This window comes from Protomyctophum parallelum (assembly GCF_964188405.1).
Source record: "Protomyctophum parallelum genome assembly, chromosome: 2".
NCBI classification, from domain to species: domain Eukaryota; kingdom Metazoa; phylum Chordata; class Actinopteri; order Myctophiformes; family Myctophidae; genus Protomyctophum; species Protomyctophum parallelum.
This window is the reverse complement of record NC_139699.1, coordinates 53713773-53857951: the sequence shown is the minus strand read 5'-3', so window position 1 is coordinate 53857951 and position 144179 is coordinate 53713773. Positions and strand designations below refer to the sequence as shown.

The following is a 144179-nucleotide window of genomic DNA, read 5'->3' as shown; positions in this document are numbered from 1 at the left end:
TAACTGGACAAACAACATTACTTGCACGCTCTGCTTACGCAAATAAGTTGATTAGCAGTATACTGTGGTTACTTGGGTCGTTTGATGCGTATGTCCCGTAGCAGCATATGACGTGATGAAGATATGTACCAATACCAGGGTATAACTGATTCTCAATGGCGACGTAATAAAGATATGTTTCAGTGTCGGGTGGATTAAAGGAAATGCCTCTATATGTATATGTAATTTGTAAGTTGATTAGCAGTATACTGTGGTTACTTGGGTTGTTTGATGTGCATGTCCGTAGCTGCGTGATGTGATGAAGCTATGTACCAATGCCAGGGTATAACTGGCTCTCGATGGTGACGTAATAATGATATGTTTCAGTGTCGGGTCGATTAAAGGTAATGCCCCTATGTATACATGTATGTAATCTGACACCAATGCCATATCAAGCACAAATTAATCATTACGTCATACGCTGCCACGGGACATATGCATCGGAGCACCGGACAAACAAGTAAGTAATTACAATAATCAGTAGGACAGCAGTCCGTAACACCTTCATTTCTCTAATAAGCTTTCAGAGTGTGCATTATCTTTTCCCTCATTGTTTCCATATACCAGGTATGCCAGCTGCTGTTGGATTTCACCCGGTGGATCATGGTCACTACTGACTGAAGTGGATTTGGGAACAAGGTCTGATACTGGAAGACCAAACAGCTCTCCAGCTATTGCCATTCTACCATTCCTGCGGTAAGGTTTTACAATACACATACACCCTATATCTAACAGTACCATTCTGTCATTCCTGTGATAAGTCTATACTGGTACAGTATATGTCATATGCCAATGCAATACACTAATTAATGACCTGGTCTGGTCATCAGCTTAAATGAATATTACATTATAATTTTGGATGTATACATAGCATGTCAGAATATTGACACATTTTGACTACCAACTGTAACTGAAGCCTATAGACTATTAGTGCAGGCCAAAAGCAGAGCCATGGATTTTCCACCATTACCAGCAAATCCAACCCTGTGTAACATAATGTATTGGGATCTTTTCACCTGTTGTACGCTGCTGTGTACTTTCGTGACACCATTATTTCAGTGTGTGAGAGTCTTCTATTTTTTGTGTTTTTAAAATACATCTCATTGTATATTATTATTCCCCAGTAGCCATGAACTGATGATATGATGTATTAGGGTAGACTACCATACGTGAAACATCTTCCAATTTGTGTTAAATTACCAATTGTTATATTGTTTTTTGAAAATGTTTATTTGCTTATTGTCTCCACCAGGCCGAAGGCATGGGGGGAGAGTATGTTTTGCACTCCGTCCGTCCGTGTGTCCGTCCGTCCGTCCGTCCGTGTGTCCGTCCGTCCGTGTGTCCGTGAGCAGCTAATCTCGGCCACTGTTAACCCGGTCGATTTTTTTTGCACACACACTCCCTGGATGCCAACAATGAACCTCTGCCCCAAACTTTCCAGAACGGCCTGTTATAGCGCCACCAGGAGGCCGCTTTGTGCAAAACAAGTTTTTGCACAGTACACCTACAGATTTTGTCCAAACATCACGCAAATTGGTACACAGTCTCTCTAGAGCCATTCAACGAAACGGGTCTTTCAGATTTCTCACACTCCATCCTGATTGGTTAACATTGGCTTCCAAAGTTCACAGGAGTGCTCAGTTTCAAACAAAATGCTGCAAATCATGAACACATCGCGTGATTTCCCTGAAATTGTGCACCCACATTCCCACTAGGCCGAGGACGAAATGCCACATGAACAATTTCAACTCAGCCTCAAGGTGGCGCTATAACTGGCCGAAAAGTGTTTTTACCTCTAACTGCACGGATCTGTGGATAACTTTGTATGCCAACTCCCTAGACGCCAAGGAAAAACCTTTGTCTGGAATTTTTCACATCTGCTCTTTATAGCGCCACCAGGAGGCCGACATATGTAAAACACATTTTCTATTATTACTCCTTCAGATTTTATCCACATTTCACGCAAATCGGTACACATGATCTCCATAGTCATGTGATCAAGACAGGTTTGTTTGATTTCTCATATTCCATCCTGATTGGCCACGAATGGCTCCTACAGTTTTCAGGAGTAGCCCGCTTTGTACAAATCGCCACAACTCCTCAACGCAGCATCCCATTGCGATGAAACTGTGCACGCATATTCCCACTAGGCTGAGGAAGAATCCTGGTGGAGACCTGTGCCCAGAAGGGCACTTTTTCTAGTTTGTTTTGCAATCGACTCATTACAGAGCTGATTCATTTACTCTCTGTCCTCCTTGTTAATGTTTGTGTTAGAGTTCCTGTGAACTGCCCAAGGTCATACAACCTGACAACCTTTGACCCTGATGGCGACCAGGTTCGATGCAGATATGGTACCGTTCGGCAAGTCGAGTGTGGCAGCCACTGCACTCAACCCACAGGCTTTCACCTGGATCAGGTACTGTAGGTTGAGTCATTTCTATTTCATAGTTCATACTAAGATGTACTGAGATTCCTTACCAAGAAATGTCTTGGTGTCTACTAACACATTTCTTGACATTGAAATTCATCATCCCTATACGGGAATCAGTCACAGCTGCTGGAATTTGGTTCATTTCAATTTCTTGAATGCTCCAAGATACTGCTCCACCAATGCCAAACGCCTCAAGGTCGCCTGGAGGTCTGTCAGTAAGTTGTTTCTACACAACAAAAAATAAAACAATCGTAATACAATAGCAACAATGGAAGCACAGAAAGAGTAGATGCTGTTACAGCAATCAATAGAGGGTGTATTTGTCTCTAACTCACACAACAGGTACAAGCAGAAAAATGTTGGTTGGTTTAAAAAAAAATGTTTCATTGTATTTAACCAGTGAAAACCAGGGGGGCAGTCAGCCAGATATTTCGTGAAGCCTCATTTGAAATCGGTAGTTCATATAATGGCCTGTTGTGGCGCTGGACTGGACCCAAAAAGCCCCATAGCTCCATAGAGGCCCATGTATTTTGGCCCAACTTCACCTAGACTGTATTACCTTAATAAACATGGTCATGAATACTTTCTTCTTCCAGTCACTAGTTTAAAGTCTCATTTCTAATGTCATAATATTCTTTTTGGAAAATTACGGTCCCATTAATTAAAATAATGACCATAAAGTCGCGTATGTTCTGAGGGGCGTGGCTACCGTTACCGTCTATGATCGGGATTCCCCACCCACTCAAGAGTCTTCTCCTCCCACTCGAGTCAAAATAAAAACCAACGGAGAAGAAGGGGGGAAGTCCCGCCTCGTTGTCTGGGCAGCCAATGGCCAGCTGGATCCAAACGGAGCCAGCCAATGGCCAGCTGGTCCAAAACGGATCTAGAAAGATGGCGATTTACAGTGCAGGGATTTCAGGCTTCATTTTACGTTCATGTTAGACCCGGGGAACGCTTTGTCCATATTTTTTACAGTCTATGGTGAAAACACATTGAGACTGAATCTCTTTTACAAGTGAGAACTGGCCAAGGAGCAGAACAACAATTACACTTCAAATCTACTTTGTATACATGTCAAATTACAGAACAGCCAATAATACATCCATGATACACCTCAAAGTACCTATAAAATATACAGCAGTAAGACGTACGCATCCGCCTGGGTGACGGCGGACTGCTGGGCGAGCGCTGGCGCTTTGGCATGGGGTGACCCCCATGTGTTGATCTGACTGATCAACACATGGAATGAAGGTTGTATTGGCCATATTATATGGAGCGTGTCTTGAGTGTACAGGGTTTGATGAGGTCAGATCAACATATGGAATGTCAGAACAGGTCAGCTCCATATATGGCGATCTAAGGGTGGCAGCAGGGGCAGTGTCTTTGAGTGTACAGGGTTTGATGAGGGCCCAGTTAGGGCTGGGCCTTAATTTTAGCGCCTGTTGAGAACTCTAGTCTAGATTTTGAATGGACAGTGTAAAGTTGCCCGAACGGCCAAGGCTCCAAGAATCAACAGTCCAAGAATGTAAATCTCTTTTGGTATTTTATGGACCTCAAAACACGGAGTGAACGACCCATGCCGGATTCAACTGTGCAGGCAAAAATAATACTTCCAGAATAAAGACTTAACAATACACTTTCACATAACAGAAAGTAAGAAATGAACACTTGACAACTAAACTAAGGAAAAACAACAAACCAAGAAACTGAAACCAGGCTATGCCTTCCTGGCCCTGGCAGCTCTCCCCTGGAGTTGTCTCCTTTGTTAGTCTCAAGCAAAACTGAACATTTTCCACTCAGGATTCCCTCCCAAACATTTCCACAAGCCTCCCTTATATACCAGGTGAGACCCCACCCACAATGATTAGTAATTGGACCAATCTACTCAAACAAGGTAAACCATGACCCATGAGTTAGACCAACTATACAATTACACCTTTCCTTCATAGAGTCTGAATGTTTTCCAAGGCATCACATCAAACACAAAACAATTATGATAGCATTAGGCAACACAGATAAGTAGTATATGATGCTACACATAGCCACACCTCCAAGGAGCTTGAAGACAGTCAATTAATGGAAGCAGCTGTGCAGTGTGTGTTTGTAATGTTCAGTTTCACATTGTGGAGTCTTCTAGTGTCTATAGGGCACGGGTTCCCCCGTGACAGACAGGTATCAGTCAAAAGGGAGACATCGAAGAGGAAGCACGGGTGGGGAGAATCAACATGTCAAACAGGTCAGCTACATACAGTATAATGGAGATCTAAGGGTTTGAGGTCAGATGTAGAGTTACTGGCTGGCTCCATATGTATGCCGGTCTAGGTGATGATCCAGCCTTCTCCATGCATGGTTATCCAGGGTTAGATGAGGTCCGTGTCGTGATCTTCATATATGGAGACGGCCATATACGTGTCACGAGGCGTGACCATGTATGGAGGAGTGATGTCACGAGGTGTGACCATATATGGAGCCGTGATGTCACGAGGAGTGACAGACGAACAGACTGACGGGTTTTGCAGGTTTTCATAGTAATCTGCGATCTATCAGTAACAGAGCGCAAAATTGTGCACAGAGCAAATACACATGTACAAAATAAGCAGAAATAATAAATATAAATTATAGGCCTAGACCTATACCAAGGCTAGTACACATTCGAACCTGCATGTGCAGGTGTTGGACTGTACATCTACTGTAAGATGATCCCTTTGAAACTACCAACTGGAAATGTTATTCTCAACATTCTGTATCTATCTAATCCTTTTTTGGGTCCATTTAAATATCTAAGACCCTTTGCGCTCCACAGACCCCACATTTAGAACCATTGTTGTAGGCTACTGTACTGTACACATGCCGGCACGATAACCAACTTGTTAAAACAATGAAGATATCTCCTACCACTCATCATGAACAGAAATGCCAAACGTTTACTCCTTTGTCCTTTTAGGATTCTTGCACATTGCACTATGGCGCCTCTTCATCGCAACGCATCAATAGACTTGAGTTGGTGGTCGAGGACTTTCCAAGACGACACATCACTCTGGCCTACACGGATGGATCTCAGTCCAGCAGGTCTCCGCTGCAGTCGAGGGCAGGGAGGAGACGCAGGCGTTCGCGTTCCCACCCCTGGTGGTGGAGTGCAACAACCGCTGGACCTCGTTGGAGGTATTGGAATCAAACCACTGCTGCACCTGTCAACGCAACTATCGCCGTAACTTCTACAACTACTGGGAACCCTTGGTGGTGGAGACAAAGCCCTGCTACAACTGCTGAGACGATCAACGTAACTTCTACAACTGCTTGGAACCCTTGGGGGTGGTGGAGAAACACTGCTCCACCTTCAACAACGACCACCCCACCACCAAGGGTTCCAACTGCTTGGATCCACCCTTGGTGGTGGATACAAACCACTGCTCCACCTTCAACAACAACCACCCCACCACCAATGATTCCAACTGCTTGGACCCACCATTGGTGGTGGATACAAACCACTGCTCCACCTTCAACCACGACCACAACTCCACGTTCCACTGCTCCACAGAGATTTTCCACTGCTGCTGCAACAACTAGCAACCCACCCACTGCTCCACCCACTACACCACCCACCAGCACAACCAGAGCTACAACAAACACACAGTTTGTCAGGCCCCGTACAACCACCCCTGCAACAACTATCAACCCACCCACTGCTCCTACACGGTTTGTCAGGCCCCGTACATCAACCACCCCTGCAACAACTATCAACCCACCCACTGCTCCTACAAGGTTTGTCAGGCCCCGTACATCAACCACCCCTGCAACAACTATCAACCCACCCACTGCTCCACCTTCAACCACGACCACAACTCCACGTTCCACTGCTCCACAGAGATTTTCCACTGCTGCTGCAACAACTATCAACCCACCCACTGCTCCAACCACTACACCACCCACCAGCACAACCAGAGCTACAACAACCACACGGTTTGTCAGGCCCCGGCCGCCCCATACAACCACCACCAGACCAATGATTGCCACCACGTCTCCTCTCAGCAAACTTCCTTTACATTTCACTTTCCTTGGTAAGTCAACACTATGCATGCGTAATACTAATGGTTGATGATAACGTTGTGGGAAAACAGAAGTTTGATGCCACGGTTACACTTTGTTCCTTTCAATGTGACTTTCGTGATTGGAATGTTCCCCAGTGAATATCCCCTGGGGGCATGGCCGTTGAGGAGAGCTGCTGGAAAACAGAAAGATGAGTCCAGTGTCTTGCGCTAATGTCACAAACCGCTGGACCGCTTAGCATTGATTGATTGAATTTAAAACAAATATATTTTATGGCCCGGGACGGCTACTGTGTAGCCATCTGGGCACGCCGGTAATCCCTGACAGCGTGTCGCGGGTTTGACTCCCGATCAGACTCCTGTCAGACTACTGTGTATTGTGTACCTTTGAACATTCAGTGGATTTTCTGTGTCCTGGCGTTTTATTTTGTGAACAATTAGGCTCAGAAAAGTGATATGATTGGCCCCTGGTCTTTGATATCAAAGTCCCCTCTCCTCACAAAAAGGTTTCCATTGTGGTCAAAGGTTAGTGATGCCAGCTCAATTTATCCCTCATTGCGAATTCAGTGAGCACTAACTATGAGACCTAGCAGAACATGTGTGTCTGTCTGTGTCACGCTGTAACACCACCCGCCCGCCACCAGAGGGTGCAGCTGTATCACACACAAAAACACACACACACACACACACACACACACACACACACACACACACACACACGCACACAAAACTTAACACATGTCTGTGTGTCTGTGTGTGTGTCACGCTGTAACACCACCCGCCCGACCACCAGAGGGTGCAGCTGTATCACACACAAAACACACACACAGCTTAAAAAAATTTAAATAAAAATAAACACGCACGCACGCACACATACACACGAAGAAGAACTTAAAAAAACCTTAAAGTACGTAATTTATTCTAATTGTTTTTATTGCAATTTACGAGCTGCTTTCTCTTCCTGCGTTCGCGCGTCTTACTTGTGTTAGTAATAGCTATCATGTTACTGTCGAGGGTCACAAATGATTTTCATTTCAATTGCAGTTGATCCATCAGCTCCGTCGTGTGAGGAGGGAGAATATTTACCAAGGCTGCTGCATCCAACACCCAGGAACGGAGAGCAACTCCAAGGTGAAGTCAACAAAGAGACAGAGATCAGAGTCAAAGCACAAGCCACACACTCCACGTAAGACAAAGGGTGGAACCAAAGTGCGTTTATGACAAAAATGTTAAGCATGCGAGATGAAATCTGTTCATTTTCTTTATACAGAGTCTATGATATGGTCTTCAGTGGACCGTTGAATGTCACTAAGCATAAGACCACACGAGACGAGTATGTCATCAGATGGACTCCCGTTCTCGATGACGTGGGACAACACTTCCCCATTTGCTTTGTTGTTGAGGCATCGTATGGGTAAGCCTCACATTCCTTCATTCCAAGGCTATACAGATTCTCTGGGAGGGGAGTTGAGTTGACTTAATAATGTCAATGTTTATTTATATAGCACCTTTCAACACAGCGTTAGCAGGAGAGATCCTGCATGTAGTTTTGCAAGTCCCACTGCATCCACCTGTAGGCTCTGTTTCTAGATCCCCCTGGGGCACTTAATTCATTCCCTGCCACCTTTGAACCACGTCCATTTGCGCCACGGACCACCATTGAATTTGATGACATTTTACATCTTTCAACTATGACCGCGAGGCAGCCTACTGATCATTCTCACCAGGTTTAATCCGTTCTCAAAACATTTAGCTAAGAGGCAGACCTTGACCTTGAACACACATCTGTTGTTTGTCACTCGTTTCAGGTCTCGCATCTATCAATCTGAGATGAGGTGTGTTGTTGTGCAGGTGGTATCGAGACAAGGTGAGTCTTGTTGATATCCACCAAATAAAATCACGCTTGTGTGAAGCAGGGGCCCCTGGTAATGTCAGTTTAAAATGATCTAAACAAACATTGAAAATCCATAGACTTGGCTGCCAACAAAATAACAAAATTCTGAAAGCCAGACATTGGAGGGGATAGTGCCCCTCAGTAACATTATCTCGGTCGTAAACCACAATTTTAGCATACACCGTATTTTTGATTGGTGCAACAGAACAAATGTATTTACTGTATTTGTTTATTTACAATTTATTTCAGTGATAGCCAATGTGATTTGCAATGAAACAGCCATGACGGTAGAGGTGGAAAAAGCCTCATTCAAGGGAAACGTAGGTCATCTGCGACTTAATGAAGCAGGCAACGTGGCCTGCAGAGTGGACGGGCAACAAAACAGTACTCATATCATCGCAGTAGTCCCCCTCAGTGACTGTGGTACTCAGATTGAGGTAAAGAGCTCATTCCTGGATTATAGTCTGTCTGTCTGTCTGTCAACAATGTTAAACAGCACTGTTCAATATTTGCATTACTTAAAGTACAAGTTAGCTTGTCATACAAAATATGAACTTGTCCATGCAGGAGGATGACAATAACATCATCTTCAAAAATGCAATCACCTCCGTCGACGATGACAATGCCGTGATCACTCGCAAGCACCTGTTGGAGGTGGAGTTCTACTGCCTGTACCCCAAGACTGGCAACGTGACCATGAGCTTCACTGCACATCACGGAATCCTCAGAGTCAAGGAGAAAGGCTTTGGTACCTTCACCTACCAGTTTGAGTTCTTCCAGAGCCAGCGTTTCACCTCAATGGAGGACCCACGCTCCTACCCACTGGAGTACGATGTAGGGGACAAGATTTACATGCAGATAGAGGCCTCGTCTTCAGTCAACAACACCGAACTGTTTGTGGAGTCCTGCAGAGCTGCACCGTACGATAACCCCAACTACCAGCCAACCTACTCCATCATAGAACATGGGTGAGTGAAGATAATACTTATTTATTGTCATTGATTTAGGTAAATAACAGAATAAATCACTTATACACATCTTTCTTTTTTGAGGGCGCTATACCCCTCCTATGTCCAGCTTTTAGGCCTGACTCACACCTTCGCATCTAGCATACATCATTGATGCATGGTAGATGTAAGCAAAGGGTTTGTTTACATCTTGCCCCAATGCATTTCCAATGGGAGTCACATGGTTTGACACAACATTTGTGTTGTACAGCTTTCGGCTGTGTTTCGACTGCCCCCCCTTCCCCCTCATACAACAAAAATGTTGTGTCAAACCATGTGACTCCCATTGGAAATGAATTGCGAGCTTGCAATAGTCAATAAGTCTCATGCATCAGCTATACATCAATCTGTTGTGCACGTGTGAGTCAGGCCTTAGTGAGCGTGTAAACACAAACCTTGTCCTAACACAAACATAAAATTCCATTGACAATAAATGGCCAGTTTTGTAAACACAAACATTAAAAGACTAATGATTGGCCAGAATGAGATTATGCATGATGACGTATGATGATAAGAGCGCCCCTCACTTCACACAGGTGTGATTTCTAGTTAAGAAATACATAAATGACAAATACCCAACTTGAAATCTGTCTTTTTGGTTTCAACCAGGTGTGCTGTGGACCACACTGTTGACGTTTTTTCACCACGCCATGAGAAACATTTCCAATTCTCAATGGACGCCTTCAAATTCATAGGAGACCATGATCAGGTAAATAGGGATCTATAGTGTAGCGGTGTCAATTCCTTGTCAGGGACTCAGGGTCAACACGAAATATGGTACAGGTGCTGTGTAATATCGATCAATGCTTAATTAAACTATGAAATGATGACACATTTATTTCCGCAAAGAAATGTAGGAAGGTTTTAAGGTGATGTTGTTATTCTCGTTTATGTTTCAGGTGTACATCAGCTGTTCAGTGATCCTGTGTGAAGCTGGGAACCCCTACACCAGATGCTCTCAGGGATGCATCAACTCCACTCAGTCTAGAAAGAGGAGGGATCTGGGTGTCATTCAAACGGAAAGACACTACATTTCCCAGGGTCCCCTGCGCCTGAGAAGGTCACCTGAGAGCACAGGTATAACTCAAACCTTTCTCAAGTCTGTGATGAACTAGGGTGTGCTCGTAAGTCGTATAGTTGAACCACCACTTGTGCAATTCCCACAGTTTGAGTCCCACTGCATTTCATCATATCATCTCCATTTTGCATGTCTCACACTTTCTAATTGAAGCAACAAAAAACAATGCAAATTAGAGGTGTGCCAGCACTGCCAGGGGCACCTGGTAGAATGCATACTGCACTTATTATCAAGTCCTTACCACAACCGGCCTAGGTTCCATGTGGCCCTTAAAAGACCAGTCCACACCAATGCAACTTGCAACCAGTTGCAAGAAATTGCAGTGGTCTGGACTGACAAGGGAGTTTCAGACCAGTGCCATAATCATTGCAAGTACAGTTGCATTTCCTAGTAGTAATTGGTGTGGACTGGCTTAGCTGCATGTCATCCCCTCTCTCTCTCTCTTTCTACCTTATCTGTCCCTCCACCTACTATCACTATTAGAAACAAAAACGTGCAAGTTGAGCCTTATGAATCACTGCCTTTCATTTGGGCTGTCTGGTAAGGTATTGTGTTTCAGTTCAAGTCTGTTTTGGCATTTTAGTGACGTGGACAAAAAGTGTCATAACAGTACATAATACATTCAGTATATTATACTGAATGTAGCCTACCTAGTGTACTGTACATACAATACTACATTACGATAGTTTAGCATCACAAACTATTTAAAATATGTTTTTCCTTTTGAGATTGTCATTACAGGCTGAAACAGTGTGCTTTCTTTTTATTATTTATTCAGCTACCAGCCTGAACCAGAACCTGAACTTGAACCTGGTCTTCATCGCTGGATGTCTTCTCACAGCTGTCGCCATGATCTGTGCAGTGGTCATGTACAAAGTCCGGAATACAGGGGTGAAATATCAACTCCTGCCATCCACTGAAAGTTAAAGGCAGCAATGCGTGTGGTGTCTGATGATGCACAGTGCTCTAAAGGGGGACATTATACATGCATGTCATTGGCTGGGGAGTTTCTTATTTGAAATAATCTAAATGGGAATGTTTACAGGTGATTTTGAATTATGGTGTATTATTTAGGATGGTGATTAGATCATGTAGCCGTGTAGCCAGCCTTCATCTGCCTTTTGCAATGCAACCAGGCTATAACCAACCAGGGCCCAGTATTCAAATATGGGGCGGGACATTGCGGGGGGGGGGGGGGGGGGAATCTAACACTGAGCGGGAAGAGACTAATATCCATGCAGTGACATTAGCAGTGCATGGTGTGCTGTGGATCTTTGAACTAGTAGGGCTGTATTTGCGTGCTGTATTTGCGCGCCGGTGCGTGCGGTGTCTGAACTACCGGGGCGGCGCCCTGGACAGCCCCCATCATTTATTTAACTCACGACCATGATCACATGGTTTGCAGCACAGATTCATAAAAGTCTACAATCAAAAGTATACAATACATTACACAATATACATAGACATATCGGAAGGCTTTCCCTATTTGAACAGCGGAAGATTTTTTTTCAGAAAAGCACCCAATGTATAGATTATTATTTTTGTTTTTCAGATTTTAGTAATGCAATTAATTTAAACATAGAAGGGTGGGTAAAAAAAAATGCCTGAAATTTATATAATGCTAGTATTCTTACATTCCAACAAAACATGGTACTCATCTCCAATTCTGGCTTCATTACATAGGTTACAAATCCTCTGACTTCTTTCCAGTCCTTTATATCTACCGATGACCTTTGGAATACTAATGTCCAGCTCACTGCTCACCACTGGACATTAGTATCGCTACGCGAGGCTAGATTAGATGCTTCCAATCTGTAGACTAATTCTGATATATTTCATACTTCCTACTCATATAAGGGGAATTAAAAAGGATGTCAAAAACAGGTTAAAAAGTCACCTTACTATGTTTTTGGACTATCTGTGTGAATTATTTTACAGTGTATTGTTTAATTTGTGGTGTTTCACAAAATATTCCATGAAGTGAAATCATTAAAAATAAATATATATTTATATTTATGTGAAGTATCAAGTATGTTGTAATCATTATGAAATGAGGCCATCATGCCCATGTAGTGTTTGCCCGATAAGCAGCTGGAAATGAGCACACAGTCAGGATGTAAAAGGCAGCCACACCATGGTTTATTCCCAAAAGAAGTGGTACAGCATGGGAAATGGCATGGCACACGCAGCAAACAAATGGGGCATGTTGGTGTGCAGCTCCACCATGCCCTCTCACTGAATCTAACACTGAGTGGGTGTGTGCTCCCTGGCAGCCTTTTATAGGCAGCTGAAACAATCAGTGCGGACTCTACCATATTACCGGTTAAACATGCAACACTTCTGAACCCCACCCACATAACCCACATCACATGAGCCTATAAATCTATATCACTACACCGGTAAGTAAATATCAATGATGCCCACTATTGCAAGATAAACCACATATCCCATTATCATTAGCAGCTCCAATACATAACTCAAACACCCCCTGGCCATTTCACTGTGGTCCAGTCCAGACCAATTATGGTGCTCTGGTAGCCTGGGGACTCTTTTGCCCGAACACACTGGAACAGACAGAACAGTAGCAGTCAGTATTCAAGTACCCATAACACAGTCTCATATTACATTTTCATGTTCACAATACTCTCAATAAACCAGTTCAACTCATGACTCTTCCTTTGTGTGCAAATATAAATACTTAAATGTGCCAAATATCAGTAACGGAGGACCACTTCGTTACAAAGATATTCTTTCTTTTTTATTATTTATTATGATCTGGTATCGGTATTTGGTATCGGTTAACACAGAAATTGTGGTATCGGGATCGGATTGGAAACGAATAAAGTGTATCGATTCGGGACATCTCTAGTTATAATGTAACGGGTGCACGGTTCTGGAAGACACAGACTGTAGAAATGAATACCAGCACTCACGTTGTATCCCATAGGATTCTTGTTTTATTTTGTTCCCCCCAGCAGCAAACAACAACAGTGTGGACGTTTCGGCCCAAGGGCCTTCCTCAGCGTAAATTAAATCATTTGCGCTGAGGCGTAGATCTCATTGAATACGCCATAGTACATATGTATAGCATAGTAGTAAATATGTATAGTTTATATGTATAGTGTATGTATAGTTTCATTATATAGATATTCCACTGTTACTTTCTTAGCTTACGCATGTTTCATGATAAATACTTTTATGTGATGTATTCCCATGCTTTTGTTCTTGCTTAAATGTAAGTCGCTCTGGATTAAGAGCGTCTGCTAAATGCCTAAATTGTAAAATTGTAATTGAAGACAAAAGTGAGTATGCAAATTGCGATTGGCCGGAATGAGATGACGTATGATGATGTATGATGATAAGAGCGCCCCTCACTTCACACGGGTGTGATTTGTTATATTTAAATTACATCTTTTTTAGGCCTTGTCATGTGGTCTACCTGCACAACCTCAGTGATCTACTGGTAGACCGCAATCTACTTTTTGGGCAGCCCTGCTCTATAGCAATGATTACTATCAGAAAAGCACCTTATTCTTATCCTAAAACTACACATACTTAATTGAAATGGCTGCAGATTCTGATCTTTTAAGTCAAGAGAAATGTCCTCATTAAAACGTGGTACATGATCACATGTAAGTAACATCACATATACTTACAGTATTAACAGTGTTGGCTGAATAAGAAAGAAAGTCTCTAAAACAAAATGTGCATTTCTTTATTATTCTAAAAGACAAGAGCAAGTCATATACTCCATGTAAGAAGTAAAGTATTCTGTAAATCTCAACTAAACAAAATATGTTGGTAGGCAGTAAAATATAAGATCATTTCCCAGACGTGCTTCAGGTCCATAATGGTATGTTTCCAGTACAATAGAACAGTAAGGTATAGATAATAGTGGTCATAGGCCTACAGTATTTAATAATACATTCATTTCAAAGTCTCTCATATGTCATTCCATATTTACAGTTGGGATGAGTCTTTGTAGCTAAAGATGTTCACGTTCATTCTTTCAACAGTGCCTGTTGCGGTATAGTAAGACTGCAAATATATTGATTATTTTCTCAAGGATCACTAGGCCTATCATTTTGTATTAGTTGAATAATCTAGAAGCATGTTTCTGAGGGGCGCTAGCCACAGGTTTAATGTTTGTTTTTAGTTTGTTTTAAAAATTCCATTGACAATGAAGGGAAAATTTACATCTTGTCCCTAACACAAACATTAAATGCCATTAACAATGAAGAGAATTTAATGTTTGTGTTGGCATGGTTTGTTTTACATCAGCATTATTACATCACCTAATCAACACGAGTGAACGTTTTTAACTCATATCTTTGCTTCTGGGAGGTCCCAGGAACAAAGGAACAAAAAAAAAGATAATTCTGACGGTCCTTGGCATGAAAAGGTTTGAGCACCACTGACATAGAAACAAGGGTTTTTCAGAAAACCTTTAGGATTTAGAAGCCTTTTTTAGAATCAGCCTCAGGTCTCAATGGGTTAAATCACTTCTAGTATGTGATCAATAGAACAAGGTCTTTGTGTGCATATAGGTGTACATCACTTGCGACGTCATTCTGTGTGAGACGGGGAGTCCTGGGACCAGGTGCTCTCAAGGATGCATTAACTCCAAGCGCCACAGAAGAGATGCTGTTGCTCTGCACTCCATTTCCCAGGGACCTGATCACAGCTGCTGACAGCCCAGGTACAGTAAGACACGCGTGAATTCCGTTTGTGTCCGAGCATCAGGGACAAATTAGCCATTGGGCCAGTGGGGCCGTGGCCCAGGGGCCCTTTGGGGAAATTGGACTGTGAGGTACTAGGTTTGACGCCCTGAAAAGGGCTTCTGGGACCCTTCATTGGCTGTTGATTTTGTTCAATTTAGGTTAAAAAGATGATAAAAACACGGAAAAATACGAAAATGGGGGCCCTGCAAATATTACCGGCCAGGGGCCCTCATGGGGGTTAATCCGTCCCTGCCGAGCATAGGCATGGTAACGCCCCGCCTGCCTGTGATTGTTCTACTGACACTGCCCGTCTTGACTGTCCTCCGAGTGAGATTGAGAAATAAATATTACAACAAGAAAATGACAGCTTGGCAAGCGCGACAGAATGCAGCCTTGTAACTAAGGCGTAGTTTGAATGTTTGTATGTATGTTTGTGTGTGTGTTTGTATGTTTGTGTGTGTGTGTGTGTGTGTGTGTGTGTGTGTGTGTGTGTGTGTGTGTGTGTGTGTGTGTGTGTGTGTGTGTGTGTGCGTGCGTGCGTGCGTGCGTGCGTGCGTGCGTGCGTGCGTGCGTGCGTGCGTGCGTGCGTGCGTGCGTGCGTGCGTGCGTGCGTGCGTGCGTGCGTGCGTGCGTGCGGGCGTGCGTGCGGGCGTGCGTGCGTGCGGGCGTGCGTGCGGCTGTGTGCGTGCGTTTGTGTGTTTGAGTGTGTATGTGTACCGTGTGCATAAATGACTGTGGTTGAGTCATTATGTAATTTTTGACTGACACCTCTATTAGTTAGAGGTACTTAGTGTACCTGTCCCTGAGCCCTCATGTTCAACAACTAAAGAATTACCCGGTACATTAATTTGTTCTCCTTCTATGCCATAAAAATGGCAAGGCAGGCATAACCCCCTCTACTCCCACCTCTTATCTAAGCCCCAACCACCAGTCAATCCTGGACTTCTTTTCTCAGCTCTTGACATAGTGGCTCCTTTGAAAACAAAAAAGAAACATAACACCAGGTCCAGAGTAACACCCTGGATAAAAAATGAGCATACACGCTCACTGAAGCAAGAATGTCGTAGAGCTGAGCGAGCTTGGAGAAAAAACAAACTCACCATCCACCTAGATACTAAGAGAACATATTACTACAGTTTTGGCTTCACTGCACTGGCTTCCGGTTGTTTTTAGGATTGATTTTAAATTTATTTTACTTGTGTAAAGCTCTCAATGGTCTCGCACCTTCCTACCTACATGACTGCCTGCCTAAATATGTCCCAAACCGCCCCCTAAGGTCTTCCACTGCTGGCCTGCTCGCTTTGCCTAAAAAATACGGGAAGCAGCTTTTTGCTTCTACGGGCCGTCGGCATGGAACAAGCTCCCACTGTACCTTCGACAGGCAGCCTCTGTAGACATCTGTAGACAAGCACAGCTCAAAACCTACTTCTACAACAATGCTTTTAATTGATCTTTTATTTTTTGTTATTCACGTCCTCACTGTATTGCATTACTGCTTGTTTTTTAATGTCGTTGCCTTGCTTTTCTTTTTTTCTCCATTGCTCTCTAAAGCACTTTGAGCTGCATTTCATGTCATGAAAGGTGCTATACAAATAAAGTTTTATTATTATTATTATTATTATTCTTTTAGAACCCATTTCCTTCCATCATTTAACAGAGCAAGCATGAAAACTCCCTCTATTAGACGGCATTTTGATTTAATTTAATTTCAAATGCATTACTTTATGAACCTAAATACCTTGGACAAATACCTTGGACATACAAAATAAAATATATATATATATTGTAATACTAGTCATTAAGCTACTAATATAGATGCAGGTCGTGTTTGCATGTTTGGAATTGTAACAGCTGAAATCAATACTATAGAGGGCATGCGCATGCATAAAGTGAATGAAAAATCGAGTGGCAAATCGAGTGGCAAAGTGAGTTTAACATTGTTTAATGTAGTTTAATGCAATTAGATATGACTTTTATGTTTGTAATGTATGTATGGGCTGTCAAGACCAGAAAGTAGTTTTTAGCCACTCAGTAAGCATTCCTGCATAACTTCCTGGTTTGATGATGATGTCACACGCATACCCTCTATTATCAGTATTACGATATTAACCTGCAGGCCGCATTAAGTGGCGGTGGGCGCTGCATGTGGTCGCGTATGCTGTAGCGATCTGCATGGTCAGTCCCCGGAATACTTAACTGCCACATGTGCCCATGGGCCTATAGAGGGTATGCACATGCAAAAAGTGAATGGCAAATCGAGTGGCAAATCGAGTGGCAAAGTGAGTGACAAAGTGAGTTTAATGTCGTTTAATGGAATCAAATACAACTTTTCTGTTTGAATGTATGGGCTGTCATGACCAGAAAGTACTTTTTTGACACTTTATAGGCGCTCCCGCTTAACTTCCGGGTTTGATGATGATGTCACGCTCATATACTCTCTATAAGGTCAGCTGCACAGGCCGGGGTCTGTTCCCAAACCTGTTCCCCACACTAAACAAAAAAACTAAAGGTGACAATAAAGCCTTTCCGCCTGTAGCTCCCAAACTTGGGAATGCTCATCCACAGCTGTAGCCTCTGTGGACATTTTTAAGAAGAACCAATTATTTAAAACACTACTATTTAAACTGCTGTCCTGCTTGCATGATATTAATTTGTTTTGTATGTTAGTAAGGCACTTTGTGATAAGTGCTATATTTATAAACCAAATGTACTTGCTTGTTGTTTCCTGTTATTTTACATGTCCTGTTTAGCTTCTGGTCCGAGTGTCAACCTGAGTATGAACATGGTCTTCATCGTTGGCTGTGTTCTGGTGTGTGGAGCGGTGATCTACCGTTCCAGGAGGTCCAAAGTCCACTACCAACCAATACCAACCTCGAAAATCCATCTTCATAGCTTTCTGAATCTTTCATTCAGGTCATTAGATGATTTGGGACATAATCATAATCATAAAATCCCAATAATGCTGTTATTATAACTGTTCTATTTTATGCTGAACATATTTACTCTCTTTTCTTTGGTATATTTGGGTTTCATCATTGATACACTTGCATACGCATAGTGTATAATCAGTGTATAATTGAACATAGCCTGCCTGTTGGCTGCCAACGCGCACACACACGCGCGCACGCGCACACATGTAATATTTGATTTTTTGTAGATGAATGCAAAACTGTATTGGATGTGCAAACTGAGACCAATGCACCGCAGCCAAACAAAGCCAGATGAACAGAATGTACATAATTGATGCAGATGATTATTACTCAGCAGCATGACTATGGAAACTGTCAACGGAATAGTTTATTACAAGACCGGTCCTGGAGCAGCACAACACCGGAGTATTATGACAACTCCCAATTACAGGTTTCCATCCTCTCTTATACAAGTCGAGAGGATTCCAAAAGAATAAAAATACACATGGTTGAAAATGCAACAAGACACTCCTTTAACACATAGCCTTATATGGTTCAACACATTGTATGCTGTTGTTCTAGTCTGCTAGTCTAAACACAAATAGGTATTTGACTGCTGGTAACAGGTGGAAGAGTATTTTCTCTGTCAACGGTTAGCTCACATAGACTGAAATGTCATTTTCCCATTACAAAACATTCCTCCTGATAATAGACGTTTAAGACCTATACTGTTTGTTCAGTTATCCATGCAAGATTAAGCTTCACAGCATTGAATTGCCTTGTTGAATTGTGCTATACATTGCCATGCCTTCCCACAGAGACAATGTTGATATTGTTGTTTTTTACTTCCTTGTACATTTGCTTAGAGGATTAATGGAGTTGGAACAACTGATGTTCAGGAGGAGGAGAAACGCGCATTGGCCCTGCCCTTCATGCCACTCTCCGCCCTCCACGTCAATCTACCTGCCCCCATTTATACCTGCCCAGTACCACCCAGAATCCTCCATGCTTCGCCCGCCTCGCTGCGTCGCACACCAGCCGCCTCCCTACAGGCTTCTCGCAACCCACCCCCACCCCTTCACCTCCATAGCAGCTCCTCTCCCCGCTCCCCCAAAAGGAGCTACTACATCCACCTCGCCAAAAGTGGATCAAACGATTAAAACAAATCTCTCTCCTCTCCTTATCAGGTTCCTGTGGGGGGATATCGTCCATGCGCACCGTAAGACGAACGCCTTACGACGAACGCCACACGACGAGTGCCATTCGACCTCCTCCCCAAAGACTCCAGGGTCGGCGACCCCCCGGGAACCTACACATCCGCATTCATTCATCCCTCCTTCATCCCTCCATTTCTTCACTGTCAATAAATTCCTTAAACCTCCCCAATGGCGTGTTTATTCCTACTAGTGAATGTAACATTTACTACAGGCTGTAATGTAATCAAGTGAGGCTGCAGTTCTGATTGTGATGGTAAGTGCATTCCATAGTTTTGGAGCCAGAAGGGAGAAGAGTTTGGGACCTGTGGAGCGTTGTCCCGGCGTTTTTAGTGAAGGTACCTCCAGCTTCCCTGCGTTGGCTGATCTGAGTGCGTGGGAGGGTTTGTATAGGGTACGATCATACTTGTGAGATATGGGGGAGCCATGCCTTTGGTTGCTTTGAATGCCAGCATCAGAGTTTTGTATTCTGTGCGGGCAGCGACCGGGAGCCAATGGAAGCGGAGAAGGGGGGAGACGTGTGAGAAATTTGGCTGGTTGAAGACCAAGCGAGCTGCGGCATTTTGGATCAGTTGGCTTAAGTGCACATGCCGGTAGGCCAGTAAGGAGGGAGTTTCAATAGTCAAGTTTTGACAAGACTGTTGTCTGGATTAGGAGCTGGGCTGACTCCTGGGTCTAATTCGTCGTATGTTATAGTGTGTAAACCTACAGGATCGAGTGACAGCTGTGATGTGTGTTTTGAACGAGAGCTGACTGTCCAGGACAACACCAAGGTTCCTGGCTGTCGGGACAGACTTTACCAGGGCGTTGTCTACGGAGATAGTTAGCTCCCGCATAGGGCATGACTTAGCTGGGAAGAACAGAAGCTCAGCCTTGTCTGGGTTCAGCTTGAGGTGGTTGGAAGACATCCACTGTGAGATGTCAGCCAGGCATGCAGTGATGCGGTCTTCCATCTGGGTGGCAGAGGGGGAGAACTCCTCCAGATTCTGTCCAAAAATCCCGCAAGTCGTTACTCCCTATAGTCATGTGTTCAAGACGGATCTGTCCGATATTTCAGATTCCATCCTAATTGGCTAACATTGGCTTTCAAAGTTTGTAGGATTGGCCCGTTTGGGTGCTAACCTTACATGCACCGGTAGAGCATTCCATAATCTAGGTGCCCGGGCGGCCACTGGTGACTATAGGTTCGTCCTAGGGACCACAAGTAGGGCCTTATCAGGGGGGCAGTCAGACAGATATTTTGTGAAGCCACTAAGGAAATCGGGACATCCTGAAAGTTCATATAATAGCCTGTTGTGGCGCTGTTGTGGTGCAACTTCACCTAGACTGTATTACCTTAATAAACATGGTCATGAATACTTTCTGCTTCCAGTCACTATTTTAAAGTCTCATTTCTCATGTCATAATATTCTTTTTGGAAAATTATGGTCCCATTTATTAAAAATATTACCATAAAGTCGCGTATGTTCTGAGGGCCGTGGCTACCGTTACAGTCTATGAACGGGAGCCACCCCCCGTTCGAGTCAAAATAAAACCAACTAAAAAGAAGGGGGGAAGTCCCGCCTCGTTGTCTGGGCCAGCCAATGGCCAGCTGGGCCAAAACGGATCTAGAAAGATGGCGATTTACAATACAAGGACTGACTGGCTTCATTTTACATCCATATCAGACCCGGCGAACGCTTTGTCCATATTTTTTTACAGTCTATGGGCCTTATCCGATGATCTGAGGATGTGGCTGAACCATGCAGTTGGTTTTCGCGAAACTTGGTAATATGGCAGAGGAGGGATATGCACTCAATTGAAAATGCAAACTTTGAACGTGCATAGCTCATGAACTGTTTGACCGTCGGCAATGAAACTTCGATATACATTATGCATCTCCTCATGCCCTCCTCAAGTGTTGTGTTCTTACTTTAGATCTCCCGCCATTTTGAATTATATGAAAAACTGTTTAAATCTATCTCCTCCGATGATCTTTGATCAAAATGGATTTCTACAAAAAATGAAGGTTTTATGAACCAATGAAAGTTGCTGTTTTGTGAAAATTCTTCTTCTGACCATAATACATACAAGCAGCATCACATGCTCATGATACTTTACAGTATGGTAGAGGGTCATGCCAAATAGCACTGAAACCAGTCTTACTCCAATTGACCAAAGGGGGGCGCTATAGCAATTGTTTGAAAATGAAACCTTTGAACAGGCATAACTCATGCCTTGTTCGGCCAAAAGTCATGGCACTTGTTTCTTTTTTTGAGCAATTTGCGTGAAACATTCTACACACAATCTATGGACCATTATCTTATCCCAGTTAAAGAGAAGTTTGTACGTGAGGAATTAAATACTATTGGGAAATGGGAAATTAAAGAAACCCATTGTACATTCTAATCATGGTCACTGTCATTGCCATATACATTCTGTACTATGTATCATTTAAATAAGATTTTATACTAATCAAATCAAATCAAACTTTATTTTATAGAGCACATTTAAAACAATCGAAATTGACCAAAGTGAGATCAAAACTAAAAACATCCACAACAACAAAATCAGAAAGCATCAACAATTAAAGCCACAATAACAGTGCAATAAACAAAACACAAGCATAGGTGCGATTAAAAGCCAAATTATAAAAGTGTGTTTTAAGAAGTGATTTAAAAGACTCAACAGAGTTTTTATGTTAAAGGGCAGAGTATTTAGTCTTTAAGGTTCGTCTTGTTAGCCTCCAGGAGCAGCTTGTCTGCTGACCTCAGCATCCCTTTGTGGGGTATAAGGGACCAAAAGTTCTGTTAGATATGAAGGGGCCAGGCCATGCAGGGATTTGTACGTGAATAAAATAATCTTAAAATCTATTCTATATGTAACAGGGAGCCAGTGCAGTTCAGCTAAAACCGGGGTTATGTGTTCTCGCTTTTTTGTGTTGATGAGGAGGCGAGCAGCTGCATTTTGTACCAACTGCAGACGCTTGAGTGATGCCTGGTCGGTGCCGAAGAGGAGGGAGTTGCAATAGTCTAGTCTGGATGATATGAAAGCGTGTATTGCCATCTCCAGCTGTTTCGGTGGGAGATATGGTTTTACCGTGGCCAACAGTCGTAGTTGAAAAAAGCTGCATTTAACTATGGAACTGATGTGTTTATTGAGTGTGAAGGTACTGTTGAAGGTGAAGCCAATGTTTTTGACGGAGGAGCGAATGTCTGAGCTGAGGGTGAATGGAATGGTGTTATTCATGTATGGTATATGGTGTAATATGACTTCTGTTTTTGAGGTGAATGGAATGGTGAAGATGGAATGGTGGAATGGTGGAGATGGAATGGTTTTTGAAGGTGAATGGAATGGTGTTATTCATGTATGGTGTATGGTGTAATATGACTTCTGTTTTTGATAGATGTTCACAAATTTAATTTGCACAAAAGTATAGCAAAATAATTCAATAATGTTTGCTTTTCATTTTTTTATATTCAGATTTAGACATAATTGTGGCATTGTATAGCATCTCAGTTTATAATTGTAACACACACACAGTGTGTGTGTGTGTGTGTGTGTGTGTGTGTGTGTGTGTGTGTGTGTGTGTGTGTACATGGTCTGTGCCCGCCCCCCCTAAGTGAATTCATTAAACGACAGCCTGATAGGGGAATCAGTACCAGAGCAACCACTCGAGGAGTGGTTGCATATTGGTTGCCGCACCGGGAAACAATATGCAATTATGCATTGTCATGTCCAAATAAACATATAAAGTAAAGTATGTGCGTGCAGGCATGATAAATGTTGAGAACGAGATAATTAAAAAACCAGTTTAGCTAACTGGAGCACAATACAGTATAAAGCCGTTTGGAATTTCCAAAAGCAAAGGAAATATGCAACAAGTATTTTAGGTTTCTTTTGTCTGCAAGTTTAAGCAACCAACGATTGAGGTTTCTTATTTCGCTATAAATATACCTGCTGCACATAGCCTGAGCACATCAGAGAGTCAGTTGGCACCATGGCTTCTTCTGGCACTGTGGTGATGCTGGTCCTGATGGCATCACTGGCCAGTGCATCACACTTCTACGGTGGCAGCAGCTCCTTCACTGCCAGGGGAAGAAACCCAGATGGGACGTTCAGGGTGAGTGCACATTTTAACCTGACTATAATAATTCAGTCAATGTTCTAGAGCAGTGGTTTTGAATTAACCCTTTTCATATCAAGGCCCATTATTTATTGGGTATTTGAGCCACCTGATGAGATTTTAGACTCTCAGACCTAAAACTTAATATTTTGTTGATTATGTCCACAATTCCATGTTGGTACCATAGGAGAGATAACAGGAAAGCATTGATAAAAATTTTTAACTATTCTACATTCTCTAATTGTGTAGACTTCTTGTAAATTACTTAATGCACCTTTGGTTTCATTTCATGCTCTCAAGAGTTAAAGATCTATAAGGGTCCATTTGGTTAATAACTCTCCATCATTTAGCTGGGGACCACCTGGAACCCCCTCAAGGACTGGTTGCATGAAAACCACTGTTCCAGAACAAATATTAATCTGCATGGTTCTGCTTGTCTGGATGATATGCTTGAACTATTAATGCAAACTAAGACGCAATTGGTAGGCTACATGTTTGGGAATCTATGGGACTTAATTAATACTTATTTAAAATGTTCCATGTAAAGCGGCTGAGTAGAAAAGTGCTATACACATTATTCTTCAAATTATAGCATGTTGAGATGTACAGTATGATCCACCTATAGCAATAATAACCCATTTATCTTCTTTATTGACACTATTTACCACAATTTTTCGATCTATTGTCATCGTTTTCTATTTCTGTTTATTAGTGTAAACATATTATTTATTAGTTCTTTATTAGTTTTTGATTAACTCACCTTCTGAGTCCAGTAAAATTGATATGAAATCAGAATAAATTGTAAATGCTGTTGTAGAACGAACATTTCCTTAGTCATGTCTCAATCATATTTTCACGGATTTCAGAAATGTATCATATGGACTCTATCAATGGCCATGACCTCGCCCGCCCGCCCGCCCGCCACACACACACACACACACACACACACACACACACACACACACACACACACACACACACACACACACACACACACACACACACACACACACACACACTAGATTTGATCCAGATTAAAGCTTTTATTTGATTTCCTGATATTATCGGATGTCAAAGCTATCCCAATCCTGTTCAGATTTTGAACAACCCAAATTCAAAATCAGAGCCACTCGGATAGGGATTCAAAGTTTTGAACTCGTTATGCAAGACTTCATATTATGACCTTTGGATTTTCTTCCACAGGTGGTGAGCCGCTATAGATCAACATTTGATGGAAATTATTATAGTTATCCTGGCAGTAACAATCGTTGTTACAGTGGCGACTGTGGTGCCTCATCCGTTACTCATGGAGGCACAATCGACAGTGGCACTAATGCATTGAGCCATACACGCAGGTGGACTGAAAGTGAATCGGTGGTAACAACAAATGTCCCAAGTAACAAACCTTTTCAAATAAGGTGAGTTATTTCACCCAAATTATGTATTTTCTTTATGCCTCTTATTTTTTACCTTCACACACAAATAGACCATAAATGGCCTACTAGTACGCAAGCAGAGCGCGCAAGTACTGTCGACAGCTACGAACTTTCAAATCTCAGTCTCTCTGTGAAATAACGGTTTCAATATTGAATTATTAGGTTTAGCTATGTGCTACTAGTTTTTGGAGGTATGGTAAAAGCTATCTATAAAAGAAATACAGTCCCATCGATTTAGAAGTGTCCAGGATCCACTTGTAGTTTCTCAAAGAAAAATAAAACATTGGGGACATTCCTGGTATAGCCTAATGCACCTTTCCTTACGAATGTCCATGATTGTTGCCACGCTCCTAGAATAACCCACCACATCTGCTTTGATTGTCACTATGGGCTGATCAGAGTCACACAGCACTGTTTGAACATCCTGTATGTTATTGTAGGCCATCTTCCTATTAGATTATATTATATTAAAGTATCTTCTTTGGGTTTATCTGTTAGACTGAAAGAAAATATTCCTTATTTGACAACTCTTGAATGAACCTTGAACCTTTTGAACCTTGTAAATGATCTTAATTCATTTTAAACGATTAAAAAATCGTTACGTAATTAATAACAACCAATGAAGGTTGTTTTATGCATATGCCGTGGCTGCGTATGATGCAGATGGTGATGTAATAATGATGTGTTTCAGTGTCGGGTGGATTAAAGGTAATGCCCCTATGTATACATGTATGTAATCTGAAACCAATGCCATATAAAGCACTAATTAATCATTACGTCATACGCAGCCACAGACATACGCATCGGAGCACTGGACAAACAACATTACTTGCACGCTCTGCTTACGCAAATAAGTTGATTAGCAGTATACTGTGGTTACTTGGGTCGTTTGATGCGTATGTCCCGTAGCAGCATATGACGTGATGAAGATATGTACCAATACCAGGGTATAACTGGCTCTCGATGGTGACGTAATAATGATATGTTTCACTGTCGGGTAGATTAAAGGTAATGCCCCTATGTATACGTATGTAATCTGACACCAATGCCATATCAAGCACAAATTAATCATTACGTCATACGCTGCCACGGGCATCGGAGCACCGGACAAACAAGTAAGTAATTACAATAATCAGAAGGACAGCAGTCCGTAACACCTTCATTTCTCTAATAAGCTTTCAGAGAGTGCATTATCTTTTCCCTCATTGTTTCCATATACCAGGTATGCCAGCTGCTGTTGGATTGACCATAAATCATGGTCACTACTGACTGAAGTGGATTTGGGAACAAGGTCTGATACTGGAAGACCAAACAGCTCTCCAGCTATTGCCATTCTACCATTCCTGCGGTAAGGTTTTACAATACACATACACCCTATATCTAACAGTACCATTCTGTCATTCCTGTGATAAGTCTATACTGGTACAGTATATGTCATATGCCATACACTAATTAATCTCTGGTCATCAGCTTAAATGAATATTACATTATAATTTTGGATGTATACATAGCATGTCAGAATATTGACACATTTTGACTACCAACTGTAACTGAAGCCTATAGACTATTAGTGCAGGCCAAAAGCAGAGCCATGGATTTTCCACCATTACCAGCAAATCCAACCCTGTGTAACATAATGTATTGGGATCTTTTCACCTGTTGTACGTACGCTGCTGTGTACTTTTGTGACACCATTATTTCAGTGTGTGAGAGTCTTCTATTTTTTGTGTTTTTAAAATACATCTCATTGTATATTATTATTCCCCAGTAGCCATGAACTGATGATATGATGTATTAGGGTAGACTACCAGATGTGAAACATCTTCCAATTTGTGTTTTTTTTTAATGTTTATTTGCTTATTTGTTTTGCAATCGACTCATTACAAAGTTGATTAATTTACTCTCTGTCCTCCTTGTTAATGTTTGTGTTAGAGTTCCTGTGAACTGCCCAAGGTCATACAACCTGACGACCTTTGACCTGGATGGCGACCAGGTTCGATGCAGATATGGTATCGCTCGGGGTGTCGAGTGTGGCCACTGCACTCAACCCACAGGCTTTCACCTGGATCAGGTACCGTAGGTTGAGTCATTTCTATTTCATAGTTCATACTAAGATGTACTGAGATTCCTTACCAAGAAATGTCTTGGTGTCTACTAACACATTTCTTGACATTGAAATTCATCATCCCTATACGGGAATCAGTCACAGCTGCTGGAATTTGGTTCATTTCAATTTCTTGAATGCTCGGAGATACTGCTCCACCAATGCCAAACGCCTCAAGGTCGCCTGGAGGTCTGTCATTAAGTTGTTTCTATACACAACAAAAAATAAAACAATCATAATACAATAGCAACAATGGAAGCACAGAAAGAATAGATGCTGTTACAGCAATCAATAGAGGGTGAATTTGTCTCTAACTCACACAACAGGTACAAGCAGTAAAATGTAGGTTGGTTTAAAAAAAAATGTTTTATTGTATTTAACCAGTGAAAACACATTGAGACTGAATCTCTTTTACAAGTGAGAACTGGCCAAGGAGCAGAACAACAATTACACTTCAAATCTACTTTGTATACATGTCAAATTACAGAACAGCCAATAAAGCCCATCACACACCGTCTGTGACCGCCGCGCGTCACAACAGCCGCCTCCATTATTTTCAATGAACCTATCGCACACCGGCTCCGTCCGCCGCGTCGCGCCACGTCACCTGGCGCGCCGATAGAACCAGTTCTATTTTCCAGGCGGCGCCGCAACGCGCAGCGTCGGACGGAGCCGGTGTGTGTTGGGCTTAATACATCCATGATACACCTCAAAATATACAGCAGTAAGACGCATGCATCCGCCTGGGTGACGGCGGACTGCTGGGCGAGCGCTGGCGCTTTGGCATGGGGTGACCCCACCATGAGGTCAGATCAACATATGGAATGTCAGAACAGGTCAGCTCCATATATGGACATCTAAGGGTGGCAGCGGGGACCGTGTCTTGAGGGCACAGGGTTTGATGAGGTCTGGCCATATATGGAGCGTGTCTTGAGTGTACAGGGTTCGATAAGGTCAGATCAACATTATGGAATGTCAGAACAGGTCAGCTCCATATATGGCGATCTAAGGGTGGCAGCGGGGGCAGTGTCTTTGAGTGTACAGGGTTTGATGAGGGCCCAGTTAGGGCTGGGCCTTAATTTTAGCGCATGTTGAGAACTCTAGTTTTCGCCGTCTGTCTAGATTTTGAATGGACAGTGTAAAGTTGCCCGAAAATAATACTTCCAGAATAAAGACTTAACAATACACTTTCACATAACAGAAAGTAAGAAATTAACACTTGACAACTAAACTAAGGAAAAACAACAAACCAAGAAACTGAAACTGGCCCTGGCAGCTCTCCCCTGGAGTTGTCTCCTTTGTTAGTCTCAAGCTAAACTGAACATTTTCCACTAAGGATTCCCTCCCAAACATTTCCACAAGCCTCCCTTATATACCAGGTGAGACCCCACCCACAATGATTAGTAATTGGACCAATCTACTCAAACAAGGTAAACCATGACCCATGAGTTAGACCAACTATACAATTACACCTTTCCTTCATAGAGTCTGAATGTTTTCCAAGGCATCACATCAAACACAAAACAATTATGATAGCATTAGGCAACACAGATAAGTAGTATATGATGCTACACATAGCCACACCTCCAAGGAGCTTGAAGACAGTCAATTAATGGAAGCAGCTGTGCAGTGTGTGTTTGTAATGTTCAGTTTCACATTGTGGAGTCTTCTGTCTATAGGGCACGGGTTCCCCCGTGACAGACAGGTATCAGTCAAAAGGGAGACATCGAAGAGGAAGAACGGGTGGGGAGAATCAACATAATTATGGAATGTCAAACAGGTCAGCTACATACAGTATAATGGAGATCTAAGGGTTTGAGGTCAGATGTAGAGTTACTGGCTGGCTCCATATGTATGCCGGTCTAGGTGATGATCCAGCCTTCTCCATGCATGGTTATCCAGGGTTAGATGAGGTCCGTGTCGTGATCTTCATATATGGAGACGGCCATATACGTGTCACGAGGCGTGACCATGTATGGAGGAGTGATGTCACGAGGTGTGACCATATATGGAGCCGTGATGTCACGAGGAGTGACGGGTTTTGCAGGTTTTCATAGTAATCTGCGATCTATCAGTAACAGAGCGCAAAATTGTGCACAGAGCAAATACACATGTACAAAATAAGCAGAAATAATAAATATAAATATATAGGCCTAGACCTATACCAAGGCTAGTACACATTCGAACCTGCATGTGCAGGTGTTGGACTGTACATCTACTGTAAGATGATCCCTTTGAAACTACCAACTGGAAATGTTATTCTCAACATTCTGTATCTATCTAATCCTTTTTTGGGTCCATTTAAATATCTAAGACCCTTTGCGCTCCACAGACCCCACATTTAGAACCATTATTGTAGGCTACTGTACTGTACACATGCCGGCACGATAACCAACTTGTTAAAACAATGAAGATATCTCCTACCACTCATCATGAACAGAAATGCCAAACGTTTACTCCTTTGTCCTTTTAGGATTCTTGCACATTGCACTATGGCGCCTCTTCATCGCAACGCATGGGCTTCAATGGACTTGAGTTGGTGGTCGAGGACTTTCCAAGACGACACATCACTCTGGCCTACACGGATGGATCTCAGTCCAGCAGGTCTCCGCTGCAGTCGAGGGCAGGGAGGAGACGCAGGCGTTCGCGTTCCCACCCCTGGTGGTGGAGTGCAACAACCGCTGGACCTCGTTGGAGGTATTGGAATCAAACCACTGCTGCACCTGTCAACGCAACTATCGCCGTAACTTCTACAACTACTGGGAACCCTTGGTGGTGGAGACAAAGCCCTGCTACAACTGCTGAGACGATCAACGTAACTTCTACAACTGCTTGGAACCCTTGGGGGTGGTGGAGAAACACTGCTCCACCTTCAACAACGACCACCCCACCACCAAGGGTTCCAACTGCTTGGATCCACCCTTGGTGGTGGATACAAACCACTGCTCCACCTTCAACAACAACCACCCCACCACCAAGGATTCCAACTGCTTGGACCCACCATTGGTGGTGGATACAAACCACTGCTCCACCTTCAACCACGACCACAACTCCACGTTCCACTGCTCCACAGAGATTTTCCACTGCTGCTGCAACAACTAGCAACCCACCCACTGCTCCACCCACTACACCACCCACCAGCACAACCAGAGCTACAACAAACACACAGTTTGTCAGGCCCCGTACAACCACCCCTGCAACAACTATCAACCCACCCACTGCTCCTACACGGTTTGTCAGGCCCCGTACATCAACCACCCCTGCAACAACTATCAACCCACCCACTGCTCCTACAAGGTTTGTCAGGCCCCGTACATCAACCACCCCTGCAACAACTATCAACCCACCCACTGCTCCACCTTCAACCACGACCACAACTCCACGTTCCACTGCTCCACAGAGATTTTCCACTGCTGCTGCAACAACTATCAACCCACCCACTGCTCCAACCACTACACCACCCACCAGCACAACCAGAGCTACAACAACCACACGGTTTGTCAGGCCCCGGCCGCCCCATACAACCACCACCAGACCAATGATTGCCACCACGTCTCCTCTCAGCAAACTTCCTTTACATTTCGCTTTCCTTGGTAAGTCAACACTATGCATGCGTAATACTAATGGTTGATGATAACGTTGTGGGAAAACAGAAGTTTGATGCCACGGTTACACTTTGTTCCTTTCAATGTGACTTTCGTGATTGGAATGTTCCCCAGTGAATATCCCCTGGGGGCATGGCCGTTGAGGAGAGCTGCTGGAAAACAGAAAGATGAGTCCAGTGTCTTGCGCTAATGTCACAAACCGCTGGACCGCTTAGCATTGATTGATTGAATTTAAAACAAATATATTTTATGGCCCGGGACGGCTACTGTGTAGCCATCTGGGCACGCCGGTAATCCCTGACAGCGTGTCGCGGGTTTGACTCCCGATCAGACTCCTGTCAGACTACTGTGTATTGTGTACCTTTGAACATTCAGTGGATTTTCTGTGTCCTGGCGTTTTATTTTGTGAACAATTAGGCTCAGAAAAGTGATATGATTGGCCCCTGGTCTTTGATATCAAAGTCCCCTCTCCTCACAAAAAGGTTTCCATTGTGGTCAAAGGTTAGTGATGCCAGCTCAATTTATCCCTCATTGCGAATTCAGTGAGCACTAACTATGAGACCTAGCAGAACATGTGTGTCTGTCTGTGTCACGCTGTAACACCACCCGCCCGCCACCAGAGGGTGCAGCTGTATCACACACAAAAACACACACACACACACACACACACACACAACTTAAAAAAAAAATTAAAAAATAAACATGCACGCACGCACACATACACACGAAGAAGAACTTAAAAAAACCTTAAAGTACGTAATTTATTCTAATTGTTTTTATTGCAATTTACGAGCTGCTTTCTCTTCCTGCGTTCGCGCGTCTTACTTGTGTTAGTAATAGCTATCATGTTACTGTCGAGGGTCACAAATGATTTTCATTTCAATTGCAGTTGATCCATCAGCTCCGTCGTGTGAGGAGGGAGAATATTTACCAAGGCTGCTGCATCCAACACCCAGGAACGGAGAGCAACTCCAAGGTGAAGTCAACAAAGAGACAGAGATCAGAGTCAAAGCACAAGCCACACACTCCACGTAAGACAAAGGGTGGAACCAAAGTGCGTTTATGACAAAAATGTTAAGCATGCGAGATGAAATCTGTTCATTTTCTTTATACAGAGTCTATGATATGGTCTTCAGTGGACCGTTGAATGTCACTAAGCATAAGACCACACGAGACGAGTATGTCATCAGATGGACTCCCGTTCCCGATGACGTGGGACAACACTTCCCCATTTGCTTTGTTGTTGAGGCATCGTATGGGTAAGCCTCACATTCCTTCATTCCAAGGCTATACAGATTCTCTGGGAGGGGAGTTGACTTGACTTAATAATGTCAATGTTTATTTATATAGCACCTTTCAACACAGCGTTAGCAGGAGAGATCCTGCATGTAGTTTTGCAAGTCCCACTGCATCCACCTGTAGGCTCTGTTTCTAGATCCCCCTGGGGCACTTAATTCATTCCCTGCCACCTTTGAACCACGTCCATTTGCGCCACGGACCACCATTGAATTTGATGACATTTTACATCTTTCAACTATGACCGCGAGGCAGCCTACTGATCATTCTCACCAGGTTTAATCCGTTCTCAAAACATTTAGCTAAGAGGCAGACCTTGACCTTGAACACACATCTGTTGTTTGTCACTCGTTTCAGGTCTCGCATCTATCAATCTGAGATGAGGTGTGTTGTTGTGCAGGTGGTATCGAGACAAGGTGAGTCTTGTTGATATCCACCAAATAAAATCACGCTTGTGTGAAGCAGGGGCCCCTGGTAATGTCGGTTTAAAATGATCTAAACAAACATTGAAAATCCATAGACTTGGCTGCCAACAAAATAACAAAATTCTGAAAGCCAGACATTGGAGGGGATAGTGCCCCTCAGTAACATTATCTCGGTCGTAACCACAATTTTAGCATACACCGTATTTTTGATTGGTGCAACAGAACAAATGTATTTACTGTATTTGTTTATTTACAATTTATTTCAGTGATAGCCAATGTGATTTGCAATGAAACAGCCATGACGGTAGAGGTGGAAAAAGCCTCATTCAAGGGAAACGTAGGTCATCTGCGACTTAATGAAGTAGGCAACGTGGCCTGCAGAGTGGACGGGCAACAAAACAGTACTCATATCATCGCAGTAGTCCCCCTCAGTGACTGTGGTACTCAGATTGAGGTAAAGAGCTCATTCCTGGATTATAGTCTGTCTGTCTGTCTGTCTGTCTGTCTGTCTGTCAACAATGTTAAACAGCACTGTTCAATATTTGCATTACTTAAAGTACAAGTTAGCTTGTCATACAAAATATTAATTTTTCCATGCAGGAGGATGACAATAACATCATCTTCAAAAATGCAATCACCTCCGTCGACGATGACAATGCCGTGATCACTCGCAAGCACCTGTTGGAGGTGGAGTTCTACTGCCTGTACCCCAAGACTGGCAACGTGACCATGAGCTTCAATTTACACAGAATCCGCATAGTCGAGGAGAAAGGCTTTGGTACCTTCACCTACCAGTTTGAGTTCTTCCAGAGCCAGCGTTTCACCTCAATGAAGGACCCACGCTCTTACCCACTGGAGTACGATGTAGGGGACAAGATTTACATGCAGATAGAGGCCTCGTCTTCAGTCAACAACACCGAACTGTTTGTGGAGTCCTGCAGAGCTGCACCGTACGATAACCCCAACTACCAGCCAACCTACTCCATCATAGAACATGGGTGAGTGAAGATAATACTTATTTATTGTCATTGATTTAGGTAAATAACAGAATAAATCACTTATACACATCTTTCTTTTTTGAGGGCGCTATACCCCTCCTATGTCCAGCTTTTAGGCCTGACTCACACCTTCGCATCTAGCATACATCATTGATGCATGGTAGATGTAATCAAAGGGTTTGTTTACATCTTGCCCCAATGCATTTCCAATGGGAGTCACATGGTTTGACACAACATTTGTGTTGTACAGCTTTCGGCTGTGTTTCGACTGCCCCCCTTCCCCCTCATACAACAAAAATGTTGTGTCAAACCATGTGACTCCCATTGGAAATGAATTGCGAGCTTGCATCAGTCAATAAGTCTCATGCATCAGCTATACATCAATCTGTTGTGCACGTGTGAGTCAGGCCTTAGTGAGCGTGTAAACACAAACCTTGTCCTAACACAAACATTAAATTCCATTGACAATAAATGGCCAGTTTTGTAAACACAAACATTAAAAGACTAATGATTGGCCAGAATGAGATTATGCATGATGACGTATGATGATAAGAGCGCCCCTCACTTCACACAGGTGTGATTTCTATTTAAGAAATACATAAATGACAAATACCCAACTTGAAATCTGTCTTTTTGGTTTCAACCAGGTGTGCTGTGGACCACACTGTTGACGTTTTTTCACCACGCCATGAGAAACATTTCCAATTCTCAATGGACGCCTTCAAATTCATAGGAGAGCATGATCAGGTAAATAGGGATCTATAGTGTAGCGGTGTCAATTCCTTGTCAGGGTCAACACGAAATACGGTACAGGTGCTGTGTAATATCGATCAATGCTTAATTAAACTATGAAATGATGACACATTTATTTCCGCAAAGAAATGTAGGAAGGTTTTAAAGTGATGTTGTTATTCTCGTTTATGTTTCAGGTGTACATCAGCTGTTCAGTGATCCTGTGTGAAGCTGGGAACGCCAACACCAGATGCTCTCAGGGATGCATCAAATCCACTCAGTCTAGAAAGAGGAGGGAGCTGGGTGTCATTCAAACGGAAAGACACTACATTTCCCAGGGTCCCCTGCACCTGAGAAGGTCACCTGAGAGCACAGGTATAACTCAAACCTTTCTCAAGTCTGTGATGAACTAGGGTGTGCTCGTAAGTCGTATAGCTGATCCACCAGTTCTTGTGCAATTCCCACAGTTTGAGTCCCACTGCATTTCATCATATCATCTCCATTTTGCATGTCTCACACTCCTTTCTAATTGAAGCAACAAAAAACACTGCAAATTAGAGGTGTGCCAGCACTGCCAGGGGCACCTGGTAGAATGCATACTGTACTTATTATCAAGTCCTTACCACAACCGGCCTAGGTTCCATGTGGCCCTTAAAAGACCAGTCCACACCAATGCAACTTGCAACCAGTTGCAAGAAATTGCAGTGGTCTGGACTGACCAGGCAGTTTCAGACCAGTGCCATAATCATTGCAAGTACAGTTGCATTTCCTATAGTAATTGGTGTGGACTGGCTTAGCTGCATGTCATCCCCTCTCTCTCTCTCTTTATACCTTATCTGTCCCTCCACCTACTATCACTATTAGAAACAAAAAACAGAAAATGCAAGTTGAGCCTTATGAATCACTGCCTTTCATTTGGGCTGTCTGGTAAGGTATTGTGTTTCAGTCCAAGTCTGTTTTGGCATTTTAGTGACGTCTAGTGGACAAAAAGTGTCATAACAGTACATAATACATTCAGTATATTATTATACTGAATGTAGCCTACCTAGTGTACTGTACATACAATACTACATTACGATAGTTTAGCATCACAAACTATTTAAAATATGTTTTTCCTTTTGAGATTGTCATTACAGGCTGAAACAGTGTGCTTTATTTTTATTATTTATTCAGCTACCAGCCTGAACCAGAACCTGAACTTGAACCTGGTCTTCATCGCTGGATGTCTTCTCACAGCTGTCGCCATGATCTGTGCAGTGGTCATGTACAAAGTCCGGAATACAGGGGTGAAATATCAACTCCTGCCATCCACTGAAAGTTAAAGGCAGCAATGCGTGTGGTGTCTGATGATGCACAGTGCTCTAAAGGGGGGCATTATACATGCATGTCATTGGCTGGGGAGTTTCTTATTTGAAATAATCCATACTTTAATTGCTATGGATTGCTATTTAATCTAAATGGGAATGTTTACAGGTGATTTTGAATTATGGTGTATTATTTAGGATGGTGATTAGATCATGTAGCCGTGTAGCCAGCCTTCATCTGCCTTTTGCAATGCAACCAGGCTATAACCAACCAGGGCCCAGTATTCAAATATGGGGCGGGGGGGGGGGGGGATCTAACACTGAGCGGGAAGAGACTAATATCCATGCAGTGACATTAGCAGTGCATGGTGTGCTGTGGATCTTTGAACTAGTAGGGCTGTATTTGCGTGCTGTATTTGCGCGCCGGTGCGTGCGGTGTCTGAACTACCGGGGCGGCGCCCTGGACAGCCCCCATCATTTATTTAACTCACAACCATGATCACATGGTTTGCAGCACAGATTCATAAAAGTCTACAATCAAAAGTATACAATACATTACACAATATAGACATATCGGAAGGCTTTCCCTATTTGAACAGCGGAAGATTTCTTTTCAGAAAAGCACCCAATGTATAGATTATTATTTTTGTTTTTCAGATTTTAGTAATGCAATTAATTTGGGTGGGTAAAAAAAATTGCCTGAAATTTATATAATGCTAGTATTCTTACATTCCAACAAAACATGGTACTCATCTCCAATTCTGGCTTCATTACATAGGTTACAAATCCTCTGACTTCTTTCCAGTCCTTTATATCTACCGATGACCTTTGGAATACTAATGTCCAGCTCACTGCTCACCACTGGACATTAGTATCGCTACGCGAGGCTAGATTAGATGCTTCCAATCTGTAGACTAATTCTGATATATTTCATACTTCCTACTCATATAAGGGGAATTAAAAAGGATGTCAAAAACAGGTTAAAAAGTCACCTTACTATGTTTTTGGACTATCTGTGTGAATTATTTTACAGTGTATTGTTTAATTTGTGGTGTTTCACAAAATATTCCATGAAGTGAAATCATTAAAAATAAATATATATTTATATTTATGTGAAGTATCAAGTATGTTGTAATCATTATGAAATGAGGCCATCATGCCCATGTAGTGTTTGCCCGATAAGCAGCTGGAAATGAGCACACAGTCAGGATGTAAAAGGCAGCCACACCATGGTTTATTCCCAAAAGAAGTGGTACAGCATGGGAAATGGCATGGCACACGCAGCAAACAAATGGGGCATGTTGGTGTGCAGCTCCACCATGCCCTCTCACTGAATCTAACACTGAGTGGGTGTGTGCTCCCTGGCAGCCTTTCATAGGCAGCTGAAACAATCAGTGCGGACTCTACCATATTACCGGTTAAACATGCAACACTTCTGAACCCCACATAACCCACATCACATGAGCCTATAAATCTATATCACTACACCGGTAAGTAAATATCAATGATGCCCACTATTGCAAGATAAACCACATATCCCATTATCATTAGCAGCTCCAATACATAACTCAAACACCCCCTGGCCATTTCACTGTGGTCCAGTCCAGACCAATTATGGTGCTCTGGTAGCCTGGGGACTCTTTTGCCCGAACACACTGGAACAGACAGAACAGAAGCAGTCAGTATTCAAGTACCCATAACACAGTCTCATATTACATTTTCATGTTCACAATACTCTCAATAAACCAGTTCAACTCATGACTCTTCCTTTGTGTGCAAATATAAATACTTAAATGTGCCAAATATCAGTAACGGAGGACCACTTCGTTACAAAGATATTCTTTCTTTTTTATTATTTATTATGATCTGGTATCGGTATTTGGTATCGGTTAACACAGAAATTGTGGTATCGGGATCGGATTGGAAACGAATAAAGTGTATCGATTCGGGACATCTCTAGTTATAATGTAACGGGTGCACGGTTCTGGAAGACACAGACTGTAGAAATGAATACCAGCACTCACGTTGTATCCCATAGGATTCTTGTTTTATTTTGTTCCCCCCAGCAGCAAACAACAACAGTGTGGACGTTTCGGCCCAAGGGCCTTCCTCAGCGTAAATTAAATCATTTGCGCTGAGGCGTAGATCTCATTGAAGACAGAAGTGAGTATGCAAATTGCGATTGGCCGGAATGAGATGACGTATGATGATGTATGATGATAAGAGCGCCCCTCACTTCACACGGGTGTGATTTGTTATATTTAAATTACATCTTTTTTAGGCCTTGTCATGTGGTCTACCTGCACAACCTCAGTGATCTACTGGTAGACCGCAATCTACTTTTTGGGCAGCCCTGCTCTATAGCAATGATTACTATCAGAAAAGCACCTTATTCTTATCCTAAAACTACACATACTTAATTGAAATGGCTGCAGATTCTGATCTTTTAAGTCAAGAGAAATGTCCTCATTAAAACGTGGTACATGATCACATGTAAGTAACATCACATATACTTACTAGTATTAACAGTGTTGGCTGAATAAGAAAGAAAGTCTCTAAAACAAAATGTGCATTTCTTTATTATTCTAAAAGACAAGAGCAAGTCATATACTCCATGTAAGAAGTAAAGTATTCTGTAAATCTCAACTAAACAAAATATGTTGGTAGGCAGTAAAATATAAGATCATTTCCCAGACGTGCTTCAGGTCCATAATGGTATGTTTCCAGTACAATAGAACAGTAAGGTATAGATAATAGTGGTCATAGGCCTACAGTATTTAATAATACATTCATTTCAAAGTCTCTCATATGTCATTCCATATTTACAGTTGGGATGAGTCTTTGTAGCTAAAGATGTTCACGTTCATTCTTTCAACAGTGCCTGTTGCGGTATAGTAAGACTGCAAATATATTGATTATTTTCTCAAGGATCACTAGGCCTATCATTTTGTATTAGTTGAATAATCTAGAAGCATGTTTCTGAGGGGCGCTAGCCACAGGTTTAATGTTTGTTTTTAGTTTGTTTTAAAAATTCCATTGACAATGAAGGGAAAATTTACATCTTGTCCCTAACACAAACATTAAATGCCATTAACAATGAAGAGAATTTAATGTTTGTGTTGGCATGGTTTGTTTTACATCAGCATTATTACATCACCTAATCAACACGAGTGAACGTTTTTAACTCATATCTTTGCTTCTGGGAGGTCCCAGGAACAAAGGAACAAAAAAAAAGATAATTCTGACGGTCCTTGGCATGAAAAGGTTTGAGCACCACTGACATAGAAACAAGGGTTTTTCAGAAAACCTTTAGGATTTAGAAGCCTTTTTTAGAATCAGCCTCAGGTCTCAATGGGTTAAATCACTTCTAGTATGTGATCAATAGAACAAGGTCTTTGTGTGCATATAGGTGTACATCACTTGCGACGTCATTCTGTGTGAGACGGGGAGTCCTGGGACCAGGTGCTCTCAAGGATGCATTAACTCCAAGCGCCACAGAAGAGATGCTGTTGCTCTGCACTCCATTTCCCAGGGACCTGATCACAGCTGCTGACAGCCCAGGTACAGTAAGACACGCGTGAATTCCGTTTGTGTCCGAGCATCAGGGACAAATTAGCCATTGGGCCAGTGGGGCCGTGGCCCAGGGGCCCTTTGGGGAAATTGGACTGTGAGGTACTAGGTTTGACGCCCTGAAAAGGGCTTCTGGGACCCTTCATTGGCTGTTGATTTTGTTCAATTTAGGTTAAAAAGATGATAAAAACACGGAAAAATACGAAAATGGGGGCCCTGCAAATATTACCGGCCAGGGGCCCTCATGGGGGTTAATCCGTCCCTGCCGAGCATAGGCATGGTAACGCCCCGCCTGCCTGTGATTGTTCTACTGACACTGCCCGTCTTGACTGTCCTCCGAGTGAGATTGAGAAATAAATATTACAACAAGAAAATGACAGCTTGGCAAGCGCGACAGAATGCAGCCTTGTAACTAAGGCGTAGTTTGAATGTTTGTATGTATGTTTGTGTGTGTGTTTGTATGTTGTGTGTGTGTGTGTGTGTGTGTGTGTGTGTGTGTGTGTGTGTGTGTGTGTGTGTGCGTGCGTGCGTGCGTGCGTGCGTGCGTGCGTGCGTGCGTGCGTGCGTGCGTGCGTGCGTGCGTGCGTGCGTGCGTGCGTGCGTACGTGCGGGCGTGCGTGCGTGCGGGCGTGCGTGCGGCTGTGTGCGTGCGTTTGTGTGTTTGAGTGTGTATGTGTACCGTGTGCATAAATGACTGTGGTTGAGTCATTATGTAATTTTTGACTGACACCTCTATTAGTTAGAGGTACTTAGTGTACCTGTCCCTGAGCCCTCATGTTCAACAACTAAAGAATTACCCGGTACATTAATTTGTTCTCCTTCTATGCCATAAAAAATGGCAAGGCAGGCATAACCCCCTCTACTCCCACCTCTTATCTAAGCCCCAACCACCAGTCAATCCTGGACTTCTTTTCTCAGCTCTTGACATAGTGGCTCCTTTGAAAACAAAAAAGAAACATAACACCAGGTCCAGAGTAACACCCTGGATAAAAAATGAGCATACACGCTCACTGAAGCAAGAATGTCGTAGAGCTGAGCGAGCTTGGAGAAAAAACAAACTCACCATCCACCTAGATACTAAGAGAACATATTACTACTGCACTGGCTTCCGGTTGTTTTTAGGATTGATTTTAAATTTATTTTACTTGTGTAAAGCTCTCAATGGTCTCGCACCTTCCTACCTACATGACTGCCTGCCTAAATATGTCCCAAACCGCCCCCTAAGGTCTTCCACTGCTGGCCTGCTCGCTTTGCCTAAAAAATACGGGAAGCAGCTTTTTGCTTCTACGGGCCGTCGGCATGGAACAAGCTCCCACTGTACCTTCGACAGGCAGCCTCTGTAGACATCTGTAGACAAGCACAGCTCAAGACCTACTTCTACAACAATGCTTTTAATTGATCTTTTATTTTTTGTTATTCACGTCCTCACTGTATTGCATTACTGCTTGTTTTTTAATGTCGTTGCCTTGCTTTTCTTTTTTTCTCCATTGCTCTCTAAAGCACTTTGAGCTGCATTTCATGTCATGAAAGGTGCTATACAAATAAAGTTTTATTATTATTATTATTATTATTCTTTTAGAACCCATTTCCTTCCATCATTTAACAGAGCAAGCATGAAAACTCCCTCTATTAGACGGCATTTTGATTTAATTTAATTTCAAATGCATTACTTTATGAACCTAAATACCTTGGACAAATACCTTGGACATACAAAATAAAAAATATATATATATTGTAATACTAGTCATTAAGCTACTAATATAGATGCAGGTCGTGTTTGCATGTTTGGAATTGTAACAGCTGAAATCAATACTATAGAGGGCATGCGCATGCATAAAGTGAATGAAAAATCGAGTGGCAAATCGAGTGGCAAAGTGAGTTTAACATTGTTTAATGTAGTTTAATGCAATTAGATATGACTTTTATGTTTGTAATGTATGTATGGGCTGTCAAGACCAGAAAGTAGTTTTTAGCCACTCAGTAAGCATTCCTGCATAACTTCCTGGTTTGATGATGATGTCACACGCATACCCTCTATTATCAGTATTACGATATTAACCTGCAGGCCGCATTAAGTGGCGGTGGGCGCTGCATGTGGTCACGTATGCTGTAGCGATCTGCATGGTCAGTCCCCGGAATACTTAACTGCCACATGTGCCCATGGGCCTATAGAGGGTATGCACATGCAAAAAGTGAATGGCAAATCGAGTGGCAAATCGAGTGGCAAAGTGAGTGACAAAGTGAGTTTAATGTCGTTTAATGGAATCAAATACAACTTTTCTGTTTGAATGTATGGGCTGTCATGACCAGAAAGTACTTTTTTGACACTTTATAGGCGCTCCCGCTTAACTTCCGGGTTTGATGATGATGTCACGCTCATATACTCTCTATAAGGTCAGCTGCACAGGCCGGGGTCTGTTCCCAACCCTGTTCCCCACACTAAACAAAAAAACTAAAGGTGACAATAAAGCCTTTCCGCCTGTAGCTCCCAAACTTGGGAATGCTCATCCACAGCTGTAGCCTCTGTGGACATTTTTAAGAAGAACCAATTATTTAAAACACTACTATTTAAACTGCTGTCCTGCTTGCATGATATTAATTTGTTTTGTATGTTAGTAAGGCACTTTGTGATAAGTGCTATATTTATAAACCAAATGTACTTGCTTGTTGTTTCCTGTTATTTTACATGTCCTGTTTAGCTTCTGGTCCGAGTGTCAACCTGAGTATGAACATGGTCTTCATCGTTGGCTGTGTTCTGGTGTGTGGAGCGGTGATCTACCGTTCCAGGAGGTCCAAAGTCCACTACCAACCAATACCAACCTCGAAAATCCATCTTCATAGCTTTCTGAATCTTTCATTCAGGTCATTAGATGATATGGGACATAATCATAATCATAAAATCCCAATAATGCTGTTATTATAACTGTTCTATTTTATGCTGAACATATTTACTCTCTTTTCTTTGGTATATTTGGGTTTCATCATTGATACACTTGCATACGCATAGTGTATAATCAGTGTATAATTGAACATAGCCTGCCTGTTGGCTGCCAACGCGCACACACACGCGCGCACGCGCACACATGTAATATTTGATTTTTTGTAGATGAATGCAAAACTGTATTGGATGTGCAAACTGAGACCAATGCACCGCAGCCAAACAAAGCCAGATGAACAGAATGTACATAATTGATGCAGATGATTATTACTCAGCAGCATGACAATGGAAACTGTCAACGGAATAGTTTATTACAAGACCGGTCCTGGAGCAGCACAACACCGGAGTATTATGACAACTCCCAATTACAGGTTTCCATCCTCTCTTATACAAGTCGAGAGGATTCCAAAAGAATAAAAATACACATGGTTGAAAATGCAACAAGACACTCCTTTAACACATAGCCTTATATGGTTCAACACATTGTATGCTGTTGTTCTAGTCTGCTAGTCTAAACACAAATAGGTATTTGACTGCTGGTAACAGGTGGAAGAGTATTTTCTCTGTCAACGGTTAGCTCACATAGACTGAAATGTCATTTTCCCATTACAAAACATTCCTCCTGATAATAGACGTTTAAGACCTATACTGTTTGTTCAGTTATCCATGCAAGATTAAGCTTCACAGCATTGAATTGCCTTGTTGAATTGTGCTATACATATAAAATTGCCATGCCTTCCCACAGAGACAATGTTGATATTGTTGTTTTTTACTTCCTTGTACATTTGCTTAGAGGATTAATGGAGTTGGAACAACTGATGTTCAGGAGGAGGAGAAACGCGCATTGGCCCTGCCCTTCATGCCACTCTCCGCCCTCCACGTCAATCTACCTGCCCCCATTTATACCTGCCCAGTACCACCCAGAATCCTCCATGCTTCGCCCGCCTCGCTGCGTCGCACACCAGCCGCCTCCCTACAGGCTTCTCGCAACCCACCCCCACCCCTTCACCTCCATAGCAGCTCCTCTCCCCGCTCCCCCAAAAGGAGCTACTACATCCACCTCGCCAAAAGTGGATCAAACGATTAAAACAAATCTCTCTCCTCTCCTTATCAGGTTCCTGTGGGGGGATATCGTCCATGCGCACCGTAAGACGAACGCCTTACGACGAACGCCACACGACGAGTGCCATTCGACCTCCTCCCCAAAGACTCCAGGGTCGGCGACCCCCCGGGAACCTACACATCCGCATTCATTCATCCCTCCTTCATCCCTCCATTTCTTCACTGTCAATAAATTCCTTAAACCTCCCCAATGGCGTGTTTATTCCTACTAGTGAATGTAACATTTACTACAGGCTGTAATGTAATCAAGTGAGGCTGCAGTTCTGATTGTGATGGTAAGTGCATTCCATAGTTTTGGAGCCAGAAGGGAGAAGAGTTTGGGACCTGTGGAGCGTTGTCCCGGCGTTTTTAGTGAAGGTACCTCCAGCTTCCCTGCGTTGGCTGATCTGAGTGCGTGGGAGGGTTTGTATAGGGTACGATCATACTTGTGAGATATGGGGGAGCCATGCCTTTGGTTGCTTTGAATGCCAGCATCAGAGTTTTGTATTCTGTGCGGGCAGCGACCGGGAGCCAATGGAAGCGGAGAAGGGGGGAGACGTGTGAGAAATTTGGCTGGTTGAAGACCAAGCGAGCTGCGGCATTTTGGATCAGTTGGCTTAAGTGCACATGCCGGTAGGCCAGTAAGGAGGGAGTTTCAATAGTCAAGTTTTGACAAGACTGTTGTCTGGATTAGGAGCTGGGCTGACTCCTGGGTCTAATTCGTCGTATGTTATAGTGTGTAAACCTACAGGATCGAGTGACAGCTGTGATGTGTGTTTTGAACGAGAGCTGACTGTCCAGGACAACACCAAGGTTCCTGGCTGTCGGGACAGACTTTACCAGGGCGTTGTCTACGGAGATAGTTAGCTCCCGCATAGGGCATGACTTAGCTGGGAAGAACAGAAGCTCAGCCTTGTCTGGGTTCAGCTTGAGGTGGTTGGAAGACATCCACTGTGAGATGTCAGCCAGGCATGCAGTGATGCGGTCTTCCATCTGGGTGGCAGAGGGGGAGAACTCCTCCAGATTCTGTCCAAAAATCCCGCAAGTCGTTACTCCCTATAGTCATGTGTTCAAGACGGATCTGTCCGATATTTCAGATTCCATCCTAATTGGCTAACATTGGCTTTCAAAGTTTGTAGGATTGGCCCGTTTGGGTGCTAACCTTACATGCACCGGTAGAGCATTCCATAATCTAGGTGCCCGGGCGGCCACTGGTGACTATAGGTTCGTCCTAGGGACCACAAGTAGGGCCTTATCAGGGGGGCAGTCAGACAGATATTTTGTGAAGCCACTAAGGAAATCGGGACATCCTGAAAGTTCATATAATAGCCTGTTGTGGCGCTGTTGTGGTGCAACTTCACCTAGACTGTATTACCTTAATAAACATGGTCATGAATACTTTCTGCTTCCAGTCACTATTTTAAAGTCTCATTTCTCATGTCATAATATTCTTTTTGGAAAATTATGGTCCCATTTATTAAAAATATTACCATAAAGTCGCGTATGTTCTGAGGGCCGTGGCTACCGTTACAGTCTATGAACGGGAGCCACCCCCCGTTCGAGTCAAAATAAAACCAACTAAAAAGAAGGGGGGAAGTCCCGCCTCGTTGTCTGGGCCAGCCAATGGCCAGCTGGGCCAAAACGGATCTAGAAAGATGGCGATTTACAATACAAGGACTGACTGGCTTCATTTTACATCCATATCAGACCCGGCGAACGCTTTGTCCATATTTTTTTACAGTCTATGGGCCTTATCCGATGATCTGAGGATGTGGCTGAACCATGCAGTTGGTTTTCGCGAAACTTGGTAATATGGCAGAGGAGGGATATGCACTCAATTGAAAATGCAAACTTTGAACGTGCATAGCTCATGAACTGTTTGACCGTCGGCAATGAAACTTCGATATACATTATGCATCTCCTCATGCCCTCCTCAAGTGTTGTGTTCTTACTTTAGATCTCCCGCCATTTTGAATTATATGAAAAACTGTTTAAATCTATCTCCTCCGATGATCTTTGATCAAAATGGATTTCTACAAAAAATGAAGGTTTTATGAACCAATGAAAGTTGCTGTTTTGTGAAAATTCTTCTTCTGACCATAATACATACAAGCAGCATCACATGCTCATGATACTTTACAGTATGGTAGAGGGTCATGCCAAATAGCACTGAAACCAGTCTTACTCCAATTGACCAAAGGGGGGCGCTATAGCAATTGTTTGAAAATGAAACCTTTGAACAGGCATAACTCATGCCTTGTTCGGCCAAAAGTCATGGCACTTGTTTCTTTTTTTGAGCAATTTGCGTGAAACATTCTACACACAATCTATGGACCATTATCTTATCCCAGTTAAAGAGAAGTTTGTACGTGAGGAATTAAATACTATTGGGAAATGGGAAATTAAAGAAACCCATTGTACATTCTAATCATGGTCACTGTCATTGCCATATACATTCTGTACTATGTATCATTTAAATAAGATTTTATACTAATCAAATCAAATCAAACTTTATTTTATAGAGCACATTTAAAACAATCGAAATTGACCAAAGTGAGATCAAAACTAAAAACATCCACAACAACAAAATCAGAAAGCATCAACAATTAAAGCCACAATAACAGTGCAATAAACAAAACACAAGCATAGGTGCGATTAAAAGCCAAATTATAAAAGTGTGTTTTAAGAAGTGATTTAAAAGACTCAACAGAGTTTTTATGTTAAAGGGCAGAGTATTTAGTCTTTAAGGTTCGTCTTGTTAGCCTCCAGGAGCAGCTTGTCTGCTGACCTCAGCATCCCTTTGTGGGGTATAAGGGACCAAAAGTTCTGTTAGATATGAAGGGGCCAGGCCATGCAGGGATTTGTACGTGAATAAAATAATCTTAAAATCTATTCTATATGTAACAGGGAGCCAGTGCAGTTCAGCTAAAACCGGGGTTATGTGTTCTCGCTTTTTTGTGTTGATGAGGAGGCGAGCAGCTGCATTTTGTACCAACTGCAGACGCTTGAGTGATGCCTGGTCGGTGCCGAAGAGGAGGGAGTTGCAATAGTCTAGTCTGGATGATATGAAAGCGTGTATTGCCATCTCCAGCTGTTTCGGTGGGAGATATGGTTTTACCGTGGCCAACAGTCGTAGTTGAAAAAAGCTGCATTTAACTATGGAACTGATGTGTTTATTGAGTGTGAAGGTACTGTTGAAGGTGAAGCCAATGTTTTTGACGGAGGAGCGAATGTCTGAGCTGAGGGTGAATGGAATGGTGTTATTCATGTATGGTATATGGTGTAATATGACTTCTGTTTTTGAGGTGAATGGAATGGTGAAGATGGAATGGTGGAATGGTGGAGATGGAATGGTTTTTGAAGGTGAATGGAATGGTGTTATTCATGTATGGTGTATGGTGTAATATGACTTCTGTTTTTGATAGATGTTCACAAATTTAATTTGCACAAAAGTATAGCAAATTCAATAATGTTTGCTTTTCATTTTTTTATATTCAGATTTAGACATAATTGTGGCATTGTATAGCATCTCAGTTTATAATTGTAACACACACACAGTGTGTGTGTGTGTGTGTGTGTGTGTGTGTGTGTGTGTGTGTGTGTGTGTGTGTGTGTGTGTGTGTGTGTGTGTGTGTACATGGTCTGTGCCCGCCCCCCCTAAGTGAATTCATTAAACGACAGCCTGATAGGGGAATCAGTACCAGAGCAACCACTCGAGGAGTGGTTGCATATTGGTTGCCGCACCGGGAAACAATATGCAATTATGCATTGTCATGTCCAAATAAACATATAAAGTAAAGTATGTGCGTGCAGGCATGATAAATGTTGAGAACGAGATAATTAAAAAACCAGTTTAGCTAACTGGAGCACAATACAGTATAAAGCCGTTTGGAATTTCCAAAAGCAAAGGAAATATGCAACAAGTATTTTAGGTTTCTTTTGTCTGCAAGTTTAAGCAACCAACGATTGAGGTTTCTTATTTCGCTATAAATATACCTGCTGCACATAGCCTGAGCACATCAGAGAGTCAGTTGGCACCATGGCTTCTTCTGGCACTGTGGTGATGCTGGTCCTGATGGCATCACTGGCCAGTGCATCACACTTCTACGGAGGCAGCAGCTCCTTCACTGCCAGGGGAAGAAACCCAGATGGGACGTTCAGGGTGAGTGCACATTTTAACCTGACTATATAATTCAGTCAATGTTCTAGAGCAGTGGTTTTGAATTAACCCTTTTCATATCAAGGCCCATTATTTATTGGGTATTTGAGCCACCTGATGAGATTTTAGACTCTCAGACCTAAAACTTAATATTTTGTTGATTATGTCCACAATTCCATGCTATATTGATGTTGGTACCATATAGGAGAGATAACAGGAAAGCATTGATAAATTTTTTTAACTATTCTACATTCTCTAATTGTGTAGACTTCTTGTAAATTACTTAATGCACCTTTGGTTTCATTTCATGCTCTCAAGAGTTAAAGATCTATAAGGGTCCATTTGGTTAATAACTCTCCATCATTTAGCTGGGGACCACCTGGAACCCCCTCAAGGACTGGTTGCATGAAAACCACTGTTCCAGAACAAATATTAATCTGCATGGTTCTGCTTGTCTGGATGATATGCTTGAACTATTAATGCAAACTAAGACGCAATTGGTAGGCTACATGTTTGGGAATCTATGGGACTTAATTAATACTTATTTAAAATGTTCCATGTAAAGCGGCTGAGTAGAAAAGTGCTATACACATTATTATTCAAATTATAGCATGTTGAGATGTACAGTATGATCCACCTATAGCAATAATAACCCATTTATCTTCTTTATTGACACTATTTACCACAATTTTTCGATCTATTGTCATCGTTTTCTATTTCTGTTTATTAGTGTAAATGTATTATTTATTAGTTCTGTTTTTGATTAACTCACATTCTGAGTCCAGTAAAATTGCTATGAAATCATAATTAATTATAAATGCTGTTGTAGAACGAACATTTCCTTAGTCTTATGTCTCAATCATATTTTCACGGATTTCAGAAATTAATCATATGGACTATCAATGGCCCCACACACACACACACACACACACACACACACACGATTTGATCCAGTTTAAAGCTTTTATTTGATTTCCTGATATTATCGGATGTCAAAGCTATCCCAATCCTGTTTTTTTTTAACAACCCAAATTCCAAATCAGAGCCACTCATCGGATAGGGATTCAAAGTTTTGAACTCGTTATGCAAGACTTCATATTATGACCTTTGGATTTTCTTCCACAGGTGGTGAGCCGCTATAGATCAACATTTGATGATAGGTATCAAAGTTATCCCTATAATCGTTGTTACAGTGGCGACTGTGGTGCCTCATCCGTTACTCATAGAGGCACAATCGACACTGGCACTAATGCATTGAGCCATAGTCGCAGGTGGACTGAAACTGAAACGGTGGTAACAACAAATGTCCCAAGTAACAAACCTTTTCAAATGAGGTGAGTTATTTCACCCAATTTCCATTTTCTTTATGCCTCTTATTTTTTACCTTCTGTTATGACTTACGACCCCCTAGCTGTCTAGGGTATAGGGTGAAACAACATAATGAGGAGACAGCTTTTACAAAAGATGATTTGTTTTATTATCTCTCCTTTATTCTTTGGACAGAGATAAAAAGAAAAAGTGCATAATGGCTTCAGGGTGTCAGTTTACATTATAGAAAACTTGCTACCTAAGAAATAAAATTAACCCTAACTAAAAGTCCCTAACCATGAGAAACAAAACAAAAGTGAATAAACACGCTTACGGGATGGACAAAGGACGGTGTAACATTAAATAGGGAAATACAAAAGGACAATAAGTAACAATAGGAAGTTGGACAATAAATAACTGAGGAGCTGACTAATGACAGAGTGAACAAATGCTAAGGGTCACTTAATGAGAACTCAAAACCCAAAACAAAGATAACAAAATATAACAAAATATAACTTACTCAAAGACAAACTAACTCACAAAACTAACGAACGAAGGCAAACAAAAGAAAAAGCAACATGGACAGGAGCAATTCTGCTGCAGAATTAAGCTGTCGTCCTCACAGCAGTCAGGACAGACTGAGCACCTTCCACTGAGAACCAGGGCGTGGACGGGAAAGGCGAATGAGGGAGAAGGGGCAGGTCCGGGTGGGACCTGTCAATCTACAGCCACCTGTTCTCAATCCTTCACATTACTCTGTCAATCACCATAGCACCACACTCATTCTCCAACACTCTCCATCCATTGACCTTACAGAGAAACACAAAAGGAACAATGTATAACACAGGCCACAAGTTATATATATTCCAACTTATCACCCTTATTCCCAAATTAACCAAATACAATAATAACTAGAACTGCACTCCGTCGAGTGCCTACTTGCGTGTTGCACACAAATAGGCCATAAATGGCCTACTAGTATGCAAGCAGAGCGTGCAATAGTACTGTTGACAGCTACGAACTTTCAAATCTCAGCCTTTCTGTGAAATAACGGTTTCAATATTGAATTATTATAGGTTTAGCTATGTATGGTAAAAGCTTCCATCTATAAAAGAAATACAGTCCCATCGATTTAGAGGTGTCCAGGATGATAGGATCCACTTGTAGTTTCTCAAAGAAAAATAAAACATGGATATCAGATGTATAAAAAAGTATATTAATTGGAGAAAAGAAATGTTATATTATATTACATTTCTCACAGCGGTAATTTCCATTCTTAAGGTCAACAATCTTGTCCTTGCAGTCCTCATGGGGACATTCCTGGTATATGCACCTTTCCTTACGAATGTCCATGATTGTTGCCATATTGTTGGCCATCTTCCTATTAAATGGTAAATGGTGCATTTATATAGCGCCTTTTTCCAAGGCGCTTTACAGATTGTGCATTACATTCACCCATTCACACACACATTCACATACACCGATTGCGGGCGGAAGCCATGCAAGGTACCAACCAGCACATCGGGAGCAATTTGGGGTTCAGTGTCTTGCCCAAGGACACTTCGACATGTAGACAGGAGGAGCCGGGATTCGAACCGCCGACCCATGGATCATTGGACGACCTGCTCTACCTCTTGAGCCACAGTCGCCCTAGCTTAGATTATATTATATGTATTAAGTATCTTCCTTGGGTTTATCTTTTAGACAAAGAAAATATTCCTTATTTGACAACTCTTGAATGAACCTTGAACCTTTTGAACCTTGTAAATGATTGTAATTAATTTTAAACGATTTAAAAAACATTGACTAGTTACGTTAGTTACTAATACGTTAGTACTAGTACGTTAGTTACCAATTAAGGTTGTTTTATGCGTATGCCGTGGCTGCGTATGATGCAGATGGTGATGTAATAATGATATGTTTCAGTGTCGGGTGGATTAAAGGTAATGCCCCTATGTATACATGTATGTAATCTGAAACCAATGCCGTATCAAGCACAAATTAATCATTACGTCATACGCTGCCACGGGCATCGGAGCACCGGACAAACAAGTAAGTAATTACAATAATCAGAAGGACAGCAGTCCGTAACACTTTCATTTCTCTAATAAGCTTTCAGAGAGTGCATTATCTTTTCCCTCATTGTTTCCATATACCAGGTATGCCAGCTGCTGTTGGATTTCACCCGGTGGATCATGGTCACTACTGACTGAAGTGGATTTGGGAACAAGGTCTGATACTGGAAGACCAAACAGCTCTCCAGCTATTGCCATTCTACCATTCCTGCGGTAAGGTTTATGCCATACACTAATTAATCTCTGGTCATCAGCTTAAATGAATATTACATTATAATTTTGGATGTATACATAGCATGTCAGAATATTGACACATTTTGACTACCAACTGTAACTGAAGCCTATAGACTATTAGTGCAGGCCAAAAGCAGAGCCATGGATTGTCCACCATTACCAGCAAATCCAACCCTGTGTAACATAATGTATTAGGATCTTTTCACCTGTTGTACGTACGCTGCTGTGTACTTTTGTGACACCATTATTTCAGTGTGTGAGAGTCTTCTATTTTTTGTGTTTTTAAAATACATCTCATTGTATATTATTATTCCCCAGTAGCCATGAACTGATGATATGATGTATTAGGGTAGACTACCATATGTGAAACATCTTCCAATTTGTGTTTTTTTTTAATGTTTATTTGCTTATTTGTTTTGCAATCGACTCATTACAGAGCTGATTAATTTACTCTCTGTCCTCCTTGTTAATGTTTGTGTTAGAGTTCCTGTGAACTGCCCAAGGTCATACAACCTGACGACCTATGACCTGGATGGCGACCAGGTTCGATGCAGATATGGTATCGCTCGGGGTGTCGAGTGTGGCCACTGCACTCAACCCACAGGCTTTCACCTGGATCAGGTACCGTAGGTTGAGTCATTTCTATTCATACTAAGATGTACTGAGATTCCTTACCAAGAAATGTCTTGGTGTCTACTAACACATTTCTTGACATTGAAATTCATCATCCCTATACGGGAATCAGTCACAGCTGCTGGAATTTGGTTCATTTCAATTTCTTGAATGCTCGGAGATACTGCTCCACCAATGCCAAACGCCTCAAGGTCGCCTGGACCTCACACAACAGGTACAAGCAGTAAAATGTAGGTTGGTTTAAAAAAAAAATGTTTTATTGTATTTAACCAGTGAAAACACATTGAGACTGAATCTCTTTTACAAGTGAGAACTGGCCAAGGAGCAGAACAACAATTACACTTCAAATCTACTTTGTATACATGTCAAATTACAGAACAGCCAATAAAGCCCATCACACACCGTCTGTGACCGCCGCGCGTCAAAACAGCCGCCTCCATTATTTTCAATGAACCTATCGCACACCGGCTCCGTCCGCCGCGTCGCGCCACATCACCTGGCGCGCCGATAGAACCAGTTCTATTTTCCAGGCGGCGCCGCAACGCGCCGCGTCGGACGGAGCCGGTGTGTGTTGGGCTTAATACATCCATGATACACCTCAAATAGTACCTATAAAATATACAGCAGTAAGACGCACGCATCCGCCTGGTGACGGCGGACTGCTGGGCGAGCGCTGGCGCTTTGGCATGGGGTGACCCCCATGTGTTGATCTGACCGATCAACACATGGAATGAAGGTTGTATTGGCGATATTATATGGAGCGTGTCTTGAGTGTACAGGGTTTGATGAGGTCAGATCAACATATGGAATGCCAGAACAGGTCAGCTCCATATATGGACATCTAAGGGTGGCAGCGGGGACCGTGTCTTGAGGGCACAGGGTTTGATGAGGTCTGGCCATATATGGAGCGTGTCTTGAGTGTACAGGGTTCGATAAGGTCAGATCAACATTATGGAATGTCAGAACAGGTCAGCTCCATATATGGCGATCTAAGGGTGGCAGCGGGGGCAGTGTCTTTGAGTGTACAGGGTTTGATGAGGGCCCAGTTAGGGCTGGGCCTTAATTTTAGCGCCTGTTGAGAACTCTAGTTTTCGCCGTCTGTCTAGATTTTGAATGGACAGTGTAAAGTTGCCCGAACGGCCAAGGCTCCAAGAATCGACAGTCCAAGAATGTAAATCTCTTTTGGTATTTTATGGACCTCAAAACACAGAGTGAACGACCCATGCCGGATTCAACTGTGCAGGCAAAAATAATACTTCCAGAATAAAGACTTAACAATACACTTTCACATAACAGAAAGTAAGAAAGTAACACTTGACAACTAAACTAAGGAAAAACAACAAACCAAGAAACTGAAACGAGGCTATGCCTTCCTGGCCCTGGCAGCTCTCCCCTGGAGTTGTCTCCTTTGTTAGTCTCAAGCAAAACTGAACATTTTCCACTCAGGATTCCCTCCCAAACATTTCCACAAGCCTCCCTTATATACCAGGTGAGACCCCACCCACAATGATTAGTAATTGGACCAATCTACTCAAACAAGGTAAACCATGACCCATGAGTTAGACCAACTATACAATTACACCTTTCCTTCATAGAGTCTGAATGTTTTCCAAGGCATCACATCAAACACAAAACAATTATGATAGCATTAGGCAACACAGATAAGTAGTATATGATGCTACACATAGCCACACCTCCAAGGAGCTTGAAGACAGTCAATTAATGGAAGCAGCTGTGCAGTGTGTGTTTGTAATGTTCAGTTTCACATTGTGGAGTCTTCTAGTGTCTATAGACAGGTATCAGTCAAAAGGGAGACATCGAAGAGGAAGAACGGGTGGGGAGAATCAACATATGGAATGTCAAACAGGTCAGCTACATACAGTATAATGGAGATCTAAGGGTTTGAGGTCAGATGTAGAGTTACTGGCTGGCTCCATATGTATGCCGGTCTAGGTGATGATCCAGCCTTCTCCATGCATGGTTATCCAGGGTTAGATGAGGTCCGTGTCGTGATCTTCATATATGGAGACGGCCATATACGTGTCACGAGGCGTGACCATGTATGGAGGAGTGATGTCACGAGGTGTGACCATATATGGAGCCGTGATGTCACGAGGAGTGACAGACGAACAGACTGACGGGTTTTGCAGGTTTTCATAGTAATCTGCGATCTATCAGTAACAAAGCGCAAAATTGTGCACAGAGCAAATACACATGTACAAAATAAGCAGAAATAATAAATATAAATTATAGGCCTAGACCTATACCAAGGCTAGTACACATTCGAACCTGCATGTGCAGGTGTTGGACTGTACATCTACTGTAAGATGATCCCTTTGAAACTACCAACTGGAAATGTTATTCTCAACATTCTGTATCTATCTAATCCTTTTTTGGGTCCATTTAAATATCTAAGACCCTTTGCGCTCCACAGACCCCACATTTAGAACCATTACAATTTACAATTTACAATTTTACAATTACAATTTACAATTTAGGCATTTAGCAGACGCTCTTAATCCAGAGCGACTTACATTTAAGCAAGAACAAAATCATGGGAATACATCACATAAAAGCATTTATCATGAAACATGCGTAAGCTAAGAAGGTAACAGCGGAATATCATGATGAAACTATACATACACTATACATAATAAACTATACATATTCACTACTATGCTATACATATGTACTATGGCGTGCTATGACTATATACAATACAATTATAGTGCTGTCTACATAACATGCTATAAGTCTGTGTCAAATGCTATCTAAGCCAACATAAATGCTATCTAAGGGGTTAGGGTAAGTGCTATGGGCCATGATGGAGTCTGAAAAGGTGGGTTTTAAGGCTACGGCGGAAGATTGGGAGTGATGCTGCAGTTCTGACTGCAATGGGAAGTGCATTCCATAGTTTTGGAGCCAGAAGGGAGAAGAGTTTGGGACGTGTGGAGCGTTGTCCCGGCGTTTTTAGTGAGGGTACTTCCAGTTTCCCTGCGTTGGCTGATCTGAGTGCGCGGGAGGGTTTGTAGGGTTCAATCATACTTGTAAGATATGGGGGAGCCATACCTTTGGTTGCTTTGAATGCCAGCATCAGAGTTTTGTATTCTGTGCGGGCAGCGACCGGGAGCCAGTGGAGGGAGCGGAGCAGGGGGGAGACATGTGAGAATTTTGGCTGGTTGAAGACCAAGCGAGCTGCTCCATTATTGTAGGCTACTGTACTGTACACATGCCGGCACGATAACCAACTTGTTAAAACAATGAAGATATCTCCTACCACTCATCATGAACAGAAATGCCAAACGTTTACTCCTTTGTCCTTTTAGGATTCTTGCACATTGCACTATGGCGCCTCTTCATCGCAACGCGTCAATATACTTGAGTTGGTGGTCGAGGACTTTCCAAGACGACACATCACTCTGGCCTACACGGATGGATCTCAGTCCAGCAGGTCTCCGCTGCAGTCGAGGGCAGGGAGGAGACGCAGGCGTTCGCGTTCCCACCCCTGGTGGTGGAGTGCAACAACCGCTGGACCTCGTTGGAGGTATTGGAATCAAACCACTGCTGCACCTGTCAACGCAACTATCGCCGTAACTTCTACAACTACTGGGAACCCTTGGTGGTGGAGACAAAGCCCTGCTACAACTGCTGAGACGATCAACGTAACTTCTACAACTGCTTGGAACCCTTGGGGGTGGTGGAGAAACACTGCTCCACCTTCAACAACGACCACCCCACCACCAAGGGTTCCAACTGCTTGGATCCACCCTTGGTGGTGGATACAAACCACTGCTCCACCTTCAACAACAACCACCCCACCACCAAGGATTCCAACTGCTTGGACCCACCATTGGTGGTGGATACAAACCACTGCTCCACCTTCAACAACAGCCACCCCACCACCAAGGATTACAACTGCTTGGATCCACCCTTGGTGGTGGATACAAACCACTGCTCCACCTTCAACCACGACCACAACTCCACGTTCCACTGCTCCACAGAGATTTTCCACTGCTGCTGCAACAACTAGCAACCCACCCACTGCTCCACCCACTACACCACCCACCAGCACAACCAGAGCTACAACAAACACACAGTTTGTCAGGCCCCGTACAACCACCCCTGCAACAACTATCAACCCACCCACTGCTCCTACACGGTTTGTCAGGCCCCGTACATCAACCACCCCTGCAACAACTATCAACCCACCCACTGCTCCTACAAGGTTTGTCAGGCCCCGTACATCAACCACCCCTGCAACAACTATCAACCCACCCACTGCTCCACCTTCAACCACGACCACAATTCCACGTTCTCCACGGTCTCCTCTCAGCAAACTTCCTTTACATTTCGCTTTCCTTGGTAAGTCAACACTATGCATGCGTAATACTAATGGTTGATGATAACGTTGTGGGAAAACAGAAGTTTGATGCCACGGTTACACTTTGTTCCTTTCAATGTGACTTTCGTGATTGGAATGTTCCCCAGTGAATATCCCCTGGGGGCATGGCCGTTGAGGAGAGCTGCTGGAAAACAGAAAGATGAGTCCAGTGTCTTGCGCTAATGTCACAAACCGCTGGACCGCTTAGCATTGATTGATTGAATTTAAAACAAATATATTTTATGGCCCGGGACGGCTACTGTGTAGCCATCTGGGCACGCCGGTAATCCCTGACAGCGTGTCGCGGGTTTGACTCCCGATCAGACTCCTGTCAGACTACTGTGTATTGTGTACCTTTGAACATTCAGTGGATTTTCTGTGTCCTGGCGTTTTATTTTGTGAACAATTAGGCTCAGAAAAGTGATATGATTGGCCCCTGGTCTTTGATATCAAAGTCCCCTCTCCTCACAAAAAGGTTTCCATTGTGGTCAAAGGTTAGTGATGCCAGCTCAATTTATCCCTCATTGCGAATTCAGTGAGCACTAACTATGAGACCTAGCAGAACATGTGTGTCTGTCTGTGTGTCACGCTGTAACACCACCCGCCCGCCACCAGAGGGTGCAGCTGTATCACACACAAACACACACACACACACACACACACACACACACACACACACACACACACACACACACACACACACACACAAAACTTAACACATGTCTGTGTGTCTGTGTGTGTGTGTCACGCTGTAACACCACCCGCCCGCCACCAGAGGGTGCAGCTGTATCACACACAAAACACACACACACACACACACGCACACACACACACACACACACACAACTTAAATAATAAAATAAACATGCACGCACGCACACATACACATGAAGAAGAACTTAAAAAAAACCTTAAAGTACGTAATTGCGAACGCAGTGAGCCACTTACTATGACAGCAAGGGCTGAATGTCTGTGTGTCCCGCTGTTACACCACCCGCCCGCCACCAGTGGGCGCAGCTGTAGCACACACACACACACACACACACACACACACACACACACACACACACACACACACACACACACAGGGCGCAGCTGTAGCACACACACAACCACACACACACGAGCTGCGTTCGCTTCCCGCGTTTGCGCGTCTTACTTGTTTATTCTAATTGTTTTTATTGCAATTTACGAGCTGCTTTCTCTTCCTGCGTTCGCGCGTCTTACTGTACGTGTTACTTGTTAATAGCTATCATGTTACTGTCGAGGGTCACAAATGATTTTCATTTAAATTGCAGTTGATCCATCAGCTCCGTCGTGTGAGGAGGGAGAATATTTACCAAGGCTGCTGCATCCAACACCCAGGAACGGAGAGCAACTCCAAGGTGAAGTCAACAAAGAGACAGAGATCAGAGTCAAAGCACAAGCCACACACTCCACGTAAGACAAAGGGTGGAACCAAAGTGCGTTTATGACAAAAATGTTAAGCATGCGAGATGAAATCTGTTCATTTTCTTTATACAGAGTCTATGATATGGTCTTCAGTGGACCGTTGAATGTCACTAAGCATAAGACCACACGAGACGAGTATGTCATCAGATGGACTCCCGTTCCCGATGACGTGGGACAACACTTCCCCATTTGCTTTGTTGTTGAGGCATCGTATGGGTAAGCCTCACATTCCTTCATTCCAAGGCTATACAGATTCTCTGGGAGGGGAGTTGACTTGACTTAATAATGTCAATGTTTATTTATATAGCACCTTTCAACACAGCGTTAGCAGGAGAGATCCTGCATGTAGTTTTGCAAGTCCCACTGCATCCACCTGTAGGCTCTGTTTCTAGATCCCCCTGGGGCACTTAATTCATTCCCTGCCACCTTTGAACCACGTCCATTTGCGCCACAGACCACCATTGAATTTGATGACATTTTACATCTTTCAACTATGACCGCGAGGCAGCCTACTGATCATTCTCACCAGGTTTAATCCGTTCTCAAAACATTTAGCTAAGAGGCAGACCTTGACCTTGAACACACATCTGTTGTTTGTCACTCGTTTCAGGTCTCGCATCTATCAATCTGAGATGAGGTGTGTTGTTGTGCAGGTGGTATCGAGACAAGGTGAGTCTTGTTGATATCCACCAAATAAAATAACGCTTGTGTGAAGCAGGGGCCCCTGGTAATGTCGGTTTAAAATGATCTAAACAAACATTAAAAATCCATAGACTTGGCTGCCAACAAAATAACAAAATTCTGAAAGCCAGACATTGGAGGGGATAGTGCCCCTCAGTAACATTATCTCGGTCGTAACCACAATTTTAGCATACACCGTATTTTTGATTGGTGCAACAGAACAAATGTATTTACTGTATTTGTTTATTTACAATGTATTTCAGTGATAGCCAATGTGATTTGCAATGAAACAGCCATGACGGTAGAGGTGGAAAAAGCCTCATTCAAGGGAAACGTAGGTCATCTGCGACTTAATGAAGTAGGCAACGTGGCCTGCAGAGTGGACGGGCAACAAAACAGTACTCATATCATCGCAGTAGTCCCCCTCAGTGACTGTGGTACTCAGATTGAGGTAAAGAGCTCATTCCTGGATTATAGTCTGTCTGTCTGTCTGTCTGTCTGTCTGTCAACAATGTTAAACAGCACTGTTCAATATTTGCATTACTTAAAGTACAAGTTAGCTTGTCATACAAAATATTAATTTTTCCATGCAGGAGGATGACAATAACATCATCTTCAAAAATGCAATCACCTCCGTCGACGATGACAATGCCGTGATCACTCGCAAGCACCTGTTGGAGGTGGAGTTCTACTGCCTGTACCCCAAGACTGGCAACGTGACCATGAGCTTCAATTTACACAGAATCCGCATAGTCGAGGAGAAAGGCTTTGGTACCTTCACCTACCAGTTTGAGTTCTTCCAGAGCCAGCGTTTCACCTCAATGAAGGACCCACGCTCTTACCCACTGGAGTACGATGTAGGGGACAAGATTTACATGCAGATAGAGGCCTCGTCTTCAGTCAACAACACCGAACTGTTTGTGGAGTCCTGCAGAGCTGCACCGTACGATAACCCCAACTACCAGCCAACCTACTCCATCATAGAACATGGGTGAGTGAAGATAATACTTATTTATTGTCATTGATTTAGGTAAATAACAGAATAAATCACTTATACACATCTTTCTTTTTTGAGGGCGCTATACCCCTCCTATGTCCAGCTTTTAGGCCTGACTCACACCTTTGCATCTAGCATACATCATTGATGCATGGTAGATGTAAGCAAAGGGTTTGTTTACATCTTGCCCCAATGCATTTCCAATGGGAGTCACATGGTTTGACACAACATTTGTGTTGTACAGCTTTCGGCTGTGTTTCGACTGCCCCCCTTCCCCCTCATACAACAAAAATGTTGTGTCAAACCATGTGACTCCCATTGGAAATGAATTGCGAGCTTGCATCAGTCAATAAGTCTCATGCATCAGCTATACATCAATCTGTTGTGCACGTGTGAGTCAGGCCTTAGTGAGCGTGTAAACACAAACCTTGTCCTAACACAAACATTAAATTCCATTGACAATAAATGGCCAGTTTTGTAAACACAAACATTAAAAGACTAATGATTGGCCAGAATGAGATTATGCATGATGACGTATGATGATAAGAGCGCCCCTCACTTCACACAGGTGTGATTTCTATTTAAGAAATACATAAATGACAAATACCCAACTTGAAATCTGTCTTTTTGGTTTCAACCAGGTGTGCTGTGGACCACACTGTTGACGTTTTTTCACCACGCCATGAGAAACATTTCCAATTCTCAATGGACGCCTTCAAATTCATAGGAGAGCATGATCAGGTAAATAGGGATCTATAGTGTAGCGGTGTCAATTCCTTGTCAGGGTCAACACGAAATACGGTACAGGTGCTGTGTAATATCGATCAATGCTTAATTAAACTATGAAATGATGACACATTTATTTCCGCAAAGAAATGTAGGAAGGTTTTAAAGTGATGTTGTTATTCTCGTTTATGTTTCAGGTGTACATCAGCTGTTCAGTGATCCTGTGTGAAGCTGGGAACCCCAACACCAGATGCTCTCAGGGATGCATCAAATCCACTCAGTCTAGAAAGAGGAGGGAGCTGGGTGTCATTCAAACGGAAAGACACTACATTTCCCAGGGTCCCCTGCGCCTGAGAAGGTCACCTGAGAGCACAGGTATAACTCAAACCTTTCTCAAGTCTGTGATGAACTAGGGTGTGCTCGTAAGTCGTATAGCTGATCCACCAGTTCTTGTGCAATTCCCACAGTTTGAGTCCCACTGCATTTCATCATATCATCTCCATTTTGCATGTCTCACACTCTCTCCTTTCTAATTGAAGCAACAAAAAACACTGCAAATTAGAGGTGTGCCAGCACTGCCAGGGGCACCTGGTAGAATGCATACTGTACTTATTATCAAGTCCTTACCACAACCGGCCTAGGTTCCATGTGGCCCTTAAAAGACCAGTCCACACCAATGCAACTTGCAACCAGTTGCAAGAAATTGCAGTGGTCTGGACTGACCAGGCAGTTTCAGACCAGTGCCATAATCATTGCAAGTACAGTTGCATTTCCTATAGTAATTGGTGTGGACTGGCTTAGCTGCATGTCATCCCCTCTCTCTCTCTCTTTCTACCTTATCTGTCCCTCCACCTACTATCACTATTAGAAACAAAAAACAGAAAATGCAAGTTGAGCCTTATAGGCCAGGCAATCTAGCCCATTTTAGACCCAAAAGTCAGACTAATTAAAAGAGATTTTTTTTCAACAGATATCATTTCTATGAGGTGTCTAGAATAACATACTAAAAGTCCTAAGAAATCCTAGATGCGGAAATATGTTTAATTCTCATCAATTCAAGATGTGTGCTAATACCTCGAGAAAACTAAACACCCTAATAGGCTTCTTTTTTTCTTTTGTCCTATCACAATGAAACTTTCCACAATGAATCTTAACATGAAAACTAAACTTTTTTGTATTACAAGTTTCTCTGAAACTTAATTTGAATATGCAAAGTAGCTTAATATATATTGAATATGCCCACATTTGCATATCACGAAAATTACTTTTCCCCAAAATGTATAATATTTACATTGTTGTTTATTAATGATATCAAACACACTGATCAGTATTTCATGAACCATTTCATCTAAATATTGTGACTTCATAGAATAACATCAAAAACACCATTCATATGTATGACAAATGCATAAATCCGTCAAATCTTCCTCCAACCATCCTACTGCTAATGGTTGATGGCAATGCTGCTTTTGGACTGGCCTCTAACCTGAAACCTGCCGGGTTTGTACCTACCGGGGGCATAACCCCCACCGGTATAGTCCTCAGGGTCACAGAGGCACACAAGCCTCACCACCACGACAAGGTAGCAACAACAGGGGAGGTTCCCCTGCTAACGTGGCCCAGGAAAGAGAAGTCTGGAACTCTCTGCAACCCGACTTCGGATGAGCGGATGAAGATGAATGGATGGATGAATTTGCAAAACATTAAAGGGATTGTGTCATTGTGACATTAAAAATAAATGAATTAATGTCACATGTGAAACCTTTAAGGAGTAGGAAACACACAACATAATTGTAGCGACAGAGCTGTGTGATGGAGTCTACCTGGAGGTGACAGAGCTGTGTGATGGAGTCTACCTGGAGGAGACAGAGCTGTGTGATGGAGTCTACCTGTAGGAGACAAAGCTGTGTGAGACAGAGCTGTGTGATGGAGTCTACCTGGAGGTGACAGAGCTGTGTGATGGAGTCTACCTGGAGGTGGGAGAGCTGTGTGATGGAGTCTACCTGGAGGTGGGAGAGCTGTGTGATGGAGTCTACCTGGAGGTGACAGAGCTGTGTGATGGAGTCTACCTGGAGGAGACAGAGCTGTGTGATGGAGTCTACCTGGAGGTGACAGAGCTGTGTGATGGAGTCTACCTGGAGGTGGGAGAGCTGTGTGATGGAGTCTACCTGGAGGTGGGAGAGCTGTGTGATGGAGTCTACCTGGAGGAGACAGAGCTGTGTGATGGAGTCTACCTGGAGGTGACAGAGCTGTGTGATGGAGTCTACCTGGAGGTGACAGAGCTGTGTGATGGAGTCTACCTGGAGGTGACAGAGCTGTGTGATGGAGTCTACCTGGAGGTGACAGAGCTGTGTGATGGAGTCTACCTGGAGGAGACAGAGCTGTGTGATGGAGTCTACCTGGAGGAGACAGAGCTGTGTGATGGAGTCTACCTGGAGGAGACAGAGCTGTGTGATGGAGTCTACCTGGAGGTGGGAGAGCTGTGTGATGGGTCTACCTGGAGGAGACAGAGCTGTGTGATGGAGTCTACCTAGAGGAGACAGAGCAGTGTGATGGAGTCTACCTGGAGGTGACAGAGCTGTGTGATGGAGTCTACCTGGAGGTGACAGAGCTGTGTGATGGAGTCTACCTGGAGGAGACAGAGCTGTGTGATAGAGTCTACCTGGAGGAGACAGAGCTGTGTGATGGAGTCTACCTGGAGGAGACAGAGCTGTGTGATGGAGTCTACCTGGAGGAGACAGCTGTGTGATGGAGTCTACCTGGAGGTGGGAGATGTGTGATGGAGTCTACCTGGAGGAGACAGAGCTGTGTGATGGAGTCTACCTGGAGGAGACAGAGCTGTGTGATGGAGTCTACCTGGAGGTGGGAGATGTGTGATGGAGTCTACCTGGAGGAGACAGAGCTGTGTGATGGAGTCTACCTGGAGGAGACAGAGCTGTGTGATGGAGTCTACCTGGAGGTGACAGAGCTGTGTGATGGAGTCTACCTGGAGGTGACAGAGCTGTGTGATGGAGTCTACCTGGAGGTGACAGAGCTGTGTGATGGAGTCTACCTGGAGGAGACAGAGCTGTGTGATGGAGTCTACCTGGAGGTGACAGAGCTGTGTGATGGAGTCTACCTAGAGGTGGGAGATGTTTGATGGAGTCTACCTGGAGGAGACAGCTGTGTGATGGAGTCTACCTGGAGGTGGGAGATGTGTGATGGAGTCTACCTGGAGGTGGGAGATGGCCTGCAACAGCTTCAGGCGTGTCTGCAGAGTACAGGAACAAGAAGACTGGGATGGACTGAGACACTGCTGGTGGGGGTTATGCCCCCGGTAGGTACAACCAAGCCCGGCAGGTTTCAGGTTAGAGGCCAGTCCAAAAGCAGCATTGCCATCAACCATTAGCAGTAGGATGGTTGGAGGAAGATTTGACGGATTTATGCCATGTCATACATATGAATGGTGTTTTTTTTATTCTATAAAGTCACAATATTTTGAGGAAATGGTTCATGAAAGTCTGATCAGTGTGTTTGATATCATTAACAAACAACAATGTAAATATTATACATTTTGGGGAAAAGTAATTTTCGTGATATGCAAATGTGGGCATATTCAATATATATTAACACATTGTATGCTAGAGTTTTCTATTTGCTCAGGCTTGCTGGTGCTAAGCGATTAACATTGGACTTTTGAACTTTTTAGGGGCCCACAGCGAGGGGCCTCTTATAGCGAGAATCACATCGCATAAATAAAAAGTAGGCCAAACATGTCCACTTCAATTTAAAAAAAAAATTATGATTCTACCATCTTCCATTCTGGAGATATTGACCTTTTTCTAAAACCTGCTTTTGAAGGCACGCTGCTCGCTTGAAAAAACAGCAGAGATATGGAAGGTTGAAGTTGACAGACATTGACAGACAGATATAAAAATGAACACAAATAATATCATATACATACTACACACTGAATGAAAGCCCTGAATGTCTACTTTTAGGAGGAAAACAAATACACATGGTCCCATGTATAGTTTGTCAGTAATTGGCTATTGAATGCAGCTTGCGCCCACCAGAGAGGATTTCAGAAAATGCATGGACCAGAAGAACTATTATTCACAAAATAAGGCCTATAGCGAAATGTACATACTATATACCGTATGAAACAGAAGACTCTCTGCTTTCATAAGAAAAATACTTCTACTGTAATAATAATGAAAATCACACCCCTGTGAAGTGAGCAGTGCAATGTTGCGCAACATTGCACTGCTCACTTCACAGGGGTGTGATTTTCATTATTATTACAGTAGAAGTATTTTTCTTATGAAAGCAGAGAGTCTTCTGTTTCATACGGTATATAGTATGTACATTTCGCTATAGGCCTTATTTTGTGAATAATAGTTCTTCTGGTCCATGCATTTTCTGAAATCCTCTCTGGTGGGCGCAAGCTGCATTCAATAGCCAATTACTGACAAACTATATTTGTATATATTTGTATATTTGTTTTCCTCCTAAAAGTAGACATTCAGGGCTTTCATTCAGTGTGTAGTATGTATATGATAATAATTTATTTATGTTTATATCTGCCTGTCAATCTCTGTGACTTTAAACCTTTATAACTCGCTATGATAACTTCATGAGGAAATGCTCACTTCACAGGGGTGTGATTTTTATTATTATTACAGTATTAGTTTTTTTCTTATGAAAGCAGAGGGTCTTCTGTTTCATACGGTATATAATATGTACATGTCGCTATAGGCCTTATTTTGTGAATAATAGTTGGACCTGAACAACTGCATTCAATATCCTACTGACAAACTGTACATGGGATCAATATTATGTATTTGTTTTCCTCCTAAAAGTAGACAATTAGGGCTTTCATTCAGTGTGTAGTATGTATATGACAATAATTTATTTATGTTTATTTTTATATCTGCCTTCAGAACGATAGTATAACGGTGAGATGCGTTACTGGATCGGTGAGTTTAGTGGTTGAGGTTGACATGTCTGGACATGTTTGAGGAAAGAAGCACAGGAGAGAGAGATGATCAAATAACTGGCTGCTTTGTTGGACAACGCTATCTTCACTTTGTTTGGGCAAAGAAGCAGAGATCAGCGATGGAAAAGAGTTTTATCCACGGCAGATAAGTAATGACGTATTATCGAGGGACCGCCATGATCAACTAACTGCCTGGGACCGAGGCTACGTTGTCACCAGCCAATGCAGCCATCGCTATCCGTTGTGTGATTGTAGCCTTTTTATTCATTATAATTGCAGTGATAAGACCTATATCACAGCCGGGCGTCTCTCTCGATACCGTGGATATAGCCTACATCCACAATCACACAACGGATAGCGATGATGGCTGCATTGGCTGACGAAGACGTAGGCAGTAAGTTGATCATGGCGGTCCTTCGATAATACGTCATTACTTATCTGCCGTGGATATAAAGCTCTTTTCCATCGCTGATCGTGCTTCTTGCCCAAACAAACAAAGTGAAGACGCGATGGCGATCCACACAACGGATAGCGATGGCTGGTGAAGACTGAAGACGTAGCCAGGCAGTTAGTTGATCATGGCGTGTGCCGTGTGCGTGTTGAAAACGTTATGAAATGGCGATCGTTGAAGATTATTCTTGGTTTATATACTGGCAGAGGGCAAATCGACACGACTGCGTTATATCTTTTTCCGAGAATGAGAGAGCCGTGCAAGGCGATTACAAGGCGCAGTGTGGCCTGGGGCCAGGGAACTCAAACTGCAATGCGATCCGGGCAGAAGAGACTCAGACTCCCCCCACAAAGATTCCTCGGGAGAAACCATGTAGAAACAGGAGGGGAGGGGGAATCGAGTGTATTCACAGACACTAGACTACTACTAGATGGGTAACTCCATTTTAGATGCCCTGACATCTGCGTTGGTCTATGCCGTTGCCGTGCAGACCCATACGTGTAATGGAGGCATTGGAGGAGGGAGCGTCTTCGCCACAGACAGACCTCTTTTCAGGAGGGAGGGGCTTTTTACTCCCGGATCACATATTGGAGCTTCCTGGAGACGATCGCTGTTATTTTCCTCGGTGTCCTGGAGCATAGGACGTTGATGTACAGTAAGCAATAAAAAAACGTATAAAACGTATACATACGCTTCGCGCGTACGGCGTTCGATATTAATAAAGCGTATGGATACGTTTCCAGCATTTTTTGTGTTAAGCTAATTTGCATATTCAAATTAAGTTTCAGAGAAACTTGTAATACAAAAAAGTTTAGTTTTCATGTTAAGATTCATTGTGGAAAGTTTCATTGTGATAGGACAAAAGAAAAAAAAAAGCCCATTAGGGTGTTTAGTTTTCTCGAGGTATTAGCACACATCTTGAATTGATGAGAATTAAACATATTTCCGCATCTAGGATTTCTTAGGACTTTTAGTATGTTATTCTAGACACCTCATAGAGATGATCTATGGTGAAAAAAAATCTCTTTTAATTAGTCTGTCTGGAAATGCTATTTTGCCTGGACTATTATGAATCACTGCCTTTCATTTGGGCTGTCTGGTAAGGTATTGTGTTTCAGTCCAAGTCTGTTTTGGCATTTTAGTGACGTCTAGTGGACACAAAGTGTCATAACAGTACATAATACATTCAGTATATTATTATACTGAATGTAGCCTACCTAGTGTACTGTACATACAATACTACATTACGATAGTTTAGCATCACAAACTATTTAAAATATGTTTTTCCTTTTGAGATTGTCATTACAGGCTGAAACAGTGTGCTTTATTTTTATTATTTATTCAGCTACCAGCCTGAACCAGAACCTGAACTTGAACCTGGTCTTCATCGCTGGATGTCTTCTCACAGCTGTCGCCATGATCTGTGCTGTGGTCATGTACAAAGTCCGGAATACAGGGGTGAAATATCAACTCCTGCCATCCACTGAAAGTTAAAGGCAGCAATGCGTGTGGTGTCTGATGATGCACAGTGCTCTAAAGGGGGGCATTATACATGCATGTCATTGGCTGGGGAGTTTCTTATTTGAAATAATCCATACTTTAATTGCTATTGATTGCTATTTAATCTAAATGGGAATGTTTACAGGTGATTTTGAATTATGGTGTATTATTTAGGATGGTGATTAGATCATGTAGCCGTGTAGCCAGCCTTCATCTGCCTTTTGCAATGCAACCAGGCTATAACCAACCAGGGCCCAGTATTCAAATATGGGGCGGGGGGGGGGGGGGGGGGGATCTAACACTGAGCGGGAAGAGACTAATATCCATGCAGTGACATTAGCAGTGCATGGTGTGCTGTGGATCTTTGAACTAGTAGGGCTGTATTTGCGTGCTGTATTTGCGTGCTGTATTTGCGCGCCGGTGCGTGCGGTGTCTGAACTACCGGGGCGGCGCCCTGGACAGCCCCCATCATTTATTTAACTCACAACCATGATCACATGGTTTGCAGCACAGATTCATAAAAGTCTACAATCAAAAGTATACAATACATTACACAATATAGACATATCGGAAGGCTTTCCCTATTTGAACAGCGGAAGATTTTTTTTCAGAAAAGCACCCAATGTATAGATTATTATTTTTGTTTTTCAGATTTTAGTAATGCAATTAATTTGGGTGGGTAAAAAAATTTGCCTGAAATTTATATAATGCTAGTATTCTTACATTCCAACAAAACATGGTACTCATCTCCAATTCTGGCTTCATTACATAGGTTACAAATCCTCTGACTTCTTTCCAGTCCTTTATATCTACCGATGACCTTTGGAATACTAATGTCCAGCTCACTGCTCACCACTGGACATTAGTATCGCTACGCGAGGCTAGATTAGATGCTTCCAATCTGTAGACTAATTCTGATATATTTCATACTTCCTACTCATATAAGGGGAATTAAAAAGGATGTCAAAAACAGGTTAAAAAGTCACCTTACTATGTTTTTGGACTATCTGTGTGAATTATTTTACAGTGTATTGTTTAATTTGTGGTGTTTCACAAAATATTCCATGAAGTGAAATCATTAAAAATAAATATATATTTATATTTATGTGAAGTATCAAGTATGTTGTAATCATTATGAAATGAGGCCATCATGCCCATGTAGTGTTTGCCCGATAAGCAGCTGGAAATGAGCACACAGTCAGGATGTAAAAGGCAGCCACACCATGGTTTATTCCCAAAATAAGTGGTACAGCATGGGAAATGGCATGGCACACGCAGCAAACAAATGGGCCATGTTGGTGTGCAGCTCCACCATGCCCTCTCACTGAATCTAACACTGAGTGGGTGTGTGCTCCCTGGCAGCCTTTTATAGGCAGCTGAAACAATCAGTGCGGACTCTACCATATTACCGGTTAAACATGCAACACTTCTGAACCCCACCCACATAACCCACATCACATGAGCCTATAAATCTATATCACTACACCGGTAAGTAAATATCAATGATGCCCACTATTGCAAGATAAACCACATATCCCATTATCATTAGCAGCTCCAATACATAACTCAAACACCCCCTGGCCATTTCACTGTGGTCCAGTCCAGACCAATTATGGTGCTCTGGTAGCCTGGGGACTCTTTTGCCCGAACACACTGGAACAGACAGAACAGAAGCAGTCAGTATTCAAGTACCCATAACACAGTCTCATATTACATTTTCATGTTCACAATACTCTCAATAAACCAGTTCAACTCATGACTCTTCCTTTGTGTGCAAATATAAATACTTAAATGTGCCAAATATCAGTAACGGAGGACCACTTCGTTACAAAGATATTCTTTCTTTTTTATTATTTATTATGATCTGGTATCGGTATTTGGTATCGGTTAACACAGAAATTGTGGTATCGGGATCGGATTGGAAACGAATAAAGTGTATCGATTCGGGACATCTCTAGTTATAATGTAACGGGTGCACGGTTCTGGAAGACACAGACTGTAGAAATGAATACCAGCACTCACGTTGTATCCCATAGGATTCTTGTTTTATTTTGTTCCCCCCAGCAGCAAACAACAACAGTGTGGACGTTTCGGCCCAAGGGCCTTCCTCAGCGTAAATTAAATCATTTGCGCTGAGGCGTAGATCTCATTGAAGACAGAAGTGAGTATGCAAATTGCGATTGGCCGGAATGAGATGACGTATGATGATGTATGATGATAAGAGCGCCCCTCACTTCACACAGGTGTGATTTTTTATATTTAAATTACATCTTTTTTAGGCCTTGTCATGTGGTCTACCTGCACAACCTCAGTGATCTACTGGTAGACCGCAATCTACTTTTTGGGCAGCCCTGCTCTATAGCAATGATTACTATCAGAAAAGCACCTTATTCTTATCCTAAAACTACACATACTTAATTGAAATGGCTGCAGATTCTGATCTTTTAAGTCAAGAGAAATGTCCTCATTAAAACGTGGTACATGATCACATGTAAATAACATCACATATACTTACAGTATTAACAGTGTTGGCTGAATAAGAAAGAAAGTCTCTAAAACAAAATGTGCATTTCTTTATTATTCTAAAAGACAAGAGCAAGTCATATACTCCATGTAAGAAGTAAAGTATTCTGTAAATCTCAACTAAACAAAATATGTTGGTAGGCAGTAAAATATAAGATCATTTCCCAGACGTGCTTCAGGTCCATAATGGTATGTTTCCAGTACAATAGATGTTAAAATGCAGAACAGTAAGGTATAGATAATAGTGGTCATAGGCCTACAGTATTTAATAATACATTCATTTCAAAGTCTCTCATATGTCATTCCATATTTACAGTTGGGATGAGTCTTTGTAGCTAAGGATGTCCACGTTCATTCTTTCAACAGTGCCTGTTGCGGTATAGTAAGACTGCAAATATATTGATTATTTTCTCAAGGATCACTAGGCCTATCATTTTTTATTAGTTGAATAATCTAGAAGCATGTTTCTGAGGGGCGCTAGCCAGAGGTTTAATGTTTGTTTTTAGTTTGTTTTAAAAACTCCATTGACAATGAAGGGAAAATTTACATCTTGTCCCTAACACAAACATTAAATGCCATTAACAATGAAGAGAATTTAATGTTTGTGTTGGCATGGTTTGTTTTACATCAGCATTATTACATCACCTAATCAACACGAGTTAGACTTTAATATATTAGCGCCTCTCAGTTCACACGGGTGTGATTTTTTATTTTTGTTGCAACCTTATGAGCTTGAATATATGAGCTGTGGAATATGTCTGAGACTTGGTGCTCACGTTTAGTTTTTATTGAATAAAACATTCTGTCAATACAATATAACCAACACTACTGTAGTTGGTCTTCCTGCTCTTCATTAGACACATGTGGTCAGGTAGGACACCTAGTGGTTGAAAGAGGTATTGCATGAATAGGCTTTCCGTATTATAGCTCAGAAGTAGAAATGTTGGCACTTTGCGCGGGGTACTTCTACTTGGGTTCAGTACCCGGCGGGTAGGACAAACTACCTATGGATTAGATTTAAGTGAATAAGGCAGGTTAGGTTGGAGGAGTTGGCTAAAGCAGTATAGTTCCCAAAATGTGGTCCGAAGACCACAGAGGTCCTTGAGGGGGGTTCTCAGGGGTCCCCAGCTAAATGACTGATACTTAGGAACCAATGGCCCCTTACGGGTCTCTAAAACCTTTATGGGGGTCCTTACTTAGCCTAATGCACATACCAAACTGGGGTCCTTGAAATCAAACATTCAGAGAATCCACTGGTCTAAAATAGTGGTGGTTTGTTGCACAACTGTGGTTGTCCTGGACACAGAGCAGTGCTGAAAACAAGACCTCTGCATCCCACATGGATCGACATGCTTTATAAAAACAAGTCCATCTGACCTTTAACTATTCCAGTTCATGACACCAGTAGTCACGTGTGACGTGTGCCGCTGGGACAGAACGGAAGCCCTCTTCAAATCTAAAGACATTTGTCATTTTGTAACAAGACAGTGAGTTTAGTTGGAATCCGTCTATACTTCTATATACAGAACATACAGTATGACACAACACAACATATATCAACAGGCAGCTTGACATGGTACAAACAGTCTCTCATAAAAAAGAGATTAGAGCAAAAGAAAAGCACTATTAGTTCAACAACATTGCATATTCAAAACAATTGTACTGTAGATCAACTCCTGCTTTGCATTTAATTGTGCACATAAGAAAAGAAAAGTTCTCATATCTGAATGGGACACTCATACGTACACCATCCCATTGTGTCCCCACAAGCCGCGGATTTGCACTCGTACCATCTGAGAGTCTGGACTCTAGTAGATCTACAGGCTCACATGCTTGAGTTTGTAGATCCATTTTCTCACGAGTGAAGCCATCATAGGAGGGTAAAGCATTGGACGCTTGTTGAAATAATTGGCGAGGTCATCATTGTGTCAGCTTGTGAGATGTCAGGTTATATGTGTTGTGTAAAGTAATGGTTCTCAAAGTAGAGTCTGGGGACCCCCCAGGGTCCTGGAGGTTTCAGGAGGTCCCCACCAAATTTAGTTGATACACCGTCAAAATCACTTTAAACACTTTAATAGTATACATGTTATAGCCTATTATTCGTAACTAGCCGATCTACAGGCTCAAAACGTGCTCGTAGATCGGCAATATTCTTTATTAAAGATTTTTTTTTAACATCTTACATTTATTTTTAAGACTCAAACATTTTTTAATAATTTTGAAATATTTTAGTAACAAATGTTCTCTTATAGGAGTCCTGGGGCATATGTACATATGTATGTAAATACAGACAGTATGCAAGTAAATACATGTCCCAGTTATAGACCACCGTTTCAGCGCCTTTCCATACAACAGTGATTGTTTATTAAGAGTGCAACAAAAACCACCCTGTGGGCAATACATGACGAGGACAATTTTACACAATCAGGCAAATTACATTTGCCAGCATGAGCTACGATCTCTGTGGAATGTCTGTGACGTGAAGCCCTGAAGAGCTCAGAAAGTTCTGGACGTTCTGGAGGTGAAGGGAGTCCCGGCTGGTCCTAGATGGTGCACCTGGTAATCATCTACCATCATAAACCGTTTCTCAAATCCAGGACAATTATTATTACCAAAAGGAAAAAGAAGAGACCATCATGATCTTCTCCTTGTGGATCTGCAGGCTGATGTCCTTGGGGATGTCTGGGATGAGCCAGTCCACAAAGTCACTCATCAGCATCACCACGTTCTACAGGGCACACACACACACGGAACACACAACAGTTCATTGATTTAATCGATTATAAAAAGTTCGATAAATCAAGTAACATAAGTGGACCACGGCGCTGCAGCGCTTAACCACTTCCAACCTGGCATCCCTATTTTGAGCATGAAATTATGGGACAAAAAGTTTAAAAGAATACAAATTAAAAAAACAGTTGTGCGATGCTTTTACCACCACCATGTTCTGCAGGAGACATGGAACAGTGTCCACCTCCAAGACCAAGAGTTTATCGACCACAGGGATGGGCAAAATATCAATATTATATCAATATTGTGATATGAGACTAGAATAGATATCACCTGGGAATTTAGATATCAGTGATACGTCAGATACGACTTAACTACAGGTGGTTTTAATCAGCGCTATTTTTTCATTATATTTATATTTTTTCATTTCCCCCCAAAAAAATATATAATACAGTCTCCTCACGCATTAGGACAATATCAGTCACCGGTACCAAGTATGGGTGTTGTCAATGAATCTAACATGGTTAAAATGGAGTTTGAAGTTACAATGGGTTTGTAAAATGAATATCAAATATCTAAATACTGAATCAAGCAACTTAAAAACTGTCCATTCACTAAAGCCCAAGTAGACAGTAAAATATATCACTTCATAGATCCAACAAGTCAACATTTTTTACATACAGGATCACATTGCCAAGCATGCCATTATTATTAGGAGTCATCATTACCCCATGGCTAGACCCTTTCGTGAATTAAAAAATGCTAAATGATTCTTTATTGCACATGGAGCGCACTGAACTCATTAAACATCTGTTCACGGGGGAAACGGAATACATAAAATGTACCAAAATGGAAGGTGTTTGGATCCATCAACGCATTAAACTATCCTGGTTTCATTGAGGGCACAGACTTCATGTTTTCTGTAATGTTTTTCTCTTTTCTTTATATAGGCTTCCTTTTTTCCCCCTCACAGCCTAATGGCATAGGTACCGACAGTACTGTCTCTCATTCATGGTGTATAAAAAATGCAATCTGTAATTATTTTGTGTTTTCATTATTTTCGATTAGTTTCACCTGTCATGTTATAACTTATTATTTGGCTGATACAATTTACAATTTACAATTTAGGCATTTAGCAGACGCTCTTAATCCAGAGCGACTTACATTTAAGCAAGAACAAAAGCATGGGAATACATCACATAAAAGCATTTATCATGAGACATGCGTAAGCTAAGAAGGTAACAGTGGAATATCTATATGATGAAACTATACATACACTATACATAATAAACTATACATATTCACTACTATGCTATACAGATCGAAGGCACGTTTTAACGCTTTAATGTTACATGATTATTTTCAGTAATCGTGTGCACGTAAACACAGTTACATTTGACACACAATACATGCATTTTATACAATGGTATGCAGCACTAAAAGTAAAGACATTTCTTACACACTGAATTAAGGAGATAAATGTATATCCCGATGGCCGGTATATCCCCTCACCAGACTATTCCTTCAGACAGTCAGTGGGCATGTCTTATTTTTTTCTGAAAAATGCATGATGAATTGATGTATGACCACTCTATGGCCATACATCAATTATATATGAAGAACATGGTTGTTTGCTTGTTTTGTAATGGACGTAGCATAGAAGTGCTTTCACACACAGTACATCAAATATGACAGGGCCCCTGCCCAGGCTCCATATATGGAGCTGGCCTGTTCTGACATCACAACACTCCATATTTGGGCATGCATGACACAGAACTCCATAGGAATAAAGGAACACAGAGAGACAGATACAGAAATCTCCATATATGGGCATAAAAGGGACACAGACAGATGGGTGGAACAGGTACTCTGACACGGGTACAACGGGTATTACATAGTGGGGCATGGATCTCCAACTTCCATCGTTACAGACTCGGTGCTCTACAGCAGGGCACCGGTCTAGTATAATCAATACACAGAGGATTTGGTTATCAATACAACATGGCTTGTCTTTGAAGTCAATGGAAGCACACATGGCCACCAGTCGCCATGGACACATGCGGACAACACCTACATAATATGCATGCCCGTCCACCTTACATCGCGGCCAGATGCATGGACTCACCTGCACATGTCCACCTTATATCCCAGATGCATGGACTCACCTGCACATGTCCACCTTATATCCCAGATGCATGGACTCACCTGCACATGTCCACCTTATATCCCAGATGCATGGACTCACCTGCACATGTCCACCTTATATCCCAGATGCATGGACTCACCTGCACATGTCCACCTTATATCCCAGATGCATGGACTCACCTGCACATGTCCACCTTATATCCCAGATGCATGGACTCACCTGCACATGTCCACCTTATATCCCAGATGCATGGACTCACCTGCACATGTCCACCTTATCCCAGATGCATGGACTCACCTGCACATGTCCACCTTATATCCCAGATGCATGGACTCACCTGCACATGTCCACCTTATATCCCAGATGCATGGACTCACCTGCACATGTCCACCTTATATCCCAGATGCATGGGCTGCAGAGGCTCCGTGTTGGCTTGGAAGTTGCTGACGTTGAAGTATAGGAGAGGGTGTGGTTGATGAAGCCGTGCATGGAGCCATCAGGGCTGTAGGTGTACTGGTAGACCAGCCGAGGAATGAAGTCCGACGTGAAGGAGATGACAAACGCCTACGGGTGGACCACACATGTCACATGAACACATTGAGTCACTCAGAAGAGATGGACGTACGGTGGAGATGTAGTCCTAACCACTGAAGCTGGCATGAAACCCTATAGGCCCTCTTAACTCTGACAGTATACAAATGGAATCAAATGGACCTAGTTTGATTTCTTGCACAGGTTAAACACTACAGAAGGGTAAAAATAAAATAAAAACATGGATGGTGCTGACCGTAACATTGTGATGGAAGCAGCATAGCATGCACCTAAAAAATAATAATGGGTGTTTTAGATAAAAAAACGATTGATCTTTCCTGCATTTCTGTGATGTTGGTGCCCGCGGGGAGAGACAACCATGCCCACTTAGGAGACCATTGTGTATCAATTTTGTCCTGGCGAGGTGTGAGATTGGCAAATGAAGGATCTTATCATCCAGCGTGCCATTATGCAAGCAGCTGACAATACAGTTGACCACTGTCAATGCTTGCATATTGACACACCTAAATCTAACACCCATTAATGTATAGGCCACTACTATACGTTTTATTCAAATCATTCTGTCACATGGTCTGGCAACTTTGGGTGCCCTGGGAACCAGAATCAAAACTCACATTAACAATGACTGCTACTTTGCTGAGGCCTCTCAACAGATTGTACCAGATACCTGCAAACAGATAATCTTTGGCATACAGATACAGTACATCTGTGTGTGATGAGTTATCTGAGATGGAAGTCCAGCATTACAGTTGTTAAGTACACACGTGCCACCACTAGATGGCACCAACAGCATGGACAAGAGAGATGTAGTCTGTACTGTGTTTTTAATTCACATACAGGACAGTGTGAACACGGTGAACACCATGGCCCTGTGCTGCTTATTGTTGGTGAACTATTAAGATCTAAAGTTTCTGGATGAGAAATGTGGTTGATATATCCATGAAGTATGGTAATAACAAGTGTAGAGTACAACAGTTGATTCAACTAATCGATTTAATAGATTATAGAAACAAATAGGCTATATTAAAAATATATATATAATCACTACATTCTACAAGCACAACATATGATATGCATTAGTAGCACCACATACTGTAGTTTGAGTCCCTTGTAGCCTTAATCATGTGGAATACAATTTCCGCCTGTTGAACACGCTTGATTATTATACTGAGAGACAGAGTGAGCGTAAATGAGAAACCCATGATATCGACTATATAACCTTTTACACAACAGAAAATAACAGGATAATTGAGTTAAACATATTCAAAAGTGGCCATTTCAGTTAAGTCTAATTAAACTAGGCCGGTTGAAATATTAGAGCTGATAAAAGTAAGTCAATTATCCTTATTGAGGGTAAATCCTTTAAAGAACTTTCCTTTGAATAGAACCACCAATAAATAATATTGCAGAAGTACTGTCTGCACATAGTACATATACATTAGGCCTACTGTACATATGTAACGTTGCCGACTCGCTGGCTACAGCATGTTCAAAACAAATGAGTTCTAAAAGGTCTTCAATATCGTTGCTGTTGGGTGGAAACTTTATTATGTCCAAAACCGTTACTTTTCATGGATACTATGTAGTTATTATTTCAAAAAAATTATTTCACAAAAATAGCAATAGCATACTCTTGGGTATGACGAAGTAGGGCATTATTTTGTGTAAATATGTGAGGTTCCAGCCGGACAGTGACGACATGGGGTGCAGGTGCACGACTCCTACCGATGTTTTTGGCCCGGGCAGCGATGGGTCTGCGAAGCTCCGTGACTCGATGATGATGTTGAGCAGAGCGAAGAGCGGCGCCAGAGGGAAGGACGCCACGAAGAGAGTCACCATCCCAAACTGGATGACTGCAGGATGGACCAAACAGAGGACAGTTAGTGCATGTCTCGTCTCCCGTTGTGTGAAACTGGACATTTTACGTGCCAAAGTAATTTCACATAACGCTAGAGCTGACATATCGGCCATTATTTGACTTTTCTGAACATCGGTATCAGAAATCAGAAAATAAGAAAAGGTTTATTGTCATTGTTCAATTAAGTACAACGGAATTGCGATGTGCTGAGTGCACGGGCCGCAGCAACATGGGTCGCGCCGCCACAAACTTCTCTTTACATCAGAAGAAAATAAAAAGAAGAAAGATAGGGGCGGGGGGGAGGCAGAGTTCGGGTGAGGGGTATTGACAGAAGGGGGGGGGGGGGGGCAGAGGGTAGCAAGACCACTCGCCCTTGGCGAGTGGTCTTGGCCAAGTCTTGGCGACAAGTCTTCACTTTTTGGCTAGTGTTTCTTCACTTTCAGCAACTGCAGCCTTTGCTAGCTACTGTGCTAAAGCAACAAAAATAACATCCGTGCGCAAACCAAAACAAACTAGAAAAAGTGCCCTTCTGGGCACAGGTCTCCACCAGGTTATCCACAGATCTGTGCAGTTAGAGGTAAAAACACTTTTCGGCCAGTTATAGCGCCACCTTGAGGCTGAGTTGAAATTGTTCATGTGGCATTTCGTCCTCGGCCTAGTGGGAATGTGCGTGCACAATTTCACGGAAATCACGCGATGTGTTCATGATTTGCAGCATTTTGTTTGAAACTGAGCACTCCTGTGAACTTTGGAAGCCAATCTTAACCAATCAGGATGGAGTCTGAGAAATCTGAAAGACCCGTTTCGTTGAATGGCTCTAGAGAGACTGTGTACCAATTTGCGCAATGTTTGGACAAAATCTGTAGGTGTACTGTGCAAAAACTTGTTTTGCACAAAGCGGCCTCCTGGTGGCGCTATAACAGGCCGTTCTGGAAAATTTGGCATCGACCGGGTTAACGGTGGCCGAGATTAGCTGTTCACGGACGGACGGACGGACACACACACACACGGACGGACGGACACACGGACGGACGAAGTGCAAAACATACTCTCCCCACATGCCTTCGGCCTGGTGGAGACAACCAGGGTTGCCACATATCGTGTCGGTCATGAACGAACGAATCAAAAGAACTAGTTATTTTTGGTTAAACGAAACCGATCCGGTCACTTCCGTGAACGATCCGTTCAAAATGCAAATGACGGGGAATCGCCCGGCTGCTCTTCTCATTCAGTGCGAGGCTGCGAGCCGGAGGGTGCAGGTCGGGGCCGTGCTCTCAATAAAAGTGACTGGTTATTAAATTAGCTCTCTTCTGTTTAAATGTACTAATATTAAAATGTATGGTGATATATACTATTATTATTATTATTATACTATTATGGTGAAATTATATCAATGGAAAATAAACAGGCTAATACATACCAATATATATATATAGTATTTAATGCTATAAAAACATGAAAATAGATTAGGCTCCTTCTTTATACTAATAGCATTAATAGCATACAATTCATATTACCATAATTGGTTAGTATAGATTAAATATAGGAGGGGCTCAATAACCATGGAAACTAAAGGGATGGAGGGTAGAGAAATGGAGTTAATCAATGATAATATTTTATTTGTGGATATAAATTATATATTTCCCCTCAAATATCTTAGTTTTACCAACATTGTTAATGTGAAATAGTTTCAATATGCTTATTTATTTAAATTGTGATAATTGCTATAGCTATAGAGCACCGAAGTCTGACGTCACTTTCAGTAGAGGGCGTCAGTCCCCAGGTTCATGTATTTTTTTAATTGCATTGAAATCACCATAGGAGGATTTTTAGATTGCTTCATATAAGAACTGTGTCACCCCGGCCGCTTCACTCATATGGATATGAAGAATCAACTGACTGAGAGAAAACGCTAATGTTACTGCTACTGAATTAGTTACATTTTCGCTAGAAGCAGACTGTATCATATATGAGTGACTGACTGTTGCAAACGATACAGAGACACCTCCCTGACAATAACGCCGAGACAGCTTGTTTATTTTTGGACCACAACGCTTATAGTAGACGATATTAAGATCACCCCATGTTATTCTCCATAGAGAAATTACTTCCGTGAACCAGGGGAATCGAAGGGATGAGCGAGTTACGTCAGGACTTCGGTGCTCTATTGGAGCTCTGGTGGTCCCAGAAGACAGGGGATGTAAAGAGGAAATTATGCCCGGGTAGAAGGCATCATGCCTGGGGGTGACTGGGAGGAGTGACTGGTGTTGACATCGCGGATCGTCTGACTCTGCCAAAACGGAACAGTTACCCTTAAAAAAAACACCTCCATTCAGTTTCATTGTAACTGAGATTTTCGATCATAATTCATAATTCTTTAATACTGTATTTAGCTATAACGAGCGCAAATGTTCGATGCTAATTGACAGTGCTAGTCTGCTACTACCATAGACCGCAGGGAAAAAAATGGCTACTCTCAGAACAGTTGCTCAGCAGAGATCAAAGTAGCTGTAGGCAAAAAGTTAGTTAGTGGTGCTCCTGGATCGATGGGAAATACTAAATAAAAATCCCCCCCCCCCCCCCCCCCCCCCCCCCCACCTCTCTCTCTCTCTCATTAGCAGGCAACAGTGCAGCACTATCCCTCTCTCTGTTTCTGGCACAACAGCGCCTCTACTGGTACTCATAGTCATATACTCGTGCTCATTAACCAACACATAGGTGAACCAACACATAGGTGAACACAGAGTCACGGACATTGCTGTTCCTTGGAGTGGTTGCACCACTCAAAAAAAGAAAGCAAGATTTGGCATCTATAGCCATGTTTGTCTCTATGATTTTTACAGATCTTTATTTTTTCACAGTGAGATTAATTGGCTTCAGAGGACAGATTATTCCGTTTGGACTGGAGTTATTACAGTCTTTCTTTTGTCACTGGTCACTGTTTTTCATTTGCTGATCGGTGTCGGTGTAGCAGAGTGGCTCAGAGCCTCAGCCTGATGGCCTCAAAAGTCTAATATCTCCCCGGTCCAAAGGAATATCCCTTTGGTCTAGTGGTTTAAATGGGACTTTCACGCGAGAGACCAGAGTTCGAATCCCAGGTGTTACATCGGCAGTGGTGAAAAGTAACTAAGTACTGTAAATTTATTTAAGTACTGTACTTAAGTAAAACTTTGAGGTATTTGTACTTTACTTGTGTATTTCCATTTCCCAGTACTTTTTACTTCTGCTCCACTATATCTCAGAGGCAAATATTGTACTTTCTGATTATTATTAGAAAACCTATACAGTAAACATTTTGAGCCATTTTGGGCATTTGGAAATAGCCAATATACATGCTTGTTGTGAAATGGGACAGTCTGCATAATAAGTACTTTTACTTTTGTACTTTTAAATATAGTTTTATACCAATACTTCTGTATACTTTTAGTACAAGTAAATTTTGAATTCCAGACTTTGACTTGTAACTGAGTACTTCTACATTGCAGTATTGATACTTTTACTTAAAGATGGAGTGCCACAAATTTTGTATTTTTCCAGTTTTTCATGTGCCTATGAGGTGACAGTACTTCATTAGACACCCTGGAGTCGTTTTTATGTGCAATGGTGTATTAACTTTGTATTTATGGTTTCTTCCTGGAGAATGAACCCTTGACAGTCAAACGAGCCAATGAAATAAACAATAAAATAGTGACATCACACTATCAGCCCCTCCCCTAACCCCTCCCCCTTTATCATACAACTACAGCTGTGGGTGCGGCTTCAGTTCAGGTGGATCACCACCCATCACCACCCACCAGGCAAACCAGGCATACTTAATGAACTGGTGGGCGTGTCCACATAAAAGCATGATTTGAACAAATATACTGTACACTTTTTGGAAAAAGTTCTTCCTCCTTATATTACAATAATACCTGATGATCATGTTTTAGGGTGGAAAAAAATCGTGGCACTCCATCTTTAAAAAAACGATGGGTTATAGCCCATCGTTTTTTTAAGAAGAAGAAGAAGAAATCCTTGTTTTTCATCATTTTTGACCATGGGCTATAGCCCATATCGTATACGAGCTAAAATTATATATCAGTAAAATGTACACATTTCCTATTAATTTGGGATGTTTCCTAACAATGGAAATTATCAGAATGTATACAAGACAATTGGCAGTGAAAATATGATTGTTTTTTAAAAAGTGGTCAGGTGTCTCACTTTACCCCAGGGCAGTGGTAAACTGAGACAGACCAGAAAAGTCAATGGGGTAAAGTTACCAGCCAGGGGTAAACTGATCCACTTACTTTTTTCACTTTAAAACTACAATAAAAACACATGTTGTAACAGTTACAATACTGACAGCTAGCTTGACAACCACACATTCCAGGCAGAACTAATGTCAGAGTAGTAACAGAATCATGGGAATTGGTCATTAAGCACTTTTTTTTCTAAACACTAGAAATAAACTAGCAGCTATAGTTACTAGCTGTTTAACTGCAACTAACCTACCACTTAGGAACTGCTATCATGTTGCAATATTATCTATAGGGATAGGTCTATAGACCTTTAAAAAAACATGATAGCATTTGCCATCTTGAATGTCCCTGACTAATGAAAATTCTGGTCTGGGCCCATGGACTATGGGCCCGGGGCATCGCGTTTCACATCTGGAGAATGCAGATGTTGCGCCTTTGTGAAGCACTCTGCGTTTCCGCAGACCGCAGTGTCATTGTTTCCGTTTCCACTGTCAAGAAGTAGGCCTATCACGCGCGAGTTGTGCATTTTGACATTGTCTTCAAGCAAGCTTAGATTTAGGCTACTTTAGTTGAGTTGATTTATTTCAAATTAGGCCTAGTTTAAAGACAGATCTTCACAATGGGGGACATCGAAGCTCCCACTTCCACTGGACCTCGCGAAAGTGTTTTACTCTCCATTCTCCCCAGCAAAGAGTTTGCCACTTCACGGAAAGGAATGCTTCTTATTGCTGAAGTGGTAAGAACTTAGAAGTGATTTTTACATTGGTTTTAGCCATATGGCTCAAATGCGTATATGAGTCAAATTGCGCAATTGTGCGTTTTTATACCAGTTTTAGATTCGACTTAATCCACGACAGAGAAACTCATTGGAATATTTTGATTAAAGTTTGCACCGTTTCAAACCTGTCATTTTCTATAGGCTATAGCAGTCTCCATCACAAGGTTTGCATAGTCAAGGGAGGAGCATGGTGTGGCGGTTAATAGCCTAATAATTTAACGTATATTGTGGTAAACTCCGAACTTTAAATGTGGATACTTTCTACTAGTTATGCAATGTTTAGCGATTGGTAGAATCGTAGCCTATATACATTGTCATGAATGATGCACTGATACGCCTACTGAATCCAGCCAGATCTATCCTACCCACAGTTTATGCAATCAGCAAAACATATTTGATATTATGTTGTTCTTTTAAAATGCCTTTGTTTTTAAATGAAATGAAAGTAGTCTACAGATCAGGAAAGAAACCGGGGGTGTGTCCACCATGAGGGATGGGTCATTCGAGTTGTCCCGTTACTTCGGTTTTTTAACTTTAGGATATACATCATTACAAAAGTCACTGTTTATTAGGATAAAGCGAATTATAATCTTTGGAAAAAAGCTTCTAGACTGTTTTCATTCTGGACCATAAATCCAGGAGACGTATCATAAATGTCCCAATAATATGTGTCGTCACAGCCAGTATAGCTATCATGTGACAGTACAGCCTTGGACACAGCTATCTCTATTCACACTGTTCCCAAAAGGCACAGTTCTCTGACTGTTTGTGTAAATGCAGGGATAGCTAGGGCTCTATGACTATATGGACCCCTTGCCCTGCCCTGGCCTAAGGCACTAAATCTGTCTGCTTCAACTCCACTCCCACATTAAAATGTGATCCTCCCTGGCTTTCAAATCTGAAACTGTATATGGCCTCTAATATCAGTGAATGACAAAGTGGGTGGGTGGGTGGATAGGCTGCACAAGACTTCAGTGTCACCATTTTGTTTCTTTGAGGGTGATGTATTTTACCCTGCTTTACCTACAGTATACTTTTCTTGTAATCTGCTGTGCTGTCTTTGGCAACTGAATTCCCCCTGCAGGGTCAATAAAATACATTTTTTTTAACATAAGACACCTGTAGGCCTACTAAAAGCACAGCTTTGGAGCTCCCACCTCAGATATTTGTGGCAACAGAATTGCTTTTAATGTTGGCATGATGAAGCCATTCCATTGTAATGGTCTTATAATATTGTCTGTGTCATACTGAAGCAGCAACCCGTACGCAGTTGCTGGACGGTAAAGGCTCATTCATAGTCTGGATTTTCAGTGGTGAGGTGACCACCGGAGCTGAAATAACCACCGGAGCTGAAATAATGAGCGGTGGTGAGTAAAAACAGAGAGAAGGGCTGGGGCGGTGGCGGTGATTTGCTCTTCACCGCGGCCCGTGACGTCATGTCATGTTGTAGTTCGGTGGTCACCTCACCACTGAAAATCCAGACTGATGTTTGATGTACCAATCTGATGGGTCTGTTAGCACCATCCCTCACCCATCACCCTCTGTGAGCTGTCTGTATTGAACAATAGCGTGTAGTGATGGTGTGGTAAACACTTGAGTGGTTACTACTCAAGTACTTACAGCATGATATAGCTCTGTCCCGCCTAGTTGCACTCATCATCATTCTCCCATCCATAACAGCAATGAATTGGCCCTGTTATTTCAACAATATAACTCCCCTAATGAACATTCTTCAGACAGCAAAAGGCAATAACAGCTTATTTAATCATGTCTTATAGTCATTTATACTGTCTTATGTGGTCGGGAAATATTAAGGCGAGCTGTCCACGGCTCTGTCCGTCTTTTCCCTTTACCAACTCGCCAAACTCGCCCCTGCAGAAAGTACAGACAACTCACCCCGCCATGTCAGAAAGTACAGACAACTCACCCCGCCATGTCAGAAAGTACAGACAACTCACCCCGCCATGTCAGAAAGTACAGACAACTCATCCCCCCATGTCAGAAAGTGAAGACAACTCACCGGGGTGAGTTGTCCAGTATTGATGCTGGACCACTAGATTTAGGCCTAATGAATACAACAAGTAGGCTTATAAGCTAGTTGAACTGTTGGGCATATAGAGTATTTAGTCAGTCACAGATCTCACTGTGCTTCTATAAACAGTGCATCAGAGCACCTTGTATGGCTTACTGTGTGTTTCAATTGCAGCTATTTCAAGACCATGGGGAAATGTATGAACTCACATTTTGTAATCTATATGTTTAAGATGAAACACACTCCTCGCTGTATTTGAAATGGTACAAAAACTGTGAGGCATAGCATATGGCATATACACATACATGGGTCACTGTTCAAGGTAAAAAACTCTGAAGACTGTCAAAACTTTTTCAACAAAAACATATATTTCCGCATTGTAGCTACAAGCTGTGCGACCTCCTCTCTTATCAACACTGTTCAAGTAAAAAAACACATTTACACATTCTGTGTCTCAACTAGGGATGTCCCTTTTTTCGCTTCCGATCCGATCCGATACCTCAATTTCTGTGTTAGCCGATACCGATACCGAATACCGATACCAGTGTTGTGATTTCATGTTGTGTTTATAGCTATATCTAGCTATATATCTCATTTTGTGTTTATAGCAGAGTCCTCACTCAATTGTGCACTTGCAGTTTGGGCAACTCCAAAGCAAATTCCACATGTCCAACATTGTATTTACCTGCCATAGTGTCAACCCCTTACCCCTGTGTCAGATCTGTGGTTAGACTGGCATTTTCACTGATACCGATTTAACCCATATGACAAATAAGGGCCGATCCGATACCGATACAGTATCGCCGGGACATCTCTAGTCTCAACACTCGCCCATTTGTTTTCGCAGATAAGATTAGGAATACACATATACTGTAGGTTAGGCATAGTTTTACTGAGGTTTAGTTTAGGATTACCTGGTGACGATACTTCCTAGGTTGTCGGAGTTAACCCAGGATGAGCATGTTTTGAGGCAGGTGTTCTTGTATTTGTCTCATTGGGTTGGTGCAAAATGAGGTCTTGTGAAAGTGTTGGTGTCATTCTGTTTAGAAGGTTATATTTTGCGTGTCCAGTCGGGGAACTTTAAAGGTTTCATGACATTCATTTTAATTAATTTTTCTTTATGACCTCAATTACACCCCAAAAATCATTCTTAAACATTCAGTGGATTTTCTGTGGTTGGGATTTTCTTCTTTGCCTTTTGAGCTGCAATGAAAACAGGCAAAACAGTGACATCTGCTGGCAAATCCCATTGTCATATATGGGATTTGCAGGCTGTGACATCACAGTCAGCAGGAAAATCAGAGCACTTGTTTGAGCCAGAAAACCCCAGACCACAGAACATTTTTTTATGTCACAATCCCTGACATAAAAAAGGGAACAAAAAGAAACGACTCAGTATCAGTAAAACAAATACACGCTTAGTTTTAGGCAGGGTTTTGATAAAGTATGATGGAAAAACATGATCATGATTTTCCCCATCCTGATCTTGCCTTAAAACATTGGTCATATTTCAGTGTCAGGCTTTGAAGAATACAAACCTGTAACATATTCAAAGTTGTTGAAAAGTCTTTGAAAAAAGCTTGTTATAATGTAATGAAAAGCTCATTGTGACTTTGACACCATATGATTGCCCACTCCACTGTCATGGTTGCTATTTTATGAAGACATTTCCGGTACAGGAAGTGGTTTATTTGGCAAATGCAAAGTACTGATAATACGGTGATCTTTTCTTCATACAATAAGTGAACAACAACAGTGATGTGTTCAACAGTTAATCCAACTAATCTATCCATTTAATTGTACAAATACAAATTTTGTAGCGTTTTCTTGGGGTGGTGGTGGCTCAGGGGTAAAGTGGCCTTGCGGTTGCCAGTTCGAACCCAGGCTCCCCCAGAGTTAGTGTCAAAGCGTCCTTGAGCAAGACTCTGAACCCCTAATTGCTATTTTTGAATAGTCAACATGTAATAAATGGAAGTGGTTTAAACGACACTATTTGAACTACTTTTGCAGGGGGCCCCCAGGAACCCCACCAAGGACCCCTGGGGGGTCCCCGGACCCCACCTTGAGAACCAATGGAATAATGTACAGTAGACCTGGCCAGCGTCTGCGGAAACCGCAGCCGCAGCAGTTTTAGTTTTAGTTAACACAGGAGGGAGTTTCTATACCCCCAGGCCAACGTCCCACATCTGTGCAGTTTTGATGACTGGCTGCAACAAAGACAAGATGGCTGAGTCTGCTTAAGATTACAGTGTCTGGACAGGCCCACACTCCCAGTTTGTGTCCAGTTAGTGCTTACTAGGGAAAAGAATAAAGTCAAGGCAGGTTATAACCAGACCCATTATCCAATGGTCAATTGGTTCACATACTGTTGCATACACACTTTGTAAGAGTTCGTTGTGAAATGTAACTCTAGTTGCTGTGTGTGTGTGTGTGTGTGTGTGTGTGTGTGTGTGTGTGTGTGTGTGTGTGTGTGTGTGTGTGTGTGTGCGTGCGTGCGTGCGTGCGTGCGTGCGTGCGTGCGTGCGTGCGTGCGTGCGTGCGTGCGCATGCATGTGCAGAGAGAGATGTTATGCTGTGCAACCATTGTGAATAAACATTGTCTTTAAACAGCTGTATCTCATTAAATACAGGAAGTAGGCCTGTGTGTGAATCACAGCTTTTCTCAAAAGAGAGAGATGTGCTGTTGAATCACAATGATAACTGAAAACTGAAGTGGTGTGCACACATGCAGCTTATCAGAAGCTTGTGTCTTTTTTGTTTTAACAACACAGCCTCTCAGAAAAATCAGACCTGTCTGAAGTGAGTGTTGCAACAGCGCCCCCTGTTGGTACCCTAAACATAGGGACATACAGACATAGGGATGGACATAGGGACATTGCTGTTCCTTGGAGTGGTTGCACCACTCAAAAAAAGAGAAACAACAACAAGGATCAGACACGGATAGAAAAGTTGCAACCTAAAAACTCCCACTCATTATCCAAGGCTGTCTGGAATAGACCAATTATAACGTATACAGCACATTTATCCAAGCATCACAAAGACCCCCTTTATGATGCTTGGATAAATGTGGGGTAGGCGGGTAGCTAATCAAATAATTGAAAAACTAAATTGAGAAGGGAACAGCTACAGCGTTGGTAGGTAAATCATTAGCTTGTGTTTTTTAGAACCTTTGAAATGATGCACATTTGACGTTAATGCTCTGTCTCTTGTCATTTTAGGCTCTGTCCTTCATCTCGTTCACATGTTTCGCAGCGTCTGAAGCAGCAGCTTTCGTCACGGCGCCCCTCCTTGAGTTCCTGCTGGCACTCTTCTTGCTTTTTGCCTATTCCACCAAGTTCAATGAGAGATTTAAAGGCTTCCAGTGGCCTCTTATGGTGATAACACAATTAACACAAAATAATTGAAAGCTCTCTGCATACTGATAAGTCTACTGGCACATGATCTAGACCAGTAGTTCTCAAAGTGGGGTCCGGGGACCACCAGTGGTCCTTGTCTGACGGGGATCCCTGGGGACCCTATATACGTTGACCATTTGAAAATAGCTGATCCACAACTTCACAGCGTCATGTGACGCGTTTGAGACTGTAGATCGGCTATTTTAAAGAACACATGGAAAAGATTTGACAAAGGATTTGTGAAACATTTTAACAACACACATCTTGTATGAGGGGTTCCCGGCACAAAATGTTTCAGATGGGAGTCTGTGGCCCAAATACCTATATGAATTTGGAGCTCCTTGACATGAAAACGTTTGAGAACCACTGATCTAGACCCCTCCACGTGAGACAAACTTTAATTAATATCCTATAACAATGTCTCTCTCAATCAGTCTCTCTTTTCTTTTCCGCTTTCAAGGATTTCCTGAGATGTGTGAGTGCCTCCATCCTGTATTTCATAATCTCCATAATGTCAGTGTCCAGATACTCAGATGGAGCTTCCAGGGCTGCTGGGGTAAAGTTGATCAAGTTTGATACAATTAACATGTCAAAGCTTATACATCCTTCTACCCTAATTGAAAAGGGGGCACCCATTTATCCGTATGTTGTCTTCTACCAAACCACTCTGTTTGCACAAATCTCTCCATGCACGAATACAGTCTACAACACACTACATTGCATCCATGCAACTGTCCTATTTACTGTATTCACAAGAATGTGTTACACAAGAATCTTGTGTAATACCTACTGCCCTGTTTGCTGTGATGTCAAATGTGTCACCGCTAGACCCCCCCCCCCCTTTGTTTATTTATTTTAATTTGTATTATATATTTATTATTATTATTACTAGTCATTTTATTTATGTACCCGCTACACATGAACAAAACTGCACACACGCTTTTCTTTATGAATATTATTGCCTATTTTTGACTGCATGCATGTTGTTTTAAAATGTGCCCGGCATATTTGTATTCTTACCTGCAGGTTGACACTGTGTACTATCCATAAAGTGACTGTAGGCCCTATTGATAAACCGTTACTTTTCACGAAATGGAAAATAGAACCTGTGTTCCAATCGTCCAATAAATGTAGTTATTCTTTTGTCACATACTTTCATACTTTTTAAGATGACCTATTACCTAATGAAAATACACTTTTTTGCCTGGCACCAACACCATTCTCTTCACAGGTTTTCGGGTTCATTGCCACTATCATTTTTGCCTTGGATTTTTACGTAATCTTTAATGACCTGGCTGACTTCCTCAAGCACGGAGGGCGAGGGGAGTCAAATGAGGAAGCACCAAGACGCCAGGGTAATTCAAGCTCATACGCTGATGCTTTATGACTCATTCACTGAATAGAAATCAAATCATGAGATTTAATTACATTGTTGCAGTGTTGGACAAAGTATATACTCAAGTAAATAGTACTCAAGTAAAAGTATTCAAAGCTACAAATTGTAATGTACATTTTCTATTTAATATCAACAATGCATTGTTGTATGGACATTTAGATCACAAAAAATGCACAAAAAATAGCAGATCTACAACCTCACAACAGGTTGCAGCACGACACGTGAGCTTGTAGATTGGCTATTGTGACTATATTTTAAATAGGGCTTAAGTGGTTGATTTTCTCTGCCAGGCCGAAGGCGTGGCCAAGATGATGTTTTGCGCAGTTCGTCCGTCCGTCCGTCGTCCGCCGTCCGTCCGTCCGTCCGTCTTTCTGTGACCCTTTTATCCCCGGCACCGTTGGTCCGATTGTCGTGAAACTGTACACGCACGCTCCTTGGAGGCCAAAGCAGAGCCTCTGCCGAACAGTTTTCGGCTTGTTATAGTGCCACCAGGAGCAAAACACATTTTTGTCCAAACATCAACCAAATCAAAAAGAAATTGTAATATAAAATATTTAGTTTTGATAACTTTTTCTTAAAAAATAAAGTGCTGTAGGGTTATCAATTGCAAAAATGCAGGTTGATCTGTGTGAAAACAGTAAAACTCATCAATATTTTCACTTAACAAATACACTGGGTGTAACAGGAATTCATCTTTCATATTGTATGACATTTGTTCAAAATATGTTTTTAAAACATTTTCAAAAAGTAATTTAAATGTTGGTAACGGGGTTGACAAAATGTACATGCATGCATGCTAAATGTTTGAAAAAAAAAAAAAAAAAAATAGCCTGAGATGGCACGCCTCATGTTTCTGATATGTACCGATCTACTTCATCCAAAATAGGTCTTAAAAGCTTTTAAAATGTTGTTTTTGAAAATGGAAAATGGCACGTTTTCGTAGAATGACCCCTGTACACTCATCATGTGATCAAGACGGATCTGTTTTATAGTTATAGTCTATCCTATCTGTGCAATAACTTCATTCCACTCACCTCTTTGACTTGATTCTGAACATTGCTGGCCCACAATAACCTACCTGACCCGGTGGAGACCTGTGCTGCGAGGACGAGGAGCTCTTTTTCTAGTTCATGATATATTTGTGAAAGTTTGGGTAACAAGTGTCGCTTCCTAGAACTGTAGTGGAGTCAAATGTGTAATATTTCTATTTGAAATGTAGCAGAGTGAAAGTCATGAGATTGAAAGTAAATGTAAGTCAGAGTGCAGCCACTGGTTCAGTGGTTGGTATTTTTTTGTACAGCAGCTAACAGGAACTACACTATTAGTCTGACGTATCTACTATCCAGACAAATCAGAGTTCTCTGTCTACTAATACTTAATGTGTCATTATATTGTTTGTTTGTTGTGATTGTGTTTTATTCTTTTCTCTTTAGCCAGGTCAGAAAGAGTATTTTACCTGGTTAAGTAAAAAGGATATGATGATAAATTCAGTGAAGGTGCTTGAACTGGGTGGAAAACGATTTGGAGATAAAATAACAGCAATCTGAGCAATGGTTTATATTGGGACAGTGATATAATTGGTTTTCAAAGCAGTTGGCGTGGGCTCGTCAGCTGACTCCATACATTGAAGGTAGACTAGGTCACCTGACATCTAGATGGATAGAATTAGGACTGGCAATGTGAGACTAAGGAAGTACATACTGGAAAACACAGTAGTCATGAAAGCAGAGTTAGTTTTAATTGACCTATGATTCTTTTTCTTTGCAGAGGATCTTTCAGACTCGGACTCAGACTGAACAGTTCACTCCAGGTATCCTCACCAGCGAATATGTTTTTTGTTTACATCAAGTTGTGCAAGAGAATGCTGAGGAACAGAGATGCTCAGAGACAGCTACCACTACTCTTGACTTCTAGAATGTTACACATCTTCCATCATTCCTCAGTGATAAATGAAGGCATTTTATGGTAGATCCATGCAAAAGTCACATTGATTGTTGGTGAATTAATAATGCACTCACTGAACAGCATTTGGAATTGAAATGTATTGTCCAGCAATGGCACATGTAGAATAAGATGCATAAACTAAATGTGAGAATACTTTAGTTGGCTTTATACAATGTGTACATTTCATTCATATAGAGATGGTAAAAAAAATATAACGCCATCAATTGGTACAAAATGCAGGTCTTCAGTGATCTTATTTGAAAAGTCCTTAAGGAAATATCTGAAATGTTACTCATACCAAGGAAAACTGATCTAAACTCTACACTGAATTGTGTATTGTTTTCCACTGCTCACTGCGAATAGCTTTTGCGAATAGCTTTTGTTTTCATCGTTTCATCTACAATATTATAGACATAAATATCTATATTTGTTGGCTGTCCTTTCAAACTCTTTTCAACCTGATCCTGAAAATGTCAAAGCTGTGAATAGTCTGTAATGTCATATTGAGGGCTTCGATATGCATTTACAGCAGACTGATTATTGTTTCTGCCATGGGCGTTTTTTTAGTAATAATGACCCCTGTCTTAATACTGACTGGTTGTTTTTGGTGATGCACAGTGACCTAGTAACGAAAGCCCACTTTGGTCAAACTAGAGCACCTAATTCCCAATGAATCCTGGGTAAAAATATGGAGAGCCTTAATCTAATTTCTTTTATTATTGTCCAGAAATTGCATAATTTTGTGAAAAGTGTATTAACAACCCGTTTAACAATGCGTTTGTTTGGGAATTATGAAGACCCTTTCTGTAATTGTTTTCACTAGACAAATCGGCATATGCCACAGTATTTTTTTATTTGTATTATTCCAACAAATTATGTTTACTGTATGAATGAATAGATTGGCAGCAGGTTGGCTGGTACATCCTCTTGTCTAATACCGGTTTTGCTTGCTGTAGCTACAATGTTGTAAAACTATAATAATTGTGTGATAATTGGGATGGCAGAATGGAAATTTTACACTATGTGCTTGAGTGAGGGTCACAAACAGCCTTAACAATGGGTTATAACCACTTACTGTAGTCTTGTTTAGCTTGATAATGTCATATATTTGAATAAATATACTGTGTCCAACTGTCCATATACAGAAAGTCTGATCATTAGAAAATTGCACCATCAGTCAGACACACTCAGTCAAAGTATCCTGGTAGCCTTCAGTTAGTAAAGTTGAAACACTCCAGCATTAAACTATAGGAGAACAGGGATTTGGACATGTAGAGCTGTAGAGAAGAGAAGAAAAGAGGAAAAGAGGGGAGGTGGGATTATTCAGCTTTATTAACTGAAGGTTATTCTAGCAGTGGCTCACAGCCTCAGCCTGAACACCTCAAAACTCTAATATCTCCCCTGAGTCATAGGCGATTGCCTTTGACTTGTCTTAGTGGTTAAGATGTCGGCTTTCCACGTGAAAACTCAAAAGCACCAGGAGACATCTGCTGAATGCCCAAAGGTGCCTTGGCTCAATGGTGTGGTGCGCTTGATAGGTTGCCTCTGCTACAGACAGTTGGCAGGTTCAAGTCCCATGTCATGAAGGTGCTGGAGGACCATCGGGAGATGGTGCTCTCTCCCCCTGTTTCCTGAGAAGTTACGGTTGGGGATTATGTCTGAAAGAACCCTGTCCACCTAAGATTTTACAGATAAGAATTAGGTCAAACGTTTAAAAATAAAATAGCAATGCATTTTGGCCCATCATCTGACAGAATAGTCTGTGTATTTGCATACTGGGCCCCAATTATAATCGTTGACAATGGCAATGTCATTTTTCTTGACTTTTGACGATGAAAAAACTACACACTATATATTTGTTTAATCATTTTCACTTTTTTTTTAATCGTCGCAAAAACCATGAACTATATTTCATGGTTTTCGCAACGATTTCAAAAACAAATATGAAAATGATGAAAAAACGACATACTATAGTTCATGGTTTTGGCCCATCATCTGACAGAATAGTCTGTGTATTTGCATACTGGCCCTGATCGGTGGACGAAAATTGGTGGGAAAGTCCCTCTTTTATGTCTGGCTTCCAGGCCAGTTAGAAAAGGGCACACTGAGAGGTGGTAAGAGTATATGTTAACTTGGACATTTTCATGGAAAAAGGTTAGCTGGACAGGGTTCTTTCAGACATAAGCCCCAGCCATTACATCTCAGGAAACAGGGGGAGAGAGCACCGTCTCCCGATGGTCCTCCAGCACCTTGATGACATGGGACTTGAACCTGCCAACTGTCTGTAGCAGAGGCAACCGATCAAGCACACCACACCATTGAGCCAAGGCACCTTTGGGCATTCAGCAGATGTCTCCTGGTGCTTTTGAGTTTTTATTTTTTATTCAAGCCTTGAAAAGTTCAAAGTTGTTCAGCATTGCGCTGTAGCAGGAATGGGACTTGAACATGGAATGTCTGTACTGAAAGCCTGATCATTAGACCACTGCACCATCAGTCAGAGACTATCAGACAAAGTCTCTTGGTAATTTTGAAGTGATCTTTTGTTCGTCAGCCTCCAGTTAGTAAAGATAAAATAACAGAGAATCATATTAATCAGATGTTTCTTAGCGCCGTTGAGGTCTTCTTTTGTTTGTTAGTGTAACAGCTGGGAATTGAACCCTGGTCTCCCATGTCGACATCTTAACCACTAGGACAATTAGAGTTTTGAGGTTGTCAGGCTGAGGCTGTGAGACACTGCTAGAATAGCAGTAAATGAAGCTCAATAACTCTAGCATTACATTTTAGGAAGAGTGGGATTTGAACATGAACTCTCTGTGCTGATCAAGCCCTACTACACCATCACTCAGTAACAACTGCCTCTTCGTACTGTTGAAGCGATCTTTTGTATGTTAGCCTTCAGTTAGTAAAGTTGAAAGAATTGAGAGTTGAACATATAGAATCACGTTCATCAGATGCTTTGAGTGCTGTTCAAGAGTTGTTTTGTATGTTAGTGTAACACCCAGGAATCGAACACAGTTCCCCTGCACTGAAGGCAGCATTGCTCACCCTTTTGTAAATAAACGTTTAAAATAAAAATAGACCACTTGTGTCTTGTGTGCCCACATAATGTTTATTTAAATTGTCACTATAAACTATACTGATGCTGAATTTCAAATACAGAAATACAGTTAAGTACAGCATCGTGATGTACAAGAGAAACATTATCATTGACAGACCATATAGCTAAAAGGAAAGAAAAAAAGCATGTCACTTTAAAACAACAGGCCATATTATAACTTTGCCAAAATTACAGGCAATTCATCATACAGTTACAGGTTTTGAAACCTGGATAATATGACCTTTGTTATGAAGAACAGTTTGGTAAAATGGAGCTAGGCATTTCTGTTTTACTTTGTGAATACATGTAGTTGTAACTTAGTGTCTTAACATGTTAAAATGGTCATTTTGAAAGCCTTTTTCTTTTTTTTCCAGGAGATATGACACATTATCTGTAAGGTTTTCGTGGTGTACAGAATAGATTGCTATAATGCAGAGGTGGCGGTACAAGTGAAAACAGAAAACAGTAAAGTATTTTGATGTAATGAGAAACCAATATACATTTATTTGATTGTCAATTCAAAGTAATCCTGGGCACCGCGCCTGGGGACTGAACTCATTTCTAAATCATACAAACAATATGAGAAATTCTCTGTTTTCTAGCTGTCAATGTGCCTACTGTATTTATGAGTCTGTGTACAATGTACTAGATCTTTAAGTTACATTCAAACATATTTATGACATTGTTTGTAAAGGTTATCTTCACTAACAGTCCACAAGAATCACTTACTGGAGTTAGGTAATGTTCCCTCAAACATAATTCAAAGTCATTGACATTGGGCCTCGATTGGTCCATTGTTGTCAAATATAATTTAGACAAAGACCAGGAGATGGTGCTGTTTAGTCCATTTTGACTAGAGCGCCACTTCCTTAAACTGTACAAACATTGAGCCACATATACATACAGAGGTCTCAAACAATTCATAGAACACACATATTGAACGACACTGGTGTAGATACAAACAAATATATTAGAATGATACAAAAAAAACACACAAAAAAGTTCTACCAAGACACAGGCATATATGATCAGTTTTCAAGCCTACCGTTTGTGTACAGTAGCTACAACAGTAAGTAAAACAAAAATGGAATGATGAGACATCTTTGAGTTCTGTATTTCAATATCACAAGTCACATGACAGATACATTGTGGAATCATAAAGGGGTTTAATAATATTTGATAGAATCTGATCAAATGACACAAATGCAGACATTTTATAATGCAATCAAGTCTTCTCGATTCTTCTTTTTGAGAAGTAAAACAAAATGATCTGTTCCCCATTCTGTGTGACAGTCCGGTCATGGCCACTGATACACCACTTCATATACTTTGTCCTGTGACAAATAGCACACATAGCAGATCTACAAGATCAATGTGTTGCTACTATTTGTTATTTTTGAAACATTTTAAGAACAAACAAATTACTTTAGATTTTCAAACATTTTGCCTATAATGACATGCTCAAAATAGGGTTGAAAGTTAAGAAGGAAAAACAGGGGGGGGGGGGACAGCTTTCAGGTCAAGGCACACTGCAATTTCACTTCAATCAGTCTTAAAATTCATCATGTCTATTTCAATACCTGAGATATAAGTACACTGATCTTTATCTCACATGTAGATTCTTATTTTCAAATGTACCACATTTACGTACCTCTGTTAATTTCTATTTCCTGAGGCCCGTATTTATAAAATAGTAAAATATTTAACAACATAATATTAAACAATCATTATACCTACTACGAAATCATCAGCCAACAAGATGCACATACATCTTAATTCCATTTCTGTTATTCGACCCTATATCATTATTGGAGCTGGATTCTGTTATTCTTTCCTTTTTGGGGGGCTTTTTTTTAGAACTCTCTTCTTTGTTTAAAATTGGATTCTAGCGCTTAACAGGGCATCAATATACAAATACACTCACAAGACTAATCCAGAAATGATGAAGGCAGTCAGAATATAGTTTGGTCTTGTGGGATTGCCAAGTCTTTATGTTTTAGAACATTGCATCTATCCCTCAACTCACTTTATTGCAGTCGGACGTACAGTACATACTGTAGACCGTATTATGCTGGCAGCAAAGGATTTTTTACAGTGGCTAAAAATCACATGCAAAATGAATTCATTAGAACCAGTCAAAATAAATACAATCTTCATCCTTTCATTTATTACAACTTGTCTAATGTTTAAAATGAAACGTTTCCATGCACGATATAATCGGTAGCATATTAAAATCAGCCATATCGGCCATAAAAATGCCTTATCGGTATTGGATCGGTCTAAAAATCACCCAGATTATTTTCACAGATATTGATGACGCAAAATAATGTGACCGTCAATGGCTCTGTCGCTTTTGTCTTATTTATTTCTAATGTGTGAAGGCAGCATAGCATAATCTGTATAATATTGGAATCGGTCAGAATCGGTACCTGCAAATAATCAGAGATCGGATATCGGTCATAATTTCATAATCGTGCACCCCTAGTTTCTAACCCTTGTAATAAATCCTTCTCATGTACAGATGCAAAAAGCCTCATTAACCAGTTCAATCTTCTATTGTCAGGGAAACTGAGTTGCAACTCTGCAACTATGTTCTTGTTTCCATTCTACACCGAATGGCTTTGTCAGAAATAGCCGATATAGATCGGCCATTTCTGGCGAACATTCCCCCAGAATAGGGGTTGAGGTTCAAGTAGTTAAGGTCACGTTTCCTCTGTGGGTTGCTGTTCCGATGACTGCTGTCTGTAAGGGCATGGTATGTTTATGTTAACACGTATACCACAGATTCCATAGACAGGGGCTTGAGCAAATCATGCAATAGTTTGATCATCTTGCACATTCTCCTTTCACAAAAGGTTTAGGTAACAATGCATTTTAAGCCTATGTCTATAACTCATAATAAATAACACACCTATAATGAATTATTATCTGCTTTATAAAGCAATGTTATCTGCACATTTTTCCATTTAAAACACAAAGACCTTTCTGTTTTCCACTGCCTTTGATTGAGTACTTTTCTTCTTTTTGTCTGTTTTCTTTTTCTTCTGCACTGTATCTGTTATCTGTTCTGTTTTATACATCCTATTTCTAATGTCACTGTATTGTGTTTGTATTGTGTTTCCTTTGCTTGATGTTCTGTGTAAAGCATATTTATATAATGCATACATTTAATTAAAGTAAAAGAATATATATCAATACCTCCATACACCTTCAGGAATGTCATTTCTTTACTTAAAGTAACCAATTAGTGGTCCATCACAGTGATAAGAATTCATTATTATAGACATGGGCGTCATAGAAAGTGTTACCCCGAGAATAGCAGAACTACAAGCTCACAGCGTGGTGCACCTAGACTGCGAGGCGGGCGGTGTGAGCTTGCAGGTCGGCTATTCTCGCCACAAGACACCGCCACATGATGAAGAATGAAATCCACGACGCATCACGGAAGTCTTCTTTCCCTCTGCTTCATTAAAATATTCATATCTCATTCATTGCACCTCAACCCAATTCCAACTTGTGTAGAGTTTTATTGTGTTTCTCCGGCAAGTTTTTTAAATCAAGGACCCCCATATTAATGTGTTTGGCTGCAGACACCCATCTGACAATAATGTGTGCCAGTGACCTCTCCATACAAGATATATGTTGCTAAACTGTTTCATAAATATTACAAGATTTGTTGAGAATAGCAGATCTACAAACTCGCTTGTAGGTTGTCTATTTAAAAATATCCAACTATCCAAAGTGATTAAACAGATTTTGATGCTATATTAACCATTTTTTCTGGGGACCCCCCCTGGGACCCTGTGAAAGACCCCACTTTAAGAACCACTGATGTATTCTATCACATGGCTATGAAACAAGGACTTATTCACCTGCAGTGAAGGCAAACAAGATAATAGCAAAGTGAAGAAAGTGGTGAGTTTGGGTCACGTTGATTTGTAAAGCTGAAGATCACCATGTTTTGTTTCTGATGTTTTTGGTGTGGGTGGGTGGGTGTTGTGGGTGGGTGGGGGTGATGATGGCATTGCAATCAGTAATATTGAAATCCAGTGCCATGTTCGATGGCAGACTGTCTGTTGCTGCTCTCAAGAAGCTCGCACAGCTCGTAGCCACGATGCAATACTGTTTTATTCTAAAAGGATGACAACCAATGTTTGGACAGTGTAGTTTTGCTCAGTATCAAAACCCTAGCGAAGGCTATACTGGGTGGGACAATTTGGTAATTTCATGTCACGATTATTAATGATATTATTGCGATCATCCAAATTTGTGTAAAACTCTTAAAATACCACCTTTGTTAACCACTTGCACCCCAGCATCCATTAGCTAAACATAGATCTCTGCAAGCTTGTAGATCTTCTATTTTTTGGATCACCTTCACCTTCTTCATCACCGCAATTGTCAAGCTCATGGCCGGTGCAGAGATTTATTGTACACAGAAAAAGTCCAGTCCAGTGTATGAGGGACAATTTCACGATGAATCAAAATCTCTGCCGTATGATTATTGTCAGATCAAAACGATTAGTGTCCCATTCCTAGACTATACAGTCGAAAAGTCATCTTCTTGTAAATACAACAATATTGCATCGTGCCTACGAGCTGTTGCGACCGCCTTTTCCCAAACAGTTCTGTGTCTACCGTGGTCAGCACCTCCTTAACGCAGGTGTGCGTTCCTTCTCCTTTGTCAGGCTGTCTTCTGCTGCCACTGTGACCGTGTGCAGCCACTCCTTCTCAGTTTGAACGCCCGGTCAGTCGAGTCCTTCATGCGAGTTCAGGCCGCGCCTCCATCTCGCCGCGCGATGCGGTGCGCGCTCGCATGTACTCGCTGCTCTGGGCCACGCCCTGCGCGCTGTCCCCGCGACGCCACCTCCGCACAGCCAGGAAGGTGTTGGCGCCATACACGCACGTCACCAGGAAGCCGAAGATCTGCATTCAAATGACACGGTTGTTATTATATAAAAAAGACGTTATGAGTTTCAGTTCATACAGTATGTCGTTACTGTCGGCTAAACTGAACAAATAACCTGTGTTCCAATGGAGGTAGTTATTATTTATTCACTAAACTGGTGAAGAACTTACGTGCTATCCAGCATGAAGAGTAACGTAAGTAAAGTCTTGTTAATAATTTTCACTGATTCAGTATACAAAACCCACACACACCTAAACACTTTCACTTAAATGTGAGTTTGTAGATCAGCCACTTATTGCTACTTTTGTGTGACACTGTACTATGACGATGACAAACAAAACACCTAAAAAGTTGACATATGGAGCAATGCATTCTGATTGTGATTGGATGTCCCTTTCTCGCTCATCAAAGGCACCATGTGATATGATGGTGATGAGGCTGAGAAAATGGTCCACAAGAGGGCAGCAGCGCTCAATGGACATGAAACCAGACTAAGACAACAATAGGTGCTCTGCTCCCTCAGACAGGCTGGCAGGATCATAATAACAGACAGGTTGAAAAAACTCTCTAATCAGACGCAACTGTGTTTCTTCCTCTGAGCGTGTGTGTATGTCTGATGAATGGATGAATGGTACTCTACTCACCACCGCTGCTACCTCAGCTCCAGTGTTGTGGTTGATGCAGGCCAACACCAGAGAAGACAGGAAGAAGAAGACCGTGCTGGCGGCAGTGTTGACCAGGTCCTATAGACACACACACACACACACACACACACACACACACACAATACATTCAGTGCACTGTACATATGAATAATTACTTTCTCAACACGCCGGGGTCTGACTTCATGACATGTACAAAAAGGCTGTATATGATGCTGAACTCTCAAAGGCTTTGCTGAACTTCTCACATTCTCAGCCATTTGTTCCACTATATCTGGATTTAAAACACCAGGGGGTTAACAAAGCCAACATAGCACACACTTCAAAGCTACCTAGCAACTCAGATCACACACACACACACACGCACGTGCGCACGCATACGCGTGCACGCACGCACACACACACACACACACACACACACACACACACACACACACACACACACACACACACACACACACACACACACACACACACACACACACACACACACACACACACACACACACACACACTCACTCCCTCACACGTGTATACTGTATACAGGTATATGCATATATGGAGATCTCTATATGTCAGTCTGTGTCCCTTTTATGCCAATATATGGAGATCACTGATGTCATCATCAGTATATTATTGTAGACGCAGTTGAAGCCAGCCAGCTCAACTTGGATTGCAGCTTTGTAGATTTTGTATAGCAAACGTTGTGTGATCACTTGGTAGCCTGTAGCTGTGTGGCTGCCAGGGCGAAGGCAGCGTGACTGGGCCATGCATGCATGGAGCCCCATGATTAGATATGTGATGGTAATAATGCCTGACATTGTCTCACATGATGATGACACGTGGTTGCATGCCACAAACGCACACATGATACTTGAACAAACCAAGTCTGTTAACAACTCGTGTGCACAGCCAGGAAACTGTAAAGCTTTACAGAGCACTTCAACCATTTGCAACCTCATCTTCATATAATTGGCCCTCACTAATGTTCATTATAAGATGGCACCATTTCTGTCTACTCAGCCTCAATTGGTGGTAAACTGTGGACAGTTCAGTAATCTGCCTACCAATGACATCCTCCATGGGGATTCCAAGCTGATAGAAACTTTTCTCTTCCTGGAAAGTTAGCATGCTGAAATAAGACATTGTTTTTGCATTACTACAAATTACAGAATAACGTAATTGTTTGAAATGACTGCCTACTGATGATAATGATGATGATGATTATGATGATGATGATCATCTACATCATCATCATCACTGGTAGGTACGGTTTCCGAACCGTCCACAGCCCTCCACTGAGACACAGAGAGTGTAGACAGGTTTCTGAACCGTCCACAGCCCTCCACTGAGACACAGAGAGTGTAGACAGGTTTCTGAACCGTCCACAGCCCTCCACTGAGACACAGAGAGTGTAGACAGGTTTCTGAACCGTCCACAGCCCTCAACTGAGACACAGAGAGTGTAGACAGGTTTCTGAACCGTCCACAGCCCTCCACTGAGACACAGAGAGTGTAGACAGAAATGGTGCCAGCTTACAATGAGCATTAGTGAGGACATAATTAATTATGTTGAAAATGGGTGGTCCTTTTAACCCTATGTACTCCTGGTGCTTATATATATATTTTTTTTTTTTTTTTTGCGGCTTACGCCTTTTATTGATTTTTTTGAAGGGACAGACAGTAGGCTGACAGGAAACGGGAGAGAGATGGGGGGATGACATGCAGTAAAGGCCGTGTCGGGTCCGGGAGTCGAACCCGCGGCACACTGCGACTGGATTACCAGTCCGGTGCCCAGACCGTTACGCTACGGCCTGGGCCGGTGCTTATAATCTTATCCGTGTCCTTTTTTTTGCCGAAAATAGGAAGCGGCTATTTTCACTGTACTACTTGTTTTACGAAATGTCCAGAAAAGGGATAGGGTAAGGGTTCATGTGGTTAATGTAGCAAAATGTTGTTAATATGTAATCATACCACATGCATGTGTACGCACACACATACGCACGCACGCATGCACCCACACACCCACATACACACACACACACACGTACGTTTGTATTACTATACAATATATATGGTGATTTTATGAATGCCATTTATACAATATTTGTATAATGGCATATTTTTAACCCTAACAGCAGAGCTGAAAACAGCTCACAACGAGTCTTGCTGTAATGCCTTGTGAGCATTTGATGTTTGACCCTCACACGTATAGTAATTCTCACACCCCCACATAGACATACACACACCCCCACATAGAGACATACACACACCCCCACATAGAGACATACACACACCCCCACATAGAGACATACACACACCCCCACATAGAGACATACACACACCCCCACATAGAGACATACACACACCCCCACATAGAGACATACACACCCACATAGAGACACGCGTGCACACACGCATAGCCGCGCACACGCACGCATGCATGCACACACACCTTTTCTGGCTTGACTGGTTTTTCAGGAACCGGTATATGTCAGTTCCAGTGCCGTCCTGCTCTCAGGGACAACAAAGCCATTCAGAATGATCCCATGCGCATTCTGTTACAACCCTGTGAGTCCTGTCCTTCTGGTTGACCCCTGCCTCGCTCTGCTCCAGTCATTTCCCACATTCCACATCCTAACCAGGCCAGCACTCTGTAAACCTTTAAATAACACACATACACTACCCCCAAAACCGCTGGCCCTGGGCCTTAGTCATCAAGACTGCTCCACAGCTTTCTCTTTTGAAATAATAAAACAAAACAAATGGTCTTCCTATATATTTTTGCTTCATTCAAAATGAGAACCAAACCTGCATGTTGTGCAGAATCCTTGTTATGTCCAAACCGATTACTTTTCAGGAAATAGAAGAAAAACAACCTGTGTTCCAATGTAGTTGTTATTTTGTCACAAGCTCTTGTAAATGCTTTTCATTGGTTAAATATGTATAAAACCAACAGACACATTTAAGAACTTTCATTCTTATCTACAAGCTCACAACGTGTTGCGTCACAGTGTCTGACAACTACTATACAGTATATAATTACATAAAAGGAGAATTGAAATGCTTTGCAGAACAATGTGGTATGACAAGGACAATATGCTGCATGTTTACGTCCGAGTGGCTGTGTATCTATAGGGCTGTGTTTATGTGCTAGAAAAACAAATGGGATTCCAGCTGTAGAAACCTTTCTGATCAACTGGTCAACTATGCCATGTCAACTATGCCAGTTGTTCCCAAACAAATATTGGTTCCATTTGTACACTCTCAGAGTTACAGACCCATAAGGGTACATTTGGTTCCAAACTATCATTTAGCTGGGGACCCCCTAGAACTCCCTCTAGGACCCCTAGGGGTCCCCGGACCCCACTTTGGGAACAACTGAACTATGCCCCTTCCAAACGAAGAAGACGTCTGCAGAGAAGTCCATGCTGATTTAAACATGTCTCAAGTACATGGCAAAGTCCTGAGAAGGGCTGGGGCGATATGTCCTGGGGCTGGGGCGATATGTCCTCAAATCAGTATCACAATCAAACTTCAACGCTTTGCCTAAATGATGATTAATGAGCGATATATGTTAATGAAAATAGCCAATCTACAAGCCCACAGCGTGTTGCGACTTGACCATAGACTGTAAAAAGAAATATGGACAAAGCGTTCGCCGGGTCTGATATGGACGTAAAATGAAGCCAGTCAGTCCTTGAATTGTAAATCGCCATCTTTCTAGATCCGTTTTGGCCCAGCTGGCCATTGGCTGGCTCAGACAACGAGGCGGGACTTCCCCCCTTTTTCTTAGTTGGTTTTTATTTTGACTCGAACGGGGGGTGGCTCCCGTTCATAGACTGTAACGGTAGCCACGCGACTTTATGGTCATTTTTTTAATAAATGGGACCATAATTTTCCAAAAAGAATATTATGACATGATAAATTAGACTTTAAACTAGTGACTGGAAGCAGAAAGTATTCATGACCATGTTTATTAAGGTAATACAGTCTAGGTGAAGTTGGGCCCAAATACATGGACCTCTATGGGGATATGAGTTTTTTTGGGCACAATGACAGCGCCACAACAGGCCATTATATGAACTTTCAGGATGTCCCGATTTCCTTAGTGGCTTCACAAAATATCTGTCTGACTGCCCCCCTGGACTTGACATGTTGTAGATTGGCTATTTTCATTTGCACACGAACTGTGACACACACACACACACACACACACACACACACACACACACACACACACACACACACACACATACACACACACCAACGGACTAAGATCGTAACAGTCACAGGAGGCTTCTGTAACTTTAAAGCAGAACTCTGTAACTTTCCTGTTCTACCCGGCAAGGCCGGCAGACATGAACCCACCCCTGGTCTCCTCCACAGGGACATGAACCCGTTCCCCCTGGTCTCCTCCACAGGGACATGAACCCGTCCCCCCTGGTCTCCTCCACAGGGACATGAACCCGTCCCTGGTCTCCTCCACAGGGACATGAACCCGTCCCCCCTGGTCTCCTCCACAGGGACATGAACCCACCCCTGGTCTCCTCCACAGGGACATGAACCCACCCCTGGTCTCCTCCACAGGGACATGAACCCGTTCCCCCTGGTCTCCTCCACAGGGACATGAACCCGTCCCTGGTCTCCTCCACAGGGACATGAACCCGTCCCTGGTCTCCTCCACAGGGACATGAACCCACCCCTGGTCTCCTCCACAGGGACATGAACCCACCCCTGGTCTCCTCCACAGGGACATGAACCCACCCCTGGTCTCCTCCACAGGGACATGAACCCACCCCTGGTCTCCTCCACAGGGACATGAACCCACCCCTGGTCTCCTCCACAGGGACATGAACCCACCCCTGGTCTCCTCCACAGGGACATGAACCCGTCCCTGGTCTCCTCCACAGGGACATGAACCCGTTCCCCCTGGTCTCCTCCACAGGGACATGAACCCGTTCCCCCTGGTCTCCTCCACAAGTGCAAACATTTTTACCGCTGAGCTTACAGAACCTGCCTGCTTGCTCAGGGGAGAAATCGAGAAATTTGACCGGCAGGCAGCACTACTCGTAACTAGGTCATATGAAAGTACCAGACACAGATAATCAGTCTGAACACACAGATCCAATCTGGTCACATACTGTATAAACAGTCTAAGTTGTATTGAGAACAATACTAACATACTAACATACTCTACCTACCATACAGATTGGGCAAAATATGCGTTTATTCAGAAAAAATAAGTTACATAGTACAGCTTTTCTACGCTCTTTAAAAAAAAGCGGATATATTTCATTGCTGCTTCTGCTTGGGTGGCAGAACTCTGCTGTAAAACCAGAAGAGTTGTTCTTGGAGTTCAGATGGAGGCAAAATAAACACCATGTGAGAGAGAGAATAGCTGTGTGGAGTGTGAGGACAGATTAATCACTAAACATAGTAATAACTGCTGCCACGTGCATGTCATGTCATGTGCTGTGTGTGTGTGTGTGTGTGTGTGTGTGTGTGTGTGTGTGTGTGTGTGTGTGTGTGTGCGCGCGCACGCACGTGCGCACGTGCGCACTCACGCGTGCGTGCGTGAGTGTGTGGTGGACAGTGCAGTGGTTAGTTTATGACTGTCACGAGGTGAAGCAAAGTGCCCTTTCAGAGTAAGACATTGCCAACAGTTTGCATACATACTCAATGTTGTGATACCAGAAGTGGAAGAAGATCCACTCGCGCAAACTCGCGCAAGCACTGTATAAACAAATACAAGCTTGAGCTAGTTCTGAATGTTAGACATTTACACCAAGTGCAGTCAAATACAGTAAGTACAATTAACTAGCAACTTCCTCCCCTCATAATGTCATGGCTCTTCAGTTCCATTCTGCAACCAGACTATTGTAATTGTAACACTTTATTTTATTTACGACCGAAGGTCGCATTTACTATGAAATCCTGCGTCTCACGTCCGTCCGTCACACCACCATATATGGTTGCCAATCCATAATGCCTTGTGACATCATGTGACATCTTAGAGACCCTTAATGCCTCCATATATGGTCACGCCTCATGACATCACGCCTCGTGACATGTCACGCCACCATATTTGGCTCCATATATGAAGATCACGACACTGACCTCATCTAACCCTGAATAACCATACATGGAGAACACTGGATCATCACCTAGATCTGCATATATGGAGCGGGCCAGCTACTCCTGTTCATCAAACCCTGTACACGCAAGACACAGTCCATATATGGCCAGTACAGAATTCATTCCATACGTTGATCTGACCCCCCATGCCAAAGCGCCAGCGCTCGCCCAGCAGTCTGCCGTCTGCCGTGCACGCGACTAAGCTTCTTGCCCTCAGGGCGTTTTACTGGTTATAGCCTATATAAAAGAGCAACTGATATTGTCTTCTAGATATAGCATAGTGTGAAAATATCTGTCTGAAGAATGTAGAAATCTATTTCTTGATTTCCCCCATTCAGAGGCTCAGAGCGGCTGTGTGTGTGTGTGTGTGTGTGTGTGTGTGTGTGTGTGTGTGTGTTCTCACTCAGGTCTGTCCTCTTTTCTGCACTGGCTCTAGGTGGCCGACTGAGTGGCCCCCAGCTTGTGTGCTGGAGATTGGTCATTTTTGTCTCCACCAGGCCGAAGGCATGGGGGGAGAGTATGTTTTGCACTCCGTCCGTCCGTCCGTGTGTGTGTGTGTCCGTCCGTCCGTCCGTGTGTCCGTGAGCAGCTAATCTCGGCCACCGTTAACCCGGTCGATGCCAAATTTTGCACACACACTCCCTGGATGCCAACGATGAACCTCTGCCCCAAACTTTCCAGAACGGCCTGTTATAGCGCCACCAGGAGGCCGCTTTGTGCAAAACAAGTTTTTGCACAGTACACCTACAGATTTTGTCCAAACATCACGCAAATTGGTACACAGTCTCTCTAGAGCCATTCAACGAAACCGGTCTTTCAGATTTCTCACACTCCATCCTGATTGGTTAAGATTGGCTTCCAAAGTTCACAGGAGTGCTCAGTTTCAAACAAAATGCTGCAAATCAAATCAAATCAAATCAACACATCGCGTGATTTCCGTGAAATTGTGCACCCACATTCCCACTAGGCCGAGGACGAAATGCCACATGAACAATTTCAACTCAGCCTCAAGGTGGCGCTATAACTGGCCGAAAAGTGTTTTTACCTCTAACTGCACGGATCTGTGGATAACTTTGTATGCCAACTCCCTAGAGGCCAAGGAAAAACCTTTGTCTGGAATTTTTCACATCTGCTCTTTATAGCGCCACCAGGAGGCCGACATATGTAAAACACATTTTCTATTATTACTCCTTCAGATTTTATCCAAATTTCACGGAAATCGGTACACATGATCTCCATAGTCATGTGATCAAGACAGGTTTGTTTGATTTCTCATATTCCATCCTGATTGGCCACGATTGGCTCCTACAGTTTTCAGGAGTAGCCCGCTTTGTACAAATCGCCACAACTCCTCAACGCAGCGTCCGATTGCGATGAAACTGTGCACGCATATTCCCACAAGGCTGAGGAAGAATCCTGGTGGAGACCTGTGCCCAGAAGGGCACTTTTTCTAGTTTTTAATGTTTTTTTTGTGTGGCTTTTGCCTTTATTTTATATATTTTTATGGAGGGACAGACAGTAGACTGACAGGAAATGGGGAGAGAGATGGGGGGAAGACATGCAGTAAAGGCCGATGGGATCGAACCCGCAGCACACTGCCAGACTGGATTACCAGCCAAGGACCACTGAGCCATGGCCCAGGTCAGAGGTTGGTCATTTGACCATGACTGTAATTTTTCAATAAAACAATGGTGCCAGTTGTAGGACAATCATTACACAAAATGCCAGGTTTGCAGTTTGCACTGCAACGGCCATTGCTTTAGCCACTACAACATTGACCTGGGTCCCCCAGGGCTCTGTACTTAGTCCCCTTCATTTTATTACATAGTCGATTTACAATGTGAATGATGTGACGCTTTGTGTGCTTGCAGATCTGCTATTTTGGCAGAATGTTCCCCTCCAGTTCCCCTCCAGAATCACTGACTATTATGTTAGAATGTGTATATTATTTAATACAGAAGGATGGTCTTCCTGCTTTCTTTGTCGCACCTCCAACGGTGCCATGGCGGACTATGCATGGCAGGGGCGTCCTCTTCCCTGAGCCAAGCCTAAGCCTGACCGCATACCAGGTGAATGATATTGAACACTTAATACAGTATATATTCCTCCTAAACCTAAAATGGCACAAATACATTGACAGTTCTTTCTTAATCTGCAGTTCTAGCCAAAATGCACATTCACAGAAAGTGAACCCATACATTTGGTAAAAGCCCCAGGTTGTGTTCGTCTTCGAATGAGAGAACACGGGGCATTAGGATCTTCATTTGGTCTGCGGCATTGCCAAATACACCACAGATGATTGAACTGGAGAAGTCAGTATCACATACTGTAGCACATAATAGTAATGATATTAACTACAGTATGAAGCTATGTGAACAATCCCTGACACACACTGGCCACATTATAAAAGATTCAGCTCTACCGTGGGCTGAGGGCAGTGTCAGCACATGGCTGGGAATTCAGAGAAGCAGTAGAACACAAATGCTTTTTTCATGGTAAAATAAAAACTCCCCTGAGGCCCAAAGGGCATGTGGTAGCTTTGAACCTGATAGATATAACAGCATGGGGTACAGCCTGTACAGGGGAGAGTAAAGCCAGCATGCTGGACTTGTTACTTACTACACTCATAAGCTAGGATCCATGCAGGAGGGAGGCTTTGGAAAGAAACTCTTTATTAAAGAAAGTGTAGACTTGAGGCACGCCATTAAAAACGGTAAAACTCTAAATGCCAATCACCAAATTCTTGCTGGCAAAGGTAGATGTGTACTTTGCAAATGAAGAAAGATCCAATATCTTTGTGCCTAACTGCATGTTTTCCAGCACCAGCACTGAGCCAACCCACAGCTCACCACAGCCTGACTGCTTCAAAGTACTGCCTCTTCTGGGAGCCCGATTCATACTTCCTCGCAGGACAGTGTCACACAGATAATAGCCAACCTACAAGCTCACAAATTAGTAGCTGTAGGTCTGCTTTTCTCGGCCGTTCTTGGCATGCGACACCATCGCTGAAGGAGCACAAACAAATTAGGCTTAATAATGTCCCACCAATCAAACTTATTGCACAGACGACATTTGTGCTGACACACACACACACACACACACACACACACACACACACACACACACACACACACACACACACACACACAGGCACATGCGCACACTATTAACAAATTACTCAACACAGATTATGGCAAACACTGCAACTGCAAGCTAACTATGACACCTAGTCGTACAAAATGTATTTTCAACAGAAAAACGTGACACATTGCATTTGACAGTAAGACTGTAAGACAAAGTATAAAATTAGCCATTATTAGTCATCAAGCCTCAGCAGAAATGCAGAAATGCTGTACAGCCATTTGGTTTGGAAACACTTGAGGACTGAGGATACCTTAAGCCAGGCAATCTGATAGCTATGGTTGGATGTTGTACATACGGCTCAAAGCGTACCTTCCAATGCTTTATTGGAATAAAGGAATTTGAACTTAAAGTGAATGGAACTTTAACATTGGATCAAGATGTGATAGCAAACACCTTTATAATAGTTTCTTTATAAATTCAGTTGAAGAGCTTGCACAAAGCTTCTCCACTAGAATCTGGACAAGTACTCCCAGTAATGAAGACACGTCCATTTTCAGGATAGGAGTAATCACCAAATCTGCAGTGGTAGAGATTATGAGCTCTTTAACCCATTTTGGGCGGGAACCCCTTTTGGTGTTAGCATTATGTTATGCTTTAGCTATTGAAAAATAGCAGATCTACAAGCTCTTAGCGCGCCACTCGAAATCAAAGAACCACTGACATAGAAACTATAGATTTTTCAGAAAACTGTCAGGATGTAGAAGACATTTTTAGAATCTGATCTCAGGTCAAAATGGATTAAAAGATTCAAAAGCAAAGGATGCTTATAATATGGACACAACATTTTTTTAAACACACAAGGACACAATAGTCTGCCCTATTGTCCACTTGATAAATCTATCAATCAATCAATGCATGTTTCCAAGTGCCTGGAAAACAGATAATGGAACACCCATTTTTAAGGCTGGGGACCAAACAAATGTGGCTAACTATAGACCACTTAGCATTAGTTCTACCTGTTACTACAGATGTAAATTAGCTTATGGCTAACTCTGGCCCATTTACATGGATGTGAAAACTGACATGTTGATTAATTGTCCCTGTCAAATAAATAAATAAATACATAAATTAAAATAGTACTGTAGTACTGTAGGCCTGTGTGGCCTCTGGAAATATAGCATGCGGAGCCTTTTTCCACTCCCCTCTACACTATACTCAGTAACAGCCCAGAACACACCAATGTGTTTATGTAGGCAGATATTCAAAGGCAACCAATAGCTTTGCTGGAGGATCCCCGCCAACTCATTTGCTTACAGCTGACATTGCACATCCAACTAACACAGAGTCTGCATGTTGAATGTTCTCACAACCTGGCCCACACTCACTGTAGTGCTGTCCAATATCACCCCTTTACTCCTACAGTGAAATTGTGAGATTTCTACTCAGCTATATCCGCTTCAAGAAATCCACATACAGTATAACAATACTTGTTATCACTAAAAGTTTATTATTGAGCTAAATCAATGGTTGGGTTTTAATTTCAAGTTCCCTTTTTGATATGCATTACAGGCACTAGGTTTGGGGACCCTCAGGGATCCTTAGGGTCCCTAGCAAAATGAGGAACTCTCTGAGTAACAGAAATGTAAAGGTCCATTTCATTCCTAACTATCAATCATTTACCTGGGGGACCCCCTCCTCAAGGACCCTTGTGTGGGTCCCCTGGCCCCTACAGAGCCAGCAGTCTAGGGTGTACCTTATAGGTTATTTTCATACCGTAAGGCTCCAGTTGATATGGGGCACCTTGGTGTGCAAGTTGAGGCTGAAGATGAGCAGAAGGAATCCTGTCACCACGAAGGCACTGCAGCTGACAAACTCAAAGAAGTAGACGCCTCCGCAGGGAGAGCACATCATGATAGTCTCTATGCAGATGAACCCAATCAGAGATAACACCTGCGGACACAGCGAGAGGTTGGAGAGGGTCAATGGCAATTTAAAAGGACAAAATAAGGTTCTACTGAACGCATTGTTTTATGTCACTGCATGCACAATAAAATCTGGAGTTTTTGTTTAATTCAGAGTGTATAGCTGTGCATTTACCAGGAACAAAAACGATGCTAAAACGCAGTGCACACTGCACAGCACACATTACTCATATCTCTATAAAAAAACATTGCACAGTTGAGTTTCAACATTTTCTAATGTGACTTCTAGAACAAAAAAATCCCATGTTTCCAGATGATAAAGTGAACAGCGTATGAGTCCATCTCATAACTCTAGTCTAGCCCCCCTCTAGCATCCATCACCAAACCACAGTATGGGAAGAATCCTGCTATTTAGGTGTTCCTCTGCCATCTAGCCCCCCACAAAAACCACACACGGATTACCGATTGGTCTGGAGTGGTCCAAGACCAGAAGTCATAACAGAACCAAGAGACTGCAACTGTGACATATTACAGACCTGGTCCAGTCCAATCAAAGCAGCTCTGGTTCGTTCATCTACCGGCGTGGGGCATGGCTGGTGCCTGCCCTGCCTGGTGATCACAATTAGTAAATAAAGTAGGGGCGCACAGCACAGCATGCTGTTGAGATGCTGACCGTGGTGCATGAGAATCAAATTAAAAGAAGAGGTTGCACGACACACGTAGCCACGATGCACAATACATTAATCATGGAGAACAGAACAAACCAATGTTTATACTTCGGTTATAAAAAAAATAGCCGATCTACAAGCTGAGCTTATTGGAAAACATTTAAAAAACTCTACTGGGATGTCCTCACCACAAAATATTTTCAGGCTAAAAACATATGTGTGCTCCTCGGAGCACAGGTCTTAATCATCTTGATCACATGACTATAGTCATAATGTGTACCAATTTAATATGTTTGGACAAAATCTGTAATATCCCAAAATAAAATTGCAAAAATTATCCTCCTGTTTATAACAGTCCGATTTGAAAGATTCGGGATAGAGGTTCTGCTCTGGCAAGACTGGCATCCAGCGAGTGTCTGTGTAGTTTCGCTGCAATCTGCCCAACAGTGCCGGCGATTAGCTGTCCACAGACAGACAGACGGACACACATGGACGGACGAACCATGTGCAAAACATAGTCTCTGCAATGAGTGTCCACAGCCTAATTAATTTGGGCACAGCCTGGGGGTTTGACATGAAAAGCTGGTTTGTGATGTCAGAGTACAGTATGTGTCATCATTCTGTAGCATCACGGGAGCCAAACCACTAAATGCTATAGAGCTGGGTGATATGACGTCAAATCAGTACCAGTTTAAGATTATTTCAAACTTTTGCCTCAATTACGATTAATGAGCGATAATCATAGTATCATACATCATCTCATTCCGGCCAATCACAATTTGCATCCTCACTTTTGTCTTCAATGTTTGTGTTTACACAAACCCGGAAAGCTGGTCATAGGAGGGGCTAGCGCCCCTCAAACAATAGCAGAAGACTCATGGGTATCTCCTACACCCAACATGTCACAAACGAGGAAGATCAGCTAAGCCATCGGCCCACATGATGACCTTTATACCACTGTAAAATAAGCGTAAACTTGAGGTGGTATGGATACATCACCAGATCCTCAGGTCTTGCAAAGACCATCCTGCAAGGCACTGTACAAGGTGGCAGGAGAAGAGGGAGGCAAAAGAAAAGATGGGAAGATAACATCGGAGAATGGATTCATTTGAAACTCAGTGAGGCAATGAGAGCTGCCGAGGACAGAGAGGGATGGAGAGAGCTGGTCAAGAGATCGTATGTGGTGCCCCAACGACCCTCCGGGGTTACGGGATGGGTGAGGTGAGAAAAATAGCAGATCTTCAAGCTCACAGAACGTTTTATGAAGTCGGTTATTGGTTTTAAATCTTGGTTCGGATATATTTTCACTTCCTGCCCAACCCCCAGCCATCAATCAGGCTTTTAAACGCCTCACACAGATGCTTGGACAGGACACAGGAGAGGTCATATGACTTGTTGACAGCCGACTCCTCACACACCGACTTGCAAAGCAGAATATCTGAGGATTAGATCCACTTTCAGCTAGAACACAGGAAATAGTGCTATGACTGGGACTGTGAAATACCATCCAGATTTTGCAAATGTTGCTTGTTATTGCAAGACTAGGAACGATATTAAAATGCAACCAGAGATAAAAAGACACAGACAACAGGGACACTAACACAAATAAAAAACAGTACACCACAGTGACGAAGCTGTCACATTCAATGGCTGTGTTCAATCTTCTTGAAATACATATTTGTGCACAAGCTACAGAAGACAGTGAGCTTTGTTTGGCCTTGTTGTTGGGTTCTTTCAAGTACTGTTCAAGTCTTCAGGCACTCTTCAGAACTAAAAAAAGAAAGAAAAAAATAATATAATGAAAACAAGCTAGTTCATCATTGAACAATAAAAAGCATGACTACATCACTGTTCAGTGTTCAATAGTTATTAGAATGCCATAGCCATCCTCTTTTTTCACAGAGTGGACTGTGATTTATGTTTCCACAAAGAAATACTATATACTATATCGCCTTTTTATTAGACTTTTTTTGGATTGTGTTGTTACAGATATGAATTTAATTAAAAGGCAAAGAACATGTTCAAGAACACCAGGAATCAAAGTCTTAACAAATGCTGTATTTGCAAAAACCTGGTTGAATGTTTAATGTATTTAAATTCAGATTATATTTGTAGCAGCTTGTCCTCCCCTGCGTTCTCTGGCTCAAGTCAGAAAGGACTGCTTCATCCTATGTACCCTGTTTATCCAAGCATCCACATTTAATTGAGCAGGATAACAGGCTGGCATGACGCAAACACAACTAGTAAACTGTAAATTAGTTCTCCTGTACAGCGGAAACCTTTTGCCAATCCTACCAATTCATAGCTTTCAAAAATATTAAAATGAGAACGGCAACACACGCAAAAAAAAGAAAAAAGCTCTATGAACAACGATGCATGCCCACCACATGGGCTGCCAGCCACTAGCAGACAGCACCTTCTCTCTCTATCTTCTCTCTATCTTCTCTCTCTGTCTCTCTGTCTCTCTGTCTCTCTGTCTCTCTCTCTCTCTCTCACGCACGCACGCACGCACGCACGCACACGCACACGCACACACACACACACACACACACACACACACACACACACACACACACACACACACACACACACACACACCTCCATGCCACGACCTGCATAGCATGCAGAAGATAAGGGAATGGCACACACGAATGGCACATTCACTCTCTCGTCTTTTCTATTTATTTAACCAAAAGTAATGAACAATGTTTTTCACCCAAGCAAGGCTTCATCAGGTCAACTAAAAGGCTACCCACAGAGTAGAAGAGGAGGTGACTAGGATGAAATATGAGGTCATGTCTCTTGATAAAAGGAAGCTTTCCCCAGCCAGGCTTCAGTGTGTTGCGCGTGTCAGACAGCAGCACAAAGTACCACGCCGGCTAATCTGACTAAGTAATGATTTTACGTCAACCTTCACCTCTATTCAACCTCCTCTGCATATATGCATTCATTTACACACACTTGAGCGGGCATACACCTACACTGTATGATTAAGTCTATTGTGCACTGTCAGTTAAGGCTAGCTTAATGGAATCAGATCCTTCTTGCATAGCATACGTACACCATCTGTTGTGCACAGAACATTAAATAATGGATGACAAAATATGGCTGACTGCACAGACCAGAAACTGAAAAGGTATCATCTGCTCTCCAAGCATTAGTGCAGCTTTTACCTATAAAATGTTGTGATCAAGCATCCCAGTAGATTTTCCCTTCATTGTCAATGGCGTTTACAAAACAAACAATTAACTAAAGTGGGTATAGTGTGTGTGTGCGTGTGTGTGTGCGTGTGTGTGTGTGTGTGTGTGTGTGTGTGTGTGCGTGCGTGCGTGCGTGCGTGCGTGCGTGCATGCGTGCGTGCGTGCGTGCATGCGCATGTGTATGCAACAAATGAATGTGTGCACGTGAAAGTCCTTGGTTTTCCACTACCAACACAGAATGAGAAATGTTCAAACCAGAATTGAACAGAGCAATCTTTCATTGCAGGAAGTGCTCGTTGACATAGTGGTAGCATCTGGTAACTTCATTAGATTGCATCCACAGGCTGCAAAATGCCTTTTCAAAATGTTTCATTTCTCCTGGTTAAAAGGACCACAAAAAGAAAGCAACGTGACATGGTTCAACTTCATTTCATTGACACAAGTGAGCTTTTCTTCTGTCATAAACTTCAGGGTGATTGACCAGTATTCAGCCACCCCCTCCCGTCCCCCCACACACTATGCAACATTTAAGTTCAATATCCCCGTTTGGAATGCATTTATCATTCACTGATTTGGTTGATTTTAGAACAGGGGGAACAAGACAGTTGTTGCTCTGGCAGACTCAACATGACACAATCAGGAGGTTATTGAGAATGATTTGCCGTGCTATCATTCAGGCAAGACCAGTAACCAGGAGTCATTAGATCATACTGAATTATGTTATTAATCTACAATGTTTTTCTTCCAAATGAGTCCCGAAAATGGTAAACTCTGGTAGCTCAGTATAATAGTAAAGTAGTTTTATCAAATGTGACCGGTGGTGAGCCAAATTTGGCTTGCATGCCTTGCGATGTATATTGTGATACATTTTGTATTCGATCAATATATGGAAAACATTATCATAATCATATGTCTTGCCAGATAGCCCACCCCTAGACAGAACAAAGTATCAGATTTCAGGCATCAACCCTGCACTATCAATGAATGGGGCTTAATCCTGAGGCAAGTATCAGTTAAGATCTAGTGATTAAAGGCGGGGCCTTCTCTAATGAGAGTGGACACGCCCTGGTCAGGTTTCAACCCAGGGAACTGGGAAGTCAAATAGATATTTTATAATTGTTAACTATCTGTGCAATTATTCAACATGACACAAAGCTTTAAAATGACAGTATGACACAGCTTTATCTATCAGGTGTGAAATGCCACATTGTATAAAGCAGTACAAATGCACCCTCTAATAACCACTTAAACACTGCATTAATTTATACAGTACTTCGTTGTACAATGGTGGCAGGCAAAAAATTGTGAAAATATCTATTTTCACTATTTTAAATAAATAATCGTTCATTAATCGTAATTGAGGCAAGAGTTTGAAATAAGTGTGATATGACTTGAAGTTATATTGCCCTGCCCTACTGTACGTACAGTAGCCTGCTACATCTTACTAGGAGGACGACATGGTGAACCGATGAATCTGGAATGAAAAACCTATACTATCAGCATTAGAAAGGACAAGAGAATGTCTGTGTAATGTAAACACGGCTCTGTAACCTTCAGGCTGGTTGTGTAACTACTACTTTACAAGGGCCAGGGTGTGGATGTAATCAAACAAGCATTTTTCTTAACACAGTCGAATACGAAATGGCAAACAAAGGGCAGCCAGAGCGAGTGGTTGGGAGACATTCAGCCAGCGTCACTGGCTCTTGTTAGACAAGACAAGATCAATTGTGACACAAAACGAAATGTTCATTCCTATGAACTTATATCAAATCCGGTAGCTGATTATCGCCTCCTGTCTTAGATTCTATATCCCAGTAAGGAATAGCATGATAAACTCATTACAAAGCATAAATGATCTACCATCACATTTAGTTTAAAATGAATAGTTTACCATCAGAGCCAGTGAATGATTGCCCAGTTGAACAGTGGAAAATAAACTGACCCTAGAGTCCCTAAATAGGATCATTTCCTGACCTGTTCTGAAGCTGAGATGTTCTAATCTAAATCACTGGTTCTCAATGCCGGGTCTGAGGACCACCAGGGGTACAAAATAACCTTTATTGGAATTGGTTCCATTTAACACTGCAGATTTTACAGTCTAAATTTGAGTCCCAGAATTATCTTATTACACTCAAGAGTTACAGACCCGTAAGGGACCGGGTCCATTTGGACCTGTGGTGGGCTAAGGACGACACGTTGAGAAAGAGTGTTCAAAATGACACAGCTTTATCTATCAGTTGTGAAATGCCACAACATTAAAGAATTGGGACCATGCCTTGCCAATGTATTAGAGGTTGGTATAAACCTTCATAGGCCCACTCTAAAAAACTGTAAGTAAGCGTGGGTGACATTCAAAAGCCCTGCCCTTCTCAGTGCATCACACACATGACTAGGTCAAACTACAAAAGTCTACAAAGCAAGGAAGTAGACGTTAAAGATTAATTCACTTCTGTTGTGTTTTTGCCAGGTGAAACCACCTGACTAATGAAAATGTAGAAGACCTAATGTAGAAGACCTATAGTCATACTGAGGACCTAGTTTTTTATGCTAATGTTGCTAACATGTATTCCTTGGCACAGACGTGCTTTTAGGTTTCATTTTCATTTCTGCATTTTATGTCAAACAATTGAATTGTTTTGCTGAATTTGGTTAATTGTTGGCTGTAGTCCTATGTGTATAACTGTTTCTGTTTTCACAAAGGAAAACAGAAGGACATTTTCAAGGAAATGTTTCTGTCTTGTGCAGTTTGGGGATACTTTCCTTCCTGCTTTAGCACCCTGCTGACAGGTGGCTACACAGCCCTTCTTCCCATATCTGCGCTGCAGGTAAACAACACAGGTGTTCACTGCAGCACAGTGCAGGTTCACTGCAGCTGCATGCTACCATGCTGTTACACTAGCAGGCCAGAGATGATAAACATTTTCCTTCCAAACAAATGATATACAGACAAGAAGTTGCTTCTGTCTTCAAACCACATATGAATATTATTCAAGCCACTGTACATTTTCAATTAACAAATGAAAACCTATTCAAGGGTCCATGGGTAATAGAATAGAACAGTTGTGTGAATGAGTATAGTACATGTGGCATATACAGTATGATAGATACAGAGAGAGGTGTATGTGTGTGTGTGTGTGTGTGTGTGTGTGTGTGTGTGTGTGTGTGTGTGTGTGTGTGTGTGTGTGTGTGAGAGAGAGAGAGAGAGAGAGAGAGAGAGAGAGAGTGTGTGGTGTGTCATGTGAACCACTTTACATGGCAATGCATGCCTATTTTGGGCATGTCATAGGTGAACATTTCCAATTATTTTTCAAAATAGCTTGTAGATTGGCTATGTTTGCTGCAGTGGGACACTGTTGTACGATGAAGTACATCGTTTAAGTGGTATAGCTATATATATATAATATATTCCATAACTCTTCCAGCAGTTTGGGCTTTCAGGTTGCTCCTGAACAGACTTTGACTTGTATTTATTTATTGCATTTTATCAAGAGGCACAAATATTTTCAGATGTTGGTCTGTGGCCAAATTAATTTGACATGAAAGTTTTGAGACCCACTGTCAAACACCTGAGAAAGTTTGGCATGAGGACAGAGATAGGCCTACATACAGCATATTAAATTCACCAACTGGAAATATCATTACTAAACTATTTTAGTAAGCCACACTATGTTGTGGCTTCCCATATATGGGTTTAATAAGACTGAAATATGAATGGATAAAATAGCTACAGCACACCTGGACAACAGGACCATTGGGATGGAACAGCAATGAGACACACACACATCCATGCCATCATCATGGCATTGCCATGGCGGGCATAGCATGCCCCATGCCGGTGTCGCTGTAACTATCAACAAGCTCATGAAGCGTGGCCACGATTGTGACGCTTTGTGAGCTTGTAGATCGGCTATATTCGGCGATCGACACCGCCATACGAGGAACTACACACTGGGGTTATACAGCGAACAGAACACGTACCACTTCGACCACCTTTAGGATCCCAAAGTGTGACTTAATGTACTCCATGTCGCATCGGATTCCTCCCAGAACGTTCCGTGAATGGACGGGCTCCGTGGTGGGCTGGTAGGGGCTGCTGGCCCCGGAGATCATGGACGTGTTGGAGGCCTCGCCATCAAAGCCCTCCGCCTCCTCCGTGGTGGTCCTCATGATGGTGATGATGGTTTTTAGGGAGTGGGCTTCAAACTTGACTCGAGTTGAGGTTAAATGGGTTTAATAACTTAACGTGAGAGCCAGCATACGGCGTAGGCTGTGTGCAGAAAGAAGCACACTTTGTTCCATAAAAAAAGAACCTCACAAGTGAGCGAGGAAAACAAACGAGTCGGTCCACTTTTGATAGCCCCCCATGCGATCGCGATATATAAAAAAAGACGTACGGTAGGAGGATGTTATGTTATTTTGAACATTGTTCACAGAGTAACAACCATCACTGCCGCGCGACCTGCCTCGCCGCTACGAGGTTACAACAATGTTACAACCTACTCGAAACAATGTTACCACTCTTCCCAAGGCGCGTTTCGGTGTCACTTCATGGGGACGATTCTGCCTCGTTCGGCACCAAAAAACAAACAAACCCCGTTATTGACCTCCACTCTCCTCGATGCAACGGACAAAAGCAACCCGTGTCTTTCCCAGAAGAAACAAGAGAAATACTTATTGTTTTCCAGACGGGAGGTATTGTAACTTCCAGGCTACAGTAAAGACGCAACGTTTTTACTTGATGCAAAGCGGTCTAGTCTCCGCCCCGAAACTGCACATTCCTGTGTATATGCACACGTTTTCCAAAAGTATTCACAAATAATAGCTTGCTGCAAATGAATATAGCCGGGGAAACGTAATACCGACATCTGCTGTTACTGTGCTATATTTTGTTTAACGACAGTTGTATTTTGTCCACTCCCACTACCAAACCATCCGTTTATCAGGACCGGTGTTCAGGACAGCCAGACAGCCGCCCTACAGGTTCCTATCAGGCGCAAGGAGGAGGAGGAGGCTGCTACAGGCATAGTCAGTCAGCCAGGTCAGGTAGCCTAGCTGTATGCATAACTGATTGAATAGTCAACTTGCACATTATGCATACTTCACTTGGCACTTGCACATTGCACATATGCGCAAGGAAGGTAGGCTACCGTCCGATATGCATGCAAGTGATCAAAGTACATATGTATAGTATATATATGAATGAATGTACAAGTGAAGTATGCATTATGTCATTTGTGCAAGTTGACTATTCAGTTAAGGCCTAAACGGCTTCCCATAAGACATGCATGGGCTTTCCTTTGATCAGATTTCCCACCCATTTCCCCAGATCAAGACGGTCATATTTATATTTATTTCTGGTGAATTGAAAAATGGAGGATGGAGGACTGTAAACAAGTCTTGTGCCTTTTCTGGTTTGATCATTTTAGGAGATTTTCAATAAATAAATAAATCAATCAATTTGATATCTATTCTGACATATATCACAAATCAAAATCGATTAAAGAAATCTATGTCTTGATCCAAGACTGTGTATCCAATGTACAGGTGTGAATTTAACTCAGTGTTGAAAACACAACCTACATGGAGTATTCGAGGCAGTTTGGTAACATCTCTCTCTGTCTTAGTTACAAATGGGTAGATTTTATTGTGTAGTGCACTGTAGTCTGTGGGGTAGGCTATACGTTACGTCTACGGTAGACGGTAAGTAGGTCAGGGTGATAAACTGAACTGATAATAGTCGGACAAAGCTAGGTGATATACCCAGTGTTTTACTTATCTCGTATTTAAATGCACGAGGATACGCTAATATGGATACAACAGGGCACAGATAATCTTGTGCGGCACAAAATAAAAATAACCCTTAATTATACCTTACTGCCCTCTTGTGGATTTTGAGGCCATGAAGAAACCCAAGAGGGCAATGGCAGTGGTTCTCGTTTTCATGTCGACTCGAAGGCTCCAGGGTCAGATAAATAATATTTGATCATAGACAACAATCAGAAAATAGTTTTGTGCTGGGGACCCCCATACAACATTTGTATTCAAATGTTCATATTTTCTTTTAGCAGATCTATAGGCCTAGTTCTCAACTAGATCTATTTTTTTTTCTTTCAAATAGCTGGTTGTAGGATTAAGGTGGTTAAACCTATTTTGATGCTATATTCACTCATTTTGCTGGGGACCCAATCAAATGTTTGTTCTTATTGTGAGAAATCTGTAGCCTATCATTCTCATAAATGTTGTGAGGTTTGCTGATCTTCACATCCACGTGTCTTGTTTTGCTTAAAAGAATAATACAATGCAAACACGTGTCTAGACATCATAGGATTCAGGGTATTCTTTAGACTTAAAAAACATAGAGCACACAAACTCAAAGCCAAGGTAACCAAAATCTGGGTTCTTTGTTTTATTGAAGCCAGGGCTGAGAAACATGTTCCTTATCTGTCTGCACAAGAAGCTATAGATTCCACAAGGCTGCTTACAGACTGCAGAACGGTATAAAGGTCATACAATCAAAACTTCAGAATGTATTCAGAACACAAAATTCAGCCAGCCACCTGGGTATACAATATCTTTATATCCTGAATAGAAAGGACTGGAAGCAAAAGCTTTAAATAGGCTATGTATACGTATAGTCTCAACAGGGCTGAAGGCAATTCACTAAAGATTAAAGTTGTAAAGAAGCAATCCTTTTCAACACAACAGAAGTGTGAATATAAATTGTACATATCCATTTGTTCAGTAGTCTCATTCAGTCTTTGGCACAAGGGCCAATCTTAAAGAGCAAGTGTTAATTTGAAACCAAGCAAAATGAGAACGTCATTCACTCAGCAGGGGGAACATTACTAAAAAAACGTTTAGTAAGTGAACTCATGTTTTACTTAAATTAGTATAGGTATCTATTACCAAAGTAATTTCTGGGCAAGGTTGTAAGCTACTCATTACAAGAAATCGTGAAGCAAAACATTGAACACATGGGGATTTCTTAAATTGGGGGAAAGGACAGACCTGGAAAACACTGGGTATTTATTTGGTTTATCTGGGATAGTTCCCAAATGGCCTCCCAAACAATCTCCATAGCAAAAGGTCTAGTGACAGTGATTCCAAGGGGAAAAAAAAGAAAATAATTAAAGAAAATAGAATATAAAGTCAGTATATGGGTTACATCATTTAATTCTGGAAAAATAGCTGACCACCAGGGGCACCTTCAATTAATTAAGCAGCAAATGCAGATAAATAATGCAATTTTAATGTGTAGGTAAACTTCTAAGAGCCATTAATTACATGTTCTAAAAAAAGGCAAGGCAGGAGGAAATGTATGCATTATGTATCTTTAACTGTAATAACAAGAGAACCGATGCAAATGTCCAAAGGAAAGTGCTTATTTCAACATGTGGCTGTTCCAGTTTTGTGCTTCAGTATTTATAGCAACAGATCTCAGATGCATATACTGCCCAATCAAAATAAACAATAAGCACTTCATTGTGATCAAATCCAGAAAATCCAGAGCAGTTCCATCAGTATCTTCTTGTGACAACAGATTAGTTCATGCAAAAGTAAAGTAGACTGCAAACCAATGTGGTCTTGTGGTTATTCCCTTACAGAGCAAATATAACAAAAATAAAGACATGCAACCCCTACTTGAGATGTCAGGCCCAATTTGTTCACAGATCAACATTCTGTAATCTGTATAAACCATGTCCAAATACAACTCCTTCCCTTAGACACCTGAAACATTGGATATGAGGTCTCAAGTACAGGCTGTGTGTGGGTGAGTTTATGAACAGGCCTCAAACTTGGAATGGCTTGCAAAGAAAAGGGAAAACAGTCACTTGCAAATCAAACAGTTGATAACAAATTCTACAACAAAACTTATATAAAAAAAAAAAAAGAGAAAATTTGCATCTTTGGTGTTTCATGTTCCAATTTGCTCTACTGTAAGTGCTCTTCTGTCCTCACTTGGAATTTGTTGTCAGATAAATCCATAGGATTTTGTAGGTTAGATTTGAGTTTGATAATCTGCACTTTGATGTGAATAGAAGTGTTTCATGAACCATACATAAAATGACAGATGTGATATGGCAGAGAATAAAATGTATACCACCATCATAACTGAAGTTAATAAGGACATGGTTGACTCATTGATGACTAAAGGCAGGGTGCACAGTGAACTGAACTGTACATTGAAGCGAAAGGTCAACATTTTAAATGGGCACTGAGGATGATCACACAACAAAAGATTGGACTGGACAAATAACTTTCCTACAGAGATTAATTTCTACAGTTACATGTAGAAACTGGGAATGTTTTAATTGACATGCCAGGATAAGTGAATAATACAAAACACTTGAAACTGAAAAACAGGACAGTACTGTCAAGCGTTAAAGCATAAGCTTAACAATTTGTTTAAACCGTAAAACTGATTTCCATATGGGTTGGCCACAAAAAGTGTTCATCTGGGGGACGCAAATGCTCTATAATTGTGGTTACTTCCAGATATCTTTACAGTTCACATAAAGAAAGGCATTCACTATTGCTCAATTGAACATTGTCATATAGGCCACAGAAATGTTCCTTTCTGGAAAAAGTACAAAGACCACAGGCTTGTTGTACAAAAAAAGAAGAGTAAAGTAAAACAAAATAAATTACTTGAATGACAAACACAAACTGTTGGTGCTACAGTGCATTTCCTCTTGAAGTAGACAAGCACCTCTACTATGACACAAACAGCAAACTGTGCCAGGCACTTGGGAGTTATAGTAGGAAAAGATGCTGCCCAACCCCCTCCCCAAACATATACACAAACACCTGTAGCCAAAAGAAGAGCTTCTGTTGCAAACCGTATGCCTGTCAAATCCCAGCCAGCCTTGAGTCAGAGACCATTTCTTAGTAATTTGGATACAATTGCATTTTGTACAAAAAAAATCTAACCAAAGCTTGAATAGCAAATTTTGCATTGTATATTTACAGAATCCTACAGGATGACTAAGGCCCACATTTAAGGGGCAGACAACATTGTATGCTATCAGCTATCTGGATTTGTCATATTAGTGTCATGACATGAGTGGTATTTTAAGTTACGTGATAATGTTTCTTCGAACGAGTAAGTGGTGCTGAGAAAAATAAAATAAAGTATTATTTTTGTATAAATACATCAGTATCATATTCAACATTTTTTAAAAGCATACTATGCTTGCAAGTATTTTCATTATCTTCCTTGTTGAATATATTTAGTTTAAATATCTTTCAAATCGCAACCAATTTCCTTCCATGAGATTAGCTGAACAAGAGGCCACAGGAGCAGTATGTTTCCACTCTTTAGGAACATGAGGGGTTGAGTATTTTACCCCAGTGATCGGGGGGTGGGGGGGCCTGCAGCCAAGAGCATTTGGCTGGCTTCCAGGGAGTGTGTGTACATTACCTTAAACTGACAGCCCTCGCACAACATTTACAGTTGAAGACTGAAACCGAAGCAAATTCCTCAACACCCAAAATCTCATACACATCTCTTTTATCTCCTACCCCCCCCACCCCTCCCCCCAATCATCAATCTCCCTGAAAAGGAAAAAGAAAACCACCCAAAATATCTGATAGCATCTGAAACTCATTTTGGCTAAGCCACTGTCTCGGCTGACACTGGGAGTTTGGTCAATTTTAAGTTGTTTTGTAAAGTTTGTCATGTAAATGTTGGTGTATTTTTCCAGAGTATTAATGCAGTGGGACGATGCAAGCTGTTTTTATTTTGTTTTGTTGCCTTCAAGCTTCGTTCTCCATTGGTGGTGTTGGTGGTACGTTGTTATCTGAAACCATGGAGTCCGGTTTGCGGGTCATCCTGTCCAGCTCAGCTTGAACATCAGTCGAACCCGGCTTCTGCCCTTGGGAAAGATAGGAGACAAAAAAGCCAGAAAGTAATCTCCTGTAGCTTCTGTGTGTGTATGTCAATGAATTAAAAAAAAGAGCCAGCTAGCGGATGGATGGAGGATTGGGGTGGGGGGGGGGGGGGTATGGTCCCATGCTGGGCCACCAGCGGCACACTGCCATGGTTAACGCACATGCAAAACCAATCAGAGGACAAGGGGAATGTGTTTTCATGCATTATCCTTTCAACATGGTTTTTACAGATATGGCGACTCTGCCCAAGGCTGGAACAAAAGAACGTCAGTGGAGTGCAGACAATGAGACAAGTTAATGCAGCGTTTCCCCTCATCCATTCACCGGGAGCCCCCCAGATGTTTCACATATTTTCTCCATACACAATAAAACCCTCTGTGGTCATTTAACTCAGAGAGAGTGTACAAATGTTCTGCACATTTGTACATCCTCGGATGGAGCTACAAATGGATACATCAACAGAGGATTTTAATGAGTACCAGAAATATTTTTGAACAGCTGAGGTTTACCCGAGCAACAGTTTGATAAACATCAGGTTAATTAATCGGTTAGAACTGCGTGATGAGCAGAAGCTGGCAGTGAGATGGCACGTGCATTTGTAGGCAACTTGACATTTTTTCTGCGTGGCATTTGGGACATGTCTCTGCAGTCACATGACATGAGCATGGAGGTTCTCGTGCATACAGGCCTTTCCCCAAGTTCATCCAGGTGTCATAAGAGGAAAATGCTTCCCTTTCTTCTTTTTTTACTTTTTCTTACTGTGGGGAGAAATCTCCAGACAACAGCATGGTCCAAGGCCCACCATAAAAACAAAAACAGACCGTGTACATAATTCCTATCTTCTTTTTCAATCAACTAAATTACACCCAGGTCCTGACATGGATCTAAAACAACAGGACAGGGATCACCAACGAGGGTAGCCTGACAGTCTTTCTTACGATTTTGACCGTGTTGACGGATGGCCATGGACAAAATGGTAACCTGCAGGGAAGAGGGTGAGGATATAGCAAGGAAGTCATGTTAACAGTGTCTGGAGGGATCAGGATCTGTACCTGTTTTCTTGGCGGACCCTTGCACTCCAGTTCCCGTCCCAGGGCTCCCAGGAGCTCCGGTCTTTTTACTCAACAGGCTGTTGAAGAAGTTAGCCAGCACTCCCTCGTTGGCAGCTGCCCCTGGGGAAGAAACAGCATTTGTGTCCAAAATAAATGTCAAATATTAAACGTGACTACAGCCTGAATGAAAACTTGATCAACATGTTGACTATCTTCATATGGATTCTTTCTTTTTTTTTAAGATATTTTTTTTTGCGGCTTACGCCTTTTTATTGATTTTTGAAGGGACAGACAGTAGGCTGACAGGAAACGGGAGCGAGATGGGGGGATGACATGCAGTAAAGGCCGTGTCGGGTCCGGGAGTCGAACCCGCGGCACACTGCGACTGGATTACCAGTCCGGTGCCCAGACCGTTACGCTACGGCCTGGGCTTCATATGGATTCTTTACAAAGAGGTTGTGGTTTCATCAATGCACCTACCATAGACTGTAAAAGAAATATGGACAAAGCGTTCTCCGGGTCTGATAGGGACGTAAAATGAAGCCTGTCAGTCCTTGAATTGTAAATCGGCATCTTTCTAGATCCGTTATTTTGACTCGAGTAGGTGGGGGATCCCGTTCATAGACTAACGGTAGCCACGCCCCTCAGAACATACGCGACTTTTTTAAATAAATGGGACCATAATTTTCAAAAATAATATTATGACATTAGAAATGAGACTTTAAACTAGTGACTGGAAGCAGAAAGTATTCATGACCATGTTTATTAAGGTAATAGTCTAGGTGAAGTTGGGCCCAAATACATGGATCTCTATGGAGCTATGGGGTTTTTTGAGCCCAATGACAGCGCCACAACAGGCCATTATATGAATTTTCAGGAAATCACGATTTCCTTAGTGGCTTCACAAAATATCTGTCTGACTGCCCCCCTGCTACCTACCTAGAGGTTTGCATAATTGAGCCACAGTGACCTCTGGTGGACATGCTTATGGTCAAAGTGACATAATATACTAACCTACATATAGACAACCATAGTCACACAGCTCAGGTAATGAGGCATGAACTTAAATCTAACATCAAGTCCAAGTCTTAAAGCATATCTAAATGCTTATCCACTGGTGGTGCAGTGGCATGCTTAAACCATTTTCAAATCTATATGGTGGGCCTTCCTTGAAACCTGATGCCAACATAGAAGATACACATCTGCAAAACAAAATGAAAGCAAATGGACAACAAAACACCTTGACCAATGAAATCTATTTCAAGAACACTAGTCTACAAGTGGAAACTGGCCTACATTGATTAGTGACAGACGAGGCTCATCCGGAACGCTATGGAGGAATCCATTGTTTAGAGAATCATTTTAATGGAGGTAGCCATGGAGAAATGCTTATCCTGTTACAAGTTATTTTTAGGTGGCATTCACAACAGAATGCTTTACTGCGATTAAAACTAATCCTGCTGCTTTGTTGTCGGAAAGTGCACTTTGTTTGGCAGCTGTGAAGGCTCATTAGAATTCTGGTGCGGATTAAACAATCGCATTCTAGTTCGCCAAAAAAAGAGGGGGGTTTCGCTTCGTTTCCAAGGACTTCGATTCACTGCAGGTGTGAATGCAATCCGCATCAAATAAAGGCAATGAAACGTGAGGAGTATGAGGAGTAAACACAGATGGAGACGGAAAAAGGCCATATTTGACCCACAACAAAGATGTCCTGTTACCGTGGATAGACGTGGTCGAATGAGACCGAAGCCCTCATTGAAATATGGTCAGACAAGCACATTAAATCAATTTCTCAAGGAAACACACAAACACTGCAGTGTACAAAATATTCTGTCTGTGCGTGAACATGAAGCGCTGCCACTATGTGTGGGGATTTGAGTGGGGACTTTCTTCAACTTGTTTAAATATAAATAGCCTACCTCAAAATTAAACACATAGCTCAGCATGGCCTAAACTGTAGCCAACATGGCATATGCATATTCATTTTATATGATGTTCGGATCGTCTATGAGAGTATAGCCTAGTATACAGTGCATATTGTAAACGTCGGATAACTCTGAATCATTTTGCGCTCCCGTCTCCGGCCGCTGTGCCTCCGCAATGTGCCCAAAAGAACAGCATGCAGACAGTCCCCGTCTCTCCGACGACACACTGTATCCACGTTACCCTCACTTTACGTCCTAACTATTACTACAAGTATAATTTTAACACCATAGATTTCACTGTGTAGTTTATGAATTGAACACATTGATACAGTTCCCTGCTGCGGTTGAGCGCAGTGTGAACGCACACGCAGTGAATTAAAAATGCAAGAATGACGCAACTCCACCCCCCCCATTCGCATAGAGTCTACCGAAGTAGAGGTGTGAATGCGACCTTACTCAGAGATAGAGATGTGAATTCAACAATACAGAAGCAACAACCAGGGTAGAAGCTTTACTATAACACCTTCAATTAGGACATTTTGACTCACAACTAGGACTGCCACAATCATAATTATTTCGCATAATCATCAGAACTGTTTCCATTCATCTATATAAATTCATCTGTTGAAAAGTATAAAATGATTAAATAGCTGTTTTTTGGTAATTTCTTTGCATTTTGTATCCATTTTGTTTACAAAGCCTAAAAGTCAAACAAATAAATTTTGATTTATAATATGTTCCAGGGTTCAATGCAACAAACTTTTTTAATCGTTTCAGTGTTTAATGCAAATATATAAATAAATAGCACAACAATTATCGCCCACTAAAATATCACGACCGTAACAGCCCTACTCACACACCAGTTAAATCAAAATGCTTACCCTTCATGTTGGGGTCAGGCTTTTTGACTGCCGTCATTGGTGAGCTACCAGTCACATTAGGCTGACCTGCACGAGGGGAGGGTCTGGGTGAACTTGAGGCCGGCCGTCCTGGAGACTCCTGCAAAACACACACACACACACACACAGAAGGCTCAAAAACCGTGACGGAGTATGAGCGCAGTCGGGTAGAAACCTTGTACTGTATGTCCAAAACAATTACTTTTCCAGGAAATGGAAAGAATAACAGGTGTTTCAATGGATTCATTTCTGATTTAGTCACAACTCACAAGCTCTTGTTTTGTTTTTTTGGTCTTTTCTATTTTGGGGTTACTGTAGGTCATTACTGGTGAAATAGCAGATCTACAAGATCTACAAGTGACGTGTTGTCAGCTTGTAAATTGGAGTACAAGCTCCAATCTGTTGGCTATTCTTAATACTGTCATATGATATAGTATAAAATATAAGGCATTAATTTATGGAAGAAAAAAAGAGAAATACAAGGTTTCTGCCCAACACCAACGATATCAAATGCACAAACATTATGTAGAAATTATAGCATGTTCATAGCCAATCAAATAAATAAAGCCATCAAATACAAAGTAAGTCAGCATTCGTAAAGAAAAATAAAAGGTTGGATAAATAGGATGTGGAAGAAAACAAAAGGTGGTATAACATTTTCATGTCAAGGAACCCCAAATTGATATTCTTTTGGTAGCAGACTGAAAAGACGTCGTGCCAGGGACCACCACAAGAGAAGATAACTATGAATCTACAAGCTCATAACTCGTCACATTGTGAAATATAGCCGAAAAGTACAATCAGTCAAAGGTCCCTTTTTTAGCTGGGCACCTCCTGGAACCCCCTCATGGACCCCCAGGGGACCCAGGCCCAATTTTGAGGACCAATGTCATAGAAGACACTTACTGTTGCTCCTCTTGTTGGCGTGGCTGGTTGTTTCGCTAACAGAGACTATGGAGTGAGAAAGCGAAAAGAATAATGAATGGAGGCATGAATGCTAACACACGTTTCCAAGGTGCATTCATAGACAAATTGTATCTACAATTCAGCATAGATGTTGTACTGCTCTCCTGATATGCAAGACTACAGCTGTTAATGGTGCATTCACACTGGCAGCTACAAAAGATACCAAGCGCAAGTATGCGTCAGGCAAGTGGGGAAATATAAAGCATAGAATTGAGTGAAGAGAAAAGGTCAGTGGAAATGGTTAAAACACACAAGTAAAAAAGCGATCACACGACGCTGGTGCCAACAGGACCCAGCAACGAAAGAACATTGGATGGCAATTACTGAGGAACTGTATGTCAAGGAAAAACTAACATTCATACTATAAGAGGATAAGTTCTATAAAAACAAAATGGGAAAAGTGGGATCTCTTCTTTCAGCCTAGCGATAATGTATGAGGATTTCAATGAATGTATCCTGTAATATGAAAAATGTTTCCTTTTTTTGTCCATTGCTTTGTTTTTCTTTCTTTTTTGTATTGTCTTTGTCTTTTTATCAATAAAAATTAAGTGTAAAAAATACTTGGTTCTTATGTAGCTGCAGGTGAAGCCAGCTCAACTTGGATTGTGGCTTTGTACATTTTGTAGCAGCTACAAACGTCAGGTGTCTTCATGTCGCTGGCTTCCATTGAAAGTGAATAGCCTGTAGCTGTCAGTATGAATGCAGCAAAATGGAATTCAAAATATGGTAGGCATCCTTGGTGACAAAAAAACAAGAAGTGATTAATGTAAACAATGACGTATACCTGTTGCTTCATCAGGAATACCTGCTCGTCTTCTGCATTTATCTCCTTGTCGTGCACCAACTGTAAAGAGGAATGCAAACAGGATGGCATCAATGATCAATGCTACATACGTTATCAACAAGAAGAATTTTAATTTTGCACTCCTACCTTTCGTACTGGAGGCTTCATAATGAAGTCTTCAAATGGATCCTCGGGTGAGACTGTTGTAAAGTTTTCGTGCAAAATCCCAATTTTCTTCTCGTTATCCCATCCAGATGGACTAAATTTGGGAAGAAAATAAGAAATACCGGTACTTCAATTAAGTGATTGTGTTTCCAAAAAGAAACTGCGATTCAGCAACTGAATACAGTACATACTAGTAAAGTCATTAAGTGGCCACAACACATGTGAAGCGGTGAACCATGATTGTCGTCCCTTGGCTTATCTTTAGCCATCTTGACGTCATGTCTTGTCTTGTCAGACAAGACAGGCAAAATAGGAAGACAATTAAAAAATGAGTCAAGAAGCACAGAGCTGGTAAAGATTTCACTTACATGAACACTGCATCCTTCTCCACCACTAAGGCAGGTGAGGTGAACTGAAAGTCATACACTTTATGAGCTATGTATTTGTAAAGAAGACCTAAATTCTTCTCCTCTTTGACCGAGGTGTAGATCAGACCAGCTCCATCTGGTAGGTGGCGTTAAGCTGAAGAACAGTCACTGGGAGGCACAGAGGATATGTTTCAACTTTTACTGGGCAGATACATGTAACCATTTAGCACACTAGGGTATTGTATGCAAAGATGCATCACCTTTATACTATGGTCTAAAAAAAAAAGAAAAAAAGATTACGGTTGCTTTTCCACTGCATTGTCCGGCTTATAATGTGGTACCATCTTTGTCTATGAGACAAAGATGTTTGGGAGTAAAAGGTATGCAGGAGGAAACATTTGCCTAATGGTATGGTAGCACTTTCTTTTTTGGCATTCAAATATGTCGTTTAGAGCTGGCAGAAGGCACAATCAGCTGCTATTAGGGGTGGCAATCAAAGGGTTTTTAATGTGCACAGCAGATTGTATGGCAATACTAGGAGATGTGAACTTGCCTTCCCTAGAGCCCTGCCACTAGAGGGGAAAAAGGCCAACCTGAAGTTAGACTCCATTGACATTAATTCAACAAGGAATCACAGTTACACAGTAGTCAATCAGATTGTGGCAAGATATTTATAGAAATATCAAGGCATTCGATTGGAAGACAGAAGCATTGTTTTTTTAGTTAAAAATGGTTACTTTGACTGATACAAGGCAGATGTTATGGTCACACAAGAAGAAAGGATACACTTTAAGCAGAATCGCCTGACGTGAGACTGGATGAAGTCAAAGTGCTCCTCTCTGTAGTCATGCTCCTTCTCCAATACACTGACTGCGTCACACTGAAGAGAAGAGACAAGGGGTATACAGCCATCACAGATGAGACTCACTTATATGTTCTCCTGATATATTCGTGCTTTGTCATACAACCACATCACTGGACCCCCCCCCCCCCACACACACACACACACACACACACATCTGGTCCAACTCGTATTCTTTCTCACCCTATCAACCTCCTTTTTGCAACATCATTTTGTGTTTTAGGATAACAGGTACTGTCAGGCAGCACTCAAATTCAGCAGGCCAGCAGTTGGGCCCAACCTTGCATTCTCGACACACCTCTCCATGGTGACCACAAGGGGGAGGCGACTGACAACATCCATGTCAGCCGAGCATGACTCAGGGCGGGCCAAGCAGCCACTTCCTCAAATTAAACATGCCCGTGTCCCGACAGCAGGGCCTGGTTAAATATGCAGGAGACGGTCATCAAATATAAATAGTCCTGCTACACTCTTCTCTATAGATCTGATCAAAAGTTTCCAAAACAATTGGAATTAACATAAAGAGATGCACCACATCACTCACTGAATATTATGGAATTGGGTCTATTGTCACAGCCTGCTAATCTTATCTATATTGTCATTATGTGGCATCATCTGTGGCATGTGCCCAGTATAGCAACAACACCACTCATGATACATTTTTTTAAACATCTTTATAGGCTTTGATATTCTCCATAGACCTTTAAGCCTCATTTCTAGAGCACAACATCCATCCATTAGGCAGCCCATACAGTACATAAATTAACTGAATCAGTGCCTCCTTTTTTCTGAGGTGAACATTGTATTTCTAGCCCCAGCTAAGGTACTTTCATCCATCCATGAACCAAAATGTATACAATTTAAAATTATACTTAGGTTTGTTTAAAGGTTATAGTCAAAGACAGTAAAGTGTTTAAATTCATCAACCTACTGTACAATGGAAAATAAAGGAACTAACGCCTATAGAGAACTGCTATATTCTAGTGCTGCATGATTCATCAAAATAAGATCGCAACCTAGATTTCATACACCTACGATCTCATTTCTAAATTTGTGCAGTACTAGTTGGCTGTCCAATTCATTTTCTTATGTTTTTGCTACAAGAGAGGTTTAAGTCAAGCAGTTTGATGTTTTCTGTTTAAAGCCACAGGAGTTGGCTCCTGGAGCAGAACTTGGTGGTAGTAGCAAATATTAAAACGAGAATATTTGCGAATATTTTAGTCTGTAGTTCAGCAACTACAGACTTAAAGACAAACATTTTCATGGACAAAATGAGAATCGTGATCTCAATTATTGTGGAAGAGAATCGAGATTCACATTTGAGCAAGAATCGTGCAGCACTACTAGACCTGTATAAACGAGTGCCACCACAAGAGAAAAATTAAATCCACTGAGAGAATATTGAAGACGGGAGAGAGAGAGGAAGAGCAAGCAACAAACAGAAGGGAAAAAGAACATTTCCGTGGTCACATCATCTACCATGTGAAACTGTGCTCATGGCAACATTGTGTTCCTCGACACTGGCCATTACCAAGAAGGCTTACTGGGGAGTATAATGCTGGCCTTTCATCAGAAAGAGGACACTGCGTCGCAGGCAGAAGCAACGCATCAAACTGTGGACAACATAACATCAGGGCTGACCTGGAAAAGCCACCAAGACTTGCACATTTCGGTCTTTAATGTCTCACGTTCACCCTGCCCAGGGTGAACATACTCTAGTACTTACTACTTCCATAATTGGTTTTGAAAAAGAAATTGCACAATTTATTGTGCAATTTTTTTCCTTCTCGATCTAAATCAGATACCCACAACTTGCGTATCGGTCAACACAGAGAACCGATTCCATACCAATGCATAGCAAACAAATCTAGGAATAAATAAACAGTTAAAGTGCAACCGCAATTAGTAAAATAATGTAAATAGTACTTTCAGAGTATAAAACAGTAGTGCAACGTCAACTGAAGCATTGGAAAGAATTTACTCTAAATGAAATGGTACCGGATTGGCATGCACTGGCATACTTGCCGATACCAGCAGTTTAGTCAGTTATCGGCAGCTGATAAGGGTATCGGGAACATCTCTAGTCCTTAAGCAATGAGGTTAAATTACCTTTGTGCAAACTATTAGCACTGGAATGCCCAGGTTGTGTGTGAGTGTGTTTTCTCCCAGAGGCAGAACAACGTCGTCGTCCTCTCCTGCCGTCCCTCGTCTCTGTGGGGAGGTCGAGGATGCATCCTCTGGTTCTGCGTACTCCTGGAACGCCTTACACACTGGTGAACGAGCAGAGGAAGAGAAAGGCATCAATGCATCAGTTAGAACTGTGTTGTCACACTATCATGACATTTTACTTGACAATCAATTGTCGTACAAAACAAATAATTGAGATGAACGGTTTAATTGTGTTTTTGGCGCGGGACCCTGGAACATGTGAATAAAGACATTCACAATTTCAACAAAACAACCAAGATTGCACAGGTAAATAACTTCAATATACACAGACATGACTGACAACACCAACCCAGGACAGGCCATAAAATAAATATTTTTCAGTGTTGCCGATTTCAGTTGACCCTAGGTCTGCATTAATTACTTAAGCATTTTGTCCACATCATTGTTATTACAGAAATGGATTTGGCAAAAGTTTAAGTATAGTACTGATAATGTACCGGTCAGTTGTGATAAAACTCTTATCATTTACGGTATTGTGATTTGTTATTATGCAAACATTATTACAACATGTAATGTGGAATCTTTAAACACCGTGAAGGACATTTTCCAATTTGTGTTCTAAATAATGCATACCGGTACTTTTTCCAATATACATACCTTTACCCATATTTCAGTGATTTCTCACCAATATGAAAATTAATAAAGTGTATCCACCCTTCTTTACAAGTACTTCTGCAGAACAGCAAAAATAAAATAAATTTATATATGTTCCCATTGTTCTACATCAGCTTTGTGAATGATGCAACTCGTCAGTTGCCGTGTTTTGGGATGCAGGAAGCTATGGCCTACTTCCTCAGTCAGGAATGACGTTATGGGTGACCTACAAGTTAGAATGACTTCCTGATATCCCCCTTGCACCACCAGTATGTGCGAGACAAAATGTTTACGTCTCCGCCATGGGATTTAACATACCGGCCCAGGGAGTGGACAAATGTAAGCAATTAGATCACAATTCCCTCTCTGATTCAGGGTGAATCCTCCTGATTAAGCAAATCTAATGCTGCTGAACATACGGTGGACCGTGCAAAGAAGTGCAATACACAAATATACATTTAGAATCTTTCGCATATTTTTAGGGTGTTTTTGTGTTTTGACGCATGTGAACGGATTGCAGTGAGTTCACACAGGCGGCTGTGTCTAGGTGTTGCCATAGCTATGTTATCAGTGTCAAGTCAACCATGGCATAGCCAGTGATTTATAGTTCTGCAAAGGCTTTATAGTATTAGCCGTATCACTGCCAAAAACCTAGATATCAGTCTTTTGCAATTATACTATGTCATGTTTATATTCACTCACATTCGCTAGTGGTACTGAGTTGTATGGCAGTGAAGAGAAGGTGTGCACTAGAAGAGGTACTGCTGGACAAAGATCGAGTTTGTTTAGCATTGTTGAGAGGGAGGCGGTTACATCGATAAAAGCATCAGAATAGAGCATCAGAATAGATTTGATAATAATCTTCAAACAGGACTCTTTGCATATGTTAATATGATTATCTATATAATTATTAGTAACTCACTCAGTCATAACACTGGCACCTTGTTGGTGCTGGCTGCCCTAAAACTCTATATAGCTGGCCTCTCGATAGATTTATATACCGGTAATTGAAAGTGTAATGAATGGCCCACAAATAGTGCCCCTCCACATTGACTTCCTTCCTAACCTAATTAGATGCATGATTTCAGAACAATTGTTCATTTTACACATTTTAATATGCTAAAATAATATATGCTAAAATAATATATTATCGTTTGTGTTTTGTTTTTTGCCTTTACTTGAACTAAAGTACACCTTGCCTGTTTTGCATAAACGTACTATGTTCTTGAATCTTTAGGGTTTACTGGGACCTCTAGGAATGTTGTGTGAACATTTTGCTAGACCACAGCAAGCCTCTATAACTGGGGATTTGTTTTTCTTCTTTCAGGCCACATACTACAGATTACACTGTTGAGAAGTCAAAGCCTATAATGTACTTTTCTTACATAACACGGCCAGAGATACATTTTTAAAGATAGACATATTCCAGTTAATACATAATGAAGTCCCATTATTGAAAAACAAGAAAATGTTTTAGGCTACTAAACATGTCATTAGTGGTCTTAGTTAAGACGTTATAAGGTAAGCATAAAGCCAGTTAGTTCCGCAAGTAGTAGGACTTATTTTTATTTTACAACATAGCTCCATCAGCTCAGTACATCTGATAGTAGTCTGAGCAAAGCAAAGCAACAGTGCAAATATAACGTGCTTGTTCTACAATGTGAATGGACTGTTTAAGCATTGTAGCAGTAGATTTGAGTTTCAGCATGGGGGAAAGCTATTCATTTTATTCTGACTCATATCAAGTTATTAGTTCATTTAAGCTTTATGAATGACCAACCATGACTAATGTTTACCATAGAGACATACAATATGCCTGACTTGACATAGCAACTTTTTTCATTGATTTTAAAGAAATGGACTTCAAGTCTAAAGAAGTCTAAACAAACCAGAAAAAAAGCCAACACTTATTTTCCACATACAAGGGCCACCAACAGAATTCCTTTTTGTCACAAATTGGTAAATCAACAATCTCCTCATGTGATTTATGTAAAGTGTGATCCAGCAAATGGTTGATCAAGTATTCTGACTTGAGACAGCCTGCTCCAGTTACAGGTCTGGAGTCAGAACAACATCCAGCCCACTGAATGAATTCAGGGCTTACGTCCCTTCCTTTCCCTGACGCTACTGTCAAGAGGGGAGGGAACCATGATGCAAGAGGCCTGCAAGACTGACTGAACAAAAGCAATGCGCGCACACACACACACACACACTGACCACACACCTCTTAGACTCTGACCATGCGCAACAAATACACTCTCTGGATTGGTATGACCAATCTGCTATGTGCACCATTGTGCAGTGCCAGTGATGACATCATATCTGACATGCTGTAAATGCCCTATCTGGATGACATGCTCTTGCAAAAGCCTGACCATGGGTGGAGTCAAGTAAGCTTGTCTCCAGTTGTAAGGAAAGAGAGACTACAAATATAAATGTACCTTCCAAGCTTAGTAAGCTCAAATTTGTTTCACTTTTGACATGTACCAACGTACTTCCCTTTACTCTTTTGCACATCACTCAGAGCCCAGGTGAACAGTTCCATTTATACACTCAAGAGTTACATTTATAAACACAGAATTTTACAGTGTAAAATCCATAGACTATACAATATGGACATTTACCAACAACAAACTCAGATATTTCCACTACCACGGAAATACACATTACCACTCTGTGATCTATCTGCCATAACAAAACATGGAAGTGTTACATAAGCAGAAAAGTCACAGCAAGTAACCTTTGGAGAAAGACAAGCCTGGTGTAAAAAGAAGCGAGAGAGAGAGAGAGAAAAAAAACCCTGCAGGCTAAACCAACTTGTTTCAAGAAAAAGAAGATTTCTGGGTACAAAGGAACAGTTCAAGACAGATATGGTCATGTCTAAAAATTAAAAGAATCACAGCATCTGAATGTATCACAAGTATTGAGCTCTAGAAATAGCCTCTAGTCAAAAAACACAGCTGAGCATCATGGGCCTCGCTAACGATGACCTAGAAGTCCATGACCATGTGAAATGTTATACTGTATGCTTGCCTGTGCTATGCAGTGACTAAGCTTTCCTTCCTTTTGTATGAGGAGGAAGGCAGTGTTGGGAGTGGGACTCCATTTATTATGTATACTAGTCCATACCCATTTGGTGATATGACGATATCTTTTTCTTTTTTGCTGAATGTGGCAAATTTGGTGCATTGCGAGTAGTGAAGGAGGATCCAGGTTCTGTCCTTTATCGTCTTTCCTCTGTCAGTAAAACCTAGATACATTAAACTACTTTCAGCACCATAGATGGTAATTTTTCTGATGGTAATTTCAGCGCCATTCATGGTCAGTTTGCCGTCCAATCACAGCACCAATTTCCGGCCTCATTAGTAAAATGATTAGTTATTATAACACACACAGCCACCCATCACCACCACTGTCCACCAGGTCACGACACCAACTATCCTAGCCACTCACTGAGACCAGCTAGAAACAAGTTACCTGTTGATTTAAACAAAACCTGCTTTATAAGCAAAAAGTCAAGTGAGAGTTGGTCTATGTTTCCCCTTAAATTTCCCATTTTTGACTCCCATATCCATTGATTGAATATCATTTAGTACACCCTCAGCTGCACAGTGATTCAGATGCCCATAAATTAAGTCACTCATTTACGTACTTTTCTGTTCCATTTCTCTCATCTGTTCAGGAGGGATCCTGAGCTTGTCCACGTGATCACGTAGCACGCTAGCCCATTTCTGTAGTGACTCCATAATGGTCCATGGTCGTGACATATCCACAACAAACACGGCCAGGCAGTCACCGAGTGACTCAGCCGATACGGCAAATTTAAGCAGGCCTTTATAGTACAGGTCTCCATCCAGGATCCATACATTACAGCGGGTAAGGTCTGCAGAGAAGTAGTCACAAATAGGGCTGTCACAATCATGAAATATTAGTTGATGATTAAGTTAAAAGTTAACTTTTCTGCTAAATTGCAAAAACAGGCATACATTTAAATATACAAATAAATGTCTGACAGTGACTGGTACCTATAATGAAAATAGGCTTGAACAGGCCATGCATTTAATAATTTGTTCATGCCTTCAAATACTTAGCTGAAATTAGGCATTTATGTAATAATTTACTAAAAGAGAAAAGCAGACAAACTCACCATCTATGTCCTCATCGTGGACATTCAGGTAGAGGTACTCCAACCCTCTCCCTTTCTTGTTGTGTTCCGTTCCTTGAAGCTTTGCCATGAGCGTGGTCTTTCCTGATCCATCCTCACCTGGGACAATTGGACGGTCCTGTCAGTTTTCTTCCATGCACTCATAATGCACACACACTGTTCTTAACAATATTATATTAATAAGCGAAAATAATTACAAGTAACGGAACAATTGTAAAATTTAATCATTACCTATTAAATGTAACATCTTAATAGATTGTCATGTTATGGTAGGACTAGCTAGCTATGGTACTATGGACTGTTATCTTAATGTAGTGTAGACTCTACACTACATATGTATGTAGTATGTAGCAACTGATTTTATACCCACCAAACACGAGTATATTTTTTCCAGATGGCAACTTTGAACTTGAACGTGTTGAGACCTCACTCAGTATTGATGACCTGCAATGAATCCCCAAATCAGCATTTAAAATAGGAAAAAGACACACATGACTGACAACACACAACAAAGTCGCCAACACGGTGACTCAGTGAGCAGTTCTCACACTATTCTTGGGCGTTAGCACGACAATCAGGTGCTCTGACTATTGATAGCATCCATTCTCCCTATTCATTCCTCATTGAGACCAATTGTATTTCACAGAATCATGGACGCCAAATCTTTACCCCAGAGTTAAAAGATAATAGCTTAAATCTGAGACTGTGAGATGAGTCCCAGACAGTTATATATGGTCCCAGGCAACAGTAAAAAAAAAAAAAAAAAAAAAAAAAACAGGAAATACAGCAAAGAAAACACAGCAATGGACTAAATATAAATGAACGGACGCTTTGCGTGAGCTATTAAAACGAAATAGCTTTAAAATATATATATTTTTTAATGGAGAGAATGTGCAACACCCCTGGTGCCCAAGCGCTGATAACAATCATTGCATTTGACAACCAAGTATAAATAATAGGTTCTGTCATTAGCTACAGTAGCAGTTGACGTCGCCGCCGGCTGCCTTCGGTGATGTTGGCTAGCTTGGTGCCAGACCAGTAGACACATATGCAATATAACGGTAATAACTACTGTCCAGCAGCTTGGACAGATTATTAAAATGTAAAGATATGGCGTCTGGTGATCTTACGAATGATCACCATCCCACTAGTTAAATGTCAATAACGTTACACACAACAGCTGATGTTATGGGGAACTCGCTAGTGGTTAGCGTTAGCCTGGCATGTAGTCACAAACGGATGGGTCGGGTTGGCTAATGTTAGCGGACAAGCTAAATGCTACTGCTTCGCCGGGTTTGTGCTGGAAAGCAGCGGGTAGTAGTAGTAGCGATAAAGCACAGTGATAAAGTGAGGCTTGTCGTTGTGGCTTGTTGGAAGAAGGCACGGAGGCTGTAAGAAAATTATTCCAACTTACCAAAGGCTTTGTCCTTCCTCGTCTTCGTTGTTATTGTCGCCTGAGCCGGCTGCGCCCAGGAGCTGTTTCTCCAGAACGGGAGCCATCTTCTCTCTTTCTCTCTCTCTCTCTAGCAACCACAAAGACAAGGCCCTACTAGGGCGCCCCTATGGACCTCCTCCCTTCCTTTCCTGCGGGATCACGTCAGACTCAGTAGAGGTTCTCAAACTTTTCTGTCAAAGAAAGCACCCTGAAAATATTGTGTACCAAGGTCCCCCTTAAGAGAAGATTTGTTAAATATAAATTATGCAAAAATGACCTTTGAATAGACATAGTATAAAATACTAAGTTTAAGTGGTTACATTTGGCTGGGGGACTCTAATAAAGTTGTCATCGTCAGCAGCTGAGCAGCATCACAAACACAAATGACAACACGAGTGAGCAATGACTCGAGAGCATGACAAGATAGTGAAGTGAGGGACTTTTTAGTGACTTTTGCCTTTATTTTATATTTTTTATGGAGGGACAGACAGTAGGCTGACAGGAAATGGGGAGAGAGATGGGGGGATGACATGCAGTAAAGACTGTAGGAATCGGGAGTCGAAGTTGTCGAACCCACGGCACACTGCCAGACTGGATTACCAGCCAAGGTGCCTGGTCCACTGAGCCACGGCCCAGGCCAGTTGAGGCTGTTCTAGCCTTAGAGTTCTAGCCCATGGTCCAGTGCGTTAGAGAGTTCACACTCATGGAACTGGGGGCCCTATAGCAGCTATATGGGGTCCCCTGGCCCCACTTTTACATCCTGCAATATCACGCACATGGCATATTTTGTGTCTCCAATCTCACATTTAACAAGAACCTGCCAAGGGTGAGCCAGAAAATAGCAGCCATCAGAATTAGACTAGCAGGACAGTGAGGACACTGCCATAGACACCAAGAGCTGCCATCAGAATGAGACTAGCAGGACAGTGAGAACACTGCCAAAGACACCAAGAGCTGCCATCAGAATGAGACTAGCAGGACAGTGAGGACACTGCCAAAGACACCAAGAGCTGCCATCCAGCAAAGTACAACAATGGGTAAGTACTGAGTAGCCTAATGTAAATGTATTGCTTCTAATGAAAGACTATGTACACTACAGTAGTGACAATGAACCTACATTAGTTGTTTTTTTAGGGCTACATACTACATAGGCCAAAATATAGAGTGATTGTTGTCTCCACCAGGCCGAAGGCATGTGGGGAGAGTATGTTTTGCACTCCGTCCGTCCGTGTGTGTGTCCGTGTGTCCGTGAACAGCTAATCTCGGCCACCGTTAACCCGGTCGATGCCATATTTTGCACACACACTCCCTGGATGCCAACGATGAACCTCTGCCCCAAACTTTCCAGAACAGCCTGTTATAGCGCCACCAGGAGGCCGCTTTGTGCAAAACAAGTTTTTGCACAGTACACCTACAGATTTTGTCCAAACATCACGCAAATTGGTACACAGTCTCTCTAGAGCCATTCAACGAAACCGGTCTTTCAGATTTCCAGAACGGCCTGTTATAGCGCCACCAGGAGGCCGCTTTGTGCAAAACAAGTTTTTGCACAGTACACCTACAGATTTTGTCCAAACATCACGCAAATTGGTACACAGTCTCTCTAGAGCCATTCAACGAAACCGGTCTTTCAGATTTCTCAGACTCCATCCTGATTGGTTAAGATTGGCTTCCAAAGTTCACAGGAGTGCTCAGTTTCAAACAAAATGCTGCAAATCATGAACACATCACGTGATTTCCGTGAAATTGTGCACCCACATTCCCACTAGGCAGAGGACGAAATGCCACATGAACAATTTCAACTCAGCCTCAAGGTGGCGCTATAACTGGCCGAAAAGTGTTTTTACCTCTAACTGCACGGATCTGTGGATAACTTTGTATGCCAACTCCCTAGAGGCCAAGGAAAAACCTTTGCCTGGAATTCTTCACATCTGCTCATCCTGGTGGAGACCTGTGCCCAGTAGGGCACTTTTTCTAGTTCAGACTGTCTTGGGCTGGCCAACAATCTTGGTGTTGTTTATACATTTGAATGCCAACATTCTAATTCCATCATAATCTGTATTTAACATTGACCATGTCAGTTGATAGGCCTATATAAAAAAACAATAAACCATGAGGTCCAGTACCGAGGGGCCCCTGGAGTGCCTGAGGCTTCGAGGCCAATGTACTTACCACAAATGTATACAGGTCAAATACACTAGAGGGCCAATTCAGTAGCGTCCTACCGGTATATAGCTGTCTGACTAAGAACTGTCAAGTATATTTTTGAGTGGTGCAGCCACTCCAATGCACAGCAATAATATGTGTCCCTGGCTGGCTGGCTGGCTGGCTGGCTGGCTGGCTGGCTGGTGGAGAAGATTTTAACCTCTGGCCTTTCACCTTTAACCTCCAAGGAGGTACAGAAAACCAGATCAATACGCGTTCGTTTTGCATGATTATGTCCAAAACTTGTGCCAACCTCTGGAATGAATACACAACAAATAGTTATAATTATCTATAAGTTTTAATAATCAAAGCCCTATTAACTAATGTACACTTATGTTTGTTCCCATGTCTACAACAATATAAATTGAGCCTATTACAATCATAATGAATCAAATATGGATATACAATCAATGTTACCGACAGAAGTCACCGATCAAACCACCAGTAGACCTCTGGACTCCCTCCTACAGCATGAGAGAGTAACGATTCCATGGGCCGACAGAAATATTTAATAGTTCCAATTTGTGAATATAGCCAATCAGAATAGTTCATTTTCTTCAGGGGGTGCTCTTGGCCATCCCCCTTCTTTGAAGTGTCGCGTTGGTCCTTTCTTCCGGACTCTGCTCCCTGGGTGCGTGGGTGTGATGTGATGTGTTCAATTAAATGTGCCAGTCATTATGAGATCATCTTTATGTGTGTGTATTTGAGCTTTCTTAAATGTTCCAGTCAGTCATTGTACTCTTACTTAAATCAACCAGTTTGTGTGTGTGTGTGTGTGTGTGTGTGTGTGTGTGTGTGTGTGGTGTGTGAACCCTGTACCCTGAGTACCACCCTCCCTTATGTGTGTGTGTACGTTTCCCCAACCATCCTGCCATCTCATTGTTTGCACAGTCCTGTCTAGAGGTCAGGTTGACCTGCTTTGTGGGACCTGAGAGAGAGAGAGAGTGTGTGCATGCACGAGCGTGCACGCGTCGGGAGAAAGATGCCTCTGTGTACTTTATACTCTCTACTTCAATAAATATTTACTAATTCCATGATTTTAGCTTTAGTGAGGCCTGTTACTATTTAGTCGCACATTATATGATTACATATCCTTTTTCCCCCTTATGATTACCTGTTTTATTCCCTATATATAAGGTAAATACTTTAATAATAATTTGAGTGGTAATATACTTTGGTACTACTAATTAGATTGGTTTTTATACCCTAAATATTTTAATAATTCCCTCCACTGGCTGGCTGGGTTTGTGTCCCAGCACGGAAATAGCGTTATAGCGTTTGTTGACCACCAAGTGTCACTGTTGCGCAGCCACACACACACACACACACACACACACACACACACACACACACACACACACACACACACAGGCCAGGGAGGAGGGCTTGTACAGTACAGTACGTACAGCACCACTCACTTCAGACGGGTATGATTTGTACATGCAAATACATATCATGTAAATACAAATACTGTATGAATGATTGGCAATGATTGGTATACTTTGTCGTATGACAAATAACTAATAATAGCTGATCATCGTGTTAGTAACACCAACACAATTATTATTGTTTCCGCCTGGGCGAAGGCGTGGCTGAGACTATGTATTCACCCTGTCTGTGCCCTGTTTGTGTGTTCGTCCGTCCATCCGTCCGACTGTGGGCAGCAGGACGATTTTCGCTAAACATCATTACTTCTACAGATTATGTCCAAACATCACACAAATCTGCCAGATATTTCAGGGGCGCTAGCCCCTCCTATATTCAGCTATTAGTGTAGATGTCCGTCCTACACAAACATTAAATTCCCATTGACAATGAATGGAGAATTTACGTCATATGTGGACGAGCAAATCGGTATTTTTGTCCTACACAAACAATAAATTCCCATTGACAATGAATTTTACGTCATAGTGTCTGAGCAAATAGGTACGAATAAGTGACTATTTCACGTCATGATGACGTACGCTGATAAGACCGCCCCTCACTTCACACGGGCGTGATCTTTCATATTCCATCCTCATATTTGGCTAAGACTGACTTCCAAAGTGTTCAGGAGGTGAATGTAGTGTCAGATTGCAGTGAAACTTTGCATGCGCATTCCCCCTAGGCCAAGTATAAAATGCCACCCTACATTTTTCAAATCGGCCTCATGGTGGCACAGTGGCACTATAACAGGCTGATTCAGGTTTTATCTATAACTGGACCGATCGGTGTGAAACTTTGCATACACACTCCCTAGAGGCCAAGGAAAAACTGATACCCTGCATCAGCCTCAGCACCACCAGGAGGCCAAGTTTTGCAAAACATAATTTTTTTAATATACTGTATCCTACAGATTTTGTCCAAACATCACGCAAATCGGTACACATATCTATAGTCATGTGATCAAGACGGATCTGCATTCAATTTTTCATATCCCATCCTGATTGGCTAAGATTAGTCCATGACCATTTCCTTGGTCTTACTGGCGTTGAGCCGCAGGTAGTTCACCTCACTCCACCTCACAAAGTCCCTTTACTATCTCGTCATATCATGCTCACTTGTGTTGTCATTTGTGATGCTTCTGACGATGACAACTTGTGGAGGTAGGTGTCCAGGTGGCATCACTCTGAATTGTAGTGGAAGTCATAGATATAGGCACGGCAGTGAACAGGAAAGTTGACAGCAGTCCCCTCGGGAGTACCCGTGTTGGACTGCACACCAGCCCACAAGAGCCTTACGTGCTGTGGTCTGTCTGTGAGGTAGTCAGTGACCCAAGCCATGGTCCACCTGCATTGCTGCGATGCAAGTTTCTCCACCAGCAGATCTGACTCAATGGTGTTGAAGGCACCTTTTTC

The 144179-nt window shown here is 42.0% G+C and overlaps 8 protein-coding genes and 4 long non-coding RNA genes across 13 annotated transcripts in view; 10 read left to right on the top strand and 2 right to left on the bottom strand.

Annotated features, from left to right (window-relative positions):
* Positions 1-2401, top strand: part of LOC310854926 — a 4696-nt gene extending 2295 nt beyond the window's left edge. Inside the window, exons 3-4 of the long non-coding RNA XR_014568942.1 lie at positions 607-735; positions 2314-2401. This is a non-coding gene — a long non-coding RNA (uncharacterized lncRNA). The remainder of the gene's footprint in view (positions 1-606; positions 736-2313) is intronic.
* A 3956-nt stretch (positions 2402-6357) lies between these two features.
* On the top strand, positions 6358-7917 carry LOC310877859. Its single transcript, XR_014570836.1, has 3 exons — positions 6358-6528; positions 7561-7702; positions 7787-7917. It is a non-coding gene; the product is annotated as an uncharacterized lncRNA (long non-coding RNA).
* Positions 7918-8310: 393 nt separating this feature from the next.
* Positions 8311-11656, top strand: LOC310877852 (ZP domain-containing protein-like). The gene is made up of 6 exons (XM_083791813.1): positions 8311-8383; positions 8660-8847; positions 8978-9378; positions 10027-10126; positions 10317-10494; positions 11274-11656. Exons 1-6 carry the CDS (start codon positions 8347-8349, stop codon positions 11420-11422), a joined length of 1053 nt encoding a protein of 350 aa, XP_083647939.1. The 5' UTR covers positions 8311-8346; the 3' UTR covers positions 11423-11656.
* An 11593-nt stretch (positions 11657-23249) lies between these two features.
* Positions 23250-30086, top strand: LOC310854681 (uncharacterized protein; the record flags this gene model as incomplete). The annotated part of the gene is made up of 6 exons (XM_083759356.1): positions 23250-23441; positions 24648-24862; positions 26103-26228; positions 26813-26951; positions 29458-29727; positions 29841-30086. Exons 1-6 carry the CDS (start codon positions 23319-23321, stop codon positions 30084-30086), a joined length of 1119 nt encoding a protein of 372 aa, XP_083615482.1. The 5' UTR covers positions 23250-23318.
* A 320-nt stretch (positions 30087-30406) lies between these two features.
* Positions 30407-31836, top strand: LOC310854786. Its single transcript, XR_014568927.1, has 3 exons — positions 30407-30577; positions 31479-31620; positions 31705-31836. It is a non-coding gene; the product is annotated as an uncharacterized lncRNA (long non-coding RNA).
* A 400-nt stretch (positions 31837-32236) lies between these two features.
* On the top strand, positions 32237-35428 carry LOC310854785 (ZP domain-containing protein-like). Its single transcript, XM_083759465.1, has 6 exons — positions 32237-32301; positions 32577-32764; positions 32911-33308; positions 33956-34055; positions 34238-34415; positions 35214-35428. The coding sequence occupies exons 1-6, from the start codon at positions 32265-32267 to the stop codon at positions 35360-35362; spliced, it is 1050 nt and encodes a 349-aa protein (XP_083615591.1). The 5' UTR covers positions 32237-32264; the 3' UTR covers positions 35363-35428.
* An 11488-nt stretch (positions 35429-46916) lies between these two features.
* LOC310854680 (uncharacterized protein) lies at positions 46917-55392 on the top strand (the record flags this gene model as incomplete). The annotated part of the gene is made up of 6 exons (XM_083759355.1): positions 46917-47115; positions 48238-48446; positions 50580-50708; positions 51212-51350; positions 54689-54952; positions 55066-55392. The coding sequence occupies exons 1-6, from the start codon at positions 46993-46995 to the stop codon at positions 55390-55392; spliced, it is 1191 nt and encodes a 396-aa protein (XP_083615481.1). The 5' UTR covers positions 46917-46992.
* A 291-nt stretch (positions 55393-55683) lies between these two features.
* On the top strand, positions 55684-57399 carry LOC310854788. The gene is made up of 3 exons (XR_014568928.1): positions 55684-55724; positions 57042-57183; positions 57268-57399. It is a non-coding gene; the product is annotated as an uncharacterized lncRNA (long non-coding RNA).
* A 400-nt stretch (positions 57400-57799) lies between these two features.
* LOC310854787 (ZP domain-containing protein-like) lies at positions 57800-66554 on the top strand. The gene is made up of 6 exons (XM_083759466.1): positions 57800-57864; positions 58140-58327; positions 58470-58867; positions 59515-59614; positions 59797-59974; positions 66374-66554. The coding sequence occupies exons 1-6, from the start codon at positions 57828-57830 to the stop codon at positions 66520-66522; spliced, it is 1050 nt and encodes a 349-aa protein (XP_083615592.1). The 5' UTR covers positions 57800-57827; the 3' UTR covers positions 66523-66554.
* Positions 66555-81016: 14462 nt separating this feature from the next.
* Positions 81017-91257, top strand: cmtm3 (CKLF-like MARVEL transmembrane domain containing 3). The gene is made up of 5 exons (XM_083758145.1): positions 81017-81314; positions 86607-86762; positions 87244-87339; positions 88015-88138; positions 89947-91257. The coding sequence occupies exons 1-5, from the start codon at positions 81198-81200 to the stop codon at positions 89973-89975; spliced, it is 522 nt and encodes a 173-aa protein (XP_083614271.1). The 5' UTR covers positions 81017-81197; the 3' UTR covers positions 89976-91257.
* Positions 91258-93681: 2424 nt separating this feature from the next.
* On the bottom strand, positions 93682-118743 carry cmtm4 (CKLF-like MARVEL transmembrane domain containing 4). The gene is made up of 4 exons (XM_083759992.1): positions 117781-118743; positions 109786-109962; positions 98774-98872; positions 93682-98146 (listed from the first exon to the last, which is right to left on the bottom strand). The coding sequence occupies exons 1-4, from the start codon at positions 117967-117969 to the stop codon at positions 97982-97984; spliced, it is 630 nt and encodes a 209-aa protein (XP_083616118.1). The 5' UTR covers positions 117970-118743; the 3' UTR covers positions 93682-97981.
* Positions 118744-120179: 1436 nt separating this feature from the next.
* dync1li2 (dynein, cytoplasmic 1, light intermediate chain 2) lies at positions 120180-139295 on the bottom strand. Of its 2 annotated transcripts, none has more exons than XM_083794253.1 (13): positions 139117-139295; positions 138073-138146; positions 137685-137801; positions 137190-137420; positions 132824-132984; positions 130639-130732; positions 129853-129988; positions 129467-129578; positions 129320-129379; positions 128476-128520; positions 127552-127669; positions 124746-124865; positions 120180-123677 (listed from the first exon to the last, which is right to left on the bottom strand). In XM_083794253.1, exons 1-13 carry the CDS (start codon positions 139200-139202, stop codon positions 123559-123561), a joined length of 1473 nt encoding a protein of 490 aa, XP_083650379.1. In that variant the 5' UTR covers positions 139203-139295; the 3' UTR covers positions 120180-123558. The 2 variants fall into 2 exon arrangements, with proteins under 2 accessions (XP_083650379.1, XP_083650380.1); XM_083794254.1 differs by having other exon boundaries at positions 120180-123672.
* Positions 139296-144179: the final 4884 nt, after the last annotated feature.

Coding starts and splice junctions, on each gene's coding strand:
- LOC310877852 (XM_083791813.1), top strand. CDS start 8,347: ATGAGGTGTGTTGTTGTGCAGGTGGTATCGAGACAAG. Junction 9,379..10,026: donor TACTCCATCATAGAACATGG/GTGAGTGAAGAT, acceptor GGTTTCAACCAG/GTGTGCTGTGGACCACACTG. Junction 10,495..11,273: donor AAGGTCACCTGAGAGCACAG/GTATAACTCAAA, acceptor TTATTTATTCAG/CTACCAGCCTGAACCAGAAC.
- LOC310854785 (XM_083759465.1), top strand. CDS start 32,265: ATGAGGTGTGTTGTTGTGCAGGTGGTATCGAGACAAG. Junction 32,302..32,576: donor GCAGGTGGTATCGAGACAAG/GTGAGTCTTGTT, acceptor AATTTATTTCAG/TGATAGCCAATGTGATTTGC. Junction 34,416..35,213: donor AAGGTCACCTGAGAGCACAG/GTATAACTCAAA, acceptor TTATTTATTCAG/CTACCAGCCTGAACCAGAAC.
- LOC310854787 (XM_083759466.1), top strand. CDS start 57,828: ATGAGGTGTGTTGTTGTGCAGGTGGTATCGAGACAAG. Junction 59,615..59,796: donor TCATAGGAGAGCATGATCAG/GTAAATAGGGAT, acceptor TTTATGTTTCAG/GTGTACATCAGCTGTTCAGT. Junction 59,975..66,373: donor AAGGTCACCTGAGAGCACAG/GTATAACTCAAA, acceptor TTATTTATTCAG/CTACCAGCCTGAACCAGAAC.
- cmtm3 (XM_083758145.1), top strand. CDS start 81,198: ATGGGGGACATCGAAGCTCCCACTTCCACTGGACCTCGCGAAAGTGTT. Junction 81,315..86,606: donor TGCTTCTTATTGCTGAAGTG/GTAAGAACTTAG, acceptor TTGTCATTTTAG/GCTCTGTCCTTCATCTCGTT. Junction 86,763..87,243: donor GCTTCCAGTGGCCTCTTATG/GTGATAACACAA, acceptor TCCGCTTTCAAG/GATTTCCTGAGATGTGTGAG.
- cmtm4 (XM_083759992.1), bottom strand. CDS start 117,969: ATGAGGACCACCACGGAGGAGGCGGAGGGCTTTGATGGCGAGGCCTCC. Junction 109,963..117,780: donor TCCTAAAGGTGGTCGAAGTG/GTACGTGTTCTG, acceptor CTGTGTCCGCAG/GTGTTATCTCTGATTGGGTT. Junction 98,147..98,773: donor GAGCTGAGGTAGCAGCGGTG/GTGAGTAGAGTA, acceptor ATTTGAATGCAG/ATCTTCGGCTTCCTGGTGAC.
- dync1li2 (XM_083794253.1), bottom strand. CDS start 139,202: ATGGCTCCCGTTCTGGAGAAACAGCTCCTGGGCGCAGCCGGCTCAGGC. Junction 137,802..138,072: donor AAAAAATATACTCGTGTTTG/GTGGGTATAAAA, acceptor CAATTGTCCCAG/GTGAGGATGGATCAGGAAAG. Junction 128,521..129,319: donor TATTCCTGATGAAGCAACAG/GTATACGTCATT, acceptor CTCACTCCATAG/TCTCTGTTAGCGAAACAACC.